Below are 140039 nucleotides of genomic sequence, written 5' to 3' on the forward strand. Positions count from 1 at the left end.
CGGGCTCGGTTCCGTTATGATTGTGAGTGTGAATGGTCGTCAGATCATCTGGGTGTCATCTGCCTTTCGCCCGAAATCAGCTGTTATAGATTCCAGCAACCATGCGAGGCTGTGCAGTATGGAAGATGAATGAATGAACTTTTAGGTACAAATCCATTACTTGTTTGAGCTGATGACATTCCAGCATTATGTCTGAAAAACTAGAAAATGTGGAAGTCATTTTCGTCTTCATTTTGAATACACCACAAAAACTACTCAAAAGTTTCTGACATTTTGCATTGCATTTGATTTAAGTTTTTAACTAGAAGTGAAACTGAAATTCTTATAGGTAAATATTGTATTAGTGCTTGCATGATTTCACAATGTAAGTTTAGAATAGCTCATTAACATTTTTTCAATATATACTTCAATAATTAGCAAGATTTGTGTTGAGGAAAAAGGTCTAAACCAGAGGTGCCCAAACTATGGCCCCAGTTTTTACTGGCCCACAGCAAATTATTAAAATATCATCCAATATGACCCAAAAAAAGAAGCTTCAGTTCATTTCTGTTGCACTTCTCAGCTTCAACAGAGCTAGTCACTTAAACAGGCCCTTTCTATTCACTCAGATGGTCAAAATCTTACAAAATGTGGAGAATTTGACTTTTTTGCTTGTGCATGTGTGTCTTTGACACAAACAAAAATCCAAACAAATTTGCACGCCAATCAGTGTAATATATACAACATGTCTTATGCAAAGAAGCTTGGTAATAATGATCTTTCAGTTTTTAGTGAGTGCCTGTGTTTCACTTGGGGCTCAAATATGAAATGATTGTATATATTTTGCTTGATGAAATTTGTATTGCAAAAAATCATGTTACATTACATCATCTGGAGTTGTGAAAGACAAATAAGGGATCTGTGTAAAATATTTGTTTAGCATATTGCAACATTGTTTTACTCTGATGTCTCTCTTCGCACACCTGCACAGGGGTAATGCAGTTCTCTGTGTGATGTGCAATACCATATATCCAACAATATCTGAGGATATCCGCTTCCATGATTGTTTACAGAGTGTGAATGGAGCCAAACTTCCTTGTTGAGCAGCAATGTGGCTCATTCACATTAAACCTTTGGCTACTTCCTATTTAAACATTCCTTTTTGAAAACACACATAAAAACGTACCCTCACTGTTTGCATTGAAATACTACTGAATTTGCATCATCAGGTCGTTTGACGTCAGTCAAGGAAGCAAATCTGCTTCAGTGGACAAATGCGAATGAAAGCTGGTGGGAAGTTACTGGCCTCAGAAGAGCAGAAATATTTGGGGAAATTACATATTCCTTATGTCAGCATTTTTAATGGGGTGCTCTGCCTTTTCCATTTTAATGAATAACAATTATTTTTTGAGAACCTTAGCCTTAAAAACTAAAGGGTGGCCTGAGTAACATATACAGTTGTGGTCAAAAGTTTACATACACTTGTGAAGAACATAATGTCATGGCTCTCTTGAGTTTCCAGTTATTTCCACAACTCTGATTTTTCTCTGATAGAGTGATTGGAACAGATACTTCTTGTCACAAAAAAACATTCATGAAGTTTGGTTCTTTTATGACTTTTTATGGGTGAGCAGAAAAAAGTGATCAAATCTGCTGGGTCAAAAATATACATACAGCAGCGGAAATATTTGGTAACATGTTCCTTGGCCATTTTCACTTCAATTAGGCACTTTGGGTAGCCATCCATAAGCTTCTGGCAAGCTTCTGGTTGAATCTTTGACCACTCCTCTTGACAGAATTGGTGCAGTTCAGTTAAATTTGATGGCTTTCTGACATGGACTTGTTTCTTCAGCATTGTCCACAAGTTCTCAATGGAGTTTAAGTCAGAACTTTGGGAATGCCATTCGAAAACCTTAATTCTAGCCTGATTTAGCCATTCCATTACCACTTTTGATGTGTGTTTGGGGTCATTGTCCTGTTGGAACACCCAACTGTGCCCAAGACCCAATCTTCGGGCTGATGACTTTAGGTTATCTTGAAGAATTTGAAGGTAATCCTCCTTCTTCATTATCCCATTTACATACCTGTCAACCTGGGCCAATTCCTCCCCGTATTAATGATTGGAATTCCCCGTATTAAGCAATAGAAAACCGTACAAATGCAACGCGGCACATATTTACTCACATAGGGTGCACGTAAAAGTGTTATGGTCGCGCCGCAGCAGGTGATAGCTTGCGTTTTCTTCCTTCCTGATCGTGGCAGTGACAAAACAGTGCCATGCACTTTATACTTACAAACAATTGTTTGCACTGTTGCTCTTGGGACCTGCAGCTGCTTCGAAATGGCTCCAAGTGACTTTCCTGACTTGTTCAAGTCAAGGATTCGCTTTTTCAGATCCATGCTGACCTCCTTTGACTTTCCCATTGTGGCATTTGTGGGCATTTGCATCCAATGAGCCCTATTTAAATGGCCTCAGAGAAGTCACCAGCTGTAGTCACTCATAATCACTCCCAAGAAGTTAAGAGACCATGCTATGAAGCTCATTTCACTGACACAACTTTCTAAATCACCAAAATTGCTAATTCGTGTTGCTGTACAGTGGTACCTCTACATACGAGCTTAATACGTTCCGGGACTGAGCTCGTATGTCGATCTTCTCGTAGCTCGAACGAACGTTTCCCATTGAAATGAACTAAAAACAATTTAATTCGTTCCAACCCTCTGAAAAAACACCAAAAACAGGATATTGGATTGGAAACATTTTTTTATTTCTTCTAATTCATCTATTAACAAAGTAACACATAACTAGTGGTTTAATAGTAATAAAATGCGTATAATAGAACTAAAATTAGACAGATTTCGCGGGGGGTACAGAGAGGGACATAGAGGCAGGCGGGGGGGACTTTCCACGGCAACGCACTCGTAACAGAATAAACAAATTTAAATTAACTTGGATTAATATATACAGACACTCAAAGATACGTTTATTGTAACTTTACACAAAACTGAATTCTAATTTAGTTTTTTTTTTTTTTACCTTTGTTCTCCGGGTTGACTCCACCTGGACGTTCAGCGGCAGTTTTTAAAAGGAACGCATCAACAGTTGTTTGTTTTTGCCTTCCCTTCAAAATATTTCGAAAATGACGCGCACAAATATCCTCACAATACGATAACGCACGACCACTTGCCAGCTTGTCAGGGTGCCTCTTTTCTACAAAATCAGAAAACTCTTGCCACTTCGCTAGCATGTCTTTGATATCCTTTGTAGCCAGGCGGCCCCCCTCTTCCACCTACTCCTCGCTACTGAGTTCCCGCAACACCTCCAAATGCTCACTCTCCTGGAGCTCGATTAAATCCTGTGTCATCAGTTCTTCGTGGTGCTCGGCGATTAGATCATTCACATCTGCCTCGTTAACCTCCAGCCCTAAGGAATTTCCAAGTGACATGATATCATCCATGACAACAAGCAAGCTCTGTGACACGTACCCCATTCTCATATTTTTCAATTATTTCAGAACTTAATGTTGATTGTCAACGTTCGCCTTTTCTTTGCACAACTCTTCATTCCAACTGTTTGCTTTGGATCCATTGTTGTTCACTTTGTATTATGCACTGACTAACGGGGAAAAACACGGGGAAATGCAAGCTCCGCCCAGTGCTCGTAGATATCTGTTATACACAAAAGAGATGCAGCAAAAAAGAAAGTGCGCTACAATGATAAACAGCCTCTCATGTCTTGGCCACCTGGCTTTCCCGCATCTCGAATTTTTTCTCGTATCTAGAGATAATTATTTGCTCGAAATTTTCCTTGTATCTCGAGCTGCTCGTATGAAGAGGTGCTTGTATGTAGAGGTACCACTGTATGTATATTTTTGACCCAGCAGATTTGATCACTTTTTCTGTTAACCCATAATAAAGTCATGAAAGAACCAAACTTCATGAAAGTTTTTTGTGACAAAGAAGTATCTGTTCCAATCAGTCTATCAGAGAAAAATCAGAGTTGTAGAAATAACTGGAAACTCAAGAGAGCCATGACATTATGTTCCTCACAAGTGTATGTAAACTTTTGACCATATATATATATATATATATATACATATATATATATATATATATATATATATATATATATATATATATATATATATTTTTTTTTTTTTTTCTTTCATTTTCTGGTTATCCTCACCAGGGTTGTGGGGGTGCTGGAGCCATTCACACTCACACCTATGGGGAATTGAAAGTGTTCAACCAGCCTAATTCTGCATGTTTTGGGAGGAAACCGGAGAACCCAGAGAAAACCCGCGCAAGCCCAGGGAGAACATGCAAACTCCACACAGAGACTTAAGATCAAACCCTCAACCCCAGAACTGTGAACCGGGTCACATATATATAAGAACACAGAGATATATATAGAAAGGAGAAAAATAAGCTTTAGTACGTACAAAATTTCCATGAAATCATACATTTATTGTGAAATGTGGATCCATAAGGAGAGTACAAAAACAATAAATATTCATAAATAAAATAAATACAGGTTGAAAAAATATAACAAGAACATTTTCTGGACTTTCCTTTGTAAATGTAGACATTTTTTCTGTCATAAAGATTATAATGTGCAGTTACAATTGACTGTAAAAGATGTAGCTGGGGATCATCACGATGCATTGATTGGTCTCTACATACACTTGTGTGCCGAGCTTTGCGAGTACTGAGATGGATGGCCGCCTGCAAACACTCGTGCCGTGAGAATGGAGAAAGAGAAGAGTCGGTCTAGGATGTAGTGGCACAATAGTTCTTCTGGCTGATCTTTGGGAGTGAGGATAGGCTGGGACAGCTCTCTGCTCTTCTGCAAAGAGAACCAAACATCTCTTTAACTCGTTTGCAAACATTATTTGGTGTCTGGCTGTGATGTCTAATCAGATAAACACCCAATCCGATGCGTAAATTGGGGTCTTAATTTCTTAGGTCACTCACCTTTTTAATCTGATTACATCCACTCATGCTTATGCTCAGACGGTCCAAAACTGGTTTCAGAGGAGATACGAATTTTGAACATTTTTTGAATTTCGCCACTTGGTCCAGTACTGATTTGTAGCTTTTCAAGATTTTGTCAAGCTTGGCAACACATGGCTGTTGAGGTGACGGAACAAAAAAAAGAGATTTATTATTTACTTTAAATGCAACTGCAATATTTTTGTTGGTGCCGTGGGGTGAGGTTCTTACATTGGAGTCCCTGCTCAAGGCCCCAGGATCGCAGTTATCTTCGGCCTCAATCCAGTCAGGTACGAAGAGGAATTTCGAAACATCCATTGATCCATTCCGAGCCTGTATAAAAAGTCAATAGTATTTTGTGAGCTGTCTGAACTAAATTAAAAAAACAATCCCAATTGAACTTTGCGTACAAAACATGACTGGAAAAAAGAAAAACTTCCCTTTCTAGCACAATATCAGACGACCATTTCCAAACCACGTACCTGTACTGAGGCATGTTTAGCGAGGTGATTTAATTCTAGAGAGGTTTCCTTCGCATCCGCACAAATGTCGTCATCCTTCAGGCCGACTGGAGCGCACGAACTGCAGGTAAGAGCGGCTAACAGCAGGCAGAGAGAGGCTACAGCCTTGCAAAGAAAAGTCATGATTGTAAATATTATTTTTCAGAGGTTATTATCACTTGAGCTGCGCTTTTTCGAAAGTATAAGTGATGAGCGCCGCTGGGTTCATTTATATAAACGAGGATGAGTCAGTGAAGGGGTTTCCCTGTAATAGTGGGCAACCCTCAGGTAAAAGAGAAGTCGAAGTTGTTGAAATTAAGTCAATTAATACAAAACAACAAGAAAAAAAGCTATTATCCATAATTAATTAACTAAACAAGCAATCAAATTTTAAAACGACGGGAGTTTATTTTGTAATTCTTGCTAATCCACAAAGAATATTCATTTACTGAACGGCTGTGCAAAATATCAGGAAAACCTGCAGACAAGAGTTCATAATACAATAAAAACACAACATTGATTCAAAATGTTGTATACTTCTTTGATTAAATATATTCACTAAAAGAGGGGCAGTATTTTAGAATATAATAATTACTTTAAGGAAATGGTCATCATATATTACTTCATATATTTGATTTAATATAAATTGAGGAAATCAGTTATATTGTGACAATAACAATACAGAGCGATTGGGGAAATGTTGGATTTGCGAACTATTAATTTGTGCGACAATTACCAAAGGAAACGAATCTTTGCTTGTGCTCTTGAACGCACCGCCACTGGTCGGAATGCGTTCACTGTCCCTCCGCGTGTTATTGTTTTTCCTTGTGACTTCTCCAAAGAATATGGGTGGCAAATCGAACTTCAAGATCGTCTCGACAAGATCGTATGCCTTTTACTTCCACAAATGCTTCCTGTATTTAAGATAACATGAATGAATTATAATTTATATTGCTGAACTTAGTCTGACCGCTTTGCGCTCTGTTGTTAGCCCGTAGCTAACACGTTAAAGAAATACACACAGGCTGGTTAACACCTTCTGTAAAGAACCTGCCCTTATTATAATTGTCCATTGGAAAACCATGATGCCGCAAACGCCTCTTTTAAAAGTGTGGCTCCATGCATTTAGAAGTTTAAAGTTAACATTCACGTGTGATAGCTTTCGTGGCTAACTATTTGGCAATACGAAGCAAACATGAAAACGAGTCTTCAATCGCTCCTGTCGAACAATTTTATTCTTACTTTCACTGCCATTGACAGTAATGGGCGTCCAACCCATTTGACCTGTGATGTCTTGACAGTAAATGATCACTCAAAATTGGACGTCCATCGCCGTCAGTGGCAGCGAATGAATTAAACGCCATGTGGTGGAATCTTTTGAAGAGCTTGACGTTTCATTGCAGGTTGATTTAGCCAGATTCATGATGAACTATGAGGGCCTGGAGACGGGCATGGGGGATTACTCTCCAAGCCTACACGGGACCCTGGATGCAGGGATGGAGCCTTCCATGGACCCGCACATCAACCCCAACCTCCTCCAGCGTGTGGAGATTGATGCTGACGGTCTGCCCGTGCCAGTCCCCGAAGGCGTGCATCTAATGGAGGGCATGTTTTCAGAGCTGCACAGTGTCGTTTCCGAAGTTGGCGTCCCAGTAACGGCCACGCATTTTGACATGCAGGAAGAAATGCTTTGGATGGGCAACCACAGGGTAAAAAAAAAAAAATCAATCAATGGAATTTTTTTGTAAATTATTGCTTTGCTTCAAACACACATCTCATGTCATTACTCTCTTTGTATAAAGGGCCATGCAACATCGTTCTTCGGATCTACAATGGGTCGCTACTCTTCGTTTCAAGTGCATGCCACGGATGACATCCGACAGATTCAGACTCTGGAAACTGGCGTTCTGTTCCTCTCAAAGTGTAACCTCAAGTGCTGCACCCGTGGAGGCCTTGTCATGTTTGATTATCCGTATGCAGAACCTCCTTGTTATCGTCATAAGGATAACATTGTACAAGCACCTAATTTTTTTTAAACATTTATGTCTTCCTAGGATGGAAGAAGGTGCCAATATGCATAGTCTCCTTATGACTGACAACAATACTTTACTACTGGGTGGACTACAAAACTATGTAGCTGAAGTTGACTTGAATACAGTTCAAGAAACTCAAAAGGTGAGGTTCACAACTTCACATATAGTACAGTATTGTTTGGCAAAATTTTATGTTGACCTCATGATATCGATGATGTGCTCCAAAGTTCACAGTAGAAGTCCCCGGAGTTGCAATAATGCGCCAGACTAGTCGCTTCTTCTTCTGCGGGCACACTTCTGGCAAAGTAAGGATGTCCAATAGAACGCGTAAACTATAGGACGTTTTCCAAAAATCTAAGTGTCATGTTTTTTTTTTGCCATTAAAACCAGGTGACACTTCGTGATCTGCGAACGTTTAAAACAGAGCATGAGTTTGACGCTTTCTCGGGCAGCCTGTCGGACTTTGACGTGCACGGCAATCTCCTGGCCGCGTGTGGCTTCTCCAGCCGAGGATTGAACGGGTTGGCTTGCGACCGCTTCCTCATGGTGTACGACCTCCGCATGATGCGAGCCGTCACCCCCCTTCAAGTACACGTGGACCCGCTCTTCTTGCGTTTCATACCGACGTACACGTCACGCTTGGCTATCATTTCGCAGACAGGTAAAACTGCAAGTTTGTCAACACCGATAATTTTTGGTGCAATCCTAAGAATTGTTTTTCATTTATATATGAAGACAGTGGACATGGTGGAAACAGTTGCGTACCGCTGAATATTAGAACGCTGAACTCCTCTTTTTATTGGGTAAATCATATTCTACTTTACAGGTCAGTGCCAATTCTGCGAGCCCACCGGGCTGGCCAACATGGCCGACATTTTCCACGTCAACACCGTGGGCCAGTTGCTGATGAGCTTCGATGTATCGTCCAGCAAACAAGCTTTAGCTTTTGGGGACTCCGGGGGTTGTGTGCACCTTTGGTCGGACACCCCCGACGTCTCGTTCAACGACTACTCTCGAGAGACAGAGTTTGCTCTGCCGTGCCTCGTGGACTCACTGCCTCAACTGGATTGGAACCACGACCTGTTGCCTCTTTCTCTCATTCCCATGACGCTCACCGGAACAGAACCACTGCTGTCGGACTGGCCTGCCGCGCTGGCCACGCCCAGTCCAAGGTAAGAGCTTCCTCTATAGTTTGTTGTGAGTCATTTGGATTACTCACAAAATTGCTAGCACTCTTTTGGTAATGGAAGATTAGACAACACACCACAGATGTTCAATGGGGTTTACATCTGGGATCATAGAACGTCACTTCAGAACAGTCAAATGCTTTTGCCTTGCTCATTCTCATCCAATTGGGACACTCATAAGCTGCGACAGAGGCCAAGATTTTTTAACATTAGGCAGCACGTTCCTCTTCAGAATGCCTGACATTTTATTGTGACTTGTGCAGATTCAAGAAACTAGAGATAGTGTCCTTTTCTTGGTATGCTTCATTTTTGCATCTGTAAACATAGGATTGATCTACTACTCCTACACTTTTGGCTTGTCCAATGAGGGGTCTCCACGGCAAATAAATGTTTTTCCACTTCACCTTGACCTCTGCATCATCTTCCCATACACCAGCTAATTTCTTGTCCGCCCTCATAGAAACATAAAATTGATCAAATTCATAAAAATGCAAGACTTGAATCTGCAAAAATGCATATTGATAAGTCGCAAAGCTTCTGCTGGAATATCATTTGGACAGATGAGACAAAAGTTTTTTGGTAAGTCACATCAACCTGATATTTATAGAAACAAAAATGAAGCAATACCAATAGAAGAACACTGTTGAACAGGCTCCGATTGATGAGTATTTTTATTTATATTACTCTTGAACGACAATTCATAAGTAATTAGTTGACTTTGATTTTTAAAGATTCGGTCATTTCTTTTTAAGTTTCAAGTGGTGGGATACCAACAATTTTGTCCACGTGTGTGCATCATGCTCTAAGGAATATTTACCAAAACACCAAATCTGCATGAAATCCACACCAAGCAACAACTTCTGTTTACGGGACTGCAATTTGTTTGAATAGGCCACTGTAAAAGATGAAACTGCCGGAAGGCTTTGGGATGAGTCACAGGCAGGCTGGAGGAAGTCCGAGTGGGTTGCCACTCCTACTCACACTGGTGGGCTTTTCACTCCATCCGAATGGAGATTTACGCTGTCAATTCACGCATCACATAATATTAAATAGAAGTGTTACGGGACGGAAGTTCAGTCAGTTCTCTTATCTTCACTCTCGTGCAAACAGCTGTGAAGGTTGTTTTTAGCTACGTCACACACCCACCCAATTAATCATCAACAGTGGATAACCATTGATTTGATCTTTGATTTTGAGCCAACGTCTAGATAAAAGTTACGATTTGAGTGAGCAACCAAGGAGAGTTGCTTCAAAGTAGTGTGTTTTTTAGAACGTGGCCAGGCTTTTTTTTATTCCTCAATGATTCACAAGTCAAAATATGTCATCCTAAGGCATTTAAAAAGTACAGCAGTGCCTTAACAAATGAATTATGTGATTTGTTGTGTGAATGTGTGCAAGCATCTTGCAACACTTGTTGCAACATCTCTTTTCTTTCTCTTATATTGAATGGAAATGCTGTTTGTCCATTGAAACCTCCCAAGAAGTGTTTATTGTTAAACTTTTTTTATTTAACTCATTTAGGGTCTCTGGTCATATTTTCACCTGCAGTTTCTAGTGTAGATTCCAAGTTTGTAGAACATGTTAGACATGATAGACATCCAGCCCATTTGAACTAGGGATATGGTACTAATCCTTCAATGAAAGTGAACCATCTCTTTTTAAAAAGCATTGGATGTCTAGCGCCATCACTGATAGTGAATGAGGAAAATAGCATTCTATAATTTGTTGCACAGATAGATTCTGAGATAAAAGCCAAACATATTCAACTTACACATCATATAGAGCAGGGGTGTCAAACCCAGTTTGGTTGGTGGGCCACATTCATGGTGACCAGATCTCATGTGGGCTGGACCATTTTAGATATAATATTTAGATTTTTTTAAATAAATGGATTAAAAGAACTGGATTAAAAGCCGTGAATATATTCAGTATTTTATAGATCTAAAACAATGTATATTTTAGCTTTTTTAATATATTTTTATATTTTGCGAAATGATTTTTGAACTAAAAACACAGAGAAAAATGATTAAAAAATTACAATTATTGATTTTAAAGGAGGAAAATCAGGAAATTTATTATACATCTATACTCTTCATTTTAATTTGATCCTAAAACAGAAAGTCGGCACTCATGATTTACTTTCCCGGGCCACACAAAATGATGCGGCGGGCCAGATTTGGCCCCCGGGCCGCCACTTTGACACATGTGATATAGAGTCTTTTTAATGTTTCTTTAAAGGCGAGCTCCCCCCGTGGACCCTGAAATCTTACGTACAATGAAGACCGTCGGATTCATCGGATATGCAGCAAACCCTCGCGCTCGACCCCGAAACCAGGCACGTTGCTGATATAAATAACATCAGTGTTTCTGCAGTTTTCACTCATCTTTTTCATTTTTTCCCTCTTTGTTCAGGTTCCCTACAAAATTAAAGACGTGGAGCAGGATTATGACAGTTACAACCAAGTTCCAGAGTCACCAATTGGACGTGATGAAGAGCCTCACCTCTACATGGTGCCTAAAAAGTATAGAAAGGTTAGTTAAACTTAAGCTAAGTGTGAAGGTGTCGTTTGTTCTATTGAATTGATGACAATGACATCCGTATGCCTACGTAGGTGACAATTAAATACTCCAAGCTGGGATTGGAGGATTTTGACTTTAAGCATTACAATAAAACCTTGTTTGCTGGCTTGGAGCCTCACATTCCCAATGCCTATTGTAACTGCATGATCCAGGTGAGATACTACTTGCACATTTTTTAAGCAGCTGTTTTTCCCCCCTCATTAAAATATTTAATTGTTTCTGTTTTGGATTTTTAGGTTTTATATTTTGTGGAGCCAATTCGTTGTCTAGTGCAGAATCATTTGTGTCAAAAAGAGTTTTGTTTGGCCTGTGAGCTTGGCTTCCTCTTCCACATGTTGGATTTGTCTCGCGGAGATCCATGTCAGGTCAGTTAAACAGCAATATGTGAGAAAATCATAAAACTTGGTCAATGCTCCTTTACTAGCATTTGAGATTTTATTCAAATCAAACAACCTCCTTTACACATTTTACAAAACTTTTTTGCCCCTTTTTTTCCTGTCAATTTTTTGGAACGGGTGAGATTTTTTTCAAGTGGAATTTGGATCTGGCATGAAGTACCCTGACATCACGCTCTACTGTCTCTCCTCTTCAAGGCAAGTAACTTCCTGCGGGCATTTCGCACCATTCCAGAAGCATCGGCACTGGGCCTGATCCTAGCCGACTCTGACGAGCAAACGGGAAAGGCCAGACTCGGACGCCTCATCCAAAGCTGGAATCGCTTCATTCTCACACAACTGCATCAGGAGACTCAAGAGCAGGAAGGGCCACAAGCTTACAGGGGAGCCAGCAACAGGTCAGATCATCATAATTGTCTCTTAAAAATTAGTGAAAGTACACCTTGAGAATTTGCGATCTACGCACCTGGAGAAATGGTTCACTTTTGTTTATTAAAGGAGTAGCTGACAGTGTTTCTTGCAGTGTGTCAAATTAGTTTAGTTTTTATATACGAGTGAAATGCCTCCATTTAGGAGCAGTGTGTCCAATTATTGTGTATTTTTTGAATGTTTTTTTCTTTTTAAATCATCATCATATACCCTCTTTTGAAACTAGAAGCCAGTAAAATAGTTGTCTTCAACAACTATTCCCTGTATTTTAAAAACGATATTGGTATACCAAATATGTACAACATCTCAACATTTTTATTACCGACAACAATTTGAAATGTAGCATGAGGCAAAGGATTTTCTTCCACCGACCACACAAAATCATGTGGCGGGCTTGACCTTGAGTTTAAAACCCTCAACAACGGAGGTTTTGCAAGAAACTAAGCTTTGTTTCTTCTCTTTAAAGCTCCCTCGGCTCGTCTGGCGAGTCTGTCATCGGGAGACTATTTGGATGCGAGGTAGAGAACAGCAGCTTGTGTCGTTGTGGCAAAGAAACCGTACGCTCCTCCCTCACTTTGCTCTTCACCATGCACTACCCAGAACACAACTCTCAAGGTGAGTCCAGCAGTCTTCCCTTAGCATATTCCAACGGCACAGTTTACATCCATTGTTTCATCTGACCCGCAAGAGAAAACAATTAAAGAGTACGACTTTGCCGATATCCTGAAAAAGAGCATCTGTTTGGAACAGAGCACGCAGGCGTGGTGTGAAAACTGTGAAAAGTATCAGCCCACAGTGAGTTTTTCGCACATTCACTGTAATATCCCGCTTCGGTGGTGACGCTCCTGTTGTCTTGGTCCGCTTCCACAGGTGCAGACGCGTCATATTCGATGTCTCCCCGATGTTTTGGTGATCAACTGCGAGGTGAACAGCACTAAAGAAGTGGAATTCTGGAAGGTTCAGGCAGAGGTAATTTTATCACTTGATGCAGTTTCCCAAATCACATTTGCTATTATGTCACCCAATCAGGCAATTCGGTTATGCTTCTCTATGTAGTACGCCTTCACTAAAGCCAGAAAAAAAGAAGAATCCGTGCCTGCAATGCCTAAGGAACCCCCAGCGATGCCTTCTGAGTGGTGCCTGGAGTAAGACCCTAAGACGCTTTTTTTAAAAATAATAGCCAACGTAATTTGGTATACTCGATCTTTTAATCTGACTGTTGCTCAACCTTTTCCAGCGGTGAGGAAGTGTCCGGCATGGCGGGCTTCACTCGGTTAGAGGACCTAAGACACATGTGGATCCCCCTCACGTTAAAAATGTCCATCAGCAAAACACAAGGACTGCAGATTGACAGCTGGCCAGAAGGAGAGGAGGTAAGGAAGAATGCAGCAATCGAGTTTTCGCTTGTTCGGGCCGTTCACGGCGTTCTCTTCGGGACTAGTTGAGCGCCGAGGAAGAAGCCGATGGAGCAGGACTTTACGACTTGGTGGTCACCGTGCCGCACGTCCTTGACGCTCGCACTGGTGGCAACTTGGTGGCGCACATCAAAGTTGGCGAAACGTACCACCAGAGAAAAGAGGTCGGTCAAGTCGTAATCGGACGTATCTTTCCTTTTGCCTTCCGTGTTGGACCAAGCGCACCAGGGATGTTTTGTTTTTGCAGGGAGTCACACATCAGCAGTGGTATCTTTTCAACGATTTCCTCATTGAACCCATCGACAAGGTGAATTCATCACTCTGCTCTTACTTTTATTTGTTTTTGCTGTTCTTTGACCTTTCCCTTATGCCCCACAAACGATCAACTCCTTCTCTGCCATTCATTGATTTGATGAATATTTCGGCATACAGGTTCGCCATTTTGCGTGAACTGATCGGGGCGCTGTGTATGTGTACATTCCTGTTTTCCTACAACACGCTAAGGAGACTATCCTTCGCCACAGACTGAAGCTGCGCAGTTCGACATGAGCTGGAAAATTCCCGCCATCCTGTATTACGCCAAGAGGAACTACCACACAAAATATGACCTTCGCAGTGAGTTCAACTTCACTCGTAATGCTGATACACGTGTCCGAAAAAATTGATCACACTTTGCCGTGCATCTTTAGTTAAAAACCCAATCGACGCCAGCATGCTGCTGACGGAGGCCTCGCTGGCTCGCAAGCAAAGAAAGAGCCACGCCACTTTCCATCCCCTCATGGTTAGCGAGATGCCGCAGCGAGGCGACTTGGTGGGACTGGACGCTGAGTTCGTTACACTCAACCAGGTGAGCTAGTTCACGTTTGAAAAGAAAAAAAAATCGGGTGACGCCTTCGGGTGCGACCGGCACAAATGAAACATCCGTTTCCAGGAAGAGGCGGAGCTACGCAGCGACGGCACGAAGTCGACCATCAAGCCCAGTCAGATGTCTGTCGCCAGGATCACGTGCGTGCGGGGCCAAGGGACCAATGAGGATGTGCCGTTCATCGACGACTACATATCCACGCAGGAGCAGGTGACATACCACAGCACTGGTGTCCCACTACAGGGTGGGAGCCCGATCTGGAACTCTGTCATTTTGCGTGGTACTTGAAAGTAAATCAAGTGCATCAACTTCTTGTTTTTTTTTTTAAATGTATGTAGTCCTTAATGAAAGGTGAATGACTGCATTTACATTTTTCAATATATCCATAGAAAGATTTTTCCGTCACCTTTGCCCGTGGCAAAAATGAGTTTGACAACGGCGTATCACCCTTCAAATGTAACCCCCGATTGGCCTAATAATACTTGCATATTATTACGGACAAAAACACACAATCAGTTTTCTTCCAATTTCACGGCGGGATAATCATTGGAAAACTTGACCTTGTCGTGCAGGTGGTGGACTACTTGACTCAGTACTCTGGTATCAAACCAGGAGACCTAGATGCAAAGATCTCCTCCAAGCATTTGACCACCCTGAAATCCACCTACCTCAAGCTGCGCTTTTTAATCGACACCGGAGTGCGCTTTGTCGGGCATGGTTTACAGAAGGACTTCCGGGTCATCAATTTAATGGTGAGCTGCACTCGATCGCCGTGGCTAACGGAGAGCGTGAAGATGACCCTTTGCTTCTTATAAGGTGCCTAAAGATCAAGTCATCGACACTGTCTACCTGTTCCATTTGCCTCGCAAGAGGATGATATCGCTGCGCTTTCTCGCCTGGTACTTTCTTGGTAAGTCAGTTTTGATGGAAACATCTATAGGAATTTTTTTTACTACTATTATTACCACCATTGGATTCAATTTGCCTCACTATGGTCACCGCCCTTAAATCACTGGCAATAAGTGAATATGCAATAACAAAATAGCTTCATACCAGAGGTAAAGGGTTTTGTACAAAGAGTCCAGTGGTCTAGATTCTACCTTTGTGGATTCTCTTTGAGTGTCGTTGATGGTCAAACTGGTTAGGAAGCCTATTTCCGTCAATGGGTGTTGTTAATATCCATTTTTTTTTCCTCCCTTTACTGAGTACCACAACACGTACTCTGTGAATGCTATACATTTACCTGCGCTGGTATTGATGACTACTGACTGATAATGACTATGATAAATACTGTAACTTAAAAAAATACGTTAACAATCAATAGTAACAAAAAAATCATTAATAATACTAGTATATTATTGGTAATATATTTGTTTTTAAATCATAATAATGTCTTGCTCTGTAAAAAGTAGGTGTGTGTGTGTGTATTTACATACATAGACACACTCACACATCTTATATATATATATATATATATTTCTTTTTTTTAAAAATGATTTGATTTCTGTAGAAGTTAATGGTAGTGAATGAAAGTTAACATTTTCGACATAATAAATAATTATGCAAGCTTGATATACATTGTATAAGCTTGGAACTGAAGCACAAAGATAAACGTGCCTTCACTTTTCTGCCACTTTGCATCTCGACCTTTCCACTGTGGGAGTACCCAAGGCTTACGCTATACCATTGAAACTTTGGATGAGCGTTTTCACAACGGTTTCCCTCGGTTGATGTCGATTTGTGCTTTCCTGCCGTTATCAGACCTCAGCATCCAGGGGGAAACCCATGACAGCATTGAGGACGCGCGCACGGCGCTGCAGCTCTACAGGAAGTACCTAGAGATGAATCGTGGTGGCGGCTCCGACGAAGTTAGGAAGGTCCTGAAGGGACTTTATGAAAAAGGACGCCAGATGGACTGGAAAGTTCCAGATGCGGATGCGGAAGACGGTCGAGGGTAGCCCAAAAATGACGTAACCAGGTGAATGGGAAAAAGCGCCACCCTGAGCGGGCTGACACAAGCCTACTTCCCATGGTAGGTGCTGCTTTTTTCCCCTGTCAGTGACCTGTGACTCAACCATGCCCACGCCGTTTATCTTCCTTTTTGCATGGCCTCTGCAGATCCACATCATTCTTACATCATCGCTCGCTTGTCATTTCATTTACAAAATGATTCTTAGAACAGGAAGACAAGTTATTTCTGACGTGTTCATTTTTCCTTGATCATAGAGGTTTTTGGCACGTGTGGGAATACTGTAAGAATTGTCGTGTTAGTATGTGATTTTTGGCTTTTTACCCAGATAAAAATATTGTATTCTTTTTCTACAATAAATCCCAAGGATGTTTTGAACTTTTTTTTTTTAATTCAAGTTTTACCAGAATGAGGTAGTATACGTATTTAAAGAAACTTATTCAAATTACGGCCTTACTCGTCTACAGCAAAATACAATTTTGTTCTTGTAAAATTATGAACTGTCAAGTTTAATGAAAAAAATGCAAAATATTTAAAATAACTGTTTTGGGGGAAACTAAAGCCACTTTTTCATTACTGTACATATTAAGGTTTATGTAAATGTATGATTGGTTTTATAGGTTGTCTCACTGCAATACAGCATATAACCACAACTTTTACAACCATTACTACATCAAAATCAGGTCGTGATTAAAATAAATGGGTAACACTAGTGCCCTCTGCTGGGTGTTTTTGTTTCACTGAAATACTCTCAGTATGACCTGCTTTTTCCTACCTAAAAATCTTAAACCAGGATATAATTCAACCGCTTCCAGGCCCTCCCAGTTACAATTCTTTTTATCGAAAATGATATATTTTTGTATTGCTCATTGCAAAAATGCACACGGGCAACACTACTACTACAATTGGATTTCAAGTGGGACACAATATATTGTTCCATGACTTACAATTGACCCCTGGACTGTGAGTTTAAGAGCCCTGGCCTATATGAATGTAAAATTAAAAAAACACCAAACAAAAAATACATAATTATCTATGAATGAAAGGGTTAAATGCATTTATATCAATGGAATGAAATGCTACAAATAACAGTGATGACCTGACTCCATCAACATTGCAAAGGGTTTATTGGTAATAAATGAAGTGTGCCATTGGAAGAAAGAGGATAGAGCATGTGTGGGTGAAGCCGAGTTCTTTGGTCCATTTGGTGGATGTGAGATTGGGGGTGGGGGGGACAAGAAGAAAAGGCACTTGAGTTTGCAGCCGTCTCAGCAACGAAATGTCCATGATGCCTAACATGAATATTCACATACAAGTACTGTATTTACAACAAGGAAAATCAAGACAAAATAAAGATTGGAATCACAATCGCCTGAAGGGTATTTTTGTTGAAGGAAAAAAAGTGGCAGCAAGTCGAAGTGGGACAAAATAAGTCTTTGGCGATAAACTAACATTTGACAATATAGTAGCGTCATTTTTTTCAGTCAAAACATTCAACTGGAACCCATTTTGAACATGTCATTAAAGAAAGACATAATATTCTCTTGAGGATAATTGAGAAAAAGAAACAGTTTTTCCATTTCCAAAGCCGCACAATGAGGTATTGACTTGTTTTTCCTTCACTTTCTGCTGACAACAAATTGAGAAACTCAAAAACACCAGTCTGTTTTCGTTATTCTTGCATGAAAATCACCCTAAATAATCACGTTTTCTACAAAAGCAAAATTTCAACCGTGAGTCGCACGAGAAAAAAAGTCAGTCATAAAAGGAGGCGAAAAAAAATTTAAGATGCACAAAAAGAAAACTAGGCCTCACAGAGACATAACTGAGGATCAAAAGTCCGGAAATAAGTCCAGACCGCCAAAAACGGGGGAGTAAACTGTGATGACTAGTATTATTTTGTTTTTAAATCTATGAAAGCGATATCAAAACTGCTCTTCCACTAGATGGCAGAAGGTGCGAATAACCTGTGTATCCAATGATACAGAAGAAAAATAGCAAAAGTGCTCACCTAATCAGGCCATGCGCGTAAACTAGTGAGGAAATTGAGACGAGATGATTTCAATGTGAATATTCTTTTTGTAACATTTTTATTTAACTAGGAGCCACTTGTCTCTGGGTTTTAGCAGCTCGGCATTAGTGCCGTAGGCTTCTTTTATATGTTTGTATTGTGTGAGGGTTCGAGAGAGGTGAAGAGTACTTGGACGGGAGACGGCGAGGAGAAGCCTACGTCAACTACACTAGCCACGATACACGAGAGCTGTTCAAGTTTGACGGTTGAACGGATTGCTGTAAAGGGAAACCACTTAAACTGCTCTCGGGGACGGAGGGCGGAGGCGCGTCAGGCGAGTGCAAGGTGGGTAAAGTAAAGGGGCTCAGAGTGAGGGGACGGATTCCGCTGTCAAGGGCAGGGCGTCCGCGGGAGCCTCTGGGGGAGACCGTTGTGAGAAGCGCGGCTTTGGTTGGAGGCGCCCGAGTGGGAGGCGCCTCGGGAGCCGTTCGAAGGGCCGCCCTCGCCGCCGCGGTGACGGTTATCGGGGCGTCGATCGTGGTTAGAGCTGCTGTTGTAGCGTTGGCCGCCCATGTGAAACACGCGGCGGTTGCCATGGAAGATCTGAGGAGCACGTCAAAAGTTAGACAGTAAGTTTTGACGACGTGACAACGGCCCCGAGGTATGGGGAGGGACACGTGTCCTGATTCATGCAAGAGAGTCATTCAATGACTAAATGCTTCAATACTCCCTATCGTTTTTACAGCTGGACCCACTAGTGCGCAAGTAAAAAGTTGATGAGTTTGAACCAGCCGTTATTGTTGGATAAGAAGTAGCCGCTTACCACGTTTGACTTGTAGTACTTGTTCGTGTGGAACTCTTTTGTAAAGTCATTTTTTTTCTCCACGCAATGTAAAAACAAAAAAAAATCTGAATAAGTAAAAAAGAACTATAGATCATTATAAATCATAATATGGTATGTCATTGATAATTATTTTGTAATGAAAAAAAACATTAGAATCATGTATTATGATTGCAGTTATTAATCTTATATAGAAGGCTGTATTGTTTTGGGGAATACACTTGAGTTGGATGTTGAGATTCGTTTTTCCTCACTATATGCCACTAGAGCTGTGCGACATGACAAAAATTGTTATGGCAATAAAAAAATTAGTCGATATCGATAATTATCACGTTAACTATCTTTTTAGTTTCAAATGTGAAACGTCAAACTTCTGTGAATAAGTAAATAAATTATTTTCCTCCCTATTCAAATATGAAAGTATCTGTTACAATACTTTAAAAAGTGAATAAGAAAAAAGAATATGAAATATGATTTTAAAAAGTATTTTTGTTGTTCTGTTGTGCAATAAAGATTAGACAACACCCTCATTACACTATGAAAAGAAGAAAAAAAACCTGCTGAAATTCTTACAGGCATCTTTATTTTTTATGAATTTGCCTTCAAACCAAAAGTTGCTGTGCAATATGAAATAAATAAACAACTGAAGACATCACCATTGGCAAGCAGACTATTTTCAGCCTCACACAATGAAACAGTGTAAATTTACCTCACATGGCCATTTCCCAAAAAAATAAAATAAAAATGTTGGATAAACTACTCCTTTTTGGCTTTAAGAAAAGAAACTAGGCTACCTTGGTATGGCAGTTATGTAATTTTCAGCAGCTTACCTGTTTGACTGGTGGGGGACGGCTGGGAGGAGGGCTTTCCACGATTGCCGGGCTGGCCACAGAGGAGGACGTGGAACTGCAACGGGATCGGTCCGAATAACCCGTTTGGGGATGGTAAACTGCAGGAGAAACCACCATATACATATTCCAAAACACTGACTTGGTGCTATTCATGTATTATTTGGTCCCTGTGTGAAGTAAGATCTATTATTAATGAGAACATGTTTGAGGAAATGGCTTTTACCAGATCCAAATTGTTCGATGCTTGTCTTCAGCGGCTCCAGCTCGAATGTAAATCGGACAGCTTTGCCCAGGTCCTCGTCATATTTGCGCTCGCTCACAAAGTGCTGCCAAGAACAAACAGTATCAGACATTGGTGATCACATCTGACGGAAACGGCACGTGGCGCCGAACCACCCAGAAGCACCTTGATGTCAGCCCGGAGTTCTGTCAGTTGCTCTTCGGACATCGACGCAGATTGGTCGGTAAGCCTGCGAAGCTCCTCGGCACGCTTTTGTCGGGCGTTCAAACTCAGCACTGAAAAGTATAACAGATGTCAATTAAGCAGATGACATGGAAGGATGTTTGGTGTACTTTCAGTAGACAGGACGTCGCCATCTCTGGAGGAAACTGTACATAGAAATGTAAATCGCTCTGGTGAATTTTTTGGAGAGGGGGAAAAATGCAAACATAAAGGTGAGCCTTGTATTCAAATGTATCAATGGGGCCTTTTGGTAAAAAGTGAACCTTTGAAAAGTGTCAAATGTTTTAGTATGTTGTTGAAATATACGTTATGTACATAGACAAATATGTGGTAATAATGCCTTAAATGGATAAAGCTTTGAGTCCAAAATAATTTTACTTTGGTCAAAAATGTGAAATATTTAGTGAATGTATATTCAAACAGAAATGTGTGAATCGAATGCAACATGAATGGAAATAATGTGAAAGTGTGATGTTGAATTTGATTTTGAAAAATTGTCATTAATATGGAGTTAGGGCAAAGTTACAAAAGCTCAAACATTGAGAAAACTAAGGTCCTATAATCGGGTGATTTTTTTAAACACATCTGTAACTGTGTGAACCAGATGTAAAATGTGGGACGAGACAGAAACAGAAAAAAAAGGAGAGTAACTTTCCCACAACCGTTGTTGACCTCAGAATGCATTTTGGATTTGCATGGAGTTTAGCTAGGAAACGGATATCTTCGCCGTAAATCTAAGTGTCACAACAACTCAACAACAGCCAGCTGCTTGACATTTCTTTCACCGAATAAGCAAGCTGCTTGGCAAAAATCAAAATCCAGTATTATGACGCGTTAATTTTTAAATCAAGAAATGTCAAGAACCTCCAAAAGATCCATGTGGGTTTTTCCTAACAAGCCCTGGGGAATCCAGTGGGGCCCGGGGGAGCAAAAAAAAAAAAAAAGAAACATTGGCAGAAAAGCTGCTTTTTTTCTACTTTCACATCCGCACACATTTCCTCGTGCCTAACTGGATAAAGACGCCGACGAGACACCCGACACCATTCAAACTCTCCTGGAACCCTCTTCATGCAAAGGCAAGAGTGAGGCAGAATGGCCTACTTGTGCAAATTTCTTAGTTATGCACGTATTTTCCTACTTTGCATACTGGAGTCATGTTGCTCTAGTTATGCCCTTGAGGGCTCCTCACTGACAAAACACGTTAGAGTTGCTCATCCGCAACAGTCGCCATTTACGAACTCTGTGGAAATACTTTGAGCCAGATGTGTAGTTCCTAAAAGACACACACTTGTCAGAGCGGCTATCTCTGCGATGGTACTTACTGGCTTCAGCTTTCACTTTGTCCATTTCTCCCAGCAGTGTCACTTCTCTGTCCATTAAGCTGCAAAAGAACGAGAGGACCAGAGCACTAAATTTTCTCCCATCAGATTAACAAGCGGAATTCCACAAGCATGAATCAAGATGCAGCTGTGTGCAGACCAGACATTGAGGATGAAAGATTCTGGATTCAAGTCTGGTGAAAGTCACTGGGAACTGGCACTGAATGATCATGTTTCGGTCCCTATGACGGTGACTGACGTCCCATCCATATGAACTGGGAGGGTGAGCAGTGAAATTCACCGTCACCCTCCCACAATAAAATAAATAAAAAAAAAAACGGAAATTTTCATCAGTAACTTATTTTCTGCATCTATATTTCATTGGAAACATTTTTGTACAGTAACAAGTTAAATTTCAAGCTCTGTCTACTTTTGTTTGTTTCGTTTTTTTTAGTGCAGTTCAAAAGGATTGGACATGGATCATCATTAATGGCAGTCAATGCATTCAACACTACCAACTTATAGTCAACGATGAAGAAGAAAGAGTCTTCCGAAAATGTACCCACGTGGTTTGGAGCTCGGCAAATGCCTGCTTCAAGCTCTTGACGGACGAGTCCATCTCCTCCTTCACCAAAATCCGGTAGCGCGTCAACGAAGCGGTGCACCGCTGGAGGTCCTTCACAGAACGGTCGATGTTGGGGGCTGAGGGGACACGTTTAACTACTCATGAAATGGAAAAGAAGGCCCACGAGCTACGAAAATGAAACTGTAGCGTAGTCAACAGCACAGGCCTGGGCGTTACCATGTGCAGCAAGGTTATTGTTAAAAAGATCCAAACTACAAATTAAAATACATTTACACTACAAATTAGATCATGTCACTTTCCATTTTTACCTGCAGAATCACCATTTTCACACGTAAAAACGACAAAATTCACTAAACACACATTCAGGGGTTTTGAGACTCTTATTCAACTGAATGGTGAAATGGCTCAAAACCTGCCATGGCTGCGGGCGTAAGTGTTTTTACAAATGTGTTTGAGTCTCATTGTATTTCATAGTAGTAAATTGTGCACCTGACAAATAATGATTAGTATGTAAAACAAAAACTAACAAAATTAAACTAAAAAATTAAAATGACCAGTAATAGAAGCTAGCAAATCCATTTCAAAAACGAAATTAAATAAATATAAATACATGTAAAACTAAACTAGTATAATTAAACAAAATATAACCTTGGTGTTCAATTTTCCCAGTGAGTAACACATCTTACCAATCTTCTTGCCCGTGGACGTCCATTGCTGACTCGGCCCATCTGGGTGTGCCAGGGAGGCGTTCTGACGTGAATTTCTTGCTTTGTTACCTCTGGAACCTTGGTGAGAGCCTGGTGCTCGTTGAGTGGGCGAACTCTCTGCTTCCGCACCTGGAAGATGGCCACACGTCATGGCTTAATTGACATCAACGATTTTTTATTGATCAATTCAGTGTCCTGGGTAGCATCTGATTATGGATAGACCAGAAATAAATCTACCAAGCCAGCCATGTTGCAATAAAACTATGTTCTATAACAGGGTTGGTAAAGCAGTCCTCCGCGGCCGCTGTGGGTGCAGTTTTTTGTTCCAACTGATCCAGTACAGACAATTTAAAAAATTAGGGTTTCAGCTTAAACAACAAGCACATGAGTGCAATCCACTAATTGTACTTCTAAGATACCAGATTTGTGGAAAGGTTTCCTCTTTTGAGGTTGGAATGAAAGGCCACGCCCCTCTGGCCCTTTGTGGAATAATTTGCCCACCCCACATGGCGATCACCATTCTTAAATAGGACCAAAAACAAATTTGAGCGAGGAGAGCACTGCTGGTGACTGTAAAAGTTTAGCAAAATCCCAATAACTTTAGCCCGGGTCAAATGGCCAAAGCGCGAGTACGCCCAAAAACATGATAGCAACACACACAATAGAAACAAGAACATGCACGCCTTATTCACTCTCTCCCAGTGTTTACCAGCAATTTCAGACGTGGTTAATTCAGAGTCCAGCTCCGATGCGTCCAGAGAGGCCGAGTCCAGGTGTTCGCTAAGAGAGTCAAGTGACTCCCCTTCCACAATTGATCCATTAGGATGGAAGCCGTTGGTCTTATCCTTGGCCTCCTCGAGTGGCGCGACCTCGGACGGTCCGGGTTCTGCCGGGGCCTCGGGCTGAGGCTTGGGCTTCTTTTTCTTATTGGGCTGCAAGTCAACATATCAATGTCAGTGTGCTTTGTTGAGCATTTCTTTTGTCAAGTATCAACAGCACACAAAGAGTGCCACCTACTAAGAACTTGTTGAAACTGTACAGCACAAGAAAATATTGGATTTCCGATTGTCCATGACATAAAATCAGATTCACCTGCATCAGCTTTAGTCTAATATTGGCACAGTTACTAAATAGTGTCACATTTGGCTCCAAATCATTATAATGTGCTGCCTTTTGCTACACTGAATGGTCCCAGCAATTTATAAGATGAGTCAATTAACACATGTTTAAGTAGACATAATCAATAATTTAAGAAAATGAGCCCAATATGATCATTTATTCAAAGCACAGAAATGAAAGCAACATTATTTTGGTTTTATTACAAGTCTGGTCCATGACGCCAGAAAAAATAGCAAAAATTTTCAGCAGCATTTCTCACCATTCTTCTTCTCCTGACCAAGTTTCAGTGCTAACACATTTCAAATGTTGCGAATATTTGTTACCTAGTACAATATTAAAAGATTTTTTTTTTTTTTTTTTAATCGGTTAATGCTTTCCCCCCCCTTTTTTATCAAGAAATGTTTTTTTTTTTAAATACAAGAATTTTTTTTCGACTCTCAGAAAAGCTCTCAATTCATTAATTGTGGCAGCCTAGTTGGCAAACATAACGGCCCTCGGAATGAAACTGTAACTACGACGTGGACCGCATCAAAAATGAGTTTGACATTCTAAATCAATTTTTAGCTCCATTAGAAACTTACTTTCTTTTTGCCAGTGACATTCCACTCCTTCAGTATCTCCACTGCACTCCCTGTGTAAAGATGTCACAGAAACAAAGACTTTACAGACAAAACAAGCTTGTTCATACAGTACATTGCCCGAATGCCTTTTGAGTCTGACACACAAAGGGAAATTTCCTGTGCTTAAGAATGTGGAGGCATACCTAGTTTACACAAATATAGAGTGCTGCACTGTTTTTAAACTGATGAAACCTCACAGCTGTCTTTGCTACTGGCACATAACAACATACAAAACCAACACGGCAATCTTTACTAAATGCAGCTGGCATCACAAGCCATTTCTGAACTTTGGCTTTTTATAGGGAATACTGGCCAAACTTGAGCCATTATAATGTTTGTAGGGACGGTTTCTAGGTCAACAATGGACATTGAAATACCTTCTAAGAATGCTTGAACAGCCTTGTCAACGCAGTTTTCGAAATGCTGCAACACCAGCACAATCTCATTGTTGCTTTTGTTGGGGACAACTGCCCTGACGGCGCTGATCTGTTGGCCAAGAAACAGAAAGTAACAGGTTTAAAACTTAACTAGAATAAAGCCATGCATTACAATATGAGTGCAGTCAAACGCCATAACCCAACTACTGTAGAATGAATTGGTGCACCGCTTTATTTGCTCAACCTTTGCTTATACAGATAAGGACATTGAGAATTGATTGGAGAAGCAAAAGTAAAATAAACGCAATACAAAAAAATATACACACAAAACAACAATAAGAATCCTCATTCATTATCTTTGCCGTTTGTTTCCTCTTACAGGACACCCGTCACACAATCCCGTAATACTCTACTAGTTTTTAATCTTTTTTTTCTTTAAAATGTAAATAGATTTGTTGAAAAGCTGTCCACTATTTATAAAATAGCATGTTAAAATCTGTGCACACCAACATAAAAACAAGCAAGGGACCAACCAAGTAAACATGACAGCAACACTATCAAAAATTGCCTTCTTTTTTACCCATTATGTCTAAAGAAATGATAACACTTGATGGATTTCCATTATTCTGCTTATCAAAAGCAGTGCTCTTTCTTCACAGGTCAAGTGAGACGTGCCGTTTAAATCAACAGAGGCACTAAAAAGTACTAACAAAAAGAAATAAGTGCTTAAAACTACGCACACACATCTTACCTTCTCCTTCATTCTTTCTGGCGGACCTCCCTGGGACATGACCATCTTTGAGCGCGTGTCAAACACGACCCCTGAAGTGTCTGAAAAGAGCCAAACTATATAAGCACCGAGCTTCTAAAATCGCTATGCACTACTAATTCTAAATCTATTTTTAATCAGGCGATGAGAGTCACTACAGGAGACTTCTTTTCCTTTCAAAATGGTGTGTCAAACAGAAGAATGCCAAAAGGGCTTCTACCGGCAGTTTAAAAAGGACAGCGAGAAGGAAGTCCAAAGTTAAACACATCATAAGCGATAGGAAAAGAGGTTAACGTGACAACAAACAATGCACGGCCAGGTCACGCTGCTGCCAGTTACGCCACATTTCAAAGCCTCGCACACCCGTGAACGTCAAGCAGGCACACACTAACCCTTTTGGTTCTTCTTTGCCATGTTGTCAGTCGCAAGTTCACGCACAGGCGGAGCCACTCTACGGTGAGTCTGCAAATTGTTCCGGACTTCAAAAGTGCTCTTCCTTGTTGTTCAATGCAGAATTCAAAAGGTCAGCCACTGTGATTTTTTTCCACGCTTCTCGCAAGAGTTTTTGTCACGAAGGTTGGAAGGAGGAGGCCCCCACCATCAGCCCAACCTAAATCTTGAGTACTCTTCTTTGAGCTGTGAGGAAGAAAGAAAAAAAAAAGAAAGACTTTGTCAATCCTTCATTTTGATCCTTTGTTTTTTGTTTTATAACAAATAGGAAAGGTGGTTGGAGACCACATTCTTATGTTTACTGTGTCCTGTGACCCATCACTTATGATCGCCTCATAATTAGATCGCCAATTTAACTGAAAAAAGCACCCCCTAAATGCAAAGGCCATTATTATTTGAAATTTCACATTAATCTGCATCAACAGATCACTGCATTTTAAGCATTCAAATGCATTTCATATTGGAGTAGAGATAAATTAGGGACTATTAATTACTAGTATCTGATCAATACTTTGCGAGACTATAGACCACTATAGACCTTTTTAGAGTCGAGCTATAATTAAAACAAAATACATAATACAATTTTTTCCTTTTTATGGTTCAGTTATTTTGTTTGGACTTTTCAGCATGAGATTGTGCAATTACATGACACCAAATTCACAGGGGACACTAATAAAACTTGTATACTGAATACATTTTGCATGTTATTGTTTGCTTGTAATGTACTGTATAGTTGTTGTTGTTTTTTTACCGGGTCTTGGTAAACAGAATTTAGAGCAGTTTGTGTTCAGGATAACAGAAACAAATGTATTCAAATTCCAAACAACACAAGAGCAATTTTAATTAAACCTATGTTTCTTATTATGTGACACAAATCTGCATTTTCAGATTGGTCTAATCTTGTAACGTTTCTCACGTCACAACCTAGAAATGAAGGTTTGTTTGTCAAGGTGGGAACAAGAGTCCATCGAAGAACATTTAAAAAGGGAAGCGGCCCTTTTGTGGTTGACCACTAAGGCACAGTATGCAGAACTAATATTTTATCATGTCTATTAGTATATGTATAATATATACCATAATCTATTTGGTCTATATTTCTATTTAGGTATATTTCAGATCATTTAGGTTTGCACAGCAATTGAACCAGGGCAACTACTTTTCCCAACTTTGTTTTTTTTAAAGTAACTAATCCTCCTTAAACATATGCGAGAGTACATTCCGACACATTAATAAGTGATTAATCATTGGCTTGACCTGCCACGAAACACTTTTCAACTAACATCCAATATTTAAATATTACACAATTGTTTGCTTTGAAACAAGAAGTGAAACTGATTGTTGCTTCTCAGGAAATGGAAAGCTAACAGGTGTCCGTGTCCCTTTAAGTATATTAAAGCCCGGTTCCACCACATTTCACAAGTCACCAGAGGTGACCATGCAGGCAATATAACCTTTACAAGGAACCTGCTTTAACTTCATCTGTTGAATGTAACTTGCCGTTTTCCAGCAATAGTTGATTTTTGTGGCCAACTAGTGCTATCCACAGGGACGGATGGGAAAGAGTCTTGAAATGCAACAGGAGATGCTTGCAATAAGTCTCTTTCGGATGAAATAAGATTGAATGAATAGCAAAAGAGATGAAGAGCATAAGAAAAAACGGTGACATGGTGTTAGTCAAGAGTGTCACTATTAAGAGAAATGATGATCAACATTTAGATTCAGAGGTTTTGAGTTCAGACGCAACAGATAACAACAAAGGCCATTTAGTCAAAGCGCTTTTGATGTTCCTACAATGGCGAAAGCTTCTAAAACATTTCACCACTAGTTTGCTGTGTGATAAATAAACATGTCACACTGATTTCTGTTATTTTGTCATCGAAGTCACTAATCACAAAGCTTGTTTTCACTATTTATTTTCCTCCAATTTGGGTGCGACCAATGAAACTGGAAAAAGGAAGAAACTTATTTCAGATTAAAAAGAAGCACCCAATACATCATGTCAGGCCTAAAGTTTCAGTGAAATGTGACGATGCTGAACTTTTTTGTGTCTACTGTGCATGCTGCATCCTTTTGAGTTGTTGATCAAGTGGGTTGCTTCTACGCCTGCTTGTGTCATCAAGATTGCCGGCAGGATTTTGGCTCCCTACTGCAGGATGAGGGCGGAGGAGTATCGAGGTGGGGGGCAAAAGTCCTCAACTTTACACTGCACGCATTTCAACACTCCATGACCCGTGCAAGTCAATGGAACTTCTCAGACATGTGAGGAGACTGGGGTGAATAACTTAAAAGTCAAACAAGTAGAAAAACTAAAAATCAACTACTGTGGAGTTAAAATGATTAATAATTTTAAGGATTGAACATAGCTCTTTCTCTTTGGCAACCCAGTGTTGACATCTCAGCCTTAAAATTGATGATTTTGGAGATGTGTTCCTTACTATATGCTACTTAAAGTTGTTGTTTTTTATCATTATTATTCAAGCAGTCACTATAATATGTTTTTTTTAAATATATGATTAATTTCCCTCTCCCATCAAGCAGAGATACCAATGGATAGAGCTTATGAGTGGAATAACAAAAATAAAAAAATCATCTCACCCATCCTGACAAGGTTCGCAGGCATGCCGGAGCCCATCCTAGCTATCTCTGGGCAATAGCCAGGTTAGCAGTCAATCACAAGGAGACATGGGGACAATTTGGAGTAGTCAATAAACCTACCGTATACGTTTTTGAGAAACCGGAATACCCAGAACAAAACCCATCCAGGCACAGGGGAGAACAGAATAATAATTATTAAATGACTATGACTATAAAAAACTGCTGTTTTAAATCTGTGTTCTTGTTGTTGTTGTTATCATCATCATCATTTCACAATAAATAGATTATGATTCAATTTCAGGCTGTGACAAACGTGATGTTTTGCATGTTCTGTGATGTGTCAAAACATGCGGGGAAATCACACTAAATTTTTGCACAAAGTGAAAGCAGATGTTTAGAAATGTTGACGGTGGAAACTCGGATGGAACAATGGTCTCTATCCATCCCCCATTGTGGGCATCAAAAGGTTGTCCAGGAAGAAGGCTTCAAAATACATCCTTTAAATGGAATTAATCACCTGAAAGTAGGCGAATACTTCATTGACCGGCATCTGGTTACATTTGATGATTTACATACGCATAGCTTGGAGGAATATTGAAGCTGCAAATGGGAATCGGACGTGTGACGTGACGTGACAAGACGGCGGCGGTGGCTGCGATGAAGACGACTGGCTTGCAAAACGAAATCGGCACAATGAGCTCGGCCCGGCCTCTCGTTTTTTGTCATCATGAGTTCAATGTTCAACTGGGACCGGAGCTCAGCTTATCCTGCTAGCTTCGCAATAGCTACGCGACTGTGTACCCCCTCGAACGTTCCTTTTCCAAACGTCGGCCATCATTAGCAAATGAGGCAAACCGTTAACATAATCGAATTGATCACCGATCAACGTTGGGATGCTGCGCCGGCGAGCTTGCATGTTATTAGGTCTCCAACCCCCATGTTTGTATTCCGCCTTCCATTTAACCATGAATGCGTCGCTTTTTCCTTTACATTAATAAAATCAGATGCGAGTGGGCACCTTACGTACCTTGTGATGCAAAAGATGGCTAAATTTGGGATCAAGTGAACGCAGATCTCCGAAGCAGGCAGGCGGCTTGCGAGGAACGAGACGGGAATCAAGCAAGCAAGCAAGCAAGCCAGTCAGTCAGACAGTTTGCTTTCTTTTGCCGAGCCGAGCTGCTTGATGCTCGCTCGGCTCCAGTTTGCTCCAGGCTGGTCGCGGGTTGCCAGATTGGAACGACACAAGCACGCCTTTATCCCCATTGGAGGCAGAATCTGAACGCGAGAAATGGGATAAATGGATCATTTTCCGAGAGGTCGAGTTTTCTTCCTTGCCAAAAAAAAATCAACATCGTGACAAAATTCATGTTGTCTCGGGGGGGCTTTTGTAAATGAATAAATAAAAATAAAGGTTAGCATTCAGGGGTGTCCAAACTTTTTTCCCTGAGAGTTTGTTTGAAGGATGAAAGGGCCAACTTGAAATCCTTCCAATTTTACCTGTTAAATATAAAGATATATACTGTGTATACGGTGACACGAGAGGTTAGCATGTCAGCCTCACAGCTCTGGGGTCCTGGGTTCAAATCCAGGTCACATCCACCTGTGTGGAGTTTGCATGTTCTCCCCGGGCCTGCGTGGGTTTCTTCCAGGTACTCTGGTTTCCTCCCGCATTCCAAAAACATGCAAGGTAGGCTGATTGGACACTCTAAATTTCCTCTAGGGATGGGTGTGAGTGTGCATGGTCGTCTGTCTCCTTGTGGCCTGCGATCGTCTGGCCACCGTTTCAGGCCCGGAGTCAGCTGGGATAAGCTCCATCAGCCCCCGCAACCCTAATGAGGATGAAGCAGTTCAGAAAATGAGATGAGATATATACATATGGTTAACACATGCCTCCCAGTTCTGAGATTGAGAGTTCAATCCCCGGCGAGTCTGCATGTTCCCCCTGTGCCTGTTTGGGTTTTCAAGGGGTACTCCCACATTCCAAAAACATGCATAATAGTCTATATTTTCCCTGCAGTTGGCTATCAACTATTTCAGGGTGTACCCTGCCTCCATTCCGTAGATACCTGGGATGGGCTCTGCAACCCTCGTGAGAATAGTAATTCAGAGGATGAATGAATTCATATTATATAGATATGCTGCCATACCAGAATAAAATACAAAAATACGTACTATCATTTTTTGATAAATGAATCAATTATAAAGACATTGAAATGTTTTATAAATTTCAAATACAATGACAGTAAGGGTTATTATTATTTTTTAAATAATACTTTGGTCTTTTTTAAATTGAATTTGATTTTCATTAGGTTAGCTCTATTTATAATTTGTCACTTAGAACTTAAATGACAAATTAAATTAAATTGGAGGATACAATTTATTGATGATGGTCATTAAATTGACGGAAAAATGCAAAGTCATTTCTCCTGACAGTATGAAATGCAAGTCGGTAGAGGAATGTCTTCAAAAGTGCTTTTATACTAGAGTTTAATAGAGGTGAATGAGTTTATTACCTTTGCTTGTTTCACCCACTGAGAACTCTTCGGATATGGCAACCTTCGATCCCTGTCGTCATTTCCGCTACGGTGGCGAATGCGTTGGTTTGTTTTGCCAACTTGCTTCTCCCGATGACAAGATCATGTCGTTGTCTCACACTTGCCCTTTGCCAATAATCGTCCTTCATAGCCTCCTTATGTTATCATGAGAGGAACCACCACCAGGAGAATGCGATGAGTTTATTATTATGTTAATCGTCTTGCAGTCTCCGTGTGTTTTGGGTTGAGGATCGTGGCTCTGAGGGACGTTTGGACTGATTGTCGCAAGGAGGAACGGTGTTTTTCCAAAATGGCGACCCCCTATGTTACAGATGAATCTGGTACGCCTGCTAAATGTGCCAACTGTGCTATGTATTTCGCGGCCCTGTCACCCGTAAAAATGTCACGATCGAATATTTAATAACGAAGAAAGTGCCGTCGGGTCCAATTGTTTTATTTCTGGCTGCTTTGCCTAGACAACCGTAACGCTGCTTTTGTTTTCATGCAAATGATTCTGTTGCTCGGAGACGAGCAGCTAGTTAGCATGATGCTATCCCGCGTCCTCTTTTAAAGAGGCATTTTTTTCATTGCATTTGCGTCCAGAATTGAGGCAGACCTTATTTATTCACAAACATGTCTGTATTTAAATTATTTTCTGATACCTTTATGTCAATTGAGTAGACAGTTAATCATGTAATCAAAATGATTTTTGGACCAGTTAGTATGTGAAATTGAATCTGACAGGCTGGACTTGGTTGCCCTTTACTCAGTTAATGCTCTATGTTAGCCCTCCCAGTTCAAATGGATTGGACATCACCTGTTCAGAGTTGAAATGTTTCGTTCTCATTACTGTTTGTTCTTCCAGGAAAATACATTGCAGCCACACAGCGACCGGACGGCACGTGGAGGAAACCGCGGCGGGTGAAGCAAGGCTACGTCCCCCAAGAGGAGGTCCCTGTGTAAGTTCGCTGTTTCCCAGCAGCTTCCTGCACGAGAGGTCCCTTTTTCATGTTTCCTTTTTGGTCTTTAGATATGAAAACAAATATGTGAAGTTCTTCAAGAACAAACCAGGTCTTCCGCCAGGCTTGAGCGCTTCGGATGCCGAGCCCGCAAAGCAACAGCAGCAGAAGGGGTGCTCAGACGGCGACGCCGCCGGTCTCTCAAAGTCGGCCAAACGCAACATGAAACGTAAAGAAAAGCGAAAACAGCAGCAAGAGGAGCTGGAGGAGAGTCCGGCGGACGTGGCCACTCTCGCCGATGCTGTTGAGAATGTGAGCATTTCGGCGAGTGGGGAAGTTGCCGAGGATTCCAGCTCGTTGGAGAAAGCCAAGAAAATTAAGAATATGAAGAAGAAGCTGCGTCAGGTGGACGAGTTGCAGCAAAAGGTGGACTCAGGGGAAATAAAGCAGCTGACGCAAGAGCAGTTGGAAAAGTTGGCCCGGGCAAAAACTCTACGAGACGAGCTGCAGCAGCTGGAGCGCCTCTCGTGAGAACATAGAAACTTGGTCAACTCCGCCCTTTTGACGTCTTCACCGTGAACAATAAGTAGCGATTTGCGCCACGTCTGCCCACTTTGTCATATTTCAAACTCAACTTCACCCTGGTGTTTATTTTAAACTTAATTTTAAGAAAACACAAACCAACCTCTGCTCCATGATTCCATTTTGTACCTTTAAAAAAAATAAAAACACCAACCATGAAGTATTTTGTTGACGTGTGCTTTTCCAACGATTTATAGCCAAGGCACCATCTTTGATTAAAACTAGTACATGTTGACTCAAAATCATCTTAGTTACAGTTTTGTTCAATTTAAGATGAAATATATCTCTGCATTTTATTTCTCTCAGGTGGCCAAGATGCACCTAGAGAGAATTTCATGATCTCAAACGAGTACGGTAACATTGATCCCGGATCTGCATTTCCTTACATTCTGAAATTAGGGAATGTTTTTACAAAGTATCGAAATTATACATTTCTGTTTCAACAAAAAATGTGTTTTGGGGGTCTGCATCAGATAAATGGCTTTTAATATGATTTGGATTTTCTGAGTTAGAGATAGTACAAACTACGGTCCAATTAAACACTAGGAACTGCTCAGAACACTTCATGAGTTTTGCCACGGGAAAAAATCCATTTTATACGGTGCATCTCAGGTTTATATTTTCATGCGACGTTAAAACGTCTTTATAGAATATCAGGGAATCATGTTTGGTAGCATGACCAGCAGAGGACACTAGTTGTTCAACACAAACGCAACAGAATTGTTGCCTTAAAAAAAATCCTCACGCTTTTGATTGTTGAAAAAAAAATACAGAACAAATTCTAGTTAACATTTATGTTTGTGTTTGGTGTTAACATAAATCACAGTGTTAAACATTTCAATTAAATACAAATTCTGTATTGTTTGTAGTGTAGTATCAGAGTTTATTGCACGTGAAAGTGAATGTTACACATGACAAACATTTTGCAAGTCTACAGTGGAGTCCTATGACATGGCTGCAAAAGAAAAAAAAATGATTAGTATTATTTTTGTATGGTGAACTTATCCATACCTATCATTCAACGCAATGTTTTTCTTCTGACAGCATGTTGTATAAAGTCAAAGAAGGAGACTCTCCACTTATTATCTGCCCCTTCACACCATACAAGCTGGTGAGGCTGCATTTAAAGGCACCATGAAGCTGCTGCTGAACGAGCCCTTTCCCTCCTGGCGCTCCCGCAGGCTCTTGAGATGACTCTGCAAATAAATTGTAAGTTGTACCTACTGCAAAAGTATTGTCATAAACTGTTATTGCCACCAATGGCGCCAAACAAGTTTTGTAATTGTACATAAAGTTGAAACACTTCACATGGATGTTATTTTACTTGTAAACTGACCGGCGCGAGGACATCCCCAGTATAGCGTTTTAAGAGCGGAGGCCTCCGTTGACGGTTATGTTGAGGCCTTCTTCTGCACTCTGAGTATTTATACTTTTTGGCATGATCCTTCTTTTTCGGGTGCGCAGCTGCAGAATACACAAATATGAGTGTCATTAAAAATGAACCAGTGGCACATGTTCTGACCGGGAGGGCGAAATCCCTTACATTCTTTTTGAGCAGTACACTTCCACTGTGCCAACATGCCAGTCGCGCCGAGAAATGGGCCGACGGCAGTGGTGGCCCAGTTGAACCAGCAGAATGGAAGTGGGGACGTTTGACTAACTATATCATTAACTTGATCAAGGAGCATGAGGGCGCCCACAAAGTAATCCACGCACAGCATCACAGCAGTAGCTCCGAATGCAGATGTGTATGTAATGACAAAGAGTCTTTGCCACCGCAGTGCAAGAACAACCGCGGGAACGCCGGCAGCAGCGATGGCAATGAAGGGCACCCACGTGGGCACGATGGTGTAGAACTGGCTAACCAGCACCAGGACGGCGCAGCAGAGCAAGCAGCCCAATTGGAGACTGCACAGGAGCAGACCCAGGGTGGTCAGTAACAGGCTCGCCATGCCGCAGAACACCCCGACACCCAGGATGATCCCGGCTTTGGTCTCGGCCCATGCGTGGGCTTCTGGTAAAGGCTGGGTATGATAGAGCCAGAGGACTAATGCTGATCCAGACAGGAAACCGGAAAAGAAGACGATCAGCTTAAAACAGCGGTACCCTGCCAAAAAATACAGAGGCAAGTCATAAGAAAGAAACAAAGATCCAAACTCATTTCATGTTCCCCAAACTGTCTTCTTCGGCTGTAAATTTAATCCTTTCATGCACAAAGTGTGATTTTGTTTTTCTTTAATGTTTTCATTACGTTCATGCAGGAAAGGACTGAATGGGTGGCCTAGGGGCCAACTGTGACCCAGCAAATAATAATTTGAGGCCTCCATTTGACATCATTTTGTAGTATGGCATATTTTGCAATAGGCATATATATATATATATATATATATATATATATATATATATATATATATATATATATATATATATATATATATATATATATATATACATAGTATTAGTGTTGACTACAAAATATGTGTAGTCAACACTAATACTACAAAATGATGTCAAATGTGTATATATATACCTACATATGTATGTATATATACACATGTATATATGTACCTATATGTGTGTGTATAAACAATTTTAAATGTAATTAATTATTTGAAGGATCCATTTGAGAAAAAAAACAATTGTATAACAATAGTAATAAGTAAAAAGAGAATTAAAAAAAATGCAAATTAGGAAAGTCATTAGTAATAAAATATAAAAAATCATTTTAGATTTAAAAAACCAAAAATATACATGAAACAAACTGTAATATATCAAATCAAGAAGAAGAATAAAAAGAATGATCAAATTGCTGTATGTATTGTGCTCTGAACATTTTATTTTGATTTATAAATTTAATGTGATTGCTCACTGATGATGTAATGGTTCATTTGCCTGATTCGGTTGCGGGCAGCGTGGTATTGATTCCCATTCAGTGGGAGTGTAATTGTACATGCGACTTGTTGCAAGCTGGCTGTCTACCCCTGCATGTCTTACAGTTTTTTCCATTTCATAAATGAAAAAATGAATTTCCCTATTATGTGATCAATAAAATATGGGCATCCATGTAAAAGAGATTTTGTTTCCCTAGCTGCTCCTTCCACATGAGCAATGGTACTCATGTGAGCTGCAAGAGGAAGTCCTAAATCCTCTTTGCACTTTGTGCTGCATTGTGGCGCCAGGCAGCAACAGGTGTCACTTCCTTTTATCACTTATCCCCTTGAAAGTCACAATACATCTGCCATCCACCACACATATACTTTTTGACGTCTCGTGCTTTATTAACTCATTCCTTTGACTTCAATTGGCCTCACTGGCACTGAAATATGACCATCCACTGACAGCCCTTCCACTATTGATCGATCATAGTTGCCGTGGTTGTCTCGAAATGATGCTCTTTACATACCCAAGAAGCAGTAGATCAAGCCCACTAATAGCCAGACGAAGCAGACAACAGTGGGGACCACTTCACGGCTGCAGTTTATCTCCAAAACACATTCATCCAGCCGAGCAAGGGGCTCGTCAGTAGCCTCGACGACCACGAATGCCATGCGTGTGTTGCCGCCCCGGTCACGCTGGAAGGAGAGCCGATACACGCGTTCAACTGCCTTGCATTTTATCACCTGCTGCTCCTGCTGAAAGAAAATGACAGCTATTCAGTTTCCTCTAGATTAGATGAGTTCCTTTTAAAAGAAGAAGAGGATGAAAAACCTGGACTTTCACTCAATAATTTACTTACATGCAGGATATAGATGAAGACGGCCTGCCATATCCTACAGTGTTAAACAGCTAAACTATTTAGTGGATAAACTTTCTATTCGAACAACGATGCTGACACTGTACTCATCTTGTTGTGAGAGGAGGGCCAGGTAAGCTGTCCAGGCACAGCTGACGTTCAGTAAATGGAATTAAGGGAGCTTTGGCAAGAGAGCCATCCTCAAATGCTAAGTCCTTCTGTTTGTAAAAAAAAAAGGCTCTGCTCTCGGTTGAGAAGTGAAGAAATTACTTGCGTGTGAGCCTTTATTTATTAAACTATTAAACTTTGTTTGGGACTGTCGACCCCTTCGTTAGACTCGAATGCGTTCATTTTTCTTCAACAATACAATCGCAAAGAGGTCAAATTTTCTCTTCAGTTCCTCACATGGAATTGATGGGATGCAAAACCATGAGGGACAGGTGGATTTTGCATCCTGCCATCTACTGGCAGATGACACATTTGCACCCCTATCTTGAGTCCATCAGAATAAATCTTGATTAACAATTTGAAAAAATAAAAATAGTGTATTTGATTCATTTCAAATGAGAACTTATGATGCTAATGTTTTAAAATACAAGCAAAGTGTTATCTCAACAAGGGGACACTACATCAGTTGTTATTCAACAACCTTTACAATTGGTTGAATATTGCCTGAATACTGATATGAAATAGTCAAACTGTTGGATTGACGTGAGCTGCAAAATGAATTTTAGTGGTAGAGAAAATGAATGAATAATTGAACAAATGCTTTATAGTTGAAAAGATCTCGTGTGAAGTGTCTGAAAATATGCAATGAATTGAGAAAGTCCAAAGTATTGTCCCTACAGAGCTACACCTCTTCCAATCCCATCAATAACCATTTATTTTCTCTTCTACTTTGCTGAAAAATTGTTTCGTTTCACATCGGCACCGATTATCCTGCACGAAAAACTATGGTCGGTCCAATCCAACTATTTGGCATTTTCCTTTTCTCTCCGAAAGAACCACCAGGCGTTTGCAATTCTCTTTCCAATTTACTTTCAATGTAGTACCCTGAAACATGAATGCATGCAGACAATCGATTGCCAAGATACCTGTGTCTACAATTGTTTGTGACATTCGGCCCTGCGGAGCACTAGGTATTGATCTTTAGTAAGCATTTAGCTCGCTAAATGAATGTGTTTTCCACCTGAGTGCTTTGAAGGGCCATAAAGGGCACAAATATTTACACAGTGCTCAAATTGATCTGGCCAAAGAATATAAAATGCTAAATATATAAATGCAAGTTGGTTCATATCAATGTCTCACTCAAGGTTTGGAACCCAGATCAGTCAATTGTAAAAGGGGTCTGTGTATAAAATCAATCTATAATGCTTATGAACAAACTCTCCATGCAGTGCATCGGACTGTATGGAGCAAAAAATAAGAGGATACTGATTTTTTTTAATTTATTTTTTATTTTTTCATGTTGGTGATAAAATTAGTGTCATCTTCAAGGTATTGAAGGCTATGTATTCTGTTTTTTATGTTGAACACAATGTACACTTCATTTGAATTGGGGATTTAGAAGCAATTGATATTTAGCTTGTTCCATACAATATTTTTGACATTTGAAAAAAAAAATACATCTGAGTCGTTATCATTGACAGCAATGCCTGACACGAGCTCGCTATTGTCCGGTTGGGCTGTACCTGGAAAGCATCTCGTTGTACAAACTACAATATACAATGTACGTATGAATGTATTTATGTACCATGACAATAAAGCTTACAATACAATACAATACAATATTTAAAGTTTACATATCAAAGAGAATAACTGAGCGGGACCTTAGGACTTTTGTTTGTGAATTGGAAATACAACATCAACCTCAGTATAGAGCACAATTTTGTAGCACAATTTATTCAAACGAAACACCACAATTTGTACAGGACGGCAATAACAGAAAAAGCGTCAAAACAATTCAAATGTTCTAAAAACGCACGACAAACCAATGCCTATGCTTAATTGTCCCAATATGCTTTTGAAGACAGCTCTTACATCATACAATGGCCTACAAATGGCCATGCAACATCCTAGGACCTAGATGAAGAAAACAAACATGATGGCGTATGAGGCTCTCAATAGGCTCTTTGTGCTGCAGCACTTATGCTTCCTGAAGGGCACTTGTAGTAGATGAAGACAGATACTTCCACCTCCTGATCGAGGTTACATTTTCCCAAAACATCACACTAACTATCCCATTGACAATCCAGACCGTGCTCTCTCATTGCATCAGGTGTTGCTTATCATTGTTGAATTATAATCAAGTGAAGTACTTCTCTGCATTTCAAATGATTTGCATCTCCATGGTAATACGGCAAGTGTGTCCCATTAAGCTAATACAAATACAGTCATCCCACATTACATTTTGTTGACACAGCCACGATAAAAAGTGTACTTACTATATTGCCCACGGCTCCAAAACAAAAACGCATGCCAAGTTAAATAGAATACTGATGAAAGCAAATTGAAAATAAAAGTTTTCTCTCCTAAACCCCACATATTAGAGGATATATTATGTAATAAACAGGTTGTTTGTCTTAGGCCACATTTACACAACAATGGCCTAAAGGCAAAAAAAAGAAAAGTGGTGTTTTGTTGTCACTTTTGTTGTGTGGTGAAATCTGTGCACACACAGACCGAGTAGATTCTCACCCGATTGTGCTGTTTTAAAAGACTCGGAGCGAGAAAATTCAATCTTAAAAAGTTGTGTTTTGATGCCTTTTTATTGAAATCCAAAGGTTTTACAGGTTGTGACTGTCTTTATGAAGACAGCTGTCACCTAAATACATGTTTGTGTTTTCAACCGTTTAGACGGCGATGGCAGTGGAGGGGCGTATTGTCAAGATTTCCACTCTGGAAACAGTTTTCATATTTTTGTATTTTCAGCCTCCCAAAAGACTGTCTCTGTCTAAAGCAGGTGTCATCAAGGTCCTGGTTTTTGTTACAACTGATCCGGGACAGACAGCTTAACCAATGAGGTTTCTGGTAAAACAAGCCGTACCTGACTGCAATCAACTGATTATATTTGACTACCAGATTGGTGACACGGTGTCGTCTTGTGTGGTCAAAATGAAATCCTGCACTCACTACGTCCTTAGGCGGAACAGTTGGAGACTGGTGGCCTTAAGGATATGGATATGTGGGAAAAATTTTACTTTTTACCCTCGTCAACTGTCATCATTTAAACGGCCCCTTAACCTAATTATATTCTCTTACTAAAACCTGCTGACTGAATGGGGTGTGTAGATTTTTTTACAGTATAAATGTAGTTTTGTCACAGAGCGAATACAGCAAATCACCATGGGGTTTAAGGGATGGGAAATCCACAAATGCTCAAAATCATGATAACTAAACCTCAGCTGAAACACGTCAATACTCATGCTTTTGTTTGTGTTGCTTTTGGAATTAAAGTAATGCAATTCAAGGCTCAACTTGGCTGAGAACTCAAGATTAAGAATCGTGATAGAATTAGGAAATGGAAAAAATTAGTCAGCAATGATACTTGATTCTTCACAAATTAGCCTTTTCAATGTGTTTTGAAGTAACTTCCTTTGATAACGATTATCATTCATTGTTAGCCCACTCAGTTCAAATGGATTGGTTGTCTATCGCTGTCAATAGTAGCCAATGAGTTTGAATTAGAATGGACACAAGTGCAATGCCTGCTTTTGTGCTTGAATTCATCACCTGTTTCCTATTTTATCATAAAGAATACAATACATTCAATTGGCATCATTCACTGGAAGTATTAGTACATACCTATCTACTACTGTTAGGCCGACAGAACAATGTTTTTATGCACACAAATAATCATAATAATCATTTTAAATTATGCTTTTTTATCCCCCAAAATGAACCTTTTAATGGTCCATTCGTTGATCTCCTCTTGCTCCGTGATGGGCTCATTGCTCTCCCGGGACGAATCTTTGATCACGCTGTAATACACGGGAACTTTGTATTCCACAACCTCCTCATTGTGACGACGACTGCACCTGCAGAGCTTCTTGAAGGCGGCTCTAAACTTCTGGGACATGAGGTTGTAAACGATGGGGTTGATGGCGCTGTTGGTGTAGATGCACATCCTGCAGAAGAGCAGGAACCACGTGTTGTGATAAGGAGGGTCGTAGAAGGAATTGAGCACGACCAGCGTGCGGTAAGGCAGCCAGAGGATGGCGAAGAGGATGACCACTGCAGCTAGCATCTTTGTTATCTGGAGCGGTACATGCAAAGAAGAAGAAACGAGTTGTGATTGTGCGTCTATATGACTATAAATTTGACTTTTAATTTATCAAGTTTAAAAATGAAAAGCATTCCCGCTAATCTTCTATACCTGTTTCCTGGTAGAGACAGCCCCCCTATGGACCTTCTTGGTGTTACCAGATCGTCCTCGATGTACCGAGCCCCTGTCATGGAGATGCGAGGGCAGAGGGCTCATGAAGAGTATCCTTGCGATGAGGCCATAAAGCACCATGGCCAAGGCAAGTGGGATCACGTAGAACAAAGTGAAGTCCAGGAAGTAGATTGGCATGTAGAAGCTCCTGGACACCCGGTATCCGCAGGTGACCACCACGCCGTCGGTGTAGACGGTTTCATCGGTGTCCACCAAAAAGAACCACATAATACAATAAAGGGCGGTGAAGATCCACACAGCGGCGATGATTTTCTTGGCTCGCGACACGGTGCATATGAGCTGAGCTTTGATGGAGTGACAAATGGCGATGTATCGTTCGATGGTGAACGCGGTAATGGAGCAAGAGGACACGTTGATGCCCAGGTACTGCAGGTAGGTGATACACACACATCCCGCGTAGCCGTAAATCCAGTATGCCACCACATCGGAGATGTTGGGCAAGCCCGCGGTCAAGAGCACCAAGAGGTCAGCCATTGCCAGGCTCACCAAGTAGCAGTTGGTCGGTGTCACCATGTGCTTGGTCCGAAACACCACCAGAACCACCATGATGTTCCCGGCAATCCCCGGTCCACAGATAAGCAGCGTCAGGAATATGGTTACCACTTGCTCTTCTAAGGGGTTCTGAGGCATTCTGCTCAGCTTTGCGGCCCGTGTGACATTATGGGCACCGGTTGTAAAGTTCTCCATGTTGCGATATAGAAATCTTGCTTCTGTTATTGCTCAGCGGTGCCAATACGAATCCTGAAGACACATTGGGACTTGAAACAAAACTCATTTGCTTTACTGAGAGTCAGAAAGGATCAATATTCCCCTTTTCAAGACACTATCCCTTTTATATAGAAATTGCCATGACATTTAACCAACTCACAAACAGACACTTAAAAAAAAAAAAAACATACATTATCTTAGAAGTCCGGGAGTCAAGATGTTTTACTCACCATCACTTGGACAACAGCACGCAGTCTGATGTGGTGACCACACGCTCAGGTCCAATCCAACCAGAAGTGATGTGGGCTCGTTTCTCTTTCTATCACTCCCTCTGTTTTCCCAACGAATCCCTCCCTCGCTCACCGTTCATCCACTTGTAATGTACCGCTTTGTGCCGTCACCAACTTGAAAATCAATTCCCCCCTCATCCAAGCTGGGCGTCATGGAAAAGGTGCACTTAAAGCTGTGAGCAGAACCCCTGTCATATAATTACTGAAGATAACTTATGGCAAAGTGTCTCCAATTTTCGGGTATCCAACTCACTTTCTTTTAACCATCATGACATATATTTTCTATATAACATACATATTTGTTTTCGGTTTCTGAAGTGCCCAAACTGGTTTTCCATCTTACCTATATCTTTTATTCAAAAATTGTCAAAGGTCATTACATGGGCCCACAAAGCTGAATTTCACAGACAAATGCATACCATTATAGAAAGTAATTCTTCATTACGTGTATGTGCACGTATCTCAAATATTTTTAATATACTATTACCTCATCGGTTATGGTTACTAACTCAGTTTACCTCTTTATAACATGAGGTCACAAAACTGTGAGGCGCATAGATTTACGTATGAAAAAGTAATCGCATATACTAGTTCAATTGTCATTTCCTCTTTCTGACAGATTTAGGGTGCTGTGACTGTTAAGATGTGAACAAAAGTCAGGTTTAAAATAGATAGGGGGTGGGGAATGATTTATTTCTATTCTGGTAGGAAGTCTTAAAATAATCTTAAGAAGCCTCTGCAAGAAGAGCGTATTGTTATTTTTGATAGTATAATGGAAATAGAACATAACAATATTTAGGCCATCAAAGAATATTTGATCAAGTACAAAATAAATTCCACAGGTTATGCTTGAGATGTTGTAATGTATTGAATCAGACCAAAGGACCATCATGACATCTAGTAGAGGTGACTGCTGACAAGAAACATGAACTGACTGTTACTGTAAATATAGACCTAACACAGAGGAATGTTTTGTTTTGTAATATCAAACTACAAATCTTTGGACTTTAGACCATGTTTGAGCCATTTGCATGGTTCATCCTGCACCGGACAAAATGGCTCTGCCTGAGTTATTTAGTTAAAGTTGAACAGTTTGATGTTATTCTCAAGTATCAGCAATTGAGCATTACAAATGTCACCTGCAGATAACTAAAATACTTTCTTCTGGATCCTTTCCGGCACGGCTTTTAGCCATACGGTAAGCCGCTCGTCTCTCTTCCTGCTTTTTATAAAAGGACGCACAGATTTTCCTACGCAGCTGCTTGGCGTACCCTTCAAGGAACACGAGGAGATAGCTCATCAGCCACAAACATCCGAGCAACATGCTCACACCCGCGTTGGGAGCTGAAGTCGTGGCATCACACAGTGACGATTCGGGGCTGAAGTTCCACTTGTATTCTTTATTGAAGTCTGTCAACTGTCGTGTGATGCAGGATTGGGGGATGATGCAAAAGACCGGTGAAAACCACTGCACCTGTTGGTGGTGAAATTAAAAGGAAAAATAAAAAGAATACAAAATAAATCCAAACAGACTGTTAATTTGTGTGATTTTGATGAAGATTACAACAAAACATTTTATGATCAATTTATGTCATGTATGTTTTTTTTTAACATTTAACAAAAAGTACAACACTTTGTTTTTTCCTCACCTTATAACTGACGCTGATGCTCGCAGATATGGGTGGAAAATCTAGCAACCACGGCAGGATGACTTCAACTACATGATACACGAAGTAGTCCAAAGCTGCTATTAAAGCTATTGCGGTGAAATATAATGTCACCACTAGTAGTGATATGACACTAGGTGCGCATTCCCCACAGTAGAGCTTCAATCTTCTGAACAAAATTGTTGAATTTTTTCGGTTGACGCGTGTTTCATTTAGTTTGGAAATGGCGACGTTGTCAAATTTAACGGACGTCAGATAAGATTTCAAATAACGGGCAGATTCAAAAACCAGCCAAACAACAAGAAGAGCAGCAAGAATTCTGTTGGACAGAAGTTTGTACTGTGTTAACATTTTCCTCGTATGGGAAAAGTTGATTTCTACTTGTCCAATCATCTGAGCGAACCTGCTCTTCACCTCAGAAACATCCACGTTTGTGAAATGATCCAACTTCCTTAAATTGGTGACTATATTCAGATCCTCCTTCCTCACTTTAATGGCTTCCTCCACAATTTCTTGGCGGGCTGTATTCAAGAGCCCTGAAGAGTTCAACAAGGTTTTCGAGAAGCCCTCAGCGGTGCACTTTAGGCTGCGAACAACTGCGCCCACATTCAGGCTGATGTTGGGGATGACATTCAGCATCAGAACCATAACCGACGCGGAGATGAGGAGTTTGCGACCCTGCTCGGTGCAGACGGTGGGAAGGGTCATGGTCAGAACACAGCGCAGCGGGTGACACAGGAACATGGTCAGCCACACGGCCAAACCGTACCCGAGTGCCGTGTGAAGAGATCCGTAGAGGTCATACTGCAGCGTTTTGGATAGCCAGTGGTGGAGGAGAGCACCAGTGATGGCAGACAGAACAAGACAGAGCGAAAGCAGGGTCCACAGGTGCTGGCCCGTGGGCTTCGCTGAAGAGTAAACATCCCATAGATAGGATGCGGAGGACTTGACTGTCTCCCTCCAGTATGCTGTCCTGCACAGATGACAGACGTATTACAACCGCCCTGACAAAACAGGAGTTGGAATAGTACTATTGACAATACGATATACACTGCCCCCGATGGCCAAGGAGGTTACACCAGTTTATTTGAAGCATTAAATGACAAAATTCTTTAGACTAAGCCATTCAATTATGTAATTGCTAAATTTTTGTTTATTTAAGCACAATGTGATAACATGCTATTTTCTTACAATGCCATTCACAGGGATTAACGTTCAATTCATGTGCATTCGGTGTGCTGTCTGGGATCATTCCCCCATTGCAATCATTAGTCAATCAGGCACGTGTATAAACTATGTGCACCCTTTGGAATTTCTTAGATTTCTTAGATTTCTGCCTCATGGGTTTTTAGTGACGTTCCTTAATTTTTAAACTATAAGCCCCAATTTTCTTCCAGCACTTTGAAATCTATGATATAATCCAATGGACTTTATACTGCATATTCTATGAACAGGAGTACAATAGTTTTCTTGTTAATTTAGGCAGGTGCAGCAAGTATTCTGGTGTCTTTTGTGATTACCCACTTTTTGGAGAAAAGGTTTTACATAGGAATTGCTTCAAATTTGATGTTGAAGCCAGCTCGTGTGGATTTTTGGGTAAAAAAAAGCACTCACATACAATATAATGGCAACTTTCAGGTATCAGAACTCCCCCTTCTACCCTCCCTCCCTTCCAAGTGTGAACTTTAGAACGAAAGTTTCCATCATTTGCGCCGTCATGCAAATCATCACCTGCCTTGAAGTTAATATACACTTCAGAAATACTGTAAAAGAGCTGAATACTACTTAAAACACATTTGATATTTACTGTAGGCCTCGGCTTACAAGTTCCTTCTTTTCATGTATTAAAAAATACTACGTGTGCATTAGAGTGGCACTGTTTGCCAAATCGACACGTAGGAGTGACACTTTGCACAAATTCAAACAATTATGTGAGAGCACTCACAGAGAAACTTCACAAATCTGGGTTCGAAAATAAGCAATCCAATTTTTATTCAGTCCTTGCGCAAAGCCGTAAACAGAAAGAAATAATGGTAGTCCTTACCTGAGAGGCTTAACAACACACTCGGCTTTAAACTTCATTGTTGTGTCTGGAGAAAAACATATTGGCAAAATATGAAGACTAAAAGAGGAAGTGTGGTGGACAGTCGCGATCATGTTGCTATTCCAAAACAGGATCTGCAACTTGAAATGGCACGGGAACATGTGACAGGGACATTGTCGAGTTGAAGATAACAAGAAACTGAGAGATCAAGAGTATTTTATTAAACTGTACAAAATAAACCATAACAAGGAATTATTTGGCCTCTTCCAAGTCATACAGTTATTAGAGGTAAAATTATTCAATAATTCCAGTTATTCAATGCACATGGTCAATCACAATGTAGACGATCACAGTTTGAAGCATAAACATCAACTGACGTAACAAATCATCTCATTTTATTCCTCTCCTGCAGTTATATTTGGAATGAAAGTTCCTCATTGAACTCTTTTGCAGCGACCCCACTAACACTAAGTAACCACAGCAGCCTTGTGCAAGTTAACCATTGCTGTCAGGCGTGTGACTTCCGATGCTTTATAACACACCCGACATGGGGGGTCCTCATGCTTACAAGCATTTCTATCTCAGAAACTCGCAGAGTCCAAATAGTTAAGTGCTCATGAGCTACAGTATGTTCATTTTCAGGTGCAAACTCAGAGCAATCTAACAACTCTTAATACTTGGCCTCATATAATATAAATTCTCAAAATGAATCACCCACGCATAAGGCGTATGTAACAAGCATCTTTGCATCGTAAGTTGTTAACAATTTTAATGTGTTAAAAATGTCTTAACAAAACGCTTAGCTGTTTTGAAGTAAATTCCTGCAAAGTTCCAATGTACGTATATTGTCCGTCCCTTGATGTGTTTTTCATGTTGAAGGAGGAACTAAATTGAGTGTCATGATTGCTGCACAAGACTGGTTAACGGTGAAAAAGTAACAGCTGAACATTAAGAGGGTTTCCTTCCAACCAAGCAAACATGTCTCTGTTTTGTGTTAAATCAAGTTGTGTGATCAGAGAGTAACATTTGGCATGTGAACGATAGTCTGATTTAGAGGTCGAGCCCAGTCAGGGTAGGTGTCAAGGTTGAACATGGTTTTCCCCCAGGTGTTTATGGCAAGTGTGACTGATAGGAGACCCAAGATATTCATGACAACGCCAGTTTTCACCTAAGAGGGAACACATTGAAAAGTCAGGCAGTGAACGTCAGGTCAAAGAGTGTGTGTATGTGTGTGTGTGTGTGTGTGTGTGTGTGTTGATTCCTGGCCGTACCATGTCTTTAACCATGAGATGACCAGATGCAAAGGCGATGGAGTTGGGCGGCGTTGACACTGGAAGCATGAAAGCGTATGAACTCCCGACAGTTGCAGGGATCATGAAGTACAGAGGGTTGACGGACACGTGAAATGCCTGCCAAAAGCCAAGAAAATGCATATTCATCCATACATATATACTACAGACTACCTCAATTGCTGCAGGTTGTAATGCTGCCCAACTGTGATTATTAAGCATGGCCACTGTGATTATCAAGCTTGAAGCTCTTCTACTGTCGCACAACTGCCAGAAGATGGCGGCGTTTTATGTTTTATATACTTGAGCCCACACGTAAGTGGCATTTGAATCAATTGGATTGGATTGGGTTGGATAACTTTATTCATCCCGTATTCGGGAAATTTCGTTGTCACAGTAGCAAGAGGGTGAAGATGCAGAAATAGGAAAGGCATTTTAGAATTAAGCAGGCCATTATGTGCATGAGTCTCAATATGGGCTTCACGGATTCAGAATTGACGAAAAATGGCGATGTCATCTTATGTGGCCTTGAGCAAAAAAGAGTTTGACACATTCTATTAAGGTTTAAATCTGTTTGAACAAAATCAATAAATAAACAGAGGGTGAAGCACTAGATAAATGCTGAAAAATAAAGAATGAACTAGAAAGAATATTCATTCATTCATTCATTTTCTGAACTGCCTATCCTCACAAGGGTTGCGGGGGTGCTGGAGCCTATCCCAGCTGACTTCGAGCACAAGAAGACGGACAACTACACACACAAACTAATACCTCGGGGCAATTTAGAGTGCTCAACCAGCCTGCCGGACATGTTTTTGGAATGTGGGAGGAAACCAAACATGCAACAACATGCAAACTCCACACAGGACGACCAACCCAGGATCCCAGAACTGGGAGGCTGACGTGCTATCCACTCAGCCACTCAAGAAAATGTTACAAAACAAATAGGTTAACTCAGGTCGAAATCGTCTACAAAGAGTTACTTTTAATCGAATGACAGAAATATTTGAAAAAATCCACTAACTGGGTCCGTCAACCACATGTAAAGCAACAGTAGTTGAGCACGTTGTGGTTGTGGTAATGAACTGGGATGTAGACATGTTGTAAACAAACCTTGACTGGGTCTTAGCCATTGGATGTCCCCTTTGCAAAGTACAAAGGAGACACATAATGATTAGAGACAATAGGGGTTAATATCTAACAGAGGACAAAGATAATCATATCTGTTGCAACACCACCTACCAAGTGTCATTTTTTTTTAAAATCCCACTAAACTATGTTTTCTCTCCTCCACTATGGAAACCCTGACCAAAACTCACAAAACTGCTCCAATGCAATAATAATAATACCATGAAGTCACTCACACATTAGACGTGAAAAAACTCTCACAAGGCAAAAACATCCTACAACCAACACTGTTCACAAATCGAGTAATCTTAGGGATGTCAAAAACTGAACTGGGTATGATCCCAGGACCCCAGAGCTGTGAGGCCGACGCATATGATAATCATCTCACACAATAAAAGTCAAACCTTGACCAACACAGCATTTCATCAAATAATACATCCTGCATTCATGTCCAGTTTGTATGTGTGTATATGCGTCAACAGGAGGACATATACTAACTAATCTCTAGTCCAATCAAGGGAAAGTAATACCATATTGCCTGTAGTCGATCATATTGTAGATGCCTTTTGCCAACTTACGAGTTCGGCTATGACTGGTAAGAAGATGATAATAGTGGCCGTGTTGCTGGCAAACTCAGTGAAACAGGCCACAAAGGCTGTGATCAACATCATGGCCGCGGCGGGAGGAACCTTGGCCAGAGGCTGGAGGTGGTCCCCAATCCAGGAGGCCAATCCGGATTCCTGCCAGAGAATGCGATAGGTCAAAGTGAGGTTCACTTCTAGCTCAAATGTTAATTTAGGCAGTTTCACCTCGCACGCTTGCGCCATGGCAAATCCTCCTCCTAGCAACAAGATGATATTCCAAGGAACCGACTCCTGGGCTTTCTTCCATGATAGTAGAGGAACGTATGGCACGTTGGAAGCTGAGGGAAAATTCAAGAACCACATTTGAAATGTTTGCTTTCTTTAACTTGTATCCAGCAGTTTATTTGTCCAGCTGAGCATAATAAACAATCTCGCTCATGCACGTGTACCAAACAGCCACAAAACATAAGGGTTTTCAAGTGGGACTTCACACACTACACACACATAGAAAGTAGCCCCACAAAAGCTTTGAGAGCTTATCCTGATCGGAGAAACAGAGAAAGTATAGTTTGCTCCAGACAGCCAATGCAGTTGCTCTCTAATCTCTATTATTAACATTCCTTAGCTTACTTGTGATATTTTGCAACAATCAGACCTCTAAAGACTAACTAACTAAAGACTGTTTAGTTAAAAAGCTAAGAAAACATTAATAAATGAGTGGGTTTTGAAAAATTGTATGCCAAGTCAGAATAACAACTTTAATGCTAATAGAATAAAATATGTATTCTTTGAACAACTCTGCAGTATTTACTGATTTTACAGTCTGCCACCATGCAATTTGGCTCTCAGAAAATGAATGAATGAATGGTAACAATCACACTGACCTTTAGGGTCCAGCCACCAGCTAAGGGAAGGCTTCTGCGAGGGGAAGAAAAATAATATGGAAACGATGATCACACCAGTGACTGCGTCTGACACGTAGCTGCAAGCAAGGTCAAAGTCAAAGTCACCCCGGCTTAAGTACTGAAACAGCGCTAGGACAAATTTCAACCATAGCCTCCTTACCCTTTCTTAAAAAACACAGACCAGCCAGTGAAGAATTTGGGATCCCTAGTGAACAACAGAACCGCGTACAGGACAAAGAAGAAAGAGATAGCTGCCTCTGCAAAACTAAAATGAAATGAGCTGTTAATTGTGTCACTTTCACAATACAACTTGCTTCTTTATTAATTTGGCTTGAAGACATACATGGGTCCTCACTTTAAGGGCCCGAGTTTTCTGTAGTCCTCTTCAATGAGAGCACGTGCTTGGGCCTCTTGGTTTGCTCTTTGGTCATGTTTCTTGAAGCACAAGCTGAGGGAGACAAGTGTGGCCAAAAAGTTAATAAAAGACTGTACAAAATGAGTCGGAAATATTAAGCAACCTAAAAGCGGACTGCGGATTGACTGAGGAGCAAAACAGTGACATCAGTTTGACATCATGTAAAAGACTGACAGGATCTGTTATACATTGCATACTCGAAGTTAAAGGTGTGCAGAGACCTTTGGAGGGTTATATGCTCAAAATATAAGAGAGGGCGCGTGGAAGTACACTGGAGACCGTGATTGAGAGTATGAGAGTACTGTGGTGAGCAGTGGCAGAACATGTCTACGTAGTGCCCAGGTGCGCTGAATGTCAACTGGACACTTGAGCCACCCGGCCCAGTTTTGGGGTGCTGGCAGAGATATTTTTTAAACACTGTATTCTAGCTTTGCGGATCTTATTGCCTTTGTTTTTGACACTCCCCTTGCACAACCACACCGCCCACGCCCATGTGCGCTATACATATATATATGTATATATATATATATATATATATATATATATATATATATATATATATATATATATATATATATATATATATATCAGGGCTCCAGCACCCCCGTGAAACTTGTGAGGATACGAAGCTCAGATAATGACTGACTGATAAAGCTGTGGTGTTTCCTTCCTATCACGTAAATGGTAAAATTCTAGATAAAGCAAATATTTTTACCGTGTGTTCAAGCCTCCGTGGATGAAAGCGATCCATAGCCAACCCAAAAGAAGGAACAAAAGCATCAGCGGGAATGCAAATGCAAACCAAGAGCCAAAATTGATAAGATCACACTCTGGAAAATAGCTGGAGAAAAAAAATATTAGCAAAAAAAGAACCATTCTGTATATAAAGCCAGACGGAATGTTACTTTTTGAGTTGTCCAATCAGGATGAGGTTAGGTGCAGTTCCAGTCAGTGTGGCGGTCCCACCGATACTGGCCGCATAAGGAATGCAGATTAGGAAACCTTTCCACACTCTCATCTGATATTCCGCCTCTGATTGGATCTCTTCGGCGGTCCTTGAGTCATTCTGCTCTGCTGCGTCCATCCTTTTAAAGATGATTAAATCTAAAAATTTTCTAACATTAAGCTCAACAAAGCAAACCCCTGTTTTACTCACCCATCAAGGGACAATATTTGTTTCTCTGAGGACACTGAGGGAAGCGAATCCATCCTATTGGATTGACCTGAAATAAAGCAGAAGTGGCATGTTCACAAGAAAGGAAAACAGATCTCGTTGATGTTGTTTACTTTAGATAAACACGAAATAAGTCACAATTCAATTGGAACGTAACCGTTGAATGCATCAATTATTACCTAAATGTAATACATATTGAACGCATTGACCGGTATAGAACAATATAAATACAATGGTAATTTAATGTTCTCCAATTACCAGGTGAGCGGTACATATTCTAAAGAGCAATTGCGCTAAGGTGATAACACTGAAAAACAATCACGTGCGCATTACTGAGTGGTTTGGTCATGTATAATATTGTAATCCTGACAGGACAAATGTAAATTCTGACAGCAACAAAGCTCTGAAGCCTGTCATAATTAATTAGTAACTCATACCCTATCACCACATTTAGAATGCAGAAAATATGGAAGCACAGAAATATTGTGTCACACAAGAAACTGTAACACTTAAAAGGATATATCAAGAAAAATAATCCTATCAACATAAGCAGCAAATGTATTAATATTGTTGTGAAACTTTCTGAGGTGAGAGTTTAATAATTCAGAATTTTAAAAAAAAGATGAAATGCACACATTGCATTTCACTGGGAGGTCTCACAGTTACACAACAAGTTAAAAAAAAGAAAAGTACCAATAGCAATGCCATCATCTCGATCCTTGATCGACTTGCATTTCCGCTTGAGGCTCTCCAGATCCCCGAAGAGACTCTCCAGGATGGCATTAGCGATGGGGAGCATCATGGCTGTCGTGGCTGTGTTGCTGAGCCACATGGACAGGAAGGACGAAGTCATCATCATGCCCAGTATGAGCCTGGAAATGTGCAAAAGACGAGACAATTGAAACTTTTTAACACATTGCATTATAATATTTTGTCATTAACTGCCATTGTCAGGGACAGACATCTAATCCATTTGAAATGACAGGAGTGATGAATGATTATTTTTTCACAGTTCATATTTTTCATGTACTCCTGTCAAGTCATAGTGGCGCTTTGATTTAATATAACGCTAAGAGATTTTTTTCTCTGCGATAGCGTGGCAGGCAGTTTACGTTCCACCCATTAAATGTAAGTACATACAATATTCAACATGCTGAAACATGCTGTTTCGGAGTAAATGTACTTTGCCTGGGCCAAATCTTAAAGGAAAAATAAATCAAAAGGAATGCTTGAAACAAATATCTTAAAAAGTAAATAAAAAGTCCTTCTTTAATCTAAGTTTTGTCTAGTTTCACCCCCTCCAAGGACCACAAGGCCAGCCCAATAAATCATGTCAAAAAAATTGAACCATTGAGGTATTCAAGCCGTTGGTGGTTTATGATCTATTATCCATGAATACGTATCTGAAAATCTATAACGGGGAGGTTTATTTTTCAAGATTTTCAAGCCAAATGTCCTCCATTCCAGGACTGACTTTTTGTCGTGTTTCCTCACCAGGCTGGTTTCACTCCCGCTAGGCTGAGGACCTTCAATGCTATTCTGCGATGGAGGCCCCACTCCTCAATGGATGACGCCATTACCAGGCCGCTTAAGAAGAGAAAGTTGGTTTCCAGGAAGTATTGAGGACAAAGTTTTTTGGATGTAATGATCCCCAGTGTCGGAAAGAGGCAAATGGGTAGCATCGCGGTGACGGCGAGGGGGAGCGCCTCGGAGCACCAAAAGGTAGCCATGAGCACCACCACGTAAAGACATCTTCCCTCCTGAACACAAAGCAGGGAAAATTTATTTGTATAACATACTTCAACAGTGTCATCCAAAGTGCTTTACATTACATGAAAATCAACAGGACACAAGTAAGAAAGAGAAAGTATAACGATGCAGTCACAAGTCACATTAAATCATAAAAACATAGACCACATGATCACTCCGGTTGACTGGGATTTTCTTTGACAGCCATTTTTTTACAGTTTCATGCATAACAATGCAGAATTAAACTTTAAACATTTTTTTATCAGGAGTCACTCTATCATTGCCGCCTTTGAGTGCAATAAAATTGGTTCCAGCCACTGAATTCTAACAGCAAGTCGCAGTCAGTCAGAGCTGATTTCCTTATCAAACTTAAAGAGAACAGCGACCGGATCAGATCATTTACATGTTGAACATTAATGAGACATTCTATAGTAAAAATGGTAAGGGACATTTAAAAACAGTTCATATGATTACTTTCTAAGCAATTAAATCTTTTGGACTAGTCAATCACTCACCTTTTCGGGCAAGGTCACTAGTAAAGGTGAAAAAACCAGAGGAGTTATCAGGAGCACCAGAGGTTTGTGAACGCACCACAACTTCTTGGACAGCACAGACAATTTCATTTCCACACCTTTGAAGTTTGACCTCAAATAGCAACGAGAAAGCGGGCACGCGACTTTTTATAGCCTCGGCAACTGCACGCAGAAGATTAACCTCATGCCTGGCTACAGGTTAACTCCTTGTACCGAGGTGTGAAATAGTTAAGCGTGACACACTGGTTTTCCAAATAAGGCCTCTCCCACTTCCATCTTTTCAGCCCCTGGCGTGCAAAAAGATTCACACACATGCTGAGAGAGCAGCTGCGGCCTCGCATTCTTCCTCTTTACCAGCTCCCCCTGTGTGGTAATTTCAAAACTATTCAATCTAACTCTCCATCATGTCTTGACATGAAATAATGACAAACTGTTTTGGATGTGAATAATAATGTGTTTATGCCAATTTAAGTGAGTGGTGTTCAAACTATTTTAATTGGGAGGACAGGCAGGCAATAACAAGTGCGCCGTTTTAATGGATTGGACATCGCTCGCCGTCAATAGCAGTCATTATATAAAATACATCTTTCTGTTTTGATAGCAGGGAATGAAGAAAATATGGATTTGCGAATATTGTCTGTCTACATGTAACTATTATATAATACACAATCAAGAGTGAATAACCTATATCAGGGTAATTAATTTAAATTAATATGATTGTTCTTTCCGGCATTCCTGCCTGAATTGTGTGAAATAAATCACAGAAATACAAAAATGGCATCTTACAAATTTGGGAGGAAGTCCAGAATCTAATATTGAAAGCTGTAAATCACACAGCCAAGTTACCAAGTTAGTACTGTGAACATTGTACAATGGTTCCCCAAACTACAGTGAAAAACTTCAAAAGTTGAATCAAGCCTTCATTTCTAAGTATTATTTGTACAATTTGTCTCTTTTAATGAGCTATCATTTTAATTTTGAACATGTTCTTAAGTTTAATGAGGTTTGTACAGAACATGTCAGTAGAGGGTGATCGATGTATTTATGTATTTGCTGTTGTGTGATGCATTAAGGACGGGGTGGAAAAGACAAAAATAGTATATTTATTACAGAGCTATAATCTCGTCTGTTTTAAGAACTCTGCAAGCAACATCTCAAAAAGTCAAAAATCTACAGACACATGGGGATGAAAACAAACAAACACAAAGGCGTGATGACACCCCGCAGCTTGAAGCAACACTTCACCTTTCAAGTCCAGCAGGAGTTCAAAGAGGCGTGATGCACCCTCAACATGCGATGGCGCTGTCCCCTACCCTACTTGGCAGGATGAGAAACTGACTGATGCTCTTCTTTTTTAATTCCCTGTTCTCCTTGCTTCCACATAATGTCAAGAGTCACTCAACAAACATTCATTCCAGACTCAATTTTCTGTCCTATGTTTTGATGCAGTCGTCGAGAAGATCAGAAACAGAAAGCTTGAATGACCTGCACAATGAGATGGGGGTTGGAGGGATTGGGGAGGATCAGATTTACAAGAAGGCTGAAACTGCTCAGAATCCCATTTAGTTTCTAAAAAGGAAGAAGCAAGACAGAGAGTCGGGCTTTTGTGACGTGCCGTGGATGAAATACCTACATGACAAGAAACACTTGGTTTAATCATAAAGGGATGGAATTTATTCAAATGAATTTCCTGTTGAAGCCAGGTCCTCATAGTTTAGAGAGTGGTGGGTTACTGTAAATTCAAACAGAGAATAACAGGTGTGAACTTCATTTGGACTCCAGTTAGAGTCAACTTGAAAAAAATTCAAACTACGTGAGCAAAAATCCCTAATTACTTCACTTGGACTAGAGCCCTTTGACTTAAGGAGACTTGCTTCTTCCACCAAAACACAAATGTTAAAATTTATGTTAATAACGAATCTATAAAGTTTTATATGTAAAACTTTGCTTTACACAATCATCACAAGTAACTTTACTCATTCATATTTGTGTACTTAAAGGGATATATTACGGACTGCCACGCCACAACCAACCCCGCATCCCCAATACACACTTCAAGTAGAACTAGTTGATTTACCCGAACGCTTGTGCATGTGACAAATACTTTAGCCAAGACGACCACTAAGTAGCCCACAATGATCCACATGAGTGGCAGGTCCTCTTCTCGTTGAGTGAGGTTCACATAGTTTGGAAGTGTGTGAAGCAGCGTCACTGGTGTTGTGGTGGTGTTCACACATTCTAAATGGAGTTAAAGACAATAACAATGAAAAGGTATTTTCAATGGCATTCCAAATGTTTAGCTGACATTGTAAATTTGACTAAAGAGGAAGGATGAAAAAAAGGAAGAAGTTGAGCTCAGAATGTTGTTTTCGACATTATTCAATGTTTAATCTGTTTCACTTCTACTTTTTTCGCCTATTGAAAGTAACAGCTGTCACTCAATTTCATAATATTGATGATATTATCAGATGATAAGTTTGTTTATTATTTTGGAGGAAAGTAGGCATCCTGCTCATCCATTTCAAGACCATCAAATGTAAAATATATTGGTGTTATTCATTGAGTTTGCTGGAGCCTATCCCAGCTAACTACGGGCACCAGGCGGGGGGCACTCAGAATAGGTGGCCAGCCAATCGCAGGGCACAAGTAGACCGACAACTATTCATGCTCACACTCATACCGAGGGGCAATTTAGTGTTCAACCAACCTACCATGCATGTTTTGGGGATGTGGGAGGAAACCAGAGTACCCAAGGAAAACCCACGCTGGCCCGGGGAGAACATGCGAACTCTAGACCAAGGGTGTCAAACTCGGGTTGGTTCGTGGGCCACATTAACGTCAATGCAATTTCATGTGGGCCGGACCATTTTAGATCTAATATCAAGATTTTTTAAATTTTTCTAAATTGGATTAAAAGAACTGGATCAAAAGCCCTAAATAGTCCATTTTTATAGATCTAAAACAATGTTTATTTGAGCTTTTTTTTCTTAGTAATGGAAATGTATTTTAATCATGTTTTTTATAAGTGGAAAACGGAAAATATTTGTATATTTATTTTTAGATTTTACAAAATGCTTTTTGAACTAAAAACACAAAAGAAAAAAAATGGATGAAAAAATTGCAGTGATTGATTTTAAAATGGGGAAAATCAGGAAATGTAATGTACATCTATAATCATTTGAATTTGATCTTAAAACAGAAGGTCGGCACTCAAGATTTACTTTCTCGGGCCGCACAAAATGATGCAGCGGGCCAGATTTGGCGCCCGGGCCGGCACTTTGACCCCTGTGCTCTAGACTGTGAGGACCCACCTAGGATCGAACCCTCGACCTCGGAACTTTGAGGTCAACACGCTAACACCGTGTTCAAATTTTTTTTATTACATTGGATCATTTGCCAAGTAAAATAATTTATATTATTTGACTTTTTTTGTTTGTTTTAATACAACCTGAAGTTACTTGCAGTGAAAATAAGTTTGACACCTACTCATGGTGGTATCTAATTTGCATTGTGGGCTTACCACAATCGATATCCTGCCACAGGGGAAAGGAAAAAACATTTAACTGTGAAACTACAAGAAAACTAAAAATGATCTGGGATTTTTTTGTGCTTCTGAAACATTCTCGTACATAAGACTTCAAAATGTTTATGCAGCTAACACTTGTATATTATATCTGAGCATGGTTACCGGTAAATTGTTTGTCCATTAAATAATAAAATATTCTTTTTAAGGTCAGTTTTGTGGGTGTGCATGATATAGATATATAAATTAGGGTATTTCCTTACCATGAACCAGAAGGGTGACGACACAGTTTTTATTCTGTCCGCCTACATGTGCAGTAATGGCACATTTGTAGGTAGCAGAGTCAGGGGGTTGCACCGTAGGTAGGTGCAAACTGTGCTTCTGGCTAAACTGGGCCCGTTGAGCGGGGTCGGCCTTTTCCTCAATGCCATTGCTGATGCTGATGATGAATTTTCTTTTCTGGTTGCCTGTCATCTGCCCAAATGGAGACCTGTTCGTATCACATTTCATGTTGGGAAACGAGCCGAAAGCGGGTCGTCTTACCCTGTACCATTTCAAAGCCAGGAAAGTCGAGCTATCCTGACAGGAACAGCTTAGATCAACATTTTCACCACAGTTCACAACAACCTCTGCTTGACTTTGGCGCATGTAGAACACAATCAGCATCTGTTCACATTATACAGCCTTTTTCTCAAAGAAATTATACACTTTTAAACATTGATATTAGATTATCTTGATGTTGAGAATCATTGTAAAATCATTTTGAGCTCACCTTGATGAATAGTGTGAACCGGCTCTTGGTTTGTCTCTTCATCGCTCTTCACTTCTAAGACAGATCACACACACGCACACTATGTGACCAAAAACGTGCCTCCTATAAGTGGAAGTGTGACAGACAGCAGGTGGGTGTTAGTTTTGTATGAAGTACCAATGACTGATCGCACGAGGACCATCAATGGGGTACAGTAGGGGTGTTTGGATATGAACGGCATGGGCCATTGTTTCAGATGAGAGGTTTAGGAGGGAAAAAATGTGCATCCAGTATGTTAGTATATACACCTTTGAAATTCTAAAAGCATCAAGCTATAAAAAATAATAATAATTACCCCTCTGTGACACAATCCAATTGCCACGGATAGGAAGACTTGATGTGTCCATTTTGTGGCCATATTAGAATGTTCGTTATTTTTCTCATGAGCAATGCAAAGTCGTAATATGCTTATTTTTAACAGATTTTCATGAAGTTGACTTTTATTTGTCAATGTCATAGGACGTTGGTATGATTACCTTTTGACTGGAAAACAAAGCAGGCTGGGAAAAAAATCCAATTAATTCCCCTTCTAACAATTAAGCATACAATTTTGTTTTGTAGAGAAAATCTTCTCTGGAACTGAATAAAATGCATTGGTATTTTGTCATCATCATCATCATCATCATCATCATCATCACAACCAAATTCATCATCAGTGTTATTATTGTCATCATCATCATCATTATTATAATTATTATTATTATTTTATTACATTATTATTATTAGTAGCAGCATTAGTAATGGTAGTAGTAGTAATAGCAGTGTTGGCGATGGTAGTAGTAGTAGCAGTGTTGATGATGGTAGTAGTAGTAGCAGTGGTGGTCATGGTAGTAGTAGTAGAAGTAGTAGTAGTAGTAGTAGTAGTAGTAGTAGAAGTAGTAGTAGTGGTAGTAGTAGTAGTAGTACTAGTAGTAGTAGAAGAAGTAGTAGTAGTAGAAGTAGTAGTTGTAGTGGTGGTGATGGTAGTAGTAGTAGTAGTGGTGGTGATGGTTGTAGTAGTAGAAGTAGTAGTAGTAGTAGTAGAATTAGTGGTAGTAGTAGAAGTAGTAGTAGAAGTAGTAGTAGTAGTAGTAGTAGTAGAAGTAGTAGTAGTAGTAGTAGTAGAAGTAGTAGTAGTAGTAGTAGTAGAAGTAGTAGTAGTAGAGGTAGTAGTAGTGGTGGTGATGGTAGTAGTAGTAGTAGTAGAAGTAGTAGTAGTAGTAGTAGTAGTAGTAGTAGTAGAAGTAGTAGTAGTAGTAGTAGTAGAAGTAGTAGTAGTAGAAGTAGTAGAAGTAGTAGTAGTAGAAGAAGTAGTAGTAGTAGTAGTAGAAGAAGTAGTAGTAGTAGTAGTAGTAGAAGTAGTAGTAGTAGTAGTAGTAGTAGAAGTAGTAGTAGTAGTAGTAGTAGTAGTAGTAGTAGTAGTAGAAGTAGTAGCAGTAGTAGTAGTATCTATTCAGATGTGTGCCTACATAATTTAGGATAAATAAAAAAACACAGATTTTACATTTGTGAAAAATGGACTACATTATATCAGAAGAGGAGGTGCGCCACCGGGTGGTGCTGGTGCACACGTGCATCACCCTCTCCTTTACTGTACTGTATATACAGTTCTAGTACTATATACAAGAGTAAATTCCTTTCTTTCATACGGAAAGCATCGCATACATTTATATACATATATACATATTGAGACACTGTACTATGTGAGGAACTGATTTTAGTATGTACTTTGCAGACATAGTAATTCAAATTGATCAATAATTGATTCGCTGTTTTAGCTGATGTTCATTGTTTTTTATGAATAGAAAACATGTCCCTGCTTACCTTAAGTGGCTTGACAATGTGAAGAGTGCTTTGCTCAGTGCGAAAACGCAAACAGGAAGTTAAATGCTGGGGGTTACACGGGGTGACGATTCATGACCTCATTCTATTCATGACCAATTTGTTAATGTGAATGATACATCAGTCTTTGAAATTTTACTCCCGAGTGAACACAGCCATTTCAAAACACGCGTACTGTAGCTGCACACCCACCCACACGAATATGAGGCAGCCTCATCCTGTTGTTTTCAATCCCAGGGAACTCCCCATTGTCCCCCGTCAAGCATATTATTTGTAGGTGTCGCTCTTGTTGACAAAAGAGGTCAATATATATGGTTATTAATAGCTGACAGGCTTAATGGAATAGAGAAGAATGAAGCGCCCCATCTGCATAAAACAATACCTCATTCAGCAGCAGCTGGCACGAGGATGCAAAATGTACTGACATTTTTACACAAAGTGCGAGTGGAAATGAGGAGTTATTGGCCTTTTCCGAGCACACGCCCAGCTGCGAGTGCTGCTCTTGGAAGAAGACGAGGCCAGATCTCAAGTGCAGCACTAAAGTTCAAATGCTAGTTCAAAGTGTCACACTCACACACACTTGTTATTTTGCAACTACGGCGCTCCAAGCTGTTGTGGAAATGAGGCAGATGTCGGAAAAGGGCTCTGGAGTAAATCTAGGCAGAGTCGAAAACGGTTGAGCAGTTGGGAAGGAAACCAGCATTGAAAGCTTTTTTACATGAATATATATGACAACATCTAGCATTGACCCACAAAATATGTTATACTATGCATAGACATGTCAACAAACGTCGTCAAGAAACAATGTAATAATACTTTGTTTAAACAATAAAGAAAAGAAACACGAGAGATGGCAAAATAGACATAATTTTTATTTTTAGTCTCTCTATTTTCTCTCTATATCGTAACCCGTTGCGTGGCTTGGTTTCTTTCTATCTATTTATGTCTAAAATGCCTTTCCTGTATCTGCATTATCCCCCTCTTGCTACTGTGACAATGAAATTTCCCGAATACGGGATGAATAAAGTTATCCAATCCAACCACAATACCATCAAATAATACTAATAAAAACTCAAAATCCTGCCAAAATGACCAACATTTTAACAACACACAAGCTAAAGATTTCAGAAAAAAAGGGCAAAGGCTATATTTTTAAAAACTGAGCATTATGCCAAATATGCTAATGTATTATTGTTAGCAATGTTAGGCAGCAAGAACCGTGTTCCTAAATATAGTTAAGATGTAAAATTAAAATGATTCAACTAAAACAAATTACTCAACAGTTAATGAAAATCACTTAAATGTTTAAACAAATGAAAATGTATATAGTTCACTGTCCAACTTAAAAATGTAATGTACCTAAAAGGGAAAACATGAACACTGCAAGAAAATTCAACTTGAAGGAGAAAAGGTTTAAAGAGGCTTCATGCCTTCATGAATTCATTCTATTAGGAGCGCCATTTCTTTTAATTGAGTGATTCTGTCAAGTACCACTAGAGAGAGTTAAAGTACCACTTGTGCTAGACATTCAACACTTTAAAGAACATTGGTATGTCTGGTTCAAATTAGGCAGCAGCCAAACAGTAGCTATTGAGCAGGTTGGTTTTTGGACAACAAAAACGTCCAGTTCAAAGAAAATAAAACGACAGGCACCGCATCTTGAGGGTCTTTTTATAAAATCTACAAATTCCAAGAAGGACAGTGTCAAAGTGGCAATCATTTGACTGTTTAATTTGTGGCGGAAATGCGGTATGAATGAGTGCGCGTGCACAAATTGGAATGGAGTCGCACTTGTGGGGTGTTGTGAGCAGGAGTGCATCCCAGAGGTTGTTAGCAAGCCCAGCTGCCATAGTGTGGGTCTCCATTTTTCTGTCAGTGAGCTTGTTGAGCGCACGTTCTCCTGCCTCTGATTGAGGAAATCCGCTGACTGTTTGCTCTGTCCGCTGACATGAAACATCCCAATGGTTCCGCCGCCTCTCCCACAGGTCCTGTGCACTCGGGCTTTCCCATGAAGGCTTTAAATGTTTACTGCCTTGACATATTTATGGCTCTTTGATGGACCAGACAAGTACCACCGTGCAATACCACTGTAAATACAGGGCCGTAATGAACTACACCTTTTGGGAAGAAATGCCATTCACTCATCCGCTATGAAACATGAGGTCCTTGTATGAACACTTTGATTGCCCGTGAACTTAGACACGCCACCAAAGGCCGGGGCTGGTTTGTCGGAGACTGCAGTAGAACAAAACAGTTACGATCTGTATTGTTCTGTAATTTCATCTCAGGGATTTCCTCTTACCAGTAGAGTCTCGCCGCACACGCCCCCACCCATCCGATTTGCAGGCCGTCCATCATCCCGCCGCTGTCAGTGGGCCCTGCCAAATTCTTTGCCGCATGAAAACAATTGTGGCTGAATGTTTGAGGAGACATTACGGGCTCCGCAGACAGCCCACCCACCCCAAGCGACCCCCTGCTGAAAGTCACTTTGACTGGCTGGTTCTCAAACGTTGAAGAAAAGCACGCCAGGCCTCGGGCTACGACGCCATTCAAGGCCAAGAAACGTCAGATGGTGACCATGTACAGGTTTTTGTTCAGGAGGCCTTCTGGCAAGACGACAGCATGTTCAAGGTGAGCACCCGTGTGGGAATTGTAAGGATGACAGGGAGGAAAAGTACATCCTTCCTGTTTCTGGATAATCTATTTTATTTTCGAGTCTGCACTGACAGGGCCGTGATTTGTGCTGTCTTGGAGCTTTCCTCTCCACACTCCATGAACGAACGTCTTCTATGAGATGTTTACTTTCTTCTACTTCTTTCCAGCTGTTTAGGAAGTCTGTGTTGCAACATCATTCAATTATCTTTAAATGAAAGCATATTGGAGAAACTAGACAAAATTCAATATCGTGCACCAGAGTGAATAAAAATGAACGCTTCATGTGAAAACGTGAAGTTTATCGCGTTATAATCCGAAGTTCATCGCATTACAGTGTCAAACGAATTAAAACATGACTTTAATCACATTATAATATCAAACATATTATTTTAACACATACATTTTTTAAGGGAACTTCAAATTTACAACAAAAAATTATCACAGGCTAACGTGAAACATTACGTATGTTAAAACTTATTACAATATGAAAGTATTATTGAAATAGAAAATGAAACATTTAATATAAAAGTGCAAAATATTAGGGTTAAAGCATCAAAGTCCCCTTATTAAAAAAAGGTTCTTAAATTTTGTGGTCTGGTGTCTCCTTCACAAAGGCTGGAATTTTATGAATGTTGGTGTGATTATTCTTAAATGTGTTTGTGAAGGTTTGGGTGATAGAAAGGAATGTATACCAAAAAAATATTCTATTGCTATTTTAAAATCCTGTGCTGTATATTACAGAAGATAGATTTTACATATAAGAATATTTTTTGCATGTCTACCCAGTGCCTTAACTTACTACGAGAGTAAGAAATGAGTGATATTCCTTATTCCATCATTTTGTTTCGTGGGGCCGCTTATAACTCGAAATCTGAAATCATCTTTCTCGATTGAACGGAATGAAAAATCAATTCACCTGTTCCAGCCTCCCACAAAAGACAACAAAAAAGTGATTATAACATGTGTAATAGCTGATTATAGTTTTACATGGACATAGCATTTGCGTTTGAACATCCTAAACTCATTAGCTGCCATTGACAGTGATAGATGCCAATCCATTTGAAAGGGATCATTTACCGACATCCCTCCGAGTTCAAATGATTTGACGTCAATTTAAGTTCAAAAAAAGGCAATGAAGTACAGAGTTAGAACATCAAATCAACAAAGGCTTTCAGTTAGCAAGTCAACTGTGTTTTTCATTATGCGTTCGCATTTAGCCAGCTTGGTTTCATTGTTTCAAGTATTTATAATTGTCTTTGTTGTGATTTAGTTTTAGAGTAATCCAGTCTTTTAGATATGTTATAGAGGGATGCACTGGGTCAAAGTGCGCGCCCAGGGACACGAGTCAGTCAAGTCCGAACCTCGCCAGTCTGATCCATATCTTCACTTGTCAGATGAGCAACTCTGATTGTGCTTCCTACTTTGGCGCAATCCGAAATTTGGTGCCGGCCCTGAACGGACCCACCGGAGAGCTGTACATCTGGGTCCCAGCGCAGGATGATGTCAAGACTGGCGCTGACCCAAAGCCCGCCGCACAGAGGGTTACTCAGAGAGGTCGGCCGCACGTTGTTTTCCCTTCCTGTGCCTCGGTGACATCTTCCTGCCGGGGGGAGCCTCGGGGAGCCATTCGAAGGGAGCTTGGAGCACGGAGGACTTAGCGCAGCAAAATTCTACTTTGCCTGACACGGAGGAGGGGGGAGGGTTTAGTTTAGTGTTTGGACCCCCAGCATGCGACTGGAATTCCTTTTCCTCGCAGCCACCCTCAAGTTTTCCTCCATCCTTCTTAGTGGCAAATTAGTGGTGTGCTATAAAATTATATATGGAATTGTGTAGTACCCTTCAGCTTCAGTCTGCGCCCGTAGACTTTTTCCCAATGGAATTTATGCCAAGGGTCAGCAGAATTTCCTGGAACGATCTGAACACTCAGCTGCTCGGAGTTATTTTCAACTGGAAATTCTAAAATAAAGGAATGTAGTACATTAAGTACATTGTCAATCGGTTAAGCGCGGTCCTCAACAAAAATCTTTGGGTGTGTTAGGGAAATGGAGCACTGTTTTTAAGCTTGTGTTAGTTAGCAGACTACATCCTGGTTCAGAGAGGATGACAAGCAAAAGCAAGCAGATACATGAAAGCTTGTTAGACCCCTCAAAAGACATTGAAAATTGAAACATACGGTAACTTTGGTGGACAAAAGCTGAGGTTTTACTGAAATGGGGCCTCCACCCCCATTGCATTATCCCCCAAGTTTTATATTTTGGTCAGACCACCGTTTAACTGCAACTGTAACTGGTAGGTAATGAGACTTTCACATGAATTGTGGGGAATATTTTGGCTCAAGTGTCCATGCAGAATTATTTTAATTTATTTATTTTAATTCTTATTATAATTTTAATTTATTTAGGCAGCCCGGTGGCTCGAGTGGTTAACATGGCGGCCTTACAGCTCTGGGGTCCTGGGTTCAAATCTAGGTCGATCCACCTGTGTGGTGTTAGCATTTTCTCCTCGGGCCTGTGTGGGTTTTCTCTGGGTACTCCGGTTTCCTCCCACATTCTAAAAGCATGCATGGTAAGCTGATTGGACACACTAAATCGCCCCTAGGTATGAGTGTGGGCCTGAATGGTTGTTTGTCTCCTTGTGCCCTGCGATTGGCTGGCTGCTGATTCAGGGTGTCCCCAGCATTTGGCTCGAAGTCAGCTGGGATTGGCTGCAGCACCCCCCGCGACCCTAGTGGGGATGAAGCGGTTCAGAAAATGTATATATGTATTTGAATGTATTTATTTGAATGTATTTATTTGAATGTATTTATTTGAATGTATTTATTTTAATTTAATTTATTTTAATTTAATTCTCCAAAACATTTTTATTTCTTTCAGCAATCCTTACATTAACTTGTTGGTGTGTCTTGCACCAATGTTTTCTGTATGTGTATGTTCAAGATAACCAGGAACAAATAAAGGGATTATTATCAAAATTGCAGGATGTGTTTGAAATTTAAAACAGAAGGGGTGATTAATTATTGGGGTACCAAGGACAAAAGTCAACGCTAGCAGGTCAGAAAAGATCTTTTAGGATAAATCAAAACAAATAAAGGAATAATCAAACTTGCAAGACCTACCTGTAATATGCAACGAAAGAGGTGATTAGGTTTTGGGGTAATGAGGTCAAAGTTGACAGAGGTCAGAAAGGGAATTACACGTTAACTTGTTTCACACTTAAAGGGAGTACCCACTTTAACTGCTTTGAATTTGGCTTTCTCGGATTGCACCTTTAGTTTGTTTGTTTTGCAAAAAAAGGACAACTGTATGAACACTGACGGTAAATGAGACAAGGGAGGCTCAAAGTTCTTTAGATGTTCTTACTTACATTGTTATGTGCTTGGAGTCAATTTTGGTGGCTGAATTTTCATTGTTCATTGATTTCTCCATTTGTGGGTACAGGATCTCATAAAGTTTATATAAATTCCTTCCGAAATGGCTTTGAAACTTTTTCTAGACTGATAGATTCCATTTCTGAGCTGTATTTAAATTTGTTTGGATGATGTCTTCTTCTGGCTGACTTCATTTTATCAGATGGGTTTCATTTAAGTGATTTCTTTCTAAACTGCCTTTCTTGTGGCCAGTGAAAAAGAATTCAACTTTCCATAAGATAAAAAATTAAAAATATAACTCGCCACACAGGAAAATAAACGAATAAACAAAAGGACACACACACTGAATAATTTGCTTCCATTATTTGAAAATTCCAATTTAAACATTGCATTTTATCTTTACTTGGAATACATTTTTTTATGTTACTTACATTTGTCCCACGATCCTTGTGAGGATGAGCGGTACAAAAAATGAATGATCCCGTTTATATTTGTTTGATGAAATTGGGAAAATTGGAGATTGGAGAAGAGGATAAGCACTTTTTAACAATACCATAAAATATTTTTTCCAATGTTGCAGGAAGAATGATTTGTTGCTTTTAGGTTAAACCATTACAATAATTAAATACAGAATAGCACAATTTTGCATCACTTGCTTGTAGTGCGAGAAAACAGGCTTTCACTTGTGACCTCTCACCCCATCTTTCCCTGTCCGTCGGGCCCACGGCAGTGATTTATCCCTCTGGCATACCAACAGCTGTGTTTGGGGGTTCCGACCAGAGTGAGGGCTACTATTTGCCATGACTAATCGATAGCAGACTTAAAAAAAACACCAATCGCGAGTCTGAGGAGAGAAAAAAACACACTGTCTTAATGACAGCGTAAACCTCACAGTTTTACTGTGCAACTTGCTTGAGAAACAAAATCAGTTGTGAGTGAAGCTGTTGGAAAATAAACACACCAAATCACACAGTAACACACACACACACACAACCACACTTCCAAAAAATAGAGTAAAGTTATTTTACTTTGAGACTAAATTATCTGTTTCAATAGTGTGTATTTTGAATTGATCATCCAGAAAATGTGAAAAATTAAATTAATTCTAATTCAGTTGACATACCATTTTGAAAATGAAATGCTGATGATTATAATACATAGTGAAAGCTGACATTTTCAAAGTCTTCACTTTCAATCAACGTTAATAAAGTCAAATAAAAGTTCATCAGGCTCCTTAAAATGAGATTGGCAGAAAAAAAAGGATGACAGATTATTTGGACAAATTTAAGCTAAAGCTAAAACTATTTTGTAAGGAACCGTTTTTTTGTACAGGAATTGCTTTGGAACAGAAGGGATCTCTCTGGTAGTACTACAGTAAAAATAAATAGTTTCTAAAAGAAAGAAAACAAAAACAAAAGAAATAAAAGACAAATACACAATCTGATAAAATAAACTTTATTCATTTGTTTTCCAAAAAAAGAATGACAAACGCTAAGTCTCCAATAAATGCACAGCATCTTTGAGGGGCTTATGCTTACATTTCTCGGTCAAGTATAAATACTGAAGTATGTGGGCTCGGATGTCAGCTCCAGCATGTGTTTGTACATTTGTGTGTGCGTGCGTGACTCTTCCCTGAGAAAGTCTTTGAGGGTTTTCGGGTTTCTTGTCCTTTGCTGGTCAGTTCAGTCAGCGTCTCAGTCGCAGCTGGCCAAGTCTGCGCATCTTCAAACACTCGTTGCTGTCCTTGATTCGAGAACAAACAGATGGGGCTCAGTCATTAAGCATATCATGACATGTCCTTTTTTTGTTGTCCTGCTGTAGTTGATCAATTTTATATATCACCGCCTTTTATAAAGCTACATTTCAGACTCGAATGCCTTGTCAATAATAATGAATGCATAGCACAATACCTCTTACTGTGTATATGACCTTACTAATATATCGGCTGTAATTGATGGTATAGCCATCAAATCTGTTTTAATTGGAAGTGACTTCATTTATTTAATGAAAATGATTCCAAAGAAGAAGAAATAATCACATACATTTGTAAAGCTTGTTGAAGCTATTATTTAAAAACACACCTTGGACAAATTATTTAATCCGATAAATATCTAATCGTAGTACGTAATACAAGCCAAATGCTAAATTTTCAGGTGGAGAAAATGGCTAAATAAATTTTAAAATAATATAATTCTAGAGTCCCTTATTAGTAGTTCAATATTGATGACAACATTTTCCAATAGATGGAACTACCACCTACGGTTCTTGGGTGCAAAAGAATCCTTGAAATACATTTCCGTCTTTTTTTCCCAGTGTCCATACTGATTGTGTTTTTTTGTTATTTGCTTTTTGTTGTTGTTTTTTACTGCAGAACAAATCTACCCATCAGTACAAATAAAGTCAAATTGAACTTAAAATAATAGAATTCTCAATCATGCAAGTACTCGCAAGGAAAACAACAGTGCGGCCGCAAATTGTCCCGCAGACCGTACGTTGCTTACCACAGATTACCATGGGACACATGGTTTGGACAGAAATAAAAGAAATGTCAAATTCCCTGAATTTTGTGCATTTTGAGAAAGTGAGGTAATGTCATTGAGAGCAGGCAAATGGCCTGAACGTGCTTTTTGCACACGCCAGATTGAGGATTTGCACGTGTGTCTTGAAGAGAAATATTTCTAATCCTGTGATTTATGAAAAACATTTTTTTTTTGCTAAAACAGACAATAAAATATCGTAAATACCACAGACTTCCTGACTAAAGATTAAATTATAGATACATGAGATACATTTTATTTTAAAGCAATGAAATAATACGTTGATAAGAAATATTTCTCTTCAGTGTCGACTGGATTTCAAAGTGTTTTGTTTGTTTGTTTGTTTTTTTGTTTTTGTTTTTGATTTACCCCTTTTCTCTGGTTGCTCAAGCAGAAAGTGCAGATGGTCCTCGGCTGCTTGGCGCTCTTGTCCCCAGCTGCCTGCGCGTGGACCGCGTCGATACACGGCTGACCATCCGCGCAGCCGTCCTCGAGGAGAAGCACGTTGGCCAGGTGGGAAATGTAGCTGGAGGCCAGGCGCAGGGTCTCGATCTTGGACAGCTTCCTGTCCTCCGGCTCTGTGGGGATGAGGGTCCTGAGGGCCGTGAAGGCGCTGTTGACGCTCTGGGTCCGGCCGCGTTCCCTGGCGTTGGCCGCACTGCGCTGCTTCATCACCCCCGGGCTGCCGGAGTCGCCGTCCGCGGGGATCCTGGCTCGTTTCACGCCACCGCCGATGCCGCAGTACAGTTGGCCCGAGCTGTCGTCGCTCTCGCTGCGGTTGTCGTCGTCCTCGGACGCGATGTGCACGTCGGAATAGAAGCGCGAGGCCACTGGGCGCAGCATGGCAAACGTCATGTTTCGGGTCCTCGAGGTGTGGGGGGCAACTCTACATGTCAACACACGGCTCTACATGACTACACGTGGAGGGGAGCTTACTGGGGATGAGTTCACTCGACTGTGGCCAAAGTGAGGGCTCGACTAATGGAATTAATGGTGTGGGCTGGACTTCCCAGTCCCTATGGGAGGGGGGTGTGGTGGTTTGGACTGGTATAGTAGTGTCACCATTGTATACACTCTATACGTATTATTGGTATTATCATTATTATTATCGTTATTATTATTATTATTATTATTATTACTATTATTATCATTATTATTATTGATCTTCTGAACCGCTTTACCCTCAAAGGGTAGTAGGGGTTGCTGGAGCCCATCCCATCTGACATTGGGCCACAGGCGGGGGACACCCTGAATTGGTGGCCAGTCAATCGCAGGGCACAAGGAGACAAATAACTATTCACTCTCACACTCATACCTAGGGGCAATTTAGAGTGTCCAATTAGCCTACTATGCATGTTTTTGGAATATGGGAGGAAACCAGAGTATCTGGAGAAAACCCACGCAGGCCCAGGAAGAACATGCAAACTCCACACAGGTGGACCGACCTGGATTGGAACCCAGGACCCCAGAGTTGTGAGGCCGATGCCGTCGAGCCGCCGGGGTGCCATATGATTATTATTATTATTTATATGAGATAATGTACTGTCATATCTCTCTAAATATGTAGTATATATTTGTCGTTAATTAAGTCCTAAATATGTTTGCCTCACAGTTCTGAGATCGAAGGTTCGATCTCAGGTTCGTCCTCACTGTATGGAGATATTGAGTATTTCAAGTCAGAAAACAACAGCCCTTCAAGTGTGATGTTACCTATAGAGAAGCAAAGTAGGCCATGTAAATCACCAGTTTCATGATGGTAGCGCATCTGACTCACAGTTCCGGGTTTGAGGGTTCCCTCCAGGTGGGTTCTGACCAGGGGTGACCAACTCCGATCCTCGAGAGCCCCTATTCAGTTTGTTTCCCATGTCTCCCTCCACCAACACACCTGAATCAAATAATCAGAATCGGTATGAAGCCTCTGGACAGCCAGCTGATGAGTTGATGATTTGATTCAGGTGTGGTAGAGGAGGGAGATATGGAAAACAGACTGGATAGGGGCCCTCGAGGACCAGAGTTGGCCACCCCTGGTCCAGACTGTATGGAGTTTGCACGTTCTCCCCAGGCTTGTGTGGGTTTTCTCTGGGTACTCTGGTTTCGATTGACAAGGATCACTGGCAGCCAATGAGTTAAAGGACTTAGGTCTTCTAAAGTTAGGGTGGAGTTAAATTCAACTTAAATTTTATTGTAAGATTTTTCAAAGGTCAGTCCTAAAATTTGCAGTTCCAATAAAATGTCAACAGAAAGTTTTCTGACCGTTTACAAGCAGTTGGGTTCACAGAAGGAGAAAGTGAAATGTGAGTAAACAAACAGTGAACAGATGATCCTGGAATGTCCAGTGTGTATTTACTTGCTTGCACCAGGTGCAAAAAGAAAACAACAAAGTGGCAAAGGGATGATTTAGTGGCAGTGTGTTCCTTCGGAGCCCTTTAAGAAGATTCAAACTGCAACTTTGTGGTGGAATAATTGACAATTTGATTACATTCCAAAAAGTTCATTTGAAAGAAAATGACTTAGGGTTTGTATTTGTGGAACAGTAGTCCTATGGATACCTGAATGATCTCTGATTTTGTCCTACTTGACGAAAAAATATTTCCAGATGAAAAAATGTAATTAACAATCGTTTCTTTACACAAAAATAATAATAATAAATCACTGCTGGAAGCTCATATTGGTTATCTTCAATCTAATCATTCACTGTAACAAACAAAATTATCTCTATATTATTCTCGACTTTTAGGTGAATGTACAGACTAACAAATCCCTGTAGATGGCAGCCTCGTAATACTTTGGATTTAAGATCAGTAGTAGTATAGCTTTTGAGTGGAAAACAAAAATTAGAGGGCTAATCTTCACTCGTCAAATCCAATAAAAGTGGATATAAATGCCATTATGTTTGACAGTGGACAAGTTTATGTACCTCACATTGGAAAAGATGGTTCAATAGAGCACGGAAGTAGAAAGTGAATTGTGACTTTGACTCACATTGTGCACCCATAAATTCTCTACTTGTGCTCCAAAGGTTTCAGATTAAGTGCTGTGTTCCTAGAAAAAAAGACTTTATATTGTTGTTTAACTTGAACACTCCACTATCTGGCCTCATAGGCAAAGTTGCTAAGATGGTTTCAGGTCGCAGTGCGGATTGTGTTTCAGTTTCTTATAGTTTTTTTAGTGTGCTAACTTCAAGTTGAAGGGAGGAAAGTTGTAAGCCTATCTTTCCTAAGGAGCTGTGAATTGTTATTGAGCTCATTTCCAGAAAGAAGATCCATTTATCTCAGTGATGAGGATGCACCCGTTCGGGTTCACCACCCACTGAGTCTTTATTGATGATCTGTCTGAGTCGCAGAACAAAGAGGAACATGTTCTCCTGCAATTTAACTGGCTTCCTACTGGCCTCGGTTCTTCTACTCGAAAAAGGTTCAGAGTCGGATTGAGGCGCTTTGCCAGTTCTCTGCTATTAAGCAACAGATTTTGAATTTGTTTCACATTGTAGAGGACCCAATGTGTGGGTGTTATCTCAGCCCACTTGCTTTCATCCAGTTGCCTACTGCTGATGACACATTTGCATCATGTCACCACCAAGCTGTTTACTATTGAAACCCAATCCTACACAACAACAACAACAACCCAAAAACAAAGTTAACAGTAACATTTAACTATTCACTGATACATATTATTGACAATTGTATAAATAAGTATACCTTGAAATTGTGATTAAAATGTGTTTGTTTAACTTACTCATGTTTCAACATCAGATGGCATGTTTGTCGCTCCACACATTTCACAACAACGTTAACGGGAAAAAAATTCCCAGCTGTCCATATTGTTTAGACAAAGATGGCTTTTTGGGGTTTTATTGGCAGCTGTGTCCAGGGTTTCCAAAATGTAAAGACTGTCTCAAGACCAATCACATCGTAAAATCTGTCTAGTTCAATAAATAAAATCCAAATTGTGCCCTTGTGTCCAACATAAGAATTTCTCAAAAGTAGCCTAAATTTTATCAAGCCACCCAATTCAGTTCTCTCCCACCTGAGTTTTGGAAAATAGCCCAATTAATCAGAAATCTGGTTAATCTGGTAACACTGTCTCCCATACAGAATAGAAGCTATGGACATGCATAGTACTACATTTTTCAAGCACTATTTCATCTCTTAGATTGCACTTAGATTTCATTTATTCATTCATTTTCTGGACCCCTTATACTCACAAGGGTCGCCGGGGCTGCTTGAGCCTATCCACAGGCACCAGGCGGGGGACACCCTGAATCATTGCCTTGCCCCAGCCAATCACAGGGCACAAGGAGATGGACAACCATTCACGCTCACACTCATACCTAGGAGCAATTTAGAGTGTTCAACCAGCCTACCCTGCATGTTTTTGGGATGTAGGAGGGAACAGGAGTAGCTGGAGAAAACCCACACAAGTTCAGGAAGAACATGGTATTGAACTCTCAACCCCAGATCTGTGAGGCCAATGCGCTAACCACTATGCTGCCCCCCCCCCCCCCCCCCCACTTAGATTTAGCCAAATAAGAAATAAAAAAAGTAACAACAAGCGGCCAGTTTTGCATTTTTGCTTGAAACCATTGTCATTTAAACACAACCTGAAACACATGGTATTTTAGTTACGTTTATGTCTAAGTCTTTACACTACTGAAGGGAACTGTTCAAAAAGCCAACATAAAGTAGATTTTTTTTAAAACTAAAAATAGCAGAGAAACAGTTAGAAAATAATAATGAATACTGAGTTTTTATGAGACTACCAAAAGTAACAGAATTAAATTGCATGACACAAATCAGGTGATATTTCATCACAATTTGCTCACTGTATGTCCTCCGCGTTCACATAATGTACAGTAAATGTCTGAGAAAAAGACTCACAGAGACAAACTATGAAGATGAGCATTTCTGTTCCCATGAGTGCTTCCTTGTGTATTCATTCCATGCTGATTTACTACAGTGGGGAAACTATAAATAGAGACACTTTACAAGGTTGAAGCATGAAATACCTCTGAATGTATTAGTGACTGGCACATTTAGAGGTAAACACTCATGCACAATGTATGTCAAAGCGGCAGAGGCACCCATCAGCAAAGCAAATCTGGCACAAATTACACGCCTGCACACACCGGCAGTCGCTTTCAGTTCCGGACAGGAAGCAGTGAGAAATCATTGTAGACTCCAACACCGAGAACAAACCTCCCATGGTGGAACTAACCAGTGAGACAGCATTTTTACCAGTTGTGAGAGAAATCTTAGGGGGGTGAGATAGTGGGGCTGTTAAATGATTAAATATTTACATTAAATATTTTGATTTCTCATTTTTTGCACTCAAAAAATCTGTTCCAAAATAGGCATAAGTGGAAGAGTAATTGTGGACAAAGAAGCCCAAAAACAGTCAGGGGCCAAAAGAAAGAGACTTTGGGTCTTACAATATATGGATGGAGCAGTCGTGGGGGCACCTGAGAAACATAGTCCTCGCCAGTGATCCTCCTGTGAACCACTGATTCAGTTGAAGCACCAAGTCCTTGAAATTGCAACAAATGCGAAACCCTAAATTGCTCCCAATGGGTCTGCCGTTAACTGCTGAAAAACTGTTTTTATTAGTGTTTTTGTTTGCCTGCTGGTAGCTGCTGACACCAGCAAGACCAGCATGAAAACAAAACAAAAGCAGCAACTGCTGGTGAGCACATTTTCTTAGCAGGGTGGCTAGATTCCTTTAGACTTCGGTACAACTTCTTTTCTAGCGACACCGACGATGCTAACGAAGTTCATACAAAGCAGATTGCTAAAAAATAAATAAATACATAAAAAAGCCCTATTTCTTAATGTTTTAAAATATTTCCTTTTCTGAAATTCCTTGGGTGTGCTGAATGTTTTAAAGATAAAACAGACCGAGCCGCCCATGCAAACTGTTGCACACAAGGAACAGGTGCAATGTTTTGGTTTTTCTTTCCCTTTTTTTCCTTTTTTAATGGTGGTGTTGCGTGTCAAAAGGGCTTTGAGGATTTGGTTACTTCCAGACAGTGAGAGCCACAGGAAGGAAATCTTCTCACACACACACACACACCGGGGAAAATTTGGAGTCCTTTTGGGTTTGGTCTCCCTTCATTTGCACAATAGCCACAAAGGGAGATCATCAAGGCTACTGACGTATAGGAAGGTACTCGTCTGCGCATAATACGTTGCCAGCTTGTAAAGAACGCAAATGATTTTTTGTAACAGTTCCCTCAACCAAAACAAAGGGAGAGATTAGCTGTTGGTACCATTCTGAATATTGTTGCCTGGTGCTCAGTGTGCATCCTGGGGTAGTCTTATGAAAGTGTTGTGTGTAATAAACTCATCAAAATATGGTATGTTTCATGTTTCACATGGTAATTTTGACAGTGGATTTCAAAATGTATGCCCAATTATTAGGCAAGTTGTATTTTTGTTCGGGATTCATTTTGTCATTGTACAAGCCAAATACTCCAGATCTATCCACAATGCAAACATTAGAAAGAAAAAACACACACAAACACCAGAATTTTAGTAGTAAAATTGAATTTTTGGCTTTCTCTAGAAAATAACCATACTATATCCACGATTCTTAGGTAACTATTTGTGTGCAGAATTGTTATGCAAATGCATTGTTTTATTTGTACTTTTTTTTTCTTAACTGCTGAGGTTTTATCAGGTTAGTCTTGCATGGAAAATGGCCAAGATGTCAATTGTCAGGTTATTTTAATGGATTCGTTTTGCTTGCCTCTGCAAACAGCTCAATTCTCATTAACATGCCTGGATCAAATTTGAAAATTTTATGTTTACATTTAAAGTGCTCTGATAAGTGGGTGTTTTGGTAGGCAAGTGTTTATATTAAGACATTGCGTGGCTATTGGTGAATGAGTGGATGGGTAGAAAAAAATCAAAGTAGGCAGGTACTTGCATAATAAGACGTAACACAAGTGGCATCTTTGCTGATTGTATTTCGCTTGTTTGCGAAGTGGTTTTACTCGATAAAGCAAATCCCATCAAATTACAAACTTCAACCAGGTCACACACTCATTAAATCTATTTTATGAAAGATGAATTAATCAATTAAATAGTTGTGCACAAAATGTAGTCAGTATGAGTACCTCTCGGACTTTTACATTAAGATGGACATTCATAGGATTGGTATGACTGTTCATAATTATTTCCATAAGAACTAAAATGTCTGTGATTCACACAATCAATGTGTGAGTAGTTAATATATAACTTAAGAAGCAAGATTTTTTTAAATAAATTTAAGTACAAATAGCAAGTCCCAATACATGCACCTTCTAAAAATAATGCCATGCCAAACTACATTAGTAATACACTCCACCACCCACATAGACAAGAAATATGTCAAGTGTTTTCAAAAACAGAAACAGCATAGCATTGTATAATATAAAATGTGTATGGTAAATCATTGCAACTATATTTGGTTCCTGGTGTCCTTGTCCACTTGGGGGCAGTATAATACAGGCATCAGATAAGATAAGATGCAGTAATCTTTGTTCTTCGCACAGGATAAAGAATATATGACTGTGAGTGTTACATTGTATGTCTGTGACTGTTGTTTTCAAATCCCTGTTGCTTTAAAGGGAATGTGTTGTCATTTGTCACTGCAAAAACTTGGCATGGTTGGCTTTGGCTAGTGGTGGTTGAGATTCATCAGCATATATAACTTATCTTGATGAAAATACCAGCAGCTTTTAAAATCTGCACACTATTACAGACTTTTTATCCAACTAGAGCAATAGAAAAAATCCTTTATATGAAAACAAGAATCAAAAATTGGAGCATTACTTCACAAATTGGCAGATAAACCAATAAAGATAATACGTATCAGGCATTAGAATCATCTTATCTTATCTTTAAAATCCTGAGCAAATATTCACAGACAACTAATGGTGTGACCCCTGACATATTACCCGTCCATTAATTTAAACTGAAAAAACGTCACCCCCTTTAATGCCGAACTTTATTTGACAAAAACAAAGAAAAAAATTGGACTGCAAGTAAACATCGCCCCCTGATGGATAACCATGTGCTCTGCATCATCATCATCATCATATCAGATCAGGAGTGGAAGCACCAAGATACGTCCTAAGGTCCGACATGTTGGATTTAATGATTTTGGCAGGGATGGTCTGCATTTTCAACCGTTGGTAGGCTGCGAACCGATGACAACCCCCAAAAGAGTAGAAATAATTTCCCCCCTCTCTGCCTTCAATCCAAAGCACATCGATGGGAGGAACAACACTAATGTCAGCTATGACCTGCAAGGAAAGCAAACATTTGTCAGCAGGGAGATTTGCAACAACCTGCCGTAATATATTATAAAACAACGTTTCATTTAATCAGAAAAAAAAGCAATGGAAAAAGAAGCAAAATCCTGATTTATTATTATTTGTCACAGACTTGAAATAAAACTTTGCTGTGCTCATCTGTATGTAGGACAGTCATGGAATCAACCACCTTGTTTTTCTTCCATTTGTCCCCAAAAATTTACTTTTGGTCTTACCGGGCATTTAAAATGAACAGAAAACATAAAAACAAGAGTGATTTAATTAATAATTATTATTATTGCCATCGTTAAAAAAAAGCATCTTAATGATTCTTATAATAATAGTAACAACAATAATAATAATCATCATCATCATAATCATAATGATAATAATAATAATGATGATGATAATGATAATAATAATAATGATAATAATAACATCAATGATAATGATAAAAATAATGATACCAATAATAACAATAATGATAAAAATAATGATGATAATAATAATAATTATAATAATAATAACAATAATAATATAATTTTAAGCACTGTATATACAGATGAGGCAGTGGGGAAAATATAACGTTATATTACTGGGTAACTGTACTAAAGTAGCCTACATTTTCCCATCCAGAATTTATCTTGCAGGAAAATACCTTTATTGTATTGACGAGGCTCTGGACTTTCTGTTCGTCCAAAACGGGAGGAAACGGCCTGATGATTACGTTAATCGGAACGTCGGTCACTTCCTGTAGCCCTTTCGAGTGAATCGATCCGAACTCCTCTGTTGTCACGTCAGCTCCTGTACTCATTTTCGTCTGGTTTATGCGACAGAAACCAAACTGGGTCACGATCGTTGTGGTTCCGCGGAACAAACGCAACATCATCCGAAATGCAAACTTGTGCCTGCCTCACTTCCGCGTTTAGAAGCGGGTGGGATCACTGACGTGGTTTCTCGTTGGATATTCTTGCTGTCAATCACAAAAGTGTTTCTACCGAGCCGGTCAAACACAGGTGAGTAGTAAAGTGGATTTTGTGAAGGTAGAAGAAATCAAACATCGCTCAAAATGTACCCAGTATTTTTTTGTCATGGTAGACTGGCTTTTATAATGCCCAACACCAGCGACCACTGGGTCCAACAGTTAGACATCTAAAGTTAAATGCTAACATCACCCCATCTCATCTCATTTTCTGAACCACTTTATCATCAGTAGGGTCGCGGGAGGTGCTGGAGCCTATCCCAGCTGACTCCGGGCTAGAGGTGGGGGGACACCGTAAATCGGGGGCCAGCCGATCGCAAGGCACAAGGAGACGGACAACCATGCACACTCACACCCATGCCGAGGTTGAAATTTAGAATGTCCAATCAGCCTACCATGCATGTTTTGGGATTGTGGGAGGAAACCATAGTACCTGGAGGAAACCCATGCAGGCCCGGGAAGAACATGCAATTTCCACACAGGTGGGCTGACCTGGATTTGAACCCAGGACCCCAGAGCTGTGAGGCCGACACGCTAACCACTCATTCGCCGGGCCGCCCTGTGATGGTAGTTATCAGCATTAATTGCCAACAACTACAATAAAGAAAAAAGTGATCAGTTGATAATTAATTTCGATAGGCCAGCGTTAACAAACCTTCAACACTGCCATTTTTTTTATTTAAGCCAGCTTCTCAAACTAAAACCTTCATTGTTATCCTTTGTTTTACAGTTCCAGTATACTCAACATTAACGTTTATCCTAAAATAATACACAGTAGTGGCTCAAAACGTTCCTTTGAGTACTTGTTCTCTTTTAGACCTTTCAATGTTTAAATCATTATCTTTCTCTAATCAGAAATATGGATGGGGTGGGGCCACTTGCATTTCCAGGATCCCTCAGATCTTTATCCAGTCGGCATTTCGGGTTCCTGCCCATTAATTGACCCGGTGACCCCAAATATGGGTTTAACAAACGTGGAGGAAAACATGGCAAGATGTATTGAATATGGATAGGGGTTGGTGATAAGAGGAGGTGCTGAAAATGAATTTATTTAACAACTCTTTTATTAACAGGCATTTTATTTTGATATTTAGACCAGGGTGCCTCTTTAAAATTCATGCCAGCAATTAATCTGAAAAATAAGACGCCACAAGCCCTCCATCCTGTAACGTCTCTTTTAATGAGGTCGTGTAGACTGTTGCGTGATGCAGGCATTCTGCTTCAAAGTGCTTAACTTAGTACAGTACTGTTCTATTTTTGCAGGAATTTCAAAGAGATGTGCAGGTTGCTGTGGTTACAAACAGAGGACATCTGGGCTTGCATCTTTGCACAGGTAAATCTTCAAAAGATGTGCAGAAATGGAAGCATTGTTGTGTCCAACGCTATAGCTATAACATCTATTAATGAGACAATTAAAAATGATTTCTTGGCCAGAAGAGGCAGGTCATTATATTGAATTATTACAAATGCTTTCACCTACAACGATAGGCCCCTTTTTTGACAGTTAATTGGTCACATGGGAATCAGATTCAACATGTACCTCTATATATAGTCTCTAATCATTAACCGTGCAATCTGTACGTAATTTATCTTTGTAGTGCGAAACAGAGCAAAATACATAAAGTATCGGTGCGGCTATACCAACTATCTCGTGATCATTTATCTAATCTTTGAGCTTTCTTTCTTTTAAAAGAACTCTGAGTTGACACCAGTCTAGTTGAAAAAAAAAACCTTACTTTGCCATAAGGACGAGGGTGTTTGCAGCTGGCTACATGTGAACATTTAGTCAATATGTATGGTGACATTTTACCCCTTAGCGTTCACTGCTTTATTCAGCATCAAATTTGAGCCATTGCTTCAATATCTGTCAGAAAGTGTCATGCACCTTCCCTGGCGAAATAAACAGCATTACATGCAAAAGATGAGACCTTGTCAGTCAACGCATATAGACATGTAAATCATTCGAGTCTTGCTACACTCTGTGCGACCCTCTGCTGTCAAAGCGGAGACGAGTTCTTCTTGCTAACATCTCTCAATGACTACAATTGAGTTAGTCATACAGGTGCAGCCGCAGGTCACACAAGAACTGTTCCCACATAATGATTTGCTGTTAATATTAGATTTTTGGTCCTCGCGGGATTGTCACACTTAGAGCAGTTGGAGAAAATTACCTGCCAGAAATGAGCTATATTTATTTAGATAGCCATACCTCCCCTAACACACACACCTCTCTTCTTTTACACCCTGACATGCTTTTAAAGTGATCATGACTCTGAAGGTGACTTTCGGTTGTCATTCCAAAGCTTTAAGATTGATGGCAGTGTATGAAGTCATGGGAGTTTTTAGCAAGAGTAGATGATATTGTAGTCCAAGGCAAGGCTGGCTTTTTTATTTTAATGATGTGGATTGTTGCATCACTCTAAACCTGCCTATGAAATAATTTCCTCTTTTATAGTGTCTCCCTCTGGAATAAAACCTCTGCTGCCTCTACTGTTATAATGATATCACTTGCCTGTACGGTAAATCTATTGTAGCCTTGTTGCAAAAAAAAATTCTTAGGGAAAGATGGATGCAGTGTTATTTTTTTCCACACTTTATTAGATTTGTTGTAGTGAATTCCCACCATTTAAATTCTAAACTGTATGCATATGTGAGTGTCATGTTATGAGATGTATCAGAAATATTCCAGGAATGATATTACCCAAAGTATATAATCTTCCAAAATGCTTATCCTCACAAGGATCCTGGGGGGTGCTGGAGTCTATTCCAGCCAATTGTGGGCAGTAGGCGGGGGATACCCTGAATTGGTTGCCAGCCAATCACAGGGCACAAGGAGACGATCAACTATTCATGCTCACACTCATACCTAGAGGCAATTTAGAGTGTTGAACCAGTCTACCATACATGTTTTTGGGATGTAAAATATCCGCTTGACTCTCACAATAAGATGAAGTCAATCTGAGGTTACATTCACAAGGATAATGCAAAAGTGATTTTAACTGTCCAACAAGATCGAATTATTTATGAATAAATATATCCCTTTTTTTATGAATAATACGAATAAAGCAAGAAAAGCGAGCCACCGTAGCTGAAGCACTGGGATTGAATGGATTGTGGATTAGTTTGATTGTTTATTGTGAAATTAAATCCGCTTACATGACGCCGTTTGAATGCAAGCCTGTAAATATTATATGCACGCATTTTAGGTGGGGGGAGGGAGAGGATGAGGGAGGAGAGTGACCGGATGGAGCAGAGCAGGCGAGGAGACACTGACAGGAACTTTTAATAACTGCTTTGTTTGATTGTTCCACGCTCAATAAGGCGACTGAAAAAGCATTGCCGACAAACTGTATCTTGTCTCGCTGTGATCTGGTGTGAAATGTTGATGCAGCCACTCGGTTCGCATCCTGTGGGCGATGCGGACAACAGACACATCTAATCTGTGCACAGATGCTATGTAATCCTGGCCAGCAGCAACAGAGTAGATAAATAGTGATGTTATCACGTGTTACTATATATTGGTACATGAAGATGCGGGACTAGTAATGTTACCCACAAGTCATAATACAATTTACTAGTTTAAAATATCTCTGTTAAAGTTAGATGTGTAATGCACAAAATTGAAACTCTTTTATTTTGGTTTCAATTACAATTGACGTATTTACACCATCAACCTTCGACAGAAGTCATCCTATCTGCTGATGAACTATGATAAAGAAAGCATTATTAGATTAATTTGTTAAGTGCAAATACTTTAACAGTTCTGGATTAGCTACAGCTGTATTATTATTTAGGATATATTTGAGACCTATAAATACACCAATGCAATCCAATCGGCTAAAAATGTATGCATGAATTAGTTTTTCTTAATTCTGCAAAGGTTGATCGAAAGATTTAGTGATAAATGTAAGATTATCTGTCTAAGTTAAGGTCTGGGTAAATAATTACGTCAAGATGTCAAGGTCTGACATTATGATTTAGCCATCAAAAGTAATCCTGAAAGGTGGTTGATGGTTGATCCAAATTGAGTGTTGGGGATTCCCAACTCAGTTTTTGTAGAATCCAGTGACAAAGGTTTGACTGAGGTGCTACTTGAGGGAAGCATTTGTTTATTGGTTGTAATAAGTGCTTGCTGCCTCTTGTCTCTGACAACGGAGAGATGACACAAGCTGAACGTTTGGACTTGAGGTTCAAAGAACTTGTCAGTCACTCCTAACCTGCCACCTGGTTGACGTTCCAGTTCAGAGTTGAAGCATTCATTGAATGTTGGGGGATCACTGGGCAACCCCTAGAGGCCAAAGGTTCACTCTTTAGAAGAGGTTATACATGAGCATTCTTGATGCCTTACACAACCCCTGACAATTTGTACATCAGTGAGTCTCAATGTTTGGTAGAAGAAACACTCATGACACATCATTCTCCCCGTACGTGTGTGGGCTTTCAATGTTATGATAAATTCTTAGAATGTGATGGTTATTCAACCAAATGTATGTGTTGGATGGTATAGTGCAGTGGTTTTCAAAGTTTGTATTTTATTTTTATTTTTTTATCACCACCCATCAATAAATGCCACCAACCCCCCTCCACCGAGCGCCAGAATGACAATAAAAAGTTTTTAGAGGCACAAAATGGAGTAACGATTAGAAACTACAATTGTATTTAATTTTAAAAACAGGCAACAAACTGGATGTATACAGGCACGTCGGTCTAGTTGCAGCGACTGGGGAACGCTTAATTAAATCGCCCCATTCATCCGGCCTTTCTACCAACAGCAACGTCACATTTGTCTGTAATTGCTCCAACGTCCCCATATGACTGTTTACTCGCCAGCGCTCCCTCGAAAGTTCATATCGCCCCCCGGGGACTGTAACGGCCACTTTGAAAACCTCTAGTCTAGTGTATTTCAAAATTATTAATAAGTAATGCCACTGCCTCAAAACGTTCATATTACTTGAACAATATGTGTGCTGTTCAAACTGCCCCATTTTCTTTCTTTGAACGTGGTGAAGGTGCAGAGATGCTATTTAAGGCGACCCACGGCCCCCCTTGACTTTTGCCTGAGCACTGATGACAAGTTTTAATATAATAGATGCATAAAAATGCAATTCTGACACCACTTCAAATAGTGAAGCATACGGATGAGGTGGACCCTGTGCCAACAGAGAGCCGAGGAAACAGATGGGGTTTCCGCAAACCCCGCAAACATCAAGAAGAGCGAGTTAAAGAGCTTGGCAGTCTCACTTGATGAAACACAGAGGAATGGAGTTTTTAATGAGCAGCTCTCCTGTGATGCACAATGTGCACGGAGTAACCGTCCACTCCATAAATGGTCACTTACAGCTGCATGTGCCCAGGACAAACCCTACCCTACGCAGCCGCTTCTCAGCACGGGATCAATTCTGTGTGGTTTGTTGCAGTTTGGTGGACCCTTGTACTAACAGTTCTGGGGTCGAGGGTTTGATTCCAGGTCGGTCCTGACTGTGTGGAGTTTGCATGTTGTCTCCGGGCTTGCGTGGTTTTTTTCCGGGTACTACGGTTATCTCGCACATCCCGAAAACATGCTGAGTAGGATAGTTGAACACCCTAAATTGCTCCTAGGTTAGATTGTGCGTGTGAATGGTTGTCCGTCTCCCTGTGCCCTGCAATTGGCTGGCCACTTATGAATTGATGCAGTTAATCTTTGAACAAAAATCACTCATGCTTCCCATACATTTATCCAAGCAGAACAAATGTTAAATGTTTTAGTGTATTGTTGTTGAAGCTGCCAGTCGTCAAGTGTTCTGTTAACAGATGGCGTCACGTTTACACAAAGCATCATTGTGGGGGCGGGGGAAAGTGACGACTTCAAAAGTGTTAAACCTAAGTCATGCTAGTTGTTCGTTGTCTCCTCTGGGAAGAAGATGATGCCACCAGTTGCAATTAGTACATTTAATCCAACGTTTATGAGCCCTCAATCTCACTTTTGTCTGCTTTAACTGCTTGGGTCAGATTATTTTTAATCACCCAAATAGCTATAGCTACAAAAATCAGTGTATTGGTTTAATACTGCTTATATAGATTATTTAGGAAAATGGGTAAAATTCTATTTCAGTGTACACTATGTAAAGCGTGTTAGAAATGTTCTTCTGCGGTTAGCGTTAGATCTTTTATAAGTAGGGATATACCCTTAGATAAACGAACACATTTTTGCAGTACTAAGCAAATCCTGAATACATTGGGTTATCACTGACAATACCTTGACTCAGGCCGCTGTTCCCATTAAAGGGTATTAAACATTTCCCCATTTGTACCAATTCTACAATGTATGTACACTGTGTATTGATAATTAGTATATGGAAACATTCTCTTCCAGTTTGAGAACAATGGTGTGTATCATAAGTATCGGTTGTGTTTTAAGCGAAGAAACGACAGCATAAAGGTTATGTGAGCACTCCCTCGCTGCGGAAAACCTTGCATCGACCCCGGTTCCTCCCTCAGAAACTCGTCATATTTTCTCTCAAATGATGATGTTGTCCTCAGGTCAATATCTTTTGAAGTGTGAGCATAGCGTGCTCAATTTTTCAGGTTGGTTTCAATAATTGGCTTGATATGCCACGCTCGTGGGCGGCAGCGGGCGGCGGTCTTTGTTGATGTGTTCGCTGGGCCGCGGCTTCCTCACCTGTGTCACGGCGCTGATGAGCTCATCACAGCTGTTGCGCAGGAGCACTTTGCTGGCACAAATGTGATGTAATTGCGTTCCACCAGTCCCTATTTTACAGTCTGTCGCTATGTAATGAAGGCAGTTATTTACTCGCGTCATAAAACCTGATATCGAGCAACATGTGGCTGGATGGAGTTGGAGGCGTTAAAATGGACAACTTCCTGTTGTTTCTCCACCGCAATCAACATTTAAACACAGTCTTTTACATAGAGACCAGAAGACAATGTGTATTAATCAATAATATTGATATTTATTTGTTACAGTGAAATTGAGGTCATGGAGGACACTCAAGGACACAAGCAAATTGTTGCACATTCCCTGAGACCCAAATAAGGAAAGCCCTAGAATAATAAATACCACTTCGCATCATCATTCATTTTTATTTTGTTGCTATATTTTTCACTGTCTTTGGAGTCACTCAGAAAGAGTCGTTGCCGCATAAAATCAATGTTCCATTAAAAATTTAATGGGCAGGGAAAAGCTTTAAACAGATGCTAGGGTTTTTCATAATGCAGATGACTCAGGAGCTCTTATTTAAAGCAGCTTTCTACCCACTCAACAATAGCTTGTTGACATTTTTATGGCACCTAGTGCGGACATTTCAAGAAAACTTACAATACAGCTCTTAAAACTGTTCAAACAATGACAGAGGGAGCACCAGCTGAAGGCACATGACTGTCATAATTACTTTGTGACTTAATGTTGACTAAGAATTTTTTTAAAGACTCCTCTTCTGCCATGTGTTTCACAAGTTCTGTTCATTCAGTCACAATTCAACAGGAATAATTTATAAATTATGAGTAAATAACTGGTCCGCAGATATGGTGTCCAGTTCTGCTTTCGACAACACACTAAAACGTGGGAGCGTGTTGATTTTAGTGATGAAAAAGGCACAACTATTTGCCTCAAAACTGACTGATATTAGACAAACTGTGGTACCTCTACTTATGAACCTCTCTTCATACGACATATTCAGGTTACGAAAGGCTTCAATGGGAATACATTGTCTCTGCTTACAAAAGAAATTACACTCTACGAAACGGGAAATCTCTAAAATTCGAACACCCTAATGTAGTATCCTGTATTTTATTTTGAAATTGGTGCAATAGAGTTGCTCACCCAAAACTCCACTGGCCTCGCATTGACGAGGAGGAGCTTTGTCTCCACAATGCACTCTAGGCAGACGCGAGAACCGGCATGAGCAGGGTAGCGGCCACTGTGTGCAACAGGGTAGAACCGTGCAAACCCGAAAGGCAGCGAATGTGGAAAGCACAATGGAAACCCCAACAACAGGTGAAATCTGTAGGTAATTTATAAAGTTCAAGCCTCACAGAAGAAAATGCAACACATACATTAAAAACCAAAACAAACCCCCCAAATGGAACTCAACCTTAACACATAAGGCCATTTTCTTTATGTGTTCTAGAGTGTGGACTTTAAACCAGGGAATGATATTTTATAGCATGAATAAAAGCTCAAAAAAGTCAAATTTGCATGCCTTTAAAAGTAACTTGTGCTGGCCCCACAAACAAATAAGTAGTTTAAAAATCATACAATGTGATTTCCTGATTTTTTTTTTTACATTCTATCTCTAATGTGTACCCATGATGGGGAAAATGACAAACCTCTAATCTTTTTAGTTGGCCTCCCTGTGTATGTGTATATACATTTACTCTTTAGGCAAATTGTTTATCATATTCATAAAGAAATAACATCAGACTTTCAGGTTGCTTGTGCTATTGTTTTTATTAACGTTTTCATTGCTATTGTCTTTGTCATAAATTGTAGTAGAACAAGAGAAACCAAAACACCCGCTCAGCAATCATGGCTTAAGTTTCTTCGTACTCAGAGAGTGAGAGGAAGAGAGAGAGAGAGAGAGAGAGAGAGAGAGAGAGAGAGAGAGAGAGAGAGAGAGAGAGAGAGATAGTGAAAGTGTGATAGAGAGGGAGAGAGAGAGTGAAATAGAGAGAGTAAAGAGAGAGAGAGAGAGAGAGAGAAGTGAGAGAGAGAGAGAGAGAGAGAGAGAGAGAGAGAGAGAGAGAGAGAGAGAGAGAGAGAGAGAGAGAGAGAGAGAGAGAGAGACAGACAGACAGACAGACAGAGAGCAAGAAAGTGGAAAATCTTAATCTGTTTTTTTTTTCCTTTGAGAGCCATATGGAAGGTTTCAAGCAGCCAACCATATGTTGAAGGCTTTTGTCATGGAAATCATATTTATTTGGCACTTCTCTTTGCACAGCCGAGCTGGGCACATAAAACAAAGAAAGAAAGAAAGAAAGAAAGAAAGAAAGAAAGAAAAAAAGCATGATCAATTCTTTGAGAATACACTGGTGTTGTTGCCTTGTCTTACAAATACTAGTTTGGAAACCAAGACACTCCCTGATTCACGTGGCCACCCAGATTGTAATTGGTACCTGTTTTTGTTTTTTCATAAATAAATAGAAAAAGAATGAGACAGCATGGATAGAAAAGGGCAATTCAATGTCTACATGCATATTATTGCTGTGATGTATTTACAATTCTATGTACAAATTGGTCAAAGAGGAACAATGCTGCACTGGGTCTCAATTTGGACGTGGCGAGCTGCCTCCTCAGTAAAAATGTTAAAACGTTAAAATGTTTGTGATCTGATCTGCTGCCACTTTAAGATGCAAACTCATTCAGCCTGTTGCACAACCACATATAATGTTTTTAGTTTCCTCCTCTCAAACCCTTGATCCCGCATGGTAAACCGCAGTCGCCAGCTTTGCAAAAACATTTTTTTATCTTTCCCGCACTGTAGAATATAAAAGCAGTGCAAGGAGTGATTTGTGCGTGGGTTCAAAGTTCAATAATCCAGCGACGTGCCAAATGGCGTTTTATTTTTCGAGTGAAGATAGGAGACAGGTGGTTGGATGCTCTCACGCGGTGATTCAGCTGCAGTGCCGAGACAGCCGTCGACAGATAAACAGAGCGGAAACTCTTCATTTCTTCCCTTTTTTTCTGTTTTAGCCTTGCGTTGGTTTCATCCATTTGAAATATGCAAATGGCTGACAGTGCATTTGCCTGCTGGTGCTTGACCTTCCCCTTGGAGGTTGCTCACCAACTCAATTACGCTCCCTATCTGCAGTCTGTCTGCAAACACCTGTTATCCTCCCACACTCGGCCGCCCTCTGTCAATCCCACTTCAACACGTCTCATCCTCCGTGGGACTGTTTACAGGCAGTCGGGATGAAGATGGCTGATGGGGTACGGGGGAGCTAGTAAGGGGACAAATGACTGGGCGCTGGGATGTGCGTTCAAGCGTGCCGGGTCTTTCAAACCAGCTCAGAACTTGCGAGATGCATTCCCTTTCCACTTTTTTTTTTAAATCTCACCGGGACACTTTTTTTACACAGCTGCTCTGTAAACCGATAGAAACGATAACCCGCGATGAAGCGTGTAAAATAGCAGCCTCTCGTTGCAGCAGCAGGATCATTATTGCTTTTGCACCTTTGAAACCTTGATGTAGCACAATCACACCTACATTACCTGACTCTAATTTGATCCAATATGAAGTATCATGTCTGAGTCGAGGATTTAGTTATTGCCTGAGTTGTTTTGTTCCGAAAACCTGGTGGGCCTGAGGAGGAGCGTCTGAACTTTTCGCGGAGACAAGGTGTAGAATATTTGGCCTTTAAATTGTAATTGTTTCTTTTTATTGCCCTAAATTGAGTGGAAAAACAAGACAGCTGCGATTGGGATACATGTCGCGAAGGTTATTGCCACAAAAGAAAAGACCAAAGTAGTTCTGCATTGCGGTGATGCCGTATACATTGTTCCTCTTTAAAAACTAAGTCCCTCGGACTCTCTACAGTTGTCATGCATATAAACATTTCATCTTTGAAGAGCAGCAGCATCTTACAAGTTCAATGAGTGTTCATTATTTGAAATAATAAATAATAAATTAATACATCGCAATCGAGTCTTCAATAAATACCCCCCAAAATAAATAATAAATAGATAAATAAAGTATTTACATGATAATTAGATGCAGCGAAACAATGGACGGAGCTTTGAGCGACGTATAAAAGAGTCGCTTTGTAACTGAGGGTGGGCGAGTGTGTGTGAAGCGTCAGCCCGCGGTCACACCGGCCGACGAGGAGACCCTCAAACGTTGCGTGAGGGGCACTCGTTCTCGGAAAGACGGTGCACCGAAACGGCGGCTGACGCTCGCCCGCCACCGACTTGGAGGAAGAACGAGTGTTTTTCTTTGCTATAGACACAGGATACCCTAAAAGTGACGGAGACCTGTTACACAGGCCTGCCGCTGCGCGTTTGAAGAACGCAGCTCTGACAGAATCCAAACACTTGTGGCATGTGATGGCCAAGGGCTTCTTAAAGTGTCTGGGATACCCACAGTTACAAAGATACTTTCCGATCGAGGGATATCGAGCACAAAAAATAATTTTAGAAAAATCAAATAGAAAAATAACATTGGTGTGGAAAAGGGGGTGGTCTTTTTACCTTTTTAAAATGATCTCCCCTTCTTGTTTTTTGCAAATACTGTTATAGTTCACATTTTCATAAAAAGTTGGCAGTTGCAAAAGAATTCAATTCTTAGCAAATAAAAAGCAGCATAAAAATACAAGAGGTCATTTTGTCTCTAAAAAAACCCCCAAAGAACACTGTCCTTTTTATGTTTTTTTTTGTTATTTTTTTCATTACTATTTGCTATAAAATATCAGTAATCTAAATATTATTACTATTGATATTAGTATTGTCATTGATAAAAATTCACATGCCAGGCCTCATATAATTGAGCGTGTGTATGCGTGAGTTCGTGTGTTGTGTTTACGTGTGGTTTGGTGTGAGCACGTTGCTTAGGTGTACAACTACCATCTACAGTTTCTATTTGGGGAAGGTTGTTGATTGTATTTGTCTGTGGACGATTAGCTACTGTGCAGGGGTGAGGAAGGGGTGGGGGAGGGGGAATCCAGCATCTTCTGAAATTGTCTTTGCCGTTGTCGTTAGAGCTTCTTCGTAATCTCAGTGAAAATATTGCTTTCTAAAAAAGGGAAGAAAAAAGGCATGGAGGGCAGAGTGGACGGGGGTCGGGTAGCGGCGGGCTTGGAAACTGCGTCTTCCGACGGCGTCAGTTGTCTGATGCCGAGTCGTCTTCGTCCGCGGAGCCCTTGAAGCAAGCCGACTCGTAGTGCTTGTTCAGGTAGGACTTGAGAGCGAAGGTCTTATTGCAGCGCTTGCACCGGTAGTGCTTGAAGGCAGAGTGTGTTTGCATGTGGGCGCGGAGGTTTGAGCGGTCAGCGAAGGCTTTGCCACAGTGGGCACAAGCGAAGGGCTTCTCCCCCGTGTGCGAGCGCATGTGACCCTGCAGGAGCCACGGGCGGCTGAAGGCCTTGCTGCACACGTCGCACTTGTGCTTGAGGTCGTGGGTGAGGATGTGCATGGCCAGGGCCGGCATGGACACGTAGACCTTATTGCAGGTGGGACACTTGCGGGCCATCTTGCTGTCCAGGCTACGGTGCGTCTGCTTGTGTCGGCTCAGGTTGGACGAGGTGGCGTAGGTCTTGCCGCACTCGTTGCACGTGTGGCGAGCGGTGCCGGCGACGGCGCTCTCCTGCAGGCCGGCGTTGACGCTGCTGCTCCTCGAGCCCCCCTCGCGAGCCTCGCCGTCGCCCTTCCTTCTCGAGCGCCCGTCGGAGATGAAGAAGGCATCCATGGTGTAACCCTCGTCCAACGCCTCCGACTCGCCACTGTAGAAGCCGCTGGCCGTCATGCCGGATTGGGGGCTGTCCGGGTGCTTCAGGTCGGGGTCGCAGTACTCGCCGCCGCTGCTCACGTGGGTGTACAGCGGGTCCGAAACCAGCTTGTGCTCCATCTTCTTCTCTTCCCGGTATGCAGATGGCGTGATGTAATCCTGGATGTAGCCTGCGCAGAGAGACGCACGCAAACACAGTTGGCCGGCATTCGTGATGGATGAGGACACCGTGACATGCCGCTGATTATGTGATTAGCATGTTGGATGAAATAGTGAACGAGCCGGGCGGAGATAATTGCATTTCTTCCGCGTCCCACAGGTTGTACACGTAATAGTGCAGTCATGCAGGAAAACCTGATGAGCTCAGCGGCATTAAGGTTGCTGGCAACCTCCCACTGATGATCCCTCATTAAAAATCCCCCTTTGGTTGAAGGTGCGGTCTTTTTACATGGAGGTGATTTGACCCGGTTATCTTGCTTGGCACGGGCTCGGATGGGATTTTCCGCTTTCCGTTGTCTATCATCGTCAACGCTAGCCAATTAGGCTGACAGTGCTCAATAAAGTAGACAGCTAGGTTATTATTTTTGATCATGCCTATAGAGTGATGAAAATACTGAAAGAATCCTGATTCAGGTGATCAGAATTCGTGAATGAAAGGGTCGAGTATGGACATGGCAAATTTCTCAGACCTCTAATAATGCAACATATCATGTTTAAACACACGTTGATTTCAGGTTACCTACGTACATAGACGGACGGTGAAAGACTCAAGCCCAGGCGGGTGGGATAATGGGTAATAAGGACATCACGGGATAGGGCGAGCAATCTGGTATGTTCGGATTTGATTGTCTAAAATACTTCCGGCATTGATAAAATGTCGGCTCACATTGAGGGCAGCCACTTCCTGGAAATACTGTTGTTTTGCAAAGTTTTGGAAAGGGAGACATGGAAAACAGACTGGATAGGACCAGAGGCTTTTTACCACCACTTAGTATAAATGGCCTTCATGTGCAAAACAGTTGCTCAAAGTATTTGAACACATATTGGCCTAACAATGCTTTTCAATTGTATCAGACTGGATTGCCCTCCTACGAGAGGACGGTCAAATCTTCCTCGGGGTTAAAAGGGGTTAAGAATGACTCAGCAAAGCAGCAGGAGATGTTCCAGTGCCTGAATGTAGAGAGAGATTTTCACTGGCACCGTTCAACTCGCTCATTTCCTCCCCAAAGCAGCCTCATGCCAACAAGCTCAAAAGGCTTACTGGCAAACTAAAATGCATCCAAAAAACAAGTTCAATGCATTCTCATGCTGGGACTCTGGGGAGCATCCAAAATTCATTGTACCTTCTGCTAAAATAAACTTTTTTTTGGGTCTCTTTCCTGACAAGCTGTGTGCAGCAAGCAGTGGTAATTGGCTATTGATGGCTTTTTAATGGAATTCAAAGTTTTGAACTGATCAATAGGCCACCCTGCGCAATGTAGTGCAGTCTTTGTGAGAAGCCCGAGAAGTGAGGCAGAGGGATCAATGCAACATAATGATAGTTTGTTTCCGCAGCGACAATATGAGAAGCACGTTGCTGTGTGAAGAGGGTCACCTGTCTAAGGCGAGCAGCACGCTCAAGTGTCTTCAAGACAGCACTCAATAATCGCATCAAGTGCTCTTGGTGGACAATATCTGCACCGCTAAGGATTTTCTGTCCAAATAGCCGTGAGCACGACACCCAAAACGCGGGTCCTGCGGATGCTCTTATTGCTACGCTGCGAAGGTCGACCCACAAAATGGTAAAGATCTGCGAAGCAATATAGAACAATGACGAAAAAGTATTTGTCATGGCGTTTCTAGTGTGAGACGCCAAGTCAAGGCCGCGTTCCACATGACAATGCAAATGACGTAACGGCCCTCGTTTGATGGGAGGTATTAGTTTCCGTTATCAGAGTTGTTTACTCCCTTTCAATGAGTGAAGGTCAGGCGTGGAGCTCCTCCTTTAGGACCCACACCGCCTCTATCAGCCTTTACAGCCTTGCTAGTCTCATTCCTCAGATGCAAAGCAAGCATGTAATTAATGGACCCTCTCAGCCAGCCCTCTTTGTTGTCGACAGACACTCAAGTCAAATGTCTCTACAATGGGAGGAGAAAATCTCCTGGCACAGCAGAAATGCTGATGCTTGCTGGTCATTAATCTGTTCCTCTTTGTAGGATCAACATTTCATAGTTTGAAAAAAAAAGTATGGTCACATACTGACAGCTGTGGTTGACAGAATTTTACCATTAAAAAAATGCTAAAAACCACAAATTGTTTACGGTGAAATGAACAACAAATCAACCTACAAAAATTACATTTTAACTGTTGTTTAATAGCGAAAACTTTCAATTGTGTAGGTCGGATGACATCACTGTGCTCATAACTGAGGTTGTCACCAGTTGAGCATGCTAGCTGCTGAGGCAACATTTCAGTCTAGTTTTAGCTGCCATAACACTTTTTGTAGTTCTCAGGGAGAAGGTTTCCCTAACTTTTTCCATGCACAGCACTTCCTCCAAACTGTGCTCAGTAGTCACCACACTCGACTACCGAGGTGACGGTGTAGTGTCAAATCCCGTTTGGAAAGGGGATGGAATGACAAAAATAGTCTCTACCATGATTTTCAGTAAAAAAAAAAAAAACATTCTACACTGTTTTGACATGTATTTTATGTTTTTTCTGTTTCGGTATCCATCCAGTAAAGTGTCAAATAAAAAAAGAAAAACAAATCAAGTTGCTCAACAACCTTTTACCAGCAATCCATTAAAAATTCCCTTCTTCTGTCAGTTGCCGTCTTGAATAACAGGTGGGCATTACGACAGCCTTAAGCTGTGGGCTGTGATGCCTCCCTTGCTCTGAAGCTATCCTAACAAATGATAACAAAGACGCACATATGGTCTCCCGAACAGGCCCGCAAAATGGAAGCGGTGGTCTTAAAGCCGACCGCTGAGAGCGAAGGTCGCTTCGGGCGCCGCCAAGTGCAGCTCTGGCTGTCCGAACTGAGCCTTTCTTCGTATTTACTGTGAAAACCCGGTCACGTGATGGACGTGGCTGTTGCCCAAAGCATTTTGCTCTGCTTTTTTCTCCTTCTCATCGCCCTCCCCTTCCCTCCTGGCCACACTTTACAGCGTGTCGATGTCTCCGGCGGCGGCTACGGGCCTACATGGCTGAAACTCTAACCCCTGCTAGTTTTCAAATGCCCGGAAGGAAGAGAAAGATGGAGCGGAGCGATGGGGGTGGGGAGACTGTGCGTGCTCCATTTGGAGGGGAAGAGGGGGGCACGGGAGGATCGGACCGCGATAGAACTCAAGGACAATAACAGCTAAGGACAAACGTACTCGTCTCTCACGTTTGTCAATTTATTAGCCCGCACGATGGCCGAATGGAATAATCTGGCGCTCAGTTTTCCTTCGGCGTTCCACCTCCACCGGGCCGTTGCGGTCATCCTAACACACAAGTGATTAGACACACGTTTTGTTCCCTATTTCCATAAGCTGATCCGTGGCTGTGACCTGAATTGTGTCTGTCCTTCACCCGGAGTCAAAAAAAAAAACAACAAAAGTCTGGGAGCGGGGTGGGGGCGGGGTGTCGGGGAGGATTATTCGGGATATTAAAGCAAATGCTCACGAACCGTTAATTTCCACACGAGCAACATGTTATTGGCTGAGGGTCTTATGCCGCGCGTAAAAACAAAGGAGGATGCAACCTCGGACCGAGGGAACGTCAACTCACCATTCTCGCTCAGACGAACGCCGAGGCTGGTCACCGAGTCTGTGATGGAGCGTGCGAAAGTCAACGAGTCGTCCAGATGCTGATGGTGATTGTTGGCGGCCGCGTTGGATGAAGAGAAATCATCAAGTTTGATCTTCTTCACCAAAAATGAACGGGGCATGTTTCAGTGGATGATTACACAGCGTGGCGGAAAAGGCATGAGCCAAAAGAAAAAGCTTCGGAGGGAGCGTGCGGGCACGGCTAGCTCGATGGTAATCCTCGCGATGAACATGAGATTCCGGGGAAAAAAAATGGAAAGCAAAGGACGTTGACGGTAACGCTGTGCGCCGCTCGCCGGCTCCCCCAGGTTACCCCCGGAAAAGTGACAAATAAATAAATAAAAGTGAGCCCGTTCAGCACTGGATAGCTCCTGTGATGCGGCCGGCTTAAAGGACCAGTGAGGAGGAGGAGGAGAGAAGGAGACAGGCGCAGAGGAGGGAGAGAGAGACACTGTCAGACTAGCTGAGATCAGCAATCACGCCAGCCTTTATATGGGGCACAGGCACTGGAAGATCAGGTGGTGCTGCGAAATGGAGCTGCTTAGCTTTAATCCATCAAATGTCCCCGGGGACACACATCAAATTACTAGTGAACCGTCTGTGCATTCGCACACAGACAGAGGAGAAAGAACACAGGCAGACCCCCGTTGCCCCCTCTGCTGCCCCCCAACCCCTTTCGCTCGCCCCCCTCCCCTGCCTCTTTCACCCCGCTTATGCTCCACGCTCGCAGGAGGAGCCAAAGAGGTGGGCAGACAATGGGGACGTGGATGAGAACACACTCGCTGTCCTGTTCCCCATTGTTTTCAGATGAAGTGGCACAGTTTATGTTTGCCCACTGTCCGCATTACCTCAAACAGCCTCGCACCTTCACGGTCCTCCAACACACGCCCAGGGAGGTGATCTCTGGGGCAATGAGGACCTTTTTTCCTCTCTCTCTCTCTGTCTCTCTCTCGCTCTCGCTCTCTCGCTCTCCCCCTCTCTCTCTTCTCCCTCCCCCTTTAAAGACCTTCTTGGATTCCAGGGCTGTTGACGGAGCCGCCGCACAGCTCAGCAGATGTGTGTCCCGCCATGCGTGGCTGGGAATTATCTGATTAATTAATTACATCTTTTTTGATTAGAGTGAAATCTGGAATTAGATCCTTGCTTGCAAAATTGGCCACAGACCGGAGAATGACTTTGTACTATGCTCATGGACTTGTTAGCTGGTTGTGTGAGTGATGGATTGGATTACTTGTGGTGTTTTTCCCCCTCCAGAGCTACACATTGATCATACCTTTAGAAGTGAGACATTTGTTCAGATTGAATGTGTCTGGAAAAGGAGGTGAACAAATTGGGCATCTGTTTGATCAGCAGCATGCAACATGTGTGATTTTAAACATCTTTAAAAGATGCAAATACTTGATTTTCTTTGTCATTACTTCATATACGTCTCAACAGTCATAATTAATTATGCAATAATTTAAAAATGAAAAGGTCAGGTATTTTTTTCAAATCATTTGGTACAACATTTCTTGTTGTTTTTTGTGCACTATGTGGTGAATGCTTTAAATCTCGTTATACTTGTATAATGACAAGAACATCTTTCAATTCAATTCTTTTCAATTCAATTAGAGCTCAACTAAAATTTTACATGTATATTTTTTTTGTATTAAACATACGTATCCTTTAATTTGTACTAGCATAATTGCTGTAATAACTTTGAAACTTCATTTACATGCGTGTGTCCAATACAATATACAATTTATAATCCTCTTTGGTATGATTCTTTGTTACCTGTAGATTTGTGGGCAATACCTGAAGACATGTTTTTTGCACAATCTCAGTGATCATTCACCCTGCCACTCTAACATATTGACTTGGATGACCTTATTTTGACTTAATTAGGGTTTGCAAAGCAGCTCATTTGTGCATTTCTGTCAGTTTGTGGAGTGTGGAGCAAATATTTTTCAAAACCCAAGTAATATATGTATTTTCATGTGGAATAGAGCTTGAAAATGGACATGTAAGTCCTTTTCAGAAACAGACTGATCCTTCCAGCTCGGTTTCATGGCTTCTTCTGTTTCCATGTCGATGTGTTGCGCTCTAGTAAAGGTGCCACATCATTTCCCTGGCCATGTAGGGGTGTCCTCTCCACTACTTTATATCACCCTCACCACCACCTGCCTCCTTCTTAGAAGGTGACGGCTCCCCATGGTGTGGATTTATCACCTGATTATGATTTTTTGTTACATGTTCACGGTACTGACTCAATGTCCAGTCCGAAAGCCAAGACAAGGACGGGAAAGGTGAGGGCAAGAAAGATATTGTGTGGAGGTAATATTGTGCTAAGGGATTTTGTCTATGCAGGTGAGGACGAGATGTCCTTACCTGAGACTTAGTAGTGTTTTTGGTTTTTTTGCATCATGTTAGCATTTAACTTCACTGCCATTAGGGGGTCAGATGTTCAACTGTTGGACCCAGTGGCCGCTGGTGTTGGTCATTATAAAATCCAGTCTACCTACCATGACAATAAAAAAAAAATACTGGGTACTGAGCGATGTTTGATTTTGTTTGACGTTTCGTAACTTGGATTTTTTTTTGTAAGTTGGGACAAAGTATTTCCAATTGAGGCTCTTTCGTAACCTGAAATTTTCATATGTAGAAGCATGCATAAGTAAAGGTACAACTGTATATGCATTGTGTTGGTTCTGCTAAAAATCTACATCGAGTAAACCCTTTGTGCCGAATGTATTTCTTTTCTACGTACCGTATTTACTCGCATATAAGCCGCATTTGTCGGACAAAAATATGATGAGTGAATCTAGGGTATGGCTTATATGCGCATAAAAAATACATGCACGAAACTGAAAGGTGACAAAGACGAAATGCCATAACGCCATGACTCAAGACAATGCGCTGATTCGGTCATTTATTTCAAAATAGAGAAAAGATAAACAGATAAAACACAAAAAAAAAAAAATTGACGTCTATGAATGAAATTCAACAAAAAAACGTATCTTGCATAAAACATGTAAAAATACAACTCACTTGAGCCTGTCACTGCTCGCTTAGGGTGTCACCATCTTACCTAGGGCGCAGCCGTCTTACCTAGTTAAACATCCTCTGACTGACCGGACACGAGCAGCCTTGATAGATTTGTAGCTCGATTGCTAAAATATCAGCCATGATACCGGCGCAATGTGCATCTCATGCTATTATTGCACCCACCCACAGAGCTGATGAAAAGTAGACTGCTACGTACACACCTCCTTTATATACCGCTCAGGTTAATTCTCTTTTGAATTGAGGTTTAGTTGCATGCTTGTACATTTCTGATTTTGAAATAATACAACTTTTTTTTTCAGTTTATTTCTCGTTCAAAAGTGAGAACTATTGCAGTAATACGAACCATCAAAAGAATCAAGATATTTTAACATTAGAAGCAATATGGCTGCCACAACATCTTAAACTTCTGGTAAGATAATTGGAATTTATGTCATTAAAAAGCATCAGGTTCTCATCAAGATAGACTTGTCTTTTTTCAAATTGAATAATTTGATATTTTGCATTTACAAAAACAGGCATATTAACTTCCTTATGATATTGACCCTAATAATGTGCTTTTGATTCACTCATACAGTATCTCAGAAATACCACATGCAATGATTTTTCTTAAGATTTTCCCTTCAAACACATTTGTACTCTCTATTAAAACCATGAATATGCAGGTGAAAATTGTGAATCAGGGGGCGGCTTATACGTGAGAAATTGTAAAATTTAATAATTTTAAGGCAATTTTAAGTGTGCGGCTTATACGCGCGGGTGGCTTATATGCGAGTAAATACGGTACATTGGTCTCCATCAAAATCACAAGAGTGAATAAACAGCTTGCATAAACTAATAGCACACAAACATTTACATAATCTAATTGGATGAACGCATTCCAAGGAAAAGTAAGGGAATCCAGGAAAGTGGCTACCAATTATTTCCCCAACTCTTCCTCATCCAAACCGGTGGTCCGGTCCGCTTCTGGCCCAGGACTCCCTCTGACATGTGGTTGCTGCCTCGGGACGTTACCATAGCAACCTGACCCCCTCGGGCCGGATGGATGGTCTCCTCTCACTCGGCCTCTGTGTTCGGATGGGTGGGTGAAGCTGTGATACAATCAGCCTCATTAACATCCTTTATGGCCCTCTGGGGTCGGGGGCCGACCTGGCCGGCCGGATTAATGAACTCAATCTACTTGATTTGTTCTTTCGCTCTGTTCCACAAGACACACCGCCGAGAATTACCTCTCCACGCGAATGTTTATTATCTTTTTACAGCACGTTGCCTCTTTAATCACGTCGATCCCAGCTAATTCTGCACCTGACGGCAACACGGTGGCCGGACAGAAGCTGGAACTTTCAGTAGACTTGTGACATGCTTGGCTCTGTTTATATAAAATCACTCAGAAGCGGTTGAGTGAGGTGAAGAGAAGCTAAGAGTGCATTAAGCGTGGCCATCTATAATTCACATCCCTTTTGCACAGTCAGTGCGTTACGTCAGCAAAACTTTTTTTCAGCAGCTGCCATCTTTGAAAAGGCGGACGAGCTGTTCTAAAGCCCCGAAATGACGTATTAGTTCATTCTTGATGCAACAAGTACACTCCCCCATCAATATTTGGCATTGGTTGGGAGAAATCTGGCAGCGTCCTCGCGTGCATTTCACGGCAAATCTTTTCAACGTTAATATTTGGCTCGCTGAAAGCAATACGTATGTAGCATTTTGCAATGGGTTTCATGTGCGACATGTCATTTGAATGGACCCAAACTGCCTTCCTGGTCATACTGTTTAATGCTGTTTGGCAGATAGTTCAATGTATCACGCATGCCCTATTTGGCTTGTGTTTGCCTGTTGTCCTGCGTGCATCCCGGCGCGTGTGTGCATTTGTTGTCCATGGGCAACTGTTCGGTAAATAGGGCAATTAAGTGTGAAAAGCAGAAAGGCGCCCGCTCCTTCCTATCTCTTTGGTGGCAGAGATAATTTATGCTAATAACATCTCTACCACTCAAGCTGCCCAAAAATGATAGCGAGCCCTTTTGGCTTCACAAGAATCTTTTCATCCTCTTGGTGGAAGGAGAGAGAGAGAAAGAAAAGAAAAAAAGAAGAAAAAAACAGGTCTCTCAACACCTTGCGAATAAGACAGCTGCGTGGCAGTGAATGAAGCTCCTTCTCGGCCTTTCATCTGCAGATGATCATCTTTCCTGCTTCATTGTGCTTCGTGCCATTTGTTTGTTCTTCATTTAGCCCGTGAAACACTCGGAAACATTTCTGCCCTTGTCCGTGGCGGATTTGCAGGCCCGCGCATCCGTCATCATTTTTAGACTTCACTGGACATTTGCCGGTGTGTTGCTGTAAATAGAATCCTATGCATGAGTGATGCTTTTTAATAACACTTAAACTCCTACTCACAACGCTGTTCAGGCTGCGTACATTCCTTCATCATTTGCAGTATAACGAGTAGTAAGCGAGGCTGGGGGCGGCTGTGGGGTGCAGTGGGACGTTCTAGCAGTTCAATGAATAATCCCACGTAGAGTAGCGGCAATAAACCATGTGAAATCTGCGCTACCCCCACATGACCCAGTGGAGAGCGCTCAGAATAAAATGTGGCGTTTCTTTTCTGCGATGGCAAAATTAGAAATAAAAATGGCTAGAAGGAAGGAGGCTGTAGTTTTTCTTTAGGCTTTATGAATCAACTTTTGTATACCTGACACTGCTAAAACTCATCTAGAGGAAGATAAAATCTGCCCTCTCATGTTCTATCTTGGACCTTTCTTTTTTAAGAACTCCAGCATGTGCCTTAGTTCTGCACTTTATTGTTCATTCCTTATTATATTATTAATACTGTCCATGTTTTCACAAAGAAGTTTCAAGCTATTTGTTGCTCCTGCCAATTGAAATTTACTGTCAAACCGAAAGTTAATCTTGGAAAATTGCAGGTTATGCATTACAAAAAGAGGCTCAACTTAATAAAAAAATGGGATGCCTTGCTAAATGTCCTTTCTTGAAGTTTCCAAAGCTTAAGGACACAGCAAGTGACGATGACACCTATCCTATTTAAGCAAAATATTATCTTGATGCGCAATTGTGTGCAATTGACAATAAATTTTCTCCATTCTCGACAAAACCAGTGGAGCCCTTTTCACGGCTGTTATGTCTCCTTAAAATGAAAAGTTGTGGCAACAATGAAATATAAATACTTACATGCATGTAGTACGTAGGCTCGCTAGAGTAAAAAGGCCTTTATACTGTTTATTCTTTATCCTCTGCGAGGAGCCAGAACAGCCATACATGTGTCTGTTGTGTGCTACAGCCTAAAATATGTTGTTGTTGTTGTTGTTTTAAATACAGTACAAAGTCATACAGTGTTCTTAGTAGTGTATCCACTCCTCAGTGGTATTATAGTCATAATTATAGCTCAGTCTGATTTATTGAGGTATAATTGTTCCGATAATCTTTGTCTAAATTAATTGGGTTAATTAATCACCAACCCATCTTCGACCTCTCTCGTCCCTCAAATAAAGTCACATTACGTACCCTCAGCAAGGTCAAAGCGGTGCTTAATAGGCTGTCATCTCTAATTTGTACTTCCTCGCAAAAGAAGAGCATATGCATAAATGACGCTATCTGAATGTTTAAGATTCCACAATAAATGGGCTGATTTGCATGAACTGCGCATCCAGGCAGAAAGCCTTTGGCAGCGTATGTTGTGAGAAATATAAGGAAAAACATAGCATAGCAGTGACTGAAACTATTTATTTATTTTTGTCCTTTTTAAGCAGCGTCTGACCCCACAAGACGGGGCGCTTTAATGAATAAGAACGAGGAATCCGAAAGCAAACGCATTCTACGCGTGAACGTGTGTTTTTCTTCTCGTACATGTCAGGCTGAGGGGTGAGATCAATTTCCACGGGATTAGGCGGCCCGTGGAAAATGATTGCTTTTTCTCATACTTAGTAAGAAATTTTCAATTTCCTGTGGTCTTTGTTATGCTCAACATTTTTGCAAATGAGCAAAACAGAGGCAAGCGGTGTTGCCGTTCCACCAACTTCACCTTGGGACCACGCGTCATTTGCATATATATTGAGAGCATACGTTTTTGCTTTATAATAGTCACCATTCTGGGGTGGGGGAGGGGAGGCCGGCAGGCACGCTGTCACCTGTTATGAGGCCCTTGTCCGTGAACATCCCAGAGAGAAAGAGGGCCCGTAATTATGGCCGAGTTTTTAAAACGTGAGCAGAGAAAGTAAAACAAGGATGGCTGCGGGCCTTCTCTTTGTTCCTGACTCGTCCAAATTCAGCAAAGAGGAAATGAATCAAAGGAAGAGACGGAGCGCTAAGAAGTCCTGTGGTGATTACACTTGGAGCTCGCCTCTAATAAATCAACACGTTCCACTCTTTGCACTTGCACAGTGTGCAAGAGGGCTAACTATATTCAGGCAGAATCATCAGAGATGCACTGCAGATGGTCACATGACAAATGGCGTTATTGCCCCGTTATGGAGATTTGAATCATAATTGAGCGTCTCTACAGTGATGTGTGCACTTGGAATGACTCACAGTGAGTGAGTCTCTCGCTTGAGGACAGATGAGCGCCGTCGCTCGCTTCCACTTCAAGCTGCCACTTCCTCACGTCTCGTCACGTGCCTCTAAAAACAGCGAATCGGACGTGCGCCATCTTTAGCTCCAATATCAATACTACGCATCTTCCAGATAGCTCTATTACGCCAATGATTTCCGGCTGTCTAAAGTGAAAATAACGTGAGTGGGAACATTTGCACACTGATGCATGCGCGGCATGCATGACTGCTTTTGTGTTGTGCTGGGCGCTTTTCAAAGGGCATGCTTTTGTGCAGGCACAGATGATGCAGCTGGCGGAAGCATGACTATCGCTGGAAGCGTGGCCACATTGGCACACTTACAGAAAGCCTTGGATGTCGGGTCATACTTTATTTAGGCTAGAGAAAGGCCGCGTGGCCGTCGCGGCTGCCCGTAAACGCTGCCATGCCTTGACGGAAACGTGCAGCGAACGTCTCCTCTCAATGTCTGTGAGGCCAATTGTTTATCCAACCTGAAGGAATGTTTTGGGCTGCTCTTTTACCGCTGTGAGCTAGAGAGTGGGCTTCTCCACTCTCGCGCGTTTCGAGCGTGTCTGAATACACCCTACGCCACACCTTACATTATACAGGAAATAGAACTTTACCATTGTCAGACGGTAAAAATGATTGAGTTAATTAAGTCACCGGATCTTAAAACAATTCCGTTTATTGTATTTTTGCTGTGCCACGTTGTCATACTAGGCGGCACAGTGGAATAGTGTTTGGCTCTCACAGTTCTGAGATCAAGGGTTCACCCCCGCAACCCTTGTGAAGATAACGTATGTTGAATGGTCAAGAGAAAAATGGACCTGCAAATTTATTGGAAGAATTGATTTAAAATACGACTATATATATTTGTTTTCATTAAAAAACACATTTTTTTTTGTATTTTATGGGGTTGTAACAAATAACAATGGTATTTCTGTTTCGTTTAATTGGTCATCAAACTGTGTTTTTTTTTTAAATTACAATCATGGTGACAGAAAAAAATAAACTTACACCTCAAGGCTGCTGTATAAAACTGTAAACATCAAAACAAACAAATAGTTTAACCTAAAAGTCAAAGTAATATGGCAAAAATGCACCAAATGAAAAGTGGTCCTTTCTAACATGTTTTTTTTAATTTGCCAAGCAGAAGCAAGCGGCCAATAAAATGAGTGTTCCTTTCTCACGTGGCTTCACTTTGAATTTCTCTCTGCATGTAAACAAGCTCAACCAAGTGGAAAATGGAAAATTCAAACTAGAGCAAATGAACCGGAGACATCACAGTCAGCAGGTTTGCTGTATAGGCTCGACTTAAAATGACAAAGCTCACAAGGTTTCTTCCTCATCCCAGAGAGACGACATCTAAACTTATTTTAGTGTACTTTGTGTAAAACCTACCTAAACGAGAAAATGTACTCACGTGAATTGCCTTTCTTGTCTAATTACCCGATGAATTAAGTAGCAGTGACACCTGTCAAAACAACAGATCATTTCTGTGATTCCACTACGCAGCAGGCCCATTTTGATGGGTTAAGCTGGAAATGACAACTCCCCAACTCTATCCCCTCGGGCTGAAGGATGAGGGCGCCATGGTCTTCTCTTTCTCCATCCGTCCCTATTAGAATAATGCATCAAACAGACATTTTAATTTGAAGTTCATTTTCTCCTCAAGGCTCCGTAAATGTCTGCAAGCACGCATGCCGCAAGAGATAACTTCTCTTTTCCAGTCGGATTTTTCTATTTTAGTTGGGTGTTGAACTGTTCTCGCTCCATTTAAACCATGTAGAACGACTTGTAAGATTGCAAATCTCATGAGATGTTGTTTTAATGATAGGATTTACAACAACTAGTCATTTACTTGACAACGATATTTGTTATTTAGAAGTAAAGTTTAACCCAAAGTTGTCCGTCATTTTAGCCTTTAGACCGAGGGTGTCAGACTCGGGTTGGTTCGCGGGCCGCTTTAAAGTCAAATCGATTTCATGTGGGCCGGACCAAATTAGATATAATATTCAGATATATTTTTTAATAAATGGATTAAATGAACTGGATTAAAGGCACTGAATATTCCGTTTTTTATAGATCTAAAACAATGTTTATTTTAGCTTTTTATTTATTTTTTTAGATTTTACAAAATATTTTTTGAACTAAAAACAAAGAAAATATGGATTAAAAAATAGCAATTATCGATTTAAAAGGGGGGAAATCAGCAAATGTAATATATATCTATACTCTTCATTTTAATTTGATCCTAAAACAGAAAGTCGGCACTCATGATTTACTTTCCCGGGCCGCACAAAATGATGCGGCGGGCCAGATTTGGCCCCCAGGCTGCCACTTTGACACCTGTGCTTATTCATTATCAAATGGACTAAATCAAAATAAGACTTCTATCTTTTTTAAATAATGATCAACACTCCTGGTGCACTGTCCATTTGCAAAAAAAAATGTTGTTGCACAGAAGGGCAAACATTTTTCAGCAATTCATTAATAGAAGAAAATAATAGCCTGATTTGTCGATTGTTAATTGCAGCCATATTTCAAATCAAATCAATTTTCCTACTGGCCCCAGCGCTCTAACATAGTTGTGGTAATAAAATAGAAAAGAAATATAATTATTTGCAAGCCCTTTTCGGTGCACGATGTGTAATTCTCGAACTGATCAACATTCCACGGACCTCGCTTCAAAAATACGTGTTGTGAAACCCTTCTGAATGTTGTCAAAAGTAAAGGCAATGTAAGTGTTTAAAATACTCCAGAAACATTTTAAGTTACAAGCATCTAATAGAAAATGGGTGACGTCTTGCCTGCACCAACAATAAAATATTCATTTATTCCTTCATTTTCTGAAACGCTTCCTCCTCACTAGGGTTGCGGGGGGTGCTGGAGCCTATCCCAGCTGACTCGGGGCCAGAGGTGGGGAACACCCTGAATCGGTGGACATCCAATCGCAGGGCACAAGGAGACAAACAACCATTCACGCTCACACTCGTAGAATTTAGAATGTCCAATCAGCCTACCATGCATGTTTTTGGAATGTGGGAGGAAACCGGAGTACCCGGAAAAAACCCACGCAGGCCCGGGGAGAACATGCAAATTCCACACAGGTGGACTGACCTGTATTCGAAGCCAGGACCACAGAGTTGTAAGGCCGACGCGCTAACCACTGGCACCGCAGGGCCACAACAATAAAACAGTTACTGAATATTTTTGAATATTAAATACCCAATGTTTTTAATCAATTATAGTATTTGCCAATCATCGTAAGTATTCTGTTTCTGTTTGTTCCACAACTTGATTGAAATCGGGGTTAGCATATTTGCTCTTTGGTTGCGACAAAAAGCAAAACCACAGATGACTCATTGATTTCCACAAACAATCCAAATTGCTTGGAGGTGTGAACGCTCTGTGTGAGTCAGAGGAAAGCTAATCACTCAGCATTTATATCACCATGCACCCAGCGACCTTCTTTTCTAGATCTCAGCTACATAGTGGCCATAACGCGCGTGAAATGAGCGGCGGGACCCCGCCAGGGGTGCCTGGAACCTCGGTCGGCTCGACACCTGCCCGCCCGCGCTCAGCTGTTCCTGCCACGCTTGGTCGCATGTGGCTAATAAACAGACCTGCTCTTATCAGTGGAACTCCATTAAAGGAGTTTGCAGTCACCTGAATCCCTGGCCAGGGTGCCAGTAAATTACAAGGCAAATGTAATGGCTTTTGCTATATTGCCGCACACTGAGATAGTGAATTACACCAAAGGTCCCATGTCATTACATGTCCCCGGGATGCTGGCTCTGTTTTTATGATGACTTCAGTGAAAATCAGGTCAGTGCGCAGAGTGACGTGCTCTTTGCTCCACTTCTATCTATCATGTCCATTTACAGTGGGCGGGAGGCGGGGGGGGGGGGGTCAAAAACACGGAGCAGGTCACTCTCCTCACGTCAGCCCAGCGTCTCATTGTGCATCGTCAGACAACAAACAGCTCTTTGTTAGCAATTCTGAAGTAACTGCACATGATTGGGGGAAGGGGGGGAGCATGAATGAAATGGCAGGGAGATGAAATGATCCAATGACTCCAAGACATACTTTATTAATCATTTCATGCATGAATTGTGATAACCTCCCCCTCGGCGTGAGTCGCCCCTCTTATTCTGACGTCACCTTGCTATTTGCCTAATAAGAGACCGCCCACTCCATGGTTCTGCCTATATTTGCTGAAATATTTTGTGATGGGATCCACTAAATGAGATCAAGGGCTCAATCCTGCATCCGATCGTTCTGCGTGGAGTTTTCCTGTTCTCCACAGGCTTGTGTGGGTTTTCTCCCGTTACTCTGGTTTCCTCCCACATCATGAAAACATACGGGAGGGTGATTGAACGCTTTAAATTTGTGCCAAGTATGGTTTGACTCATTGTGCACTGTGATTGGCTGCCAAATAGTTCAGGGCGTACCCTGTCTCCTTCCCAGAGTTAGCTGGGATGAATGAAGGAACTCACGCGGTATATTGATACTGAAATGAGAATTGGAAAAGGAAAAAATCATGTGACAAAGCTCTGATTTTGGGTTAATAAACACACTGCTGGACACAAATTTGATTTTTATTCCAAAATTGTACAAGCGTATTCATTTAGAACACAGTGTCATTGATCTGCAGTTGTTAATTCACTTTTTATTCCCATTCAGATATCTTGCCTATTATTTGAGCTCATCCAGACGGACTTGATTGAAGTTCCTTACGATTCTAATTTGTACGCTGTAACTTGTGAAAACTCATTTCTCCTTTAACCAATTCAGGGGTTGTCCCTGAGCCCCAAATGTGATGTATTTAAAGGGGATGAGGGGAGCCACCTTAAAAAGCAGCAAATGGTTTCCGCTGCGTTCGTGCCCTTTGCAGCAAAATCTCCCTCTTACAAATGTGCCGGCTTTTTAACAACATGTGTCCTCGCACAGTTATGTGGCGTGTGGTGCTGGAAATGCGCCGGTCCCGAAAATAGAAACCTCGGGCTTTAAATAGAAGGATAACACCCTCATCAAGTACATCCCAAATTTTAGTTAAAAGAATGCGAATCCTAAAAACTAATATTATTTAGTTAGACACTGCCTTCTGTAGTTTTTAAATTCGACGTTAGACTATAGAGCAGAGACCATTGAAACAAATACCTTTAAGAGCAAGGGCTTGTCTTTATAATTGAACCGTGTATACTTTTGCGAGCCATATATCTTCCTTGGGGCTGTCTTTGCAGGCCTCCCATGGGCCCGGAAAGGCCAAGCAGCACCATGGGCTGCGGCTCTAGAAGAGTAGAAAGAGGCAGCGACAACGTTACCTTAAGGCGTAGGAGATGCCACAGGGCTCTCGTTGACAAATTGCTCTATCTGGCAACGTGAGAGCCGGGATTGCAGTAATTGCATATTTCCCTCTAATTGCTTTTGTCACCTGCACTGCTACAGCGCAGGTCGCCACGTTTGCCGGGCCGACGACTGAACTCTCACACCTGTTTCGTGAGTGCGCCGAGATGGTTGCAAAGGCAGCACGATAAATTATGCAGCAGCCCAGAGATGGGCTTCACAGCGAGAAAACGTGTGCCAAAAGGGAACCAGACCCAAATATAGTTCAAGAATGTGTTGTGTCTGCCAGAACAAGACAAATGAAACCATTGATTTTAGGGTTTTGGCTGAATGCTGGTGTGCAATCGTATATTATATTAATTTAATGAATGAGATTAACTCCAACCAGTTTGCATGTTCTCCCCGGGCCTGCGTGCGTTTCCTCAGGGTACTCCAGTTTCCTCCCACATTGCAAAAACATGTATTGTAGGCTGATTGGACACTCTAAATTGCCCCTAGGTATGGGTGTGAGTGTGCATGGTTGTCCGTCTCCTTGTGCCTTGCGATCGGCTGGCCACCGATTCAGGGTGTCTCCCGCATCTGACCCGGAGTCCGCTGGGATAGGCTCCAGCACCCTCTGACCCTAATGAGGATAAAGCGGTTCAAAAAATGAGATGAAATGAGATTAACTCCAACCATAACTGCTAACTAGAAAAGTATTTAGTAAGGTAAGGAAGCTAATAGTTTTTTCTAAAAAAAAAATGTATTCAGGAGATGGGAGGATTCCGCTTGGTCAGGGGTTGCCAACGGGCGGAACGCGGTCCTAATCTGGATCACTACACTATTTTATCCGGACATCTGAATATTTTTTTAATGATTGAATAAATGTAATCTTATTCCAAAAGACATTTTTCTATAAGTGTGCGCTAGGGGAGTATGTATGTCTGCGTTCTTTGAGTGGCAACCCCGGATTGGCAGATCTACGGGGCGGTCACAACTGTTGCACTGTTGTTTTCACAGTACATTCGGTGTAATTATGGCGTTGTCTTGAATGAGAAAAGTGGATTTTAAAAATGCTTCCTCTACAGTGAGTGGAGTGAATGCCTTCCTTTTTCTCACAGTGAGTTCGAAAAGGCCAGTGTGCTTTTATATGCACGGAATCAGTTGTGCTTGTTAAAAGTGCAACATCAAGCTGTATTACGAAACAAGGCACAAAACCTTCGGCACAAATTACTTGTCAGGATCATTAAGGACAGTATGAGACTGCATCAAGGGTAATAATGCACTCCCTAATAACAGCAAAGTTGTTGGTGCTGCTGGACAAAAAGCCTTTTACTGATTCTGGTATGAGTGCAAAGAGGCAGTGACAGCTTTTGGCGAGGAAAAAAAAAACACACCTTAAAAAAGGGTCCCTCAGAAGCCCTAGTTGTTAAAAAGTGTACAGTATGTTTTTTTATGTACCTTATGTGCTTCCTGTTGCATTTTTCAGGGGAAACAGTTGCACCAAAGTGTTAAAACATTTGTTTTGAGCACAAATGATGACAAGCGGATTTTGGTTTCTGAGAGATGACTACTGTATTAACTGTGCAAATATTTTTTAGGATGCGGAAATGTAAATATTTACTCAAAAGAAATGAATAAATTGCTAATTTATTAACTGTATGATGTCATTAGCTAGTGTCAGGTTTATACTTGACTTATACTATGAATACATTACCTTTACCATTAGTAAAGCTACATAATTAAGCCAAAATTATCAAGTATACACCCACAGAGAAGTACAATATAGTCTTAATAGACTATCAAAAGCATACTACATGTACATCTATACAATTGTGACATCATTGTCTCAGTTTTGTTTGATAATTTATTATTTAATATATTTAAAATAGATATTCATACATTTTTTAAAGATACTTGAAAATATCTAAATATTTTCAAATAGCACGACAATGTCCAATTTTGCATTTTCGAATGAAGGGTGAAGTCAATGTATATAATTTGCGTTTACTGGTGATACAAAATGATATGTTGGGATATGGCCAGTTTTCCACCTGTGGTTTCTGTGGTTGGACTTGGCTGCAAATACATGAATTTGTTTTGTTCTTTTTTTAATACTTTTAGGCAGACTTGGTGGCCCCCATAAGTAGGTGAAGGCCATTACTTTTTTCAGAGTCTAGCAAATATTCGATAAAGAAGCGATGCATTCCCATTTAAAATATAACACAAAGTTCTAACATATTGGGTTTAGCTCGATACTTAAGAACAACTCGTGCCTTTTACCTGCAGGTTCCCTTTGCGTGGGAGGTGTCAAGTGGTCGGAGTTAGATTTCTTCCATTGGTGTCAAACTTGAATGTGAACAACTTGACCAGTCGTCTAATTTTAGCATGAATCTGTTGTTCTAGCCCTGTTTGTGGGCTGAACTGAGTGCATTTGTGTGTGTGCGAGTATCTTGCAATAATAACTCGCACCTCTCATTTTGGCTTCTGGTGCTTGGTGATATGCTGTCAGGCTGCTGCATTATACAGAGGGCTTGTACAACTACATTTTAATCCACTCGTGTTTCTGGCCTGATAAAAGGATTCTCTCCATCTCTTTCTGTTTAATTCACACCATCATCGATCAAAAGGGCCCCCCCACACACCACCTCCACTCCCCCCTGGGCTTTGGGGTCTGCTGCATAGAGGTTGCGGGTACCCCCAGGGGGGTTAGGGACACGACGGACTGGTCACAGATGCTATAGGAAATTAAAATGCAAGCCACTGCGCAAGGTGTTACATTTCTCAGACATGCTCATTTGGAGAAATATATGAGCAACATAAGGAGGCTTATCTCAGATCGGGAGTACGACTTTGGTAGGATTATGTGAATATGATTTTAAAAACAAGATGTGGTGGGGCTGCAAAGTGTGGATGGAACATTCCCGACGTACTGGGTGCGCACTGTTTTTTGTCTTCCGCCATTGTCTGCACATGACAGTCGCCACAGGCTACTTAGTAATGAATGTGTGCCTGTAGCATGTGTTGTGTGTGGAGGCTATGAATAGAGTAAATATGCACATCTTCGCACAACAGGTCAGATTCTCAGCGCAGATTGAAGAGAATATCATCAACAGCACAATGAGTGGCTGAAAGTACAAAGGAATTATGTATAAACAAGTGCTAGGTGTGACTGAGGTGTCACGCGATGATGTCTGATATACCAGCAAAGCTTTTTTTTTCTAAATAAGGCTACATCTGTGTTTTTTTTGTCCTGCAGATCTCCATAAACCTCTGATTGCAGCTCTTTATGTGCCACATGAAAACACTCTCCTTCTGACAGGTAGTCCAGGTAAAAATAGCTCGTTTGTTAAAAGCCTATGCGGAAATATTTAGCCACATATTCTCAAAGGAGCACGATACCACGGAAGTATTGTGTTTATTTAGATCGAGGAAGTAAGTGGACACACAAGTACGAAAACAAGGAGCTATGACTTCAGAAAGATTTAACATCAAACAAATGATGGTGCCAATTGGGGCAAAAAAACACATTTTATTTTCAAATATTGCTTGGCATTTTGGCGCATTTTGACGGATATTTCCAGATAAACAGAATACTGTGCTACATCAATGTAACCTATCAAGAGTAGTCTTTTTTTTTCAATCTTTTCTTAGAAATCATCTGAAATAAAGCAACATACAAAGCGAAATAGGGACTTTGACTGTATGTGTATATATATATATATATATATATATATATATATATATATATATATATATATATATATTATATATATATATATATTATATATGTGTGTATATGTATATGTATATGTATATATATATACATATATACATATACACATACACATACACATACACATATACATATACATACATATATATATATATTTATATATATATATATATATATTTATATATATATATATATATATATATATATATATATATATATATATATATATATATATATATATATATATATATGCGTGCACTATTTCTACTGCGTTACTTCGGATAAACATGCCAGAGTGACATCATCATTTTTAGGACTTGACATCTGCCTCTATTTGGAAGGCTGCCAAAAAGAAGTGTGTCTCTCTCTTAATCTATTTTTTAAAATTGTCCTTCATTTGACTTGAAGGAATGTTCAGAGTCAGTTTTTGCTACCACAATATTATGTATCAGCAGTAAAATTCTCCAAATTCAAATGTTCAAAACTTTAAAGTTTAAAATCTGGATTTTCTAATGTTTTTATGCTGCCGTTGACTTTGCAAATAAGAACACCAAGATACATGTCATCCTCTTCCAAGAATACTCATTAAGAAATACATCAGAGAATAAGGTAAATGAGCAAATCTTAACTGCCAATATTCATGTCCGCCTATCTGAACAACAAGAATTTAACTACACATTTGAGTCAGTAGTGAAAAGCTCCACCGAGCCGGCGAGATTCTATATTTGTGAGGGCTGCTACTCAACATGGCAGCTTTGTAATAAGATGAATAAGACGGTATTTGGCAGGTGGAAGCAGACAAGAGCGATCATCTTGTCCTCCCTCCTTTTTTGAACAGGCCAATTTGAACAAAGGATTAAGTGTCCACCATTAATCATGGGCTAATCTTTGTAGATTTAGGCAAGTGCTTCCCAAAAGTAAACTCAGCTGTAATTTAATCAGTGAGTGTCGTCATGGTTGAAATAGAGAGTTTACACGTAAGGATCTTTGTAATTGCTCTGTGTAAAAATAGATCATAAATTGATTTTTCAACAACAAAACGAAGGCTTCCATATTTAAAATCTGCTTCTGTTTGGGCACTAAATATGGAAATGCAAAAAAAATGTGATTGTGAAGGCTATTTCTTATTGTTTTCCTGACCTTGCCAACTTGAAATTTGTTTTGCACAGTAAATTGATTTAAAATTCTGAAAAAATGCCAGTTCATCTCTGCAAATAGCTTTCATTGTTGACATTATTCCATTCAGATTAAGTCATTTCCTACCATTAACAGCATTAGATGCACAGTACACAGTTCAATTGGATTGGCTGTCTATTGCCGTCAATGGCAGAAAATGAGTTAATACAGTCCAGTCCCCTTTTCGAGCAGTCTTGTTTTACCCTTGTTATTCAGGAAGAACCTTAAAAAAAAGCAGTTTGATTCACATGCACCCCATGTTGGTCGTTCTACAGCAATAGTCTTACTTCTGAGTTGTATTTAGTGGTTTGTGGGACAAAAGTATAAATATTTGATGGAGATTCAATAATTTACCACCTGCCTGTGTGGGTAGCGAACAGCGCTGATCCAGTCACTTGAAGACATCTTTTGTGGATGGAGAGCCCTTCAGCCTAAATGACACTTAGCCAAATAGCACTTAAGTACATGCTCAATATTTTAACAGGTCCATGCAAGGAAGCTGTGGAGTGCTTTTGCTGCTCTTGTAAAGGAGAACAGGTGGATTTTTGTGTGTGTGCGTGCGTGAAACCATCATGCTTTTACAAGAGGCCCCATAGTGTCTTTGCTCAGGTTTAAAACAAATAGGACCAGATCCTTGTATGATCCTCGTTCACGGAGCCTAACAAAGCCAATGTGAACAGAGGTGTGCTTTTGTAGTTTGAGTACGAGAATTCTGAAGCTGTTGTCTAATGTCTGCAGAGCTCACGGGAGGGAAGCTTTTTTTAAGTAGTCGAGGTGGCACATAAAATCTGTGCTATGCTCTATTTTTTTATTAATCCAGAAGGCATCAAGTGCATTTTATTTGCGTGGTTGGCTTTAATAGTTGGAACTTCCAAACAATGCATGGATTTTAATTGGTGTTATGGATCAATCCTGTAATTCAGTCTAATCAGTTTAGGTCTGTTTTATTAATTAATTCCTCTTCCGCACATCCTCGTCAGGGTCATGGGGGTTGCTGGAGCCGTCCCAGCTGACTTTGGGCAGAAGGCAGAGTACACCCTCACGCTCATAATCACACCGCCACCGAGTGGGAATCAAACCCAGACCGCCCACACCAATGTCGGGCGGAAGAACCACTTTATCACTGAGTACCCTGTGTCTGTTTCGACACTGTATATTTGAAATTATGTTCTGTTTTGAATGATGGGATATAATTTGTTTTACTTTTTGAAAAAAAAATTGACAGATTAGTCATTGATTGCACGGAGGCGACATAATTTTTGTTTAGAAAAAGCTGTAAACAACAAGCAAATGAAATTTAGTTTTTTTAATTTCAAGTGATTATTTGCCAGCCTAAACAAAATACTTCAAATTATGGCAAAGATAAATTATAGTTTTTTTAACCTAAATCTAGACAAAACTCAACATAAATGTTCCTTTTGGCTTTTCTTTGACAGGTCAGCTGCGTAGAGCCAAAACATTTTAAAGTTCCGACTTTTACTTTCAAAAACCTTCAAAACTTGAACCGCTCTGATTTAAAGTGAAGATCCCGTATTGAGCAAGCTTGCTTTTTCAGTTTCAAATCAAACAATCTTAAATCTTCCCAACAAAAATTGCTCTCTCCATAATTGTATTTTCCTGCATGTCAGTCTTAATTCTAAAATTTTCCGAGAAAAAGTCCTCATAGCTCATTCCGTAATATTATTTTCCTGCGAGTGTCATTGACCACAGTTCTCTTCGCATTATCTCCGGCCAGCTAGGTGTTGAAATAGTGACTGTGGAAGCTTCAGTTAATGCACTGTTGATGAGAAAATGAACTTATATACACTTCATTATAAAGCGGGCGGACCTCGAGGACCCAGACTTTTATGACGCCAGGACCAGATGTCATCCAGCCACAGCCCCAATTAATCTCCGAGCCTTGTAACACGCCCCCAGAAACAAAACAACAAAAAAATGCTGATAGGTCGCGCGGGGCCTAGGCGGCCGGCGGAAAGCGAGGGTGAGAGATGCTATCCGGGGAGCAGCCGGCCCTGGCGAGCCTGCAGAGGGTGAGATAAGAAGTGAGGGAGGGGTCCCGTAGAGGAGGCTGAGGTTATTCATTGCTTTGCTGTGAAAGCTTGAGAAGATTACCCTGAGCCTGCTGGCTGTGATACAAGGGGGGACAGGCAAAGCGGGGGCCCCCTCTCACCTCTTTGTTCCCCATCCATCTGCTTCACTCTCACAATGGCTCATCAGGGCCGACCGGGGAGGAGTTGACGAGTCCGGCAGAACGAGAGGAAGCCGGGACCGTGCAACCTGTAAGACTTGGGAGATAGTGACCCAGAGCCGACCGGTCTGGATGGCTTTAAGCAAGGATGCCGTCGAGGCTGTTTACATTGTCATTTTGCGGGAGGCGCCTGCCCGCCCGCCTGCCTGCCAGCCCCTCTTCACTCTGAATAATCGCTACTTTGCTCAGACTCCGACGCCACTTGAAAGCGTGATAAATGCGCCACTCCAAACGCACGCGGGCCAAAGGACGCCGCTCGTCTCCAAATGCCGTGACCACTGTGTTTATCTTGTTGAGGAATGATCGGGTGATGGAGGCCTTTTTAAAGGGAGAGACAAGAACTTTGTCATGTGCATCCCAGTGGAAAGAATCTTGTTTATTAAATTGAACAAGCACAGAATTTCATTTTTCTCATGTGTAACAGTGGCGGCAAATGTGAATAAAAGAGAGCACTTCCAGGAAGTGACTGTCCAACATGGGGGCAGATGTATTATTTCCACCAATAAAATGTACAGATTGCCCCCGTTCCTCGTGACGCCTTTAATACTCACTAATACAGAAATCTGCCATTCCGATTTAAAGCAGCTATTTTACAGTCGTTTGGGCAATTTCTAGGTGTCCTGCAGATTTTGTCTAGATTGTGCCAAACTTGCGCTATTTACTAGTATATACTTAACAGCTTATTCCCAACCTTTTATCAAGAGCAAAGCCTATTTTACATCACAGTCCAACATCCAACAATGCAGTGTAATCAAGTTGAGAACATTTTGTCTCACATTTACTCGACTTGTGGCAGCATTTGTGGACACACAGGTGGACACACAGCATAGGGCAAGAGAAAGTTACCCATACCGTTGACGGCGAGAGACGTTGGAAATGGATTGGACATCTGACGCTGTCCATGATCATTCACTGCCAACCTGCCCAGTTACATTCCATCACTGGTGCAATCTTGTTTTAACTGTTTAAAAAAATAAACATCCTTATTGCATAATGCCGATTGTCGGCGTTGCACTCTCTACTTGTTGATGCTGAAGTCTCTTTATTTATTCAGGATGATGACTACTCAGCACAGCTGCATGTAACTGATGAGTCACTGCATACATTTGGGTCTGCTGCAGGGAAAAAGGCAGATTTTCTTATTCAAAGTGAAGCAGGTGCTATTTGTGGCACTTTGTCAGAATGGTCATGTTCCCCCTCCAACACACATTGTCTCTTTTACAATACTCAAAGACTTGATATGTTTTTTTGGGCGGGGGGGTCAAATATGTAAAGAATTTTAGTCATCAATCACCTCTGAAAACATCGCAAATTCACTTAAGAGCAAAAAATAGCTTTTTTTGTCATCCTTAAGGCTTTTTAAGGCCCACTGAAGTAAATCTGAAATGGATTTTGTTCTCTTTGGTATGAAATATATACAAGAAAGTGCCAAGTCTGATTTTTGTGACTCAGACTGTCTGAATTGCTACAGGCCATGTTTGCTGCAGAGTAGGAAAAACAACACTGCAATTGCTGTATTTTGGCCCAGGTGGTGCTTTAGCATGAACATCTTGCATGTACATGGAAAAATGTAAAGTCCCGCCCTTACTTACGGGACATACAAAATGGCACACTTTCCCTCCTTTGAACAAGCCTTTCAACAAACCAAACCTGTGAATGTACTGGAAAGCACGGTGTATCCCAAGATCTGAAAAGAAGCCTGAGTTCCTGGTGCTCACACAACCAATGGACATATGGTCAATCTCCCGTCATCTGTTGCGCTGTTTACGGCTCACTTGCCCATCATTTGTTTTGCTCCTCACAAGCCTGCCAGACACCTGTTTGAACTCCCAATAAAACGTGTTTTTATTCATAGGGGAAGCTGATCTCTTTGTCATCCAAATAGCTCATTTTGTCTGAAAGTAGAGTTTGCGAGGGGAATAGTAGCACCAGGTAAAAATAAATACATAAATACAATTAAAATAAAGCATTAAATTACTGTCAAACTGTGGTAGCCAGAATTTTATCATGGAAAAAAACCAGTACCCAGAAAATACGTCTAAACTTTTTGTACACTGTCATCCGCATGATTATGGTGACATCGCTGCCTTCCTTTTCTAACTCTTCTTTCTGTCAAACAAGATTTTCATTTCTCACCTTTAATTTCTCTACCTACTGAAGACAGTTTGGAGCAAGTGCTGGGCATGTTTACGGTTAGTAGTACATCACTCTCTGAGAAGTTAAAATAGCAGTATAGGGGTAAAATAAATAGCAATGGCCAGATTGTCCTATTAGCTCTCTGGTCAACACGCTTGACTGCCACAGTGGTGAAACTTGGGTGAGAAGATGGCCTGAGAATGTCATCACCACAAACAGTCTAACTGTGCATAAATACTTTTTACACTCGTTTGCTGTAAAACAATGGTAAATTGTCGTTAATTTGATCGTAAACCCTGTTTTACATTTTGTAAGGGTCAAAATTGAGCACCCACAGCTGCCAGTAATTCACTGTGAATTGAAAGATCTTTATTATCTTTTCTTTATATAAACTGTGAAGATTTTAGTGCATTAAAGCTGGCAGTGAAGGGTGATGTTTCAGTGATAGCCGTCCAATCCATATTTAAACTCTCAATGGTTCGATGCCTATCCCCGTCAATGGCAGTGTGCATGATTTAATAATTTAGCTAGAAACTGAAAGATGTATGTTCAATTTTCTGATTCAGATTGGAAGGCCAGAATGGATTGGAAGGGGCAGGTGAAAATGTAATAATGTGTCATTCTCACAAGCATACATCAACTCCAGCATTTATTTAAAGTCCGGCTTCTGCTGTGTGGATGATTATGAGTCCCGATATTCAATTGGAGCCCTAATTCCACCCCCAACACCCCAGGGGAATCTATATTCGCCAGCTGGTCTCATAGGTCACCAGGGAGTTTGTACACTTCCTGTCCCGACCCAAAAACTATGTGGAATATGGCGGACTTAAAAAAAAATTAAAAAACAATATCGTATTACAGGAGCATTGTGGCAGTTTTTTTCCCACATTTTCTTCAAGTGATTTTGTGTGAGCAGCAATCTCGACATAAACAAATACTAATTTTAAACTATAAAACTGTTGATTACAATCCTTTTTGATTAATTGTGACTTTTTTTAATGTGTGTAACATTCTCTCTCAGGCGCTTTGAGGTTTTTCAAAACCGGAGATGCATCGATCCGGCGTCATAACCTCTCTGAAATGAATCATTCTTGACCTCACACTTACATGCCTGATCAATAACAGGAAAACAGTCCTCAGTTTCCCACTGCTGTATTTGTAAAGATCCCTTTCTGCATCCCTTCCATCCATCATGTCTTAGATTTAACAGGGTCTGCCTCCAGTGTAAAAACACATGTTTGCTTAGAAGCCCGTGGACCAGAGGAGACAAATACCCACCACACAGGGAGATTGTGTGTCCTGCATGCCAATTCAAGGTGAAGCCTTTGGAATTTCAGTCCACATGATCTTATAATCTTATAATATTTTTTAATTGCAAATTAGTTGTTAAACTATTTGAAAATGGATCCCCTTAGTCGCAGGTTAAGTGCAAGAGTAATGGGCGTGTGTTGAGGAATAATTTGATTTTAGGTTTTACTCCTCTCTGAACAGTAATAATACATCCATTTGGATTAATATTGCTTAAGCAACAATCTTCTCAAATTTATCAAACCACAAAACATCCATCAACATCAGTTTTAGATATGCTGTTTTCTTAAAAGATTGGTTTTCAATCTAAAATCTGAAATGTTTGTGAAACAAAATGGTGAAAAAACATCACATTTGCTTTATTTTTTTTCTTTTTGGTGAACTGATAACCGATTTTATGAAGTGTGTTCATGATAAATCAAATATATAATGTCAAAATGAACTGTATTTCTCAAAATATTGCAGTACTATCCAAAGACATACTATATTATCATCATAAAATTAGTGATTTACATGACCTAATTTGATTCTATTTAGGCATTATCACACTAGAATGGCTGTTCTTTTCTTACTCAAAATATTCAATATCTCAGAAATCCATCGACAATGAGTGACCATTCCAACTACGATTAAGGGTAAAGAGATCCTAATTCATTTCTAGGAAAATTTGCTGTTTTGCTCCATAAATCTTTTAATCTGAGTCACTGAAGACACCCGTTAAATAATCAACAAAAACACCTGCTCCTATAATTCAACTGAGTGTCAAATGTTTTGGCGCTCACCAATATGGACTTAACTGTTTTGTTTTAGTTGTTCTTGCTCCTGCTAAATCCAGCAATATAAAAGCTAGGCAGGTCGTGGGGCGCTTTGTTTAGCTTTTGTTTCGTGTCACCCTTTGGCCAAAGAGTGCTGAGTCAGTTGCTGATGACAAGGTCTCCTCGCACTCCTTTTTCACCCTGACAGCTGAATTATTCATTAAAGCAGCGAAAAGCACAGAGGACCTTGTTAATTTCTCAATGGGATTGTTGGCCGTCCTCGCGCTCGACCGTCCAGCGGAAAGACACGAGTGGAAATGGTGTGTGAATATTAGACAGCGCACATTTACTAAACGGACATAGGCCGCCAGCGGCGTAATTAAACCTGCATCGAATGAGTCGTCGGCGGCGGCGGAGCGAATAGATTTGGGGTTTCCTGCATTAGCCGCACACTATTGAACGAGTCTGAATCAGACCCTTGCTGATTTATTGAGTGCGCTACGAGCGTACGATAAGTCCAGCGGCGGCGGATCAAGTTGTTTTAGAGGTTGGAGTCTTTGCCAGTAGTCGTCATCAGAGGGAACGCGTCCGTGTCCTTTCATCGCTGGCCGACCGCCAGCGCGCCAAGCAGAGGTTAACTCAGCATATGACATTCTCAGCAGCAGCGGATCCCTGTAATGAAGTAAATCGTGATAAAGTGGGAGCCAACAAGGAGAAAGGGCAGATGACTCTTTCATCTGCTGTTATTGCACACTGAGAGTGCCAGTTAGTGATGAGAGGGATCAATAGTCAGTATGAGATCATGATAGCCATCATATAAATGCAAAACTCCAGAGTGCTATTACTTAATGTATCGGCTGAAAATCTTCGTATGAGCAAGGAAAATGGAGGGCCACAAACAAATCGCAAGTTTAACCTCTTAAAAAGCGACGATCAACGCATCGGAGGCTTTCTCTCTTTATCAATTATTAACGGCTTGTATGTGATGTACATTAAATTTGACCTGTGGAACCAAAGTGCCTCAGGTTATAAGCATTGTCAATATTTACAAGGTCAAAAATTGCATCCAAAATAAATCTCAGGAACGTTAAGACCAGATATGTCTCGGGCCATCACCTTCAGTCGCTATGTTTTAAGAGGATGTAACAGCTGGTGTAAAAACTGTTGACTTGTATTAAAACATTATTATTTGCGGAGCTGATAGATGCTTCATCTGCGCACCGGTTGACTCGCAGTCTTCATTTTTTTTACGTCTTTGGCCACTTTGTCCAATTTAATGTGTTTACAATGTGTGTTATTGCATAATGTACGATCTTGTAATTCAGCCACTGTAGAACAAATTTGCCTGGGATGCATAAAAGTGAAGTATGACTGTCTAGGACACGTTTTTCACCCTGAGCGATGCCAAAGACTCTTCGGGGGAGGCCGAGTAGCATTTTCATCACGGCTTAGTCATGTTTCTGCAGCATGTTTTTCAAATTGGCTTTGACAAAAATAAATGATGTTGTGCGTGACCATTTGCTTTCCACGACGCCATCAACCGCTCTCCACGAAAAGAAGGCAGCCATGTGCCGACTCAGCGTTATCTTATCAAAATATGCTTGCAAGGCTGCAGATTTTGTCCTTTTTACCTCCCATTTCTGCATATCTTTACATCTGGGAATAGATGGGGAACAGGAATGTATAGATCTTTGTACCACCTTCCAGCAATATTTTATTTGTTTGTACTCATTATGCAATCTGCATAGATTTGCCACCTCTTTGCAATTGAAATCTATTGTTTCACTATGAAGGGTGGGAACAGGTGTTCATAGGCTCCAAATCTGTTTTTGTAATGAATCCCTTCCAAAATCTAAGAAAATTGTTGCAATTCATACAATCCAGAAATATTAACAAAGACCAAACTGACTTCATGTTTATTTAAATCTCTTGACATGGTGTTTCTCTTTAAATCCTTTAGCGTCAAGACTGCTGCCACTGTTCAAGTTTTAATTAACAACTAAAGGTAATAACAACCCTCTCGGTCTGTTCGGCAACACTTGAAGCGATATGTGAAGTAGAGACTGAAAGCGCTTTAATAATTGAGTATTTTTCAGGGCACTTTCCTTCAGCTGGTTAGTTTGCAGTCACAATTCAGCTATTTTGTATACTAACTTATTGAGTGCAATTGCTAAATAAGACAACACGGAGGCAGGTCAAATGTGGGGAGGGTTTTGATTTTATTATTTATTTGAAGACCTGACCTTTGATAGGATGTGTTACACTGATGCAACCAAATAGAATGTGAGTTTTGTTAAATGTGCATTTTAGGAGAAGAGTAAAAAAAAAATGAATGGTTGAACAACTGGGGCATCCGAAAATTGAGGTTTCACTCTCCATGGTTGCTGCTCTGCTTTGACCAGCACACGTGGACCCATATTCATACACGGAGAGCAACAGATGGGCAGCCTCGAGGCAGCGCCCGAAAGATTATGCGAGGGTCGAGCGCTCGTGTGATCGCCGCAATCAGGTGTGCGTCTCCACAAAGGCCCTGGCTGCTCTTTTCAAGTATCAGGGTCACTATGGCCTCGAGACAATTAGAGACACAAAACAACAGCGGCATCTGTGGCAGGTAATGATCCCCTCTTCAGAAATCTCTCTAATGACGCCGCTCTACCATTTGTCGCTGTTAAAATCACTGTTGCCCGTTGACACTTTGTCCTCCAGCAACACGTGCCAAACGACTTACGGCAGCTTTACGTGACAATCGATGTGGCTTACATTTAACACTAATCTGCCACAAAAATTTGCAAGGTGATTCTGTACTTAGGCATTAGTGTTTATTTACAGCAAAATTATAAATCGCTAGTTATGTCTTTCCAAAAAAGGCTGCATTTTTTTTGCTGAGTTTAAATGGATGAATGGCATTTCCATTTTTTTTGATGACCAAAATTGTGTGTGCGGTTATGTGACAAATCAACCTTGCATCATTATGCTCTTGTTCTCTTTTTTCATTGTTGGATTCCCGCTTTCTCAGTGTTGACGCACAACCATGAATCTCAACATCCCACTTGTTGAAGTGTCGAAACCGAATCTGAACCCCTATCGTGGCTCATATATTGACCCGGGGGGACTTCTTGTCCTGTTGCTCATAGGGGGCGCTCTCCGTGTTAACATAGTGGCCGTCAAAGGCCATCATGCCCCTTCAAAGGATGATGCCTCTCTAAAATGGGCTCTCTCGGTAGCAGCCATTTTCCAGTTGACTGGTCCCACACACATGGGGGAGCAGTAGCCCCCAGCAGCTGGGCCCGGCTGGCCCGTTGGGGGGCGGGGAAAAGGAGATGAATGGGTAGCGGCGTCCACTAATGACGGCGGTGAAGGACGTCTGGTTGCGTCAAGAGGTGCCGTCCTTAAGTGTACCCTTCAAAAGACCTCTCGTGATGCAGCCACTTCATCAAACCAGCCGCAATTATGGCAATGATTGACAAAACTTCCACCAGAACCTTTTTGTTTGTGACAGATAATGTAACTGTGTGCTGGGGTCTATCTCAGGATGCATTTTCATAAATCACTCTTTGACATCACATCAGGCCGACTGCAGCCTGTAAATTGCCTCCGCGTTGACAACACAAAAGAGGCCCGCTGGGATCGAAGGAATTCCGTGTCAATTTGCAACAGCAAAATTAGCTTGACCTTTTCCCAAAACGCAATGGCGGCTTTCCCCATAAGAACCCGACAAAGTGCCAACGCAAACAATTTGATGTAACGCCGTATGCGCTCACCAAGAACCTTGCCCCGGCTCAGTCATAATTAGCTGGCTGCGGAGGGGTAACATTTTTGCACCCCGTCCTGCTGTGAAGCTCTGTAATTGGCCCCCTCATGTGGCTCAATCGGGCCCTAGAACAAAGAGTTCCCCGAGGGGAGATCCGGGCTGACCCATGCTAAACCCCCCACCACAATGGCAGGCGGGAAGCATTTACATATGCTGACAGACTTGTCTCTTCCTCGGGTGAAGTGGTAGGCACTTCATTAAAGCAACATCAATACCTGCTGATGGAAAACGAGGAGCAGGCTCGCGCGCGTCACTGTCGGCTCGCCGGTAAAATGACAGCAGCCTGTCACATTTAATTTTAAATAAATGGACAGCGTTTATGAAATGGGGAGTATGCGACCCACAAGATGTTTACATTTCACATTTCTGATTACATTCCGCCACTAGTATATACTTCTTTTTTCACTACCATGCATACTTAGCATACCAAACCATTCTCTGTCAGCCTTCCCAATTCAAATGGATTGGACGCCTCTCTAAGCCAATGGCAGTGAAGAGGCAGACAACACTTATCGTTTGCATCCAAAACGAATGTTTTTAATAGATTGAAAAAAAACACACAATTTATTTTCCTGGTGCATAATAGTGAAGAAAATTTAAAGAAAAAAAACAGTTCTCCCAGAAAATAGTCACCCTTAGTTTATCTATAGTTTAACCCCTCAAACATGACGACATTTTGCCTGATTTTCCTTCTGACATCAATACATTTATTATGTTGACAACTTATTTATTTCTTACTTGTTTGTGGTTTATTTAATTATAATTATTATGTATTATTGTTTATTGATTATTTATTTGTGCACTTCATGGTGAAGCTTTAAATCTCATTATACAATGAAAGCATTCAATTCAATGCATTTATCTCGTGCACCTGTGCTCAAGTCTATCCGTGGCACAAAATGGCTGCTCTGGTAAAAGTTGTCTTTTTTGACATTGTTTTCTCCATTATCAGAGGCCATAATTCATCATCAAGTAATTCGACCATCTTTGACATTAATGTCATTTATACTAGGTGTCGTCTGTCCCTTTAAATAAGGTAACATAGGTTAAGAGAATGTTGTCAACGTTTGGATTCTAGTTGACAAGTATTATGTCAAGTCAGATTTATTTATAGCCTTAAATCATCAAAAAGCTCCCAGAAGGCTCCGCAGACAAGTACCAGTGAACAAACAGAAAACAATCAAATAAAACTTAAATAAGTGTGAATAGGAAGTAAAAATAACAATAAAAGGCTGTCCATGCAAGTATTGATGGTATCCCCTTGTCTAAAAACTTAATGGACATGGGAGGGGAAAAAAAGAAGTGAAGGACCACAAAATGGTAGCCCTGTCTTTCGCCATCAACAAGATACATGGCAAGTCAGTTTGGTCTTCTGAATCGTCGCAATTGATTTTCTACTCGGGTCCCACATCGACCGAGAAACCTCAGCACACAAGGCAGGACTTTGTGATGTATCATGAAAGAAAGCAAAGGCAAATCTTTTTTGCACTCCACTTTTGAAAAGTGTTGTGCATTCTCTCTTCTTTTTGTTATTGGATGGAGGCTACATTTTTCAGCTTTGACAACGTTGTCTCATTTGAGGTACGAGAGAACACCTTGGTGTCCATCTCAGAAGTTGATGTAATTCCACAAATCAAAGTTGTTTTTCTCTTTTGTCTTCCATGATGCTGGTACTTAGAGACCTAGTTATTCTTATAGGTGGTACTTTTTATCAAATATTTGAAAATTTAGTGGAGAAACTGCCAGACAGCCACTCTGCTAGTCCACCAAATCATGTTACTGGCAAGGCCTAACAGCTTTGAGGGCTTTCCAAAGTCACTCACAGGTGGAGCATCTGTCGATTCAGCCACGCGAGCTCCAATGGCGCCGACTCTCACGCGAATCTTGGTCTGCATTGATGGAGTTGTGTTATCCAGTTAGAGGCAAATCTTCCTTCCCATACTACTCATTTAACAGAGAGGCGCGCTGGCAGACTCAGGAAGGGGGACATTAGTGTGAGTGTGCGTGCGGTTGTATGTGTGTGTGTGCAAACACGGCGGGGGTCTCCACTTTTCGTGAGGTACCATCCCGACCAGATGGACCTCTCAGCGGCGTAGTACGCGGAACACTCGCATGGCAGAGGAGATCGCAGGATCGGCATCCAGGTGGCCGCGGCCCCTCCTGACCAGCTGGACAAGCGATGGGACCATCTGACACTCGCGGCAAAATGATACACTTTCTTTGCTGCGTTGTTGTTCTTTCCACATGCAAAGGCCCTGAGCTAATCAAGGAATGGAGTCGAAGAAGAGGAAAACCTTTTGACTGATAAAACAACAAAAGCCCATTCAAGGTCATTGAACGAAAAAGGGGAATTTATCATAAGCCTTGTGGAATAACTGTTTAAGTGTCATTTTGGATGAATTCACTTCCGTTGACGAGTATTCTCAAGAAACACATCATGTATAGAGTTGCCATGTGCACCCGAACTGTTAGGATTAGTTTGTTATGGTTTTTCCATTGCTTTCTCCATGTGTTCTGATGTTCGTTTACCTACTCTTTTTTGTCCCTCCTGTCTTGTCTTCGCGCTCGCGTAGCTGCACGTCATTTAGAATTTGTTCCTGTTTTGTCTATTTAAACCCCACTGATTATTATGTCATTTGTCGGATCGTCTGCTCTATTTCCCTTGCCATGTGTCTGCATTACATCGTTCCTCGATTCCCCGTGTTTTCCCGAGTCAGGTTTAGTTTCGTGATTTGATTTCTAAGTCTTTGTTATTTTCTAAGATCCTGCCTAAGTTATTAAAGTTTTGGTATGAGCACTATTTCCCTCGTCCTCACCTGCTTCCCTGCGATTGGGTCCTAATTCCTCGTATCCTCGGCTCGACGTCTCCCCAAAGACGTAACAAAAACATCCACAACCCACGTTGATCAATTTAATTGATGCGAAGCCACCAGCAGGTGGCAGGCACACACTAATGTAGATGTCAGAATCAGCCCAGTTTCAAGAAGGAATGATGCATTCTCATTCAACCTAATGGGATTCTTTCATTTTGTAGATTCAGTTTGCGAAGTATATATTCACATAACGAATATTTAGTGGAGCATGGAAGTCAAAATGTTCCCAAAGTGCCAGAAATGCGGTAACGTTTCTAAGTTGAAAATGTGATTGCTAAAATTGTTGGTTTTTTTTTCTTCCTTTTCCGGTTAAGGCTGGAGTGTCAAACAAAAACGAATACATCATAGTTAAGTTTTTGCTCGCAAATGGCTATTTTCTTTGGGAAGCTATACAACATCAAAGACCAGGAAATGGTTCTATTCTATGACTATTCATTTTAAGGGGGATTGATAACAAAAGAATGCCAGCAATAGATTCTATTTTTTAAGTTACAACAGTCTGCAGTTTATGTATTTCAGAAAGAAACATGGAGATGATACATATACTTTGCGTTTGCTGGCCACACAGAAAGATGTGGCGGGCCGGATATGGACCCCCAGGCCATAGATTTGGCACCTGTAGTGTAGTTTATCGGGTGTCTAGTTCATAACGCCCAAATATACGCCTGTTTGTTGCATTTGTTGTGAAAAATAAAATTCTAAAATTGAAACTCATTGCAATCACTGTGTGTAATGACAAGGAGCCTTTTTCCTTCTCCTGTAAATATTTTTTAAATGCGCCAAGCAAACATTTTGGCCAAATTTGGTCTGTTTTAATATGATTTTGAACTTAGTTCGGCTTTATGAATTGGGTTTCAGGGCGGGGTTGGTGTTTGTAACGAGCATTTTGAGCCTATGTCAAGATATTGAAGCAAGAGTTGGTGTTTCCATAAAATATGGGCTGATTTATTTCCGATGAGATTTTATATAGGAGTTTAGGGATTCTTTTCACTTTCAAACCAAAGTTGTTGTGTTATCATAAGGTTATGAACTTGAGAATCAAGGAGAAAGAAGTATGGTTTGTGGAGGATTCTCTGGACATGGTAACATGATTTATGAGCACCTTTGGAAAAAACGGCATAAAGACTCAACATATCCGAGTGAGAAGGTCCCATCTGTGCTTTTCCTCAGGGGCTGAGCGGAGCCAATTTTAGCCCAATTTGCCTTCCTTAGCTTTCTGTTTTTACTCAGTGTCGGGGGTCAGGGAAGCTCCCAAGTGACCAGCGGCAGAAGCAACAGCCACAACGGCCCCTGGTGAGCAGTAGTAATTAGAGTCCCCCCGAACTCCCCCGGCCCTTTACGAAGGGCAGGAGAAGGCGGAGCAGCTGGCGATGGGAAAACCTTCTCTGCTCAGCGTCAATGATTGGTGTCCTTTCATCGTCTTCAGCATCTTTTCTCACAGATTTGGTCTGCACGGCCCAACAAGTGTGATGCTGAGATTAGGGATGAGGTTGACAATCAATTGAGAAACAGTCAACCCCCATCAGATAAAGCAAGACTACAATTCAGCCTTGAAATGAATCGATTCTGTGACCATGCTTGTAACTCAAAACACTCGTATCTCAATTCATCGTTCCCCTTTGACCTACATTACATGGAAATACCATTATTATAAAGAAAGAACCAAAGATTAATAAAAGAGCGTCGGATCGCTGCCACCTGCTTAGGTTTGTGCACCATTAACATTGTTTCCAAGTTTTGAAATTCATAGTGGAGGGGTATCGGGGAAGGGGGTAGGGTGGGGGTACCCCGGTTCTCATCTGGGCCCCGGCCTCCCTGTGTAATGAGGTATTCATATCCCAGCTTGTGTGGGCTTCCTCCCATTTTGAATACCCAACAGTGCTCTGACTTGACTTTTCTCAGCTACTTACAAATGCATAACCTGTATGCGTGAAATGTTGGCATTTGTGGAAAAAGCTTGAACAGCAGCTTAAGGTCTTTGGAATCCAAATCTCTGCTCATCAAATCCTGTCACGCTCGAACTAGAAACACGCTTTTTTGTAGGGCGCAAAAGAATGGGGAAAAAAAGGATGTTGATAGAGCTTCAGTGTCATCTTTTAAAGGTGAACTTTCGCCATCTACTGCTCAAACGAAACATTACTGCTGTTTTTTTTCATTCATTCATTCCTATTTCTGCATCCTCACCCTTTTGCTACTGTGACAACGAATTTTCCCGAATACAGGATGAATAAAGTTATCCAATCCAATCCAAATAATTTATATATATATATATATATATATATATATATATATATATATATATATATATATATATATATATATATATAAATTATGGCTGAAATGTTGTTGGTTAAATGCTTAAATATACACACACACCTTATATAACACACACCTGGGCGCAGTGAAACCAGGTGAAAAGCAATAAAAGGAAGCTGACAGACAATTTGGAATTATTCATGGACAAAATATGATTAACATCAGTCTGTGATTCAGATATATTTTTTACGCCAGCAGAGAAAGCCTTGCAGGCCCTCACGGTTCACCACTAAGATATATTGATGGGTGGCCTGATGGAGCGAGTGGTTAGCGCGTCAGCCTCACAGTGGGGGTCCTGGTTTCAAATCCAGGTCGGTCCACCTGTGTGGCGTTTGCATGTTCTCCCCAGCCCTGCATTGGTTTTCTCCAGGTACTCCTGTTTCCTCCTACATTCCAAAGACATGCATGGTAGGCTGATTGGACACTCTAAATTGCCCCAAGATATGAGTGTGAGCGTGAATAGTTGTTTGTCTCCTTTTCCGCTGCAATTGGGTGGCCACTAATTCAGGGTGTCCCCTCCCTCTGGCCCAAAGTCAGCTGGGATAGGCTCCAGCACCCCCTGTGACCCTAGTGAGGATAAAGCAGTTCAGAAAATGAATGAATGTTAGGTTAGGTTAAAACTTTATTTCATCCCGTATTCGGGAATTTTTTTGGTTGCAGTAGCAAGACAGACACAAGACATTGTAGACTTAAGTAAAAAAAAACAGGAGCCACACACAGGAAGTGGAATGAATGAATGAATACGTACATTGATGTAAATTTATCACCGATTTGCATTTTTTAACAGCATTAAGGTTTGTCTATCACCCCCTTAAAACAATGTGACTCAACCTTTTAAAGGGCTTGAACAAGAGCTCGTGAGTTGTCGACATGCCAAATATAAACTGGATAAAATGAAAACCTTCTATACAACAACAGGGGACAAGCAAAAGGCAGAAATGGCACATTTATTACATTATGACAAAATATTTTTACCTGCACTATAGGACTTTGAAGCATATAAATATTGGGGTCAAAGGACAAGTAATACAGCAAATCCTGCTCAGATCTCATGATGTGAGATATTATTAAATCATCACTTCAACTATGAAATAAAAGTCACAGTATTTCAAATCTAAATCAAGACTTGAAAGCTTCTGTTCGACAACTTTTGGTAGGCTAATTTTGAGAAGGTCCAGTATGAATATGGCTGAGGAAAGCGGTTGTATGATTGCTAATAACTGCAACAGAAAAGTAAACTGGCACTTGCGTGTTATGACACACAAACAAAGCTTTATGGGACTTGTAGTTTTATGGCAGGATGGACCAAAGTACACAATTTGCCGAGTAAACGCAACATATGGAGAAGCACCACCAATTTCGTCATACGCAGTTTCTGGGTGTGATGACAAGTAGGCTTTTTGTTGTTGATGATGACGACAGGGCCTATGTCCGATTATTATTATTATTGATATGATTTGACTGCAGGCCAGATTGATCAATGTGCTCTAATCAGTTGCATGGGCATAAATTTACCCGCTGTCATTCCAAAAGTCTTTTGAGCAACACGGGAGTTGTCAGAATGGACATTTGGTGTTACAGAAGTCCCCGGCCTGGAAAAGTGTGAGGACATTGACTAGCGGAAACATGATCACCGAGCCCAGAAGCGAGCCCGCCTGTACTGCAGCGCCGGACCAAACCAATGCGCTGTGGCTGCGGTCACGCAGGATGACGCCCAGCATGACCTTGACGTAGGACAGGGTGCCAGTGAACAAGAGCCACGACAGAACCTGGGCAAGAAGGAAAGGGCAACATTGGACCTGGATAGTAAATCCAAATTAATACAGCAATACTTTCTCTATTCACTAGGAAAATCAAGTTATTTTTCCATTCTTGACTCATTAGTAGTAGAACAAAAAGCCCAGTGGTTTGAAACCTGAATTTTATTTGAGCGAAACCTTCGTTCATACATTTAAAAATCCTAGAGAAATCTGGGTTTTGGTGGTCGTAACATGCCAGGGATTGAAAGCTCGATCTAAGAGTGAGACAAACATGCTAACCATGCTGCCTGATACTGTATCTTATCATATTAAAGTATGATAACATATCATGCTATTTACTCACAATATAAAGAGAGAAGTTTGGTTTCCGGTTCATATCAAAGTATGATAACATATCATGCAATTTACTCACAATATAAAGAGAGAAGTTTGGTTTCCAGTTCCTATCAAAGTATGATAACATTTCATGCTATTTACTCACAATATAAAGAGAGAAGTTTGGTTTCCGGTTCTGGTATCGATCAGAATTTCTAGCTGCTAAAGTATGCTGTCCTTCTAGAATATTGTAAAAATGTTGGGTTTTTTAATATGAGTCATATTACACTTTCTTTTATATGATTGCCAATGACCTCCACTTAAAGGAGTTGCTTTGTTTTGTTTTTATGAATGCAGAAGTCGATCTTATCACATTAAGATAGTCACTTTACATTTTGTAGCGTGACATTACAAAAAGAGAAAAAAAATCCTGCCAATTTAACATCACTTCTCTTATAGAAAAAAAAACAACCAATGGCAGTCATATCAGAACACTGTGAACAGAATTGCTCAACACTGTTTTGTTAAGACACTGAACTTTGCCATTTCTTGCCATAATCCATGTGTAGGTCTTATCTCACGCTCACTTTACGCAACATGTTTGTGTGTCACTCACAATTATGACTTCTCCTGCCACGGAGCCTTGAAGTAAAGGACAGGGGCTCATAGCAGCCATTGCCATGTTATAGCTGCCAAAGCCTGTCCCCAACAGCGCTAGCACCCCCAAGACTGCAAGAGACCTGGAAGCCCAAGCAAAGCATTAATTACACAAATATTGTACAAATTCAAAAATCAACAAAAAATCTAAATCTAAAAAAAAAATACTTTTGTAGCACACATTCACTGTCTGTTAGATAAACATACTGTCACATATTATTCATTCATTCATTCACTTTCTGAACCGCGTATCCTCACAAGGGTCGTGAGGGGTGCTGTAGCCAATCCCAGTTTACTACAGGCACCAGGCTAGGGAGACCCTGAATTAGTGGCCAGCCAATCGCAGGAGACAGACAACCATTCATGCTCACATGCATACCTAGGGGGAATTTAGAGTGTTCAATCTGCCTACTCTGCATGTTTTTGAGATGTGTGAAGAAACCAGAGTACCCGGAGGAAACGCAAGCCCAGGGAAAACATGAAAACTCCACACAATAAGGTCCGGACCTGAAACACTCACCCACCGGGGTGCCCGTCACATATCATTGGAAGACATATTTGTAAAATCCCTAAAACACCACCCTGACGTACTGCGCCTTCTATTAGTTAGTGAACTCATCTAATTTTCTGAACCGCTTTATCCTCATTAGGGTCGCAGGGGGTGCTGGAGCCTATCCCAGCTAACTCCGGGCCAGAGGCGAGGGACACCCTGAATCGGTGGCCAGTCAATCGCAGGGCACAAGGAGACAGACAACCACGCACACACACCCATACCTAGGGGCAATTTAGAGTGTCCAATCAGCCTACCATGCATGTTTTTGGAATGGGGGAGGAAACCAGGGTACCCGGCGGAAACCCACACAGGCCCGGGGGAGAACATGCAAACTCCACACAGATGGACATGACCTGGATTTGAACCCAGGGCCCCAGAGCTGTGAGGCCGACGCGCTAACCACTCGCTCCACCGGGCCGCCGAATTAATGAACGCGAAAAATGGGAAATATCATCTAAGAAAGAAACTTTACAGCTGAAACATTACCTGTTCTGGAAGAACATGGCAATGGTGCAAGCTACCGGGTTGGCCACGGAAGCCAACGCGGCCGAGAGGTGGTAGGCTAGATTGCCGTAAGACATGCAGGAATATGTCTGAACAGAGGGCAGCACGCCATTGGTGGCGCCGTTAACCCAAACCACCAGGAAGTAAATGAAAGCCAGCTGATAGAGGGAGTGATCGGGTTCTTCGGGAGAGTGGCTCTCCTCCTCACTTTTCCATTTGAGATCCTGGGGGTCAATATCTGCCGCAGGGTTCTCCAGGCCGGAGGAGATGGACGCCACCGAGCTCGTCATCAAGTTTTCGTCTGCCGGCAGACGGAGCCTGTTGAGCGCCACGAAAGCGGCCAGACTGATGCACATCATGGCCGTCAGGAGGAAAAAGAAGACCTCCGTGGAAAAGTTGGGTGGCAAATACTCGGTCTGGAGAGTTCCACCCGTTTGGTTTGCTGTCATCGCCTGAGTGGCGTTAACGCACTTTGCCACGCCAACACCTTGAGCCAGAGCCACCACGGCCGGGACGAACCCGCTCAGACCTTCCCCGATGAAATAGGTGGTGACGTATTTGGCGGGCAGCTGCATCATGAAAGGCAGGAAGGTAACCGAGGAGGTGCAGTCCACCAGTGAGAGGAAGAAGGTGATGATGAAGAAGGCGGTGCTGTGCGACACGCCGCCCACGACGCTGGTCCGGTCCCAGAAGAAAGCCAGCAGGATGCAGGACACGACACCCACCGAGAGAATGGCGTAGATGACGGTCCTTTCGTTCAGGAGGCCCGGCCGGGCTTTGTGCATGATCGTGATGAAGAGAGGTCCCAGGTTGGCCATCTGGATGATGACGGTCAGGTAAGAGGGGAGCTCCCAGCCTTCGGGGAGAGTGTTGACGATGAGTGGCAGCTCTACCCACAGGCCGTTGACAGCGACCCATGAGCCCAGCCCGAAGGCGCACGCCAGCACGTGGACCATCAGCGTCATTGTGCGCCACGCTCAGGTCCGACTAGGGCAAATCAATTCTTGTGCTGACTGACACACCTGCGTGATAAAAACAAAACAAAAATGACCTCAACCAGATTAGGACAAAAAAATCACTTTTTATGACAAATGAACATTTCGGTTCCAGTTTAATTTAAGGGAAGTGTGCAGTCATCTTGATGCAATTTATTTATTTATTTATTTATTTATTTATTACCTATTTATTTATGTCTAAAATGTCTTTTCCTGTGTCTGTATTCTCACCCTCTTTCTACTGTGACAATGAAATTTTCCGAATACGGGATGAATAAAGTGATCTAATCTAATCTAATCTAATTAGTTTCAACACCATAAAAAAAAACATTCAAAAGTTGTGCCTTCAGAACTTCAAGTTTTAAATCAGCAAAACTCAACTTTTCAAGTTTTCTTCGTAATCTTGTTATTTTAAGTATTTGTAAGTCATCAACACTTGTCAACACCATTAACTTTATTTTATTTTTTAAAAAGAGTAACTGTTAAATCATGTAAATTGTGCTTTCTTAAAATTTTAAGTTGCATCCTATATCTAGGAAATAAAAAAACTAAAGATTTTAAATGAATTAAAAACAGAAATACACTGGCCCCAAGTAATATAGCTCTCAAGCGTTTTTTTCTTCTTCATAGTAGTAATTACTAACCCATTACATGCTAATGATGGCAACAGACGTCCAATTTAAACTGAGAAGACTGGTTGTTTTCAGTGCCCAATTCATTTTGACTGTGAGGGACGAATGAACAAACATTAATTCACCCCTCCCACTTAAAATGAATTTGACATTAAGCACTGTCAATGGCAGCCAATTAGTTAAATGAGTGGGGCGAAATCATTATCTGTGCATATGGGGTTAGGCTGAACTTCATCATTCTGACAGATAGAAAACGGGCCAAGATATCCACTCAGCTGAAGCGGGAAGAATGTCAGCAATACAAATCATGCGCTTCTCGAGAAGATGGACGCTCACATGCTTGTTCTTGTTCCTCTTTCAAAAACACACTCGAGTGACTCACATGCAATAAAGCAGCCAAGCTGTCCTCGCATCCCCAAAATACTTGCACGTTGCCTCTGCTGTCCCCGCAGGCCCCCCGCACGACTTTGTCATCACGCAAAAAAGAATGAGTGAAGAAGTGAGTAGGTGCGACCTTTTGTTGTGCAGGGTGGGTTGAATCACATGCTTGTCGGCTGGGTCAGAGTCCAGCACTGCGTAACAGAGGAAACGTCTCATATTTAGGTCAGGTCACATTTTGGAGGCATGACAGCACTTGTGTTTTTTTACCCAGAGTCCCTGTCCGTTTGCGCGAGGTTGGGCAACATGATCCCGTGATGTCAATTATGAGATTTGCTTGAAGAAAATTGCTGAAAACATCCAAAGACAGGGAACGGTGTTGTCTTAGATTGGAGAAATGAGGCGTTCAACCTTTTTCAAAGTAGTATATTCCATATTGCATTGCAGTGAGATGGCCTCAAAAATATTTATAAAATGGCTAGGTGTGGGAAAAGGGCTTGTTTTGTTTGCATTTTGTAACGCTTGAAATTATCTGGGGATGAAAGGGTTTCAGTTCTATTATTGATTCCAACCTTTAGGCCGTCAATGGCATTTTCCTTTGTGTTGGAATAAAGCTAATTGGGTCATACTAAAGTCCAAATTTATGGGGTTGTTTTGAATATAAACAGTGTTTATCTTTCTCATTTCCTTTTATAGTGGGTAGTTTGATGATTACTTAAATCACTGTGACATAAGTAAAATCTTGTATCAGAGTACTGCTGATCAAAAAGTTTCAATAACAACTTGACTTATTTACGGTAGACGATGTATTATTTTCAAGGCTGAAGAGTGATTATTTTTGTTTTAATTATAATCAATAGTAACCCTTGGAAAATAAATCTAATTAATTATTCTTCTCACTAGGTCCATTAGTAAGTTCAAAAGTAGTATAGAGCATACTTTTAAAATGTTGCAAGTCTGCTACATACTTTTAAATGCAATGCCACAAGATTTAAAAATACCATTCAATTTTTGGGACAACAACTTTTTGTCAAAGAATATGCAATGGCAGTTAAATAATTATCTTAAATCTCAATTTAGTCCACTAGAATGGGCTATTTCTAAAGTAAAAGGGTTAAACATTATTTAACACAGAGCAATATAACGAGTTGGGCTTATTTCTACCAGTTGTACCTTGAGGGCAAATGGCGAAACTTCTTTGTGGCTTCCGATTTATATGCACAATTAAAATCATTAACTGTTTAGTAAATTAAGAGCAAACTCACCGATTTACCCAGCCTAATTTTTTGGACAATTTTTGTAAGCTACTAAAGTTCACCTTGCAGCTGTAAAGCCTGAATGTCCTAACTAGTGGACTAATTAAGGCTCACTTATAGCCTTCTATTGAAAGTATTGGAAACTAAAAGGCAGAGTACATTAGTTCAACCACACCAAAGCCCGCAAAGTGTAATTTAATGCTGCAGAGAGGCGACAAACCAGTTCACAAGTCATCCAGTAATTGATGCTTAAAGCAGATTGTGGTGTCTCTGGGTCTGTCTGTTCAATAGAGTGCAGTTCTCCTTTAAAGAAGGAAACACAGACACACTTCTTAAGGTTATTTATGTTATTGTACAATCTGCCACTTTCCACAAATCATAAAAAAAAGATGTACAGTATTCAAATGATCACAAGCGAGTGATCCAATGTTGGAAGAGGAAGGAGGTCACCCGGGATGACGAGCATGTGCTCGTATCTTTTCGGCTCTGCTTGCAATCTCTCAACCGATGGAATGCGGAGGTGACCAAGGGAAGTTAGCCAACAAAGGAAGAAGGAAATGAATGCAGGCGAAAGTAGCGCACTGGCTCAGTTGCTGTAGATTTGGCCCTCAGGTGGTTGAGGAAGCTTCATGTTCTCCTTGCAGGTCATGAGGCGCCGCAGCTCCAACAGCACGGTCCTTATGTTGTACGAGTTCTGCCACTTGGCCAGTGCTGTCACTGCATGCATGTCCACCTAAAGACGAAAACCCGTCATCGTTAGACACATAACGGGCTGACAGTCGAAGACGTACATACCATGCCGTTGGAGGTGTGCACGCCGTTCAGGTTTATCTTGGTCACAAATCTCACAAATGGCGGCGATTCGGGGTACCCTGGTCCGCATTCAACTTTCAGATTATACATCCTATTTTCGTAGCTCGTCTGTAAAACAGGTCGCGTCAAAGAGCGACGCATCAAGGTTTAAGGAGGCCACCTTTTGGCAAAAAGGAGAGAAGAGGGGATTTGGGTCACACCCCCGGTGGGCACTTACTCGTGGAGGGCCGAGGATGACACCTCGCCACCTGGTTAAGGTCATGTCCTCGTCGTCTTCTAGACCCCAGCTGACTGTTCCGTCCCCCATGCCTTTCTGTCCCTCCTCCAGCTCTTCCAATAGCCGGAAATTGCGAGGAACTTTAACTCCTGTGGGCATGAAGCGATGCAAAAAAACTGAGTTGGCAAAACGATGTGAAATTACGAAAAATAAACTAGAAGTACTGATTAAACTTTAGTACTTCATAAAGATGTTTTGTTTTTATTACAGTTTGAGGGCTCAAGGTTTTTTATTCTATTATGCTGTTATTCCAAGAAAAAAAATAGACAGAATAATTCCCCTATTTTATTATGTAAATAATGCTCACACCAATATGAATGTTTAAAAAAGAAAAAATGTATATAGTGTAGGATGTATGCACATATAGTAAACTAGGGATGCAAGTAAGTCACAGGTAAATTATACTTTAATGTTCATTTCTGATTGTTTTTAACGCTTCGAACAGTGCAAAAAATGCCCAATAAAATTGTTGGTTCTTAGTTACAGGTTTTCTACAGAAGTGTAAAAAAAATCTAGCATCCTTTTTCTGACCGTAAAAGCAGTATTTTCAAATACATCTAGTATATAAGCATACCTATCAATTTTCACTTTCATCCATCTACTAATAACAAAGGAGAAGCAACATTAATTATGCAACTGATTCATGTAAATTAGCCAGCGATGAGATAAAAAAAAAAACGAAATTTGGGGTCTGAGTTTTGATGCGTACACATTCCAAGAATATAGATGCAAAACGTCATTCTGAATTATCTGCAAATAAAACAAAGGAGTCCACCCCCCCCCCCCCCCCAAAAAAAAGAATAATAATAATAACCCACAATAGCCAGCCTATCCATTTGAAATGAGAGATATGGCAGTCAATGGTAATTGATCAGACGTCCTTTCCAATGTAAGTGGGAGACCTTCTCTCCCAACCCTCCCTGTTATGGCATCCGACAAGTAAACGGGGAAAATCACAATGCCGATCTTAGAGGTAAACACCCAAATCAAGTACAATATGATCGATCATTTGCGTGAAAGAATACATATGAAGGGAAATAAATAGGCACTGCATGGTTTTGGCCTCTGCAGTGCCTTTGAGAAAGGACGCTTGGGTATGCATGCTGATTGCAAAGCAAAAGCCGGCTGGCTACTCCTCACTCTCCCATTTTTGGTTTCCAGGGGAAGAGTTACAGCTACACACTTAAATTTAACATCCACTCGCCTTTCCCTTCAACTCGACCATGGCAACGAGCCGACTAATAAGACCCCCAGCCCAAAAGGGCAATTTGGCCTTTGAGCTAACCACAGCGACACACCATGAAACGAACGATTTCGAATAAACACCACTCGGAAGGCAAATGGGGAATTGTGCACATGGCTTAGTCATCCTTCGTTCGACTGTATTTTAGTCGGTGGAAGTATATTCGGAATCCGTCACGCCATTTCGTCCTGAATTCAAACCATTCGTAGCTTATTGAGCTAATACCGTTACTTTCAATTCATTCTCCGGCGACGTAAAAGCTTGTTGATTCAAAGACAAAAAAAATCTAAATCGACGACCGCTAAAGCTCTCGTGTTGACTCGTGAATTGTTTACTGGAAACGAATTGTCCTGTTAAATGTCTGTTGGCTTGTTTTATTTTATTTATTTTTTCAAACTTGGCGGTGTCTAATTGTTCCTTTATTTAGTATATTTACCTGATACGGCGGCGAGCGCCATGTTGATGGTGCACGAAGGGAGCGCGCACGTAGGCAAGCGTGTTGGCGTCACGTGACCGCGCACGCTGCCGAGTTTGGGCGACTAGCCCAACCCACATTCTGCTTCCGGGGGTGTACGTCTCTTCCAATATTGTCACCAAGTTATATTTATTCGATGTTTGCCGACATGTATGTGATTATTTTATGAGAATTTATGTACAACCTATTAAATCATTGAATTGAATTGAAAGAGATTTAAAGCTTCACCACGAAGTGCACAAATAACAACAAATAAATAATACATAAATAAGTATAATAAGTTGTCAATAACATAACTAAGTAAGGAAGTGCAGAAATAACAACAAACAAACAGATAGGTCATCAATAAATATAAATAAATGATCAATAAATAAGTAATCTATGGTTTGACTGGTTCGTTTATAACAGACAATGGTGTTTTATTTTTAGGTTTAGTCACCGGACATGTTTAGGCGTGTTACTTCCGCCCTTTTTCAAATACGTAAGTATAATAAGTAGTAGTCAATATAAGTAGTAGTCTAGAAGAGACTGCTACCGAATGATTGCTGTCATCCCTCCCAAAAGTCACATACATTTAAAATCATGTTAAACCGGATTTATATGTACACACGCACGCGCGCACACACGCACACACACACACGCGTGTGTTTTAACTAGGTCTTGTGAATTTGTGTCTCTCTATGTGAAATAAATAATCAAGAGAAAATGGTATAAGTATTGAACTTTTATTTAGTTGACTTATAAATAAAAAGGTTAATACAATATACACATTGTACATCTCCCAAAGAGGGGAGACAACAAAAAGGCATCAAGGTATTTTATTGTGATATCTAAAACTTGCCTTGCCACAGATGAATGGCAACATCAGTCTCCGGCCATTTAGAAGACGGGAATGAGAGGAAATCTATTCAGGGTGCCGATAAGGCAAGCAACTTGACAAAAGTCATCTGAAGAAAATTTACCATTGATGATTGACCTATCACCTTCCGACAATTTGTACAAAATTTAGATCAAACCATGTGATACGAACAGAAAAATGACACCCATCACAAGCTCAATAAAACACTGCCTTAGAAGTGTTTTATCTTTAAACTAATTGTTTTCAAAGTGCTTGAATATTATCCAAAATCCAAACTACAACTGGCATCAAACTCCCATTTTAAAAGTAAATATTTGAAAAGGGTATGTGACGTCTTAAACTGTTAGTTTGTAGCAGCAAGTTAAAAAACCAAACCTTCCCCAAATATCATCACAAAACAAAGCAACACAGTGCTTGTGTGAACCAAGCAACCAAAATCTACCACCAGCTCGAACGGCCCCGCAACACAAAACAGGCGCAAAAGCCGGTGTGGCGTGAAGCGCCTTCGTCTATTACTACACACAAAGATGCTCCTTATTTTACAAGCGTGACATCATTTACAGTGAGCGTGTTGTTTTTTCTGTTAACCAACACCAAAGATTCGGAGTTGATGTTAAACTGCGTACTTCAAATATAGCCACTTAAAAAGATTTAAAATACAAACTGAATGCTAATATGAATGGAAACATTTTTAATGCAATGATTCCCGACCACCATGCCACAAGTCCTCATTAGTCTGACGTGAAAAATGATCATGCTGCTGTTGCGATCGATCCAAATTCACTTTTTTAATGACAAATTTTGTTGGCCGATATCCCGCTTTTTCCAAATCCCCAGTGTGTTTCCCGAATATATTTTTAACAGTAACACTTTCGAACGTAAGACACAGGTAAGTACATTCAAAGAATTTAAATAAAAAAATAAAATAGAAAAATCCTGCAGGAAAAAAACGCAAATTTTCCTCTTCTTTTCATTCTGCTATGTAGCTAAACAAACAAGGACAAAGTAGGACCATCAAATTTTGAAAATCATAATTACTTTTTTTGTTCAGGAACAAAATAAGTTATTATATTTGCAATTTCAGTGCAAAAATTTAAAAAATCCATTTGGCTCTGGCTATGCTCTACCAATTAATGTAGCGGGTATAACTACTTTTGCCTCCATTTCAAAACCTTGATCACTAAATTAAGATAATTATTGCAGTGTTCCTACTTCCTTGTGCTATTTTCCCTTTTCTAAGTTGCTCAAAAAGAAACAGATAGGAAACCCTGTTTGAATAAACTGCAACCCTAAATTCAACAGAAACAAGAATTGAAATAGTGGAATATGACATCAGATAAAAAGATGTCCTTATCTTTAAACGAACAGAAGCGCCAGGGCAATCACGGCTTGCGCTCCTTGAAATAAAGACAGCAGATGTAGGTAGTTCAATCTCTAGACCCGCTTTCGGAACACACCGCCAATTGGATTCAAAGAGCAGCCGCGTTCAATCAATTAAAGGGCAAGCGTCGCACTTCAATAATAGTGCCCCAAATATTACCGCATCATTCTGGAAAAGAAAGAAAGGCATTTGAATCCGATGAGTTAAGACATGAAGTTACACTGCATAGTCATTTGCTTTACAACACGCCTGCAAATTACGGACCTAAGAGTCACAAAAGAAACTTAAGGAAATAAAGGCTTCCCACCAGTGACGAAGCCCTTTTAAAGGTCGGTGAGGTACTCCGAACCTTAGAAAAGGTGATGGTGGCGTGACCATGTTTGAGTAACACCGAGGCTTTTAGAAGACTGAACGACGTCAAAGTTCTGTGAAAGGTACAAACGATGATGTGTGGCGTGTGTAAGGCAGCTCGACAAAATGGACGACGGACCTGACAGAACCTTACACGTGCAGGCCACTACGTTAGGTACAATCGGATGCAACTCAATAGGGCGGCACGACATCTCCATGTTGAAAACAAAATTTTTTTTTTTTTAATAAAAGCATTTCATTGGCTGCCGGGTGATGAGCATCCATTTAGCA

At 40.9% G+C, this 140039-nt stretch overlaps 13 protein-coding genes and 1 long non-coding RNA gene across 18 annotated transcripts; 3 read left to right on the forward strand and 11 right to left on the reverse strand.

The window, feature by feature from the left end:
• Positions 1-5496: 5496 nt before the first annotated feature.
• On the forward strand, positions 5497-17056 carry pan2 (poly(A) specific ribonuclease subunit PAN2). 2 transcript variants are annotated; one of them, XM_077601083.1, is made up of 25 exons: positions 5497-5559; positions 6875-7180; positions 7274-7443; positions 7526-7646; positions 7732-7809; positions 7895-8165; positions 8331-8676; positions 10930-11026; positions 11104-11223; positions 11304-11423; positions 11508-11636; positions 11865-12064; positions 12562-12710; positions 12784-12890; positions 12966-13064; positions 13152-13240; positions 13333-13468; positions 13537-13674; positions 13758-13817; positions 14035-14125; positions 14200-14357; positions 14442-14585; positions 14948-15127; positions 15192-15285; positions 16137-17056. In XM_077601083.1, exons 1-25 carry the CDS (start codon positions 5518-5520, stop codon positions 16331-16333), a joined length of 3642 nt encoding a protein of 1213 aa, XP_077457209.1. In that variant the 5' UTR covers positions 5497-5517; the 3' UTR covers positions 16334-17056. The 2 variants fall into 2 exon arrangements, with proteins under 2 accessions (XP_077457209.1, XP_077457218.1); XM_077601092.1 differs by lacking the exon at positions 5497-5559 and adding an exon at positions 6223-6357.
• A 1142-nt stretch (positions 17057-18198) lies between these two features.
• spats2 (spermatogenesis associated serine rich 2) lies at positions 18199-30280 on the reverse strand. Its single transcript, XM_077611917.1, has 13 exons — positions 30080-30280; positions 26400-26643; positions 25990-26069; positions 25239-25347; positions 24823-24872; positions 23832-24054; positions 23102-23251; positions 22396-22531; positions 21833-21891; positions 20454-20563; positions 20271-20373; positions 20027-20145; positions 18199-18958 (listed from the first exon to the last, which is right to left on the reverse strand). The coding sequence occupies exons 2-13, from the start codon at positions 26419-26421 to the stop codon at positions 18746-18748; spliced, it is 1374 nt and encodes a 457-aa protein (XP_077468043.1). The 5' UTR covers positions 26422-26643; positions 30080-30280; the 3' UTR covers positions 18199-18745.
• Positions 30281-31607: 1327 nt separating this feature from the next.
• On the forward strand, positions 31608-33287 carry pym1 (PYM homolog 1, exon junction complex associated factor). The gene is made up of 3 exons (XM_077613711.1): positions 31608-31927; positions 32452-32545; positions 32617-33287. The coding sequence occupies exons 1-3, from the start codon at positions 31897-31899 to the stop codon at positions 33074-33076; spliced, it is 585 nt and encodes a 194-aa protein (XP_077469837.1). The 5' UTR covers positions 31608-31896; the 3' UTR covers positions 33077-33287.
• A 671-nt stretch (positions 33288-33958) lies between these two features.
• Positions 33959-37002, reverse strand: LOC144084882 (transmembrane protein 198-like). 2 transcript variants are annotated; one of them, XM_077613700.1, is made up of 6 exons: positions 36864-37002; positions 36531-36756; positions 34671-35234; positions 34464-34591; positions 34214-34323; positions 33959-34082 (listed from the first exon to the last, which is right to left on the reverse strand). In XM_077613700.1, exons 2-5 carry the CDS (start codon positions 36673-36675, stop codon positions 34222-34224), a joined length of 939 nt encoding a protein of 312 aa, XP_077469826.1. In that variant the 5' UTR covers positions 36676-36756; positions 36864-37002; the 3' UTR covers positions 33959-34082; positions 34214-34221. The 2 variants fall into 2 exon arrangements, with proteins under 2 accessions (XP_077469826.1, XP_077469820.1); XM_077613694.1 differs by having other exon boundaries at positions 33965-34323.
• A 3602-nt stretch (positions 37003-40604) lies between these two features.
• Positions 40605-42341, reverse strand: LOC144072522 (thyrotropin-releasing hormone receptor). Its single transcript, XM_077597603.1, has 3 exons — positions 42255-42341; positions 41236-42057; positions 40605-41115 (listed from the first exon to the last, which is right to left on the reverse strand). The coding sequence occupies exons 2-3, from the start codon at positions 42001-42003 to the stop codon at positions 40735-40737; spliced, it is 1149 nt and encodes a 382-aa protein (XP_077453729.1). The 5' UTR covers positions 42004-42057; positions 42255-42341; the 3' UTR covers positions 40605-40734.
• An 816-nt stretch (positions 42342-43157) lies between these two features.
• On the reverse strand, positions 43158-46127 carry ocstamp (osteoclast stimulatory transmembrane protein). The gene is made up of 3 exons (XM_077609756.1): positions 46026-46127; positions 43964-44954; positions 43158-43788 (listed from the first exon to the last, which is right to left on the reverse strand). The coding sequence occupies exons 1-3, from the start codon at positions 46061-46063 to the stop codon at positions 43450-43452; spliced, it is 1368 nt and encodes a 455-aa protein (XP_077465882.1). The 5' UTR covers positions 46064-46127; the 3' UTR covers positions 43158-43449.
• A 97-nt stretch (positions 46128-46224) lies between these two features.
• On the reverse strand, positions 46225-53915 carry slc13a3 (solute carrier family 13 member 3). 2 transcript variants are annotated; one of them, XM_077609744.1, is made up of 13 exons: positions 53785-53915; positions 53015-53280; positions 52214-52392; positions 51503-51569; positions 51252-51431; positions 51062-51187; positions 50287-50379; positions 50092-50196; positions 49911-50008; positions 49252-49364; positions 49021-49182; positions 47297-47434; positions 46225-47193 (listed from the first exon to the last, which is right to left on the reverse strand). In XM_077609744.1, the coding sequence occupies exons 1-13, from the start codon at positions 53890-53892 to the stop codon at positions 47038-47040; spliced, it is 1791 nt and encodes a 596-aa protein (XP_077465870.1). In that variant the 5' UTR covers positions 53893-53915; the 3' UTR covers positions 46225-47037. The 2 variants fall into 2 exon arrangements, with proteins under 2 accessions (XP_077465870.1, XP_077465865.1); XM_077609739.1 differs by having other exon boundaries at positions 50092-50211.
• Positions 53916-54879: 964 nt separating this feature from the next.
• Positions 54880-58197, reverse strand: LOC144085506 (T-cell receptor alpha chain V region 2B4). The gene is made up of 5 exons (XM_077614843.1): positions 58098-58197; positions 57869-57991; positions 57589-57799; positions 55880-56040; positions 54880-55287 (listed from the first exon to the last, which is right to left on the reverse strand). The coding sequence occupies exons 1-5, from the start codon at positions 58137-58139 to the stop codon at positions 55264-55266; spliced, it is 561 nt and encodes a 186-aa protein (XP_077470969.1). The 5' UTR covers positions 58140-58197; the 3' UTR covers positions 54880-55263.
• A 9216-nt stretch (positions 58198-67413) lies between these two features.
• On the reverse strand, positions 67414-70392 carry tcf15 (transcription factor 15). Of its 2 annotated transcripts, XM_077598867.1 has the most exons (3): positions 70291-70392; positions 68886-69346; positions 67414-67722 (listed from the first exon to the last, which is right to left on the reverse strand). In XM_077598867.1, the coding sequence occupies exons 1-3, from the start codon at positions 70379-70381 to the stop codon at positions 67666-67668; spliced, it is 609 nt and encodes a 202-aa protein (XP_077454993.1). In that variant the 5' UTR covers positions 70382-70392; the 3' UTR covers positions 67414-67665. The 2 variants fall into 2 exon arrangements, with proteins under 2 accessions (XP_077454993.1, XP_077455001.1); XM_077598875.1 differs by lacking the exon at positions 70291-70392 and having other exon boundaries at positions 68886-69482.
• Positions 70393-75545: 5153 nt separating this feature from the next.
• Positions 75546-77742, reverse strand: srxn1 (sulfiredoxin 1 homolog (S. cerevisiae)). Its single transcript, XM_077616670.1, has 2 exons — positions 77465-77742; positions 75546-76797 (listed from the first exon to the last, which is right to left on the reverse strand). The coding sequence occupies exons 1-2, from the start codon at positions 77693-77695 to the stop codon at positions 76588-76590; spliced, it is 441 nt and encodes a 146-aa protein (XP_077472796.1). The 5' UTR covers positions 77696-77742; the 3' UTR covers positions 75546-76587.
• Positions 77483-110251, forward strand: LOC144086674 (uncharacterized). The gene is made up of 3 exons (XR_013304553.1): positions 77483-77822; positions 79052-79121; positions 110200-110251. It is a non-coding gene; the product is annotated as an uncharacterized LOC144086674 (long non-coding RNA).
• scrt2 (scratch family zinc finger 2) lies at positions 89400-94650 on the reverse strand. Its single transcript, XM_077609850.1, has 2 exons — positions 93974-94650; positions 89400-90392 (listed from the first exon to the last, which is right to left on the reverse strand). Exons 1-2 carry the CDS (start codon positions 94131-94133, stop codon positions 89599-89601), a joined length of 954 nt encoding a protein of 317 aa, XP_077465976.1. The 5' UTR covers positions 94134-94650; the 3' UTR covers positions 89400-89598.
• Positions 110252-127949: 17698 nt separating the features above from the next.
• slc52a3-1 (solute carrier family 52 member 3-1) lies at positions 127950-133533 on the reverse strand. Its single transcript, XM_077598317.1, has 5 exons — positions 133364-133533; positions 133098-133287; positions 131071-132110; positions 129991-130114; positions 127950-129068 (listed from the first exon to the last, which is right to left on the reverse strand). The coding sequence occupies exons 3-5, from the start codon at positions 132051-132053 to the stop codon at positions 128856-128858; spliced, it is 1320 nt and encodes a 439-aa protein (XP_077454443.1). The 5' UTR covers positions 132054-132110; positions 133098-133287; positions 133364-133533; the 3' UTR covers positions 127950-128855.
• A 1142-nt stretch (positions 133534-134675) lies between these two features.
• Positions 134676-137251, reverse strand: LOC144072932 (ubiquitin-conjugating enzyme E2 variant 1-like). The gene is made up of 4 exons (XM_077598354.1): positions 137119-137251; positions 135380-135528; positions 135145-135270; positions 134676-135082 (listed from the first exon to the last, which is right to left on the reverse strand). Exons 1-4 carry the CDS (start codon positions 137138-137140, stop codon positions 134936-134938), a joined length of 444 nt encoding a protein of 147 aa, XP_077454480.1. The 5' UTR covers positions 137141-137251; the 3' UTR covers positions 134676-134935.
• Positions 137252-140039: the final 2788 nt, after the last annotated feature.

This window comes from Stigmatopora argus, chromosome 1 (genome assembly GCF_051989625.1).
Source record: "Stigmatopora argus isolate UIUO_Sarg chromosome 1, RoL_Sarg_1.0, whole genome shotgun sequence".
Taxonomy (NCBI): domain Eukaryota; kingdom Metazoa; phylum Chordata; class Actinopteri; order Syngnathiformes; family Syngnathidae; genus Stigmatopora; species Stigmatopora argus.

Bases quoted from the DNA above. Each gene is read 5' to 3' on its own strand.
- pan2 (XM_077601083.1), top strand. From the start codon at position 5,518: ATGTCGTCATCCTTCAGGCCGACTGGAGCGCACGAACTGCAG. The intron at 11,637-11,864 runs GTCAGTTAAACA...CTCCTCTTCAAG, and splicing joins CTCGCGGAGATCCATGTCAG to GCAAGTAACTTCCTGCGGGC. The intron at 12,891-12,965 runs GTGAGTTTTTCG...CCGCTTCCACAG, and splicing joins GTGAAAAGTATCAGCCCACA to GTGCAGACGCGTCATATTCG.
- spats2 (XM_077611917.1), bottom strand. From the start codon at position 26,421: ATGGCAAAGAAGAACCAAAAGG. The intron at 23,252-23,831 runs GTAAACACTGGG...GCCATCTTCCAG, and splicing joins AACCACGTCTGAAATTGCTG to GTGCGGAAGCAGAGAGTTCG. The intron at 18,959-20,026 runs GTAAGCTGCTGA...CGTGCTCCTCAG, and splicing joins GTCCCCCACCAGTCAAACAG to ATCTTCCATGGCAACCGCCG.
- pym1 (XM_077613711.1), top strand. From the start codon at position 31,897: ATGGCGACCCCCTATGTTACAGATGAATCTG. The intron at 31,928-32,451 runs GTACGCCTGCTA...TTGTTCTTCCAG, and splicing joins CTATGTTACAGATGAATCTG to GAAAATACATTGCAGCCACA. The intron at 32,546-32,616 runs GTAAGTTCGCTG...TTTGGTCTTTAG, and splicing joins CCCCAAGAGGAGGTCCCTGT to ATATGAAAACAAATATGTGA.
- LOC144084882 (XM_077613700.1), bottom strand. From the start codon at position 36,675: ATGGCATTCGTGGTCGTCGAGGCTACTGACGAGCCCCTTGCTCGGCTG. The intron at 35,235-36,530 runs GTATGTAAAGAG...ATTTTTTGGCAG, and splicing joins CTTGATCTACTGCTTCTTGG to GGTACCGCTGTTTTAAGCTG. The intron at 34,592-34,670 runs GTAAGGGATTTC...TGTATTCTGCAG, and splicing joins GTGTACTGCTCAAAAAGAAT to CTGCGCACCCGAAAAAGAAG.
- LOC144072522 (XM_077597603.1), bottom strand. From the start codon at position 42,003: ATGGAGAACTTTACAACCGGTGCCCATAATGTCACACGGGCCGCAAAG. The intron at 41,116-41,235 runs GTATAGAAGATT...GTACCGCTCCAG, and splicing joins CTGTCTCTACCAGGAAACAG to ATAACAAAGATGCTAGCTGC.
- ocstamp (XM_077609756.1), bottom strand. From the start codon at position 46,063: ATGAAGTTTAAAGCCGAGTGTGTTGTTAAGCCTCTCAG. The intron at 44,955-46,025 runs GTAAGGACTACC...TCATCTGTGCAG, and splicing joins TGTGTTGTTAAGCCTCTCAG to GACAGCATACTGGAGGGAGA. The intron at 43,789-43,963 runs GTGAGGAAAAAA...CACCACCAACAG, and splicing joins GCATCAGCGTCAGTTATAAG to GTGCAGTGGTTTTCACCGGT.
- slc13a3 (XM_077609739.1), bottom strand. From the start codon at position 53,892: ATGAAATTGTCTGTGCTGTCCAAGAAGTTGTGGTGCGTTCACAAACCT. The intron at 50,212-50,286 runs GTGAGGACCCAT...CACAATTAACAG, and splicing joins AGAAAACTCGGGCCCTTAAA to CTCATTTCATTTTAGTTTTG. The intron at 50,009-50,091 runs GTAAGGAGGCTA...CCTTGCTTGCAG, and splicing joins TCTGTGTTTTTTAAGAAAGG to CTACGTGTCAGACGCAGTCA.
- LOC144085506 (XM_077614843.1), bottom strand. From the start codon at position 58,139: ATGAAGAGACAAACCAAGAGCCGGTTCACACTATTCATCAAG. The intron at 56,041-57,588 runs GTAAGGAAATAC...AACTCCATTTAG, and splicing joins CGTCACCCTTCTGGTTCATG to AATGTGTGAACACCACCACA. The intron at 55,288-55,879 runs GTAAATCAACTA...CTCATTGTGCAG, and splicing joins TCACATGCACAAGCGTTCGG to GTCATTCAAGCTTTCTGTTT.
- tcf15 (XM_077598867.1), bottom strand. From the start codon at position 70,381: ATGGGAAACAAACTGAATAGGGGCTCTCGAGGATCGGAGTTGGTCACC. The intron at 69,347-70,290 runs GTGAGTCAGATG...TGCTGCGCCCAG, and splicing joins GAACCCTCAAACCCGGAACT to TGGCCTCGCGCTTCTATTCC. The intron at 67,723-68,885 runs GTAAATCAAAAA...TCTCGAATCAAG, and splicing joins TGAGCAACCAGAGAAAAGGG to GACAGCAACGAGTGTTTGAA.
- srxn1 (XM_077616670.1), bottom strand. From the start codon at position 77,695: ATGATGTTGCGTTTGTTCCGCGGAACCACAACGATCGTGACCCAGTTT. The intron at 76,798-77,464 runs GTATTTTCCTGC...CTTTCCTTGCAG, and splicing joins GCCTCGTCAATACAATAAAG to GTCATAGCTGACATTAGTGT.
- scrt2 (XM_077609850.1), bottom strand. From the start codon at position 94,133: ATGCCCCGTTCATTTTTGGTGAAGAAGATCAAACTTGATGATTTCTCT. The intron at 90,393-93,973 runs GTGAGTTGACGT...CTCTCTGCGCAG, and splicing joins CGTTCGTCTGAGCGAGAATG to GCTACATCCAGGATTACATC.
- slc52a3-1 (XM_077598317.1), bottom strand. From the start codon at position 132,053: ATGACGCTGATGGTCCACGTGCTGGCGTGCGCCTTCGGGCTGGGCTCA. The intron at 130,115-131,070 runs GTAATGTTTCAG...TTGGGCTTCCAG, and splicing joins GCCATGTTCTTCCAGAACAG to GTCTCTTGCAGTCTTGGGGG. The intron at 129,069-129,990 runs GTGAGTGACACA...CTTCTTGCCCAG, and splicing joins TGGCAGGAGAAGTCATAATT to GTTCTGTCGTGGCTCTTGTT.
- LOC144072932 (XM_077598354.1), bottom strand. From the start codon at position 137,140: ATGGCGCTCGCCGCCGTATCAG. The intron at 135,271-135,379 runs GTAAGTGCCCAC...CCTGTTTTACAG, and splicing joins TCATCCTCGGCCCTCCACGA to ACGAGCTACGAAAATAGGAT. The intron at 135,083-135,144 runs GTATGTACGTCT...TTTCGTCTTTAG, and splicing joins TGCACACCTCCAACGGCATG to GTGGACATGCATGCAGTGAC.